Here is a 144,179-nt window from a genome sequence, read left to right on the forward strand (position 1 = left end):
GGCTTTTTTTCCATTTAACTGCTTGTTGCCTATTTGAGAGGTAACTGGAGAACCAGTTGAGAGAGAAAAGGGATAGGTTTAGATTAGAGAGTTTAGTTAAAAGAAGCTTGTGTGAGATGGTATCAAAGGCTTTAGAGAGGTCCAGTAGGAGGGTAGATACAGTACAGCCAGAGTCACGGCCTTTGTTAACAGTTTCTAGGAAGGAAAGAAGAGCAGTGGTCGTGCTGTGGCCTGGTCTGAAACCATGCTGTGTGGGAGTTAGTAAGTGGTTGTCTATAAGATAGGGTAGGAGTTGCAGATGTATGCATTTTTCAAGTACTTTGGAGATGGGGGATAAGAGGGCGATTGGACAGAAATTTGTGATATTGTTGTTGTTGCCCCCTTTGTGAAGGGATAAGACGAAGGCCAATTTCCAAAGTTGGGGTACATAGCCTTCTTGGATAGAGCGATTGATTAAAATAGAGATGGGAAAGGCAATGGCTTCAGCAGCTATGCTGAGAAAGTAAGAGAGGATGTTGTCGGGGGCATTGGAGCAAGGTTTCAGTTTCTGGAGAAGTTTTTTATGGCAGATGTGGGAATGGGTTTTAGAGAAAAAGGAGAGTGCTGAGGGGTAGATGTATTTAAGAGTGAAGGGGAAGGGGAGTATAGGGGAGGAGGTGAAGTAGCAGGGGGACTAGTATTGTCAGTGAAGGATGAGGTAAGTTTGCTAACTGAGTTGATGAAGAAATAGTTGAATTGTGTGGCCAGATCTAGGTCTAGAGCATTAGGGTCAGGACAAGGGTTTTCTTTTTTTGCCAGGATTAAGGATGGTAGAGATTCCATTCCAGAACTTTTTAGGATTTGTTTTATGGGTACTTTGTAATATGGAGAAATAGGCTTTGCGGTCTACTGTGATAAGCTTTTTGACATTGTTGCGGAGTGCTTTGTATTCATTAAGGGTGGAGGGGGTCTTATTTTTCTGGTGGCATAGCCAAGCTTTGTCTCTAAGGTGCATGGCAGTTAGTGTGTCCTTGGTTAGCCATGGGGCAGTTTTGCTTTTTATTCTTTTAGTTTTTAAAGGGGCAAATGCATCTAGGAAGTTTACGAATATTGAGTTGAAGTAGGTTCTGGCATAATCTAGGGGGAGAGTTTTCAGAGGGCTCCAGTTTATTGATTTTAGTGAGTTAGAGAAGGTATTGGGATTAAAGTTTTTAAGGGAACGAATGGAAATATAGTTATGAGATATTTGTAAGGGGGAAGGAAGGCGGTGGGCAAATGTGGGGAGGTGGTCACTGAAGGAACTGGGAAGTATGCCACTATTGGAGAAATAGTGAGGGTGAGAAACTAAGACCCAGTCTAGGATACTGCCACTGGAGAGGTCTTTAGAGGGTCTAGTAGTAGAATTGATTAGCTGAGAGAAATTATAAAGGTTAATATTAAGGGAGTTTGTGGGGGACTGAATGGAGAAGCAATTTATATTAATGTCACCTAAGATTATTGTTTCATTACTAATGTTGGTGGAAAGCCAGGAGAGAATATCTTCAGGTACAGAGATATTGTCCCCAGGTGGAATGTATATTGAGGCTATGCATATGTATTTGTGTTTGTTTAGTTGAAATAGTGCCAAGATTATTTCCATGTTGTTGAATTGGGGAATTGGTTTAGTATAAGGAACAACAGATAGGGATGGTGAGTATAGGAGAGCTACTCCTCCACCTCTTTTGAGAGTTCTATCTTTTCTGATGATATAATAGTTGGAGGTATTATTTCTGAGTCATTTATATGAGATTTTAACCAGGTTTCAGAAATAGCTAGGATATCTGGTTGATTGTGGTGGAGCCAGGCATGGAGGTTGGGGATTTTGTTGGCTATGCTTTGGGCATTTAGAGAGGTGAATAGGATGGATTTGGATGTTGAGGTGGGGGTATGGGGGCCTGGGTTAGGGTGTATGTCTCCAGAGAGAAGGATGGTAGTTAGCTGGTGAATTAGATTGAGGAGGTGCTTGGATAGCTTATTATTGGAGTAGAGTGTCATGAGATTTGGAAAGGCATGGTAGGTTGCTGAGGGAGCTGAGTGCTTATGGATAAAAATGAGTTTGTAGGGAAACAGTAGGTGGTTGTTGATGGGATATAGGCAGGGTGATATAAGGATTGATGGGTGAGAGGGTGGTTTGGGAAGTGGATTGGTAATATGAAAATATGGTGAATGGTTGAAGGAAAGGGGCTGAGTGAGATAGTAAATATAGGATAAGGAGAGAAGGATGAGTGTTTGAGTTGAGAAGGAAGTAGGTTTAGGAAGCATGGTGAAATTTGAATTAATTGGAGGGTGGGTATGCTATAGACTAGATGGAGAAGTAAGTTAGGCAGAGTATAGTGGGAGAGGTGAGTAGTAATAGATAGGGGGCAGGTTGTCAGAGCATTTCATTGGTTGGTGATGGGTTGTGTGGATTGGATTGTAAGGGAGAGGGTGTGGCTATTTGGAGTATAAGTTTAGATGTACTGGGGTGGGTGGGATTTGGGGGTAGGGTAAGGGAGCTGAGTGAGCCTGTAGGGCGAACGGAGCGGGTAGATCAAGGAGAAGAGAAATTGTCTACCAGGAACAATCAGTGATATAGAGAACAGGCCTAGAGCATGTGTCTATTCAGGTAAGGGTGTACTGGGATGCAGCTATGGGCTTTATTTTATTAGTTTTGTTGTGAGTTACAACTATGAACCAAATATTGTGGTGAACCACTAAAAAAGTTTACTGTTTTAACACGGACTGCAGCTGTAAGGATATATGGCTAAATAACATGAAGGGTAACACTGCCACCTAGTGGCTAAAATAGCAATTGCAACCACGAAAGTAGCTGAGGAGAAAAGTGGCAGTTAGGGGGGAAAGGAGACCACTGCAGGCTGCTAGCGACGTGCGAAGGGGCACTACACATGGCAAAATTATTTCACAATACAGAAGAGGTAAAAAACAGTAGGTAATTCACATACACTTGGAGGTCTTTGGGTAGCAGCACGTTGTGTCTTTACTTGAGTAGAATTCCAGGTGGCTTGCTATCAGAGGTGGTAATTCTGGCAAATATTGTGCAGAAACACTTTGGGAGGTAGAAAACAAAAGACTGGACAAGCTGTAAGGGAGAAAAACATAGGTCTACTATTAGTATTCTTACTAGTGAAGGGGGAGGAAGGAGATGAACAGTACAGTAGCTAGGAATTGTAAGGGAGATAGAGGGAGAGGTCAGAGAAAAGGGTGAGCATAAGAGCGGAGGTGAGTGGAAAGAGAGAGTCCTGTAGGTAAGAATGAGGGAGCAGCAGGAGATGTTGAAGTAGGTGGGAAAAAGAGAAAGGAGAAAGAAGAGAAAGTGTTCGAGGTAGCTGGGTGCAACAGAGTGAAAGCAGTTAGGTATAGCTGAAAGCAACAGTAACAACTTAAGTAAAAAATATAGGCAGCAGCAGGGATAATACTGACAACAACACTGTAACAACTTAAGCATATAAGAAACACAGTGACAGGCAGGTAGCACAATTAAAGCAGGAGCACTTGCAGTACAGTGAATGCAGCAGTGAAAAAGCAACTTTACAAAAACAAAATTAAGCAAAAATGAGGTAGCCTACAGCACCAAACATATTGACAAGACACATCAGCAGTTACATGCAATTGCAGTCAGAAATAATGTAGCAATGAACCAATATAATATGCGGTTTAGCACAAAGTAATATGCAGCCTGAGCATTGTAACTAAATTATCTGGTAATTTCACGTGCTCATACTATAGAAACTGAGGCTAGACTTCATAAACTAGCGACTAGATACCGAGTCTTTACTTGCAAATACATATGCAGTTTGAAACATGTAATGCCCAGGGGAGTAGTTAACTTGAGTCTGAGCTCGAAAGTATCTTTAGCCTCATGTGAGTTTAGTTACAGAGGTGCACACACACACACTACATATAGTGACAGCGCGAGCCAAGAAGGTTCTATGAAATTATACAGCAGATATAATGAGTAGTAATTAATCAGTTTGTTGTAGCCCACGTTATCAACTCAAGGATAGCAATAAACTAGGAGCTCACATATTAGAAGCCTATGAGTTTTGTTTTAATCGGGCTAAGCTAGTTTGGGTAGCAGAACCCCAATTGCTCTAGCAGTAGCTCCTATACAGAGCCTGTTATTTATTGGAGAATACAAGCAGGTTAGCTCTAAGCACTTACCAACAGGTGACGCCAGCAGCCACTGGCAAGGCAGGACTGGAATGACAGAGAATACCTCTTAAAAATAGCGTCACAGGAAGTAGGATCACTAAATAGCTATAGGAAGGGGAAAGCCAGTATGGAGGCTAAAGGAGGAGTAGGGACAGGAAATCTAGTGCTGACAGTGACAGGGACTAGAAAGGGGAGGGACAAGGGGTACCAGCAGGGAAGGAGGGAAGGTTACAGAGAGAGGGGGAGGGGTGTGTGAGGAGAGACAGCAAGGAGAAGGGAAATCAATAACCTTCTCATCCTTTTCAGAAAGAGTATGAAATGAATTAAACAAATGTTTAGTTGCAGTAGGATTAACTAAAGTTATAACTGCAGGGTCAGGTTTGGAAGGAGTGTTTAAAAACTTAAAAGACTGAGAAACTTTATACATTCTATCTGCCTTTTTAGGGGTTGCAGGCTGACTATCAGGAAAATGGCAGGCAATGACACACACTTTTTCCAGTGCTGACAGAACTGGAGGAGTAGGTGAAAGTTCTGAAAATTCGTTCTGTAGCAGCTCATAGTATTTTCTGAGGGACTGAAAAAATAAAAGTTATGTACTCACCAATATTATAGATACGTGTTGTCTGTTTCCATCCTACAGCAACATATATGTCCTGGATCTGACCTCAACCACTTTTATGCTTTGGTTCCAGTGCTCAGACTCTGCACCCAATCTGTAATCTGTTGGGTAGGGTACAAGCTACCTCTGATCAAGTTTGCCCTCTAATAAAAGGGAATTTAAAATTATAAGGGTGTTAACAGATAAACAACCTAGCTTACCTAAACACTACCCAGCTGAGAAAAAAGAGTGAGAGAGAGAAAGGTAAAACCTTCAGGAGCCAAGGAGAGGTCAACAAGGACCATTCTGGAATGGAAGTATAATAAGAAACTGAGTATACAAGAAAAATAAGGAGGAGGATGGTGTAAGGGTAGTTGAGGAAGAACAGAAACAGACAATACAGATCTATTATTATGGTGAGTATATAACTTTCGTATCTGATGTCTTTTCTGGCTGTTTCTCAACGTATGGGACAGAGTCCTCAGCTGCTTTCTCACTTGGGAGGCCCTACAAAACAATATTCCAAAGAAAAGCTGAACCAAAGGAGGCTCTAGACCTGCTTTGTAAATCAAATTTATAGTGTGAGATGAAGGAATGTAACTTGGGCCAGGTAGATGCAACACATATTTCATCATTTGAAACAATAAAAAAGACTGTAGATGAAGCCACAAATCTGGTGAAATGAGCCTTTGGAGTTGATGGAAATGTCAGTTCTATTTTGTGATAAAAAAAGGAAATGTACTTTGACAACCAGAGGGAAAGGCTGACTTTGGACACTTATTTTCCCATTTTAGATGAGGAAAGAGGCACAAATAACTGATCAAATTTCCTGAATGGTTTCATCCAATGTAAATAAAAATGTAACTGATGATGTACATCTAGCAAATGCAAAGTATATTCACCATTGCTTGAAACATTTGGGAAGAACACTGGAAGATTTATTACTGATTAATGGATGATTCAGAAGCCATCTTAAGAAGAAAAGAGAAGGTGATTCAGTCTGTCCTTGTAAAAAATTAAGTAGAGGAGTTTGAAGATATGGCTTGTAGCAGAAACTCTCCTGGCAAATAGCCCCTAGAAATAAAGTCTTCAATGAAAAAAGTTTTAGATCAGCCCTAGCAGCAGGTTTAAATGGGGGCCCAGTCAGAATGGTAATATCCCATAGAGGGACTGGGTCTCTGCTCGGAGGACATAGTAAAAAGACACCACATGAAAAACCTTGGATAATCTGAAAGATGCAATGGGCATATGGTTTTCAACCATATTTAAGGATGACATGGTGGCTAACGTCCTTAATTGTGGGATAGCTGACTCCACATTGGAAGAGATGTGCAAGGAAGTCCAAAACTGCTTGAAGAGAGGCTGAGAGAGGATCAATATTTTTTTTCAATTGCCGAAACAGAAAATATTTTCTACTTGCTTTTATAAACTTTCCTAGTTGAGGATTTTTGAGAGGAAGACAAAATAAAGACAAATGAAAACCTGGACTGCTGAACTATCATTGGAATTGGAGAAACCATGTGGTTAGTTTCAGGGACTGAATTCTTGAGTGAGGCAACCCCAGTGGGTGAGACAGATCTGGGTTGCAGCCCAACACCTAGAGAGGGTGGGCTAGATGAGGCTGGGGGAAGGAAATCACACTTGTCAAGGTCAATAAGGGACAACAAGGATGACTGTGACATTTGTTGCAGATACTTTCTGTAGAAACCTTGGAATCAGGGGTGTCGGAGGAAAGGCATAAAGGAATTCCAGGGGCCAAGGGTGCATTAAAGCATTTCTGAGTAATTTATAACCTCAGGGAATTAAAGGGAAAAACTTGTTACATTTAGTGTTGTGGGAGAGGAGAAGAGGTTGCAACAAGATTGGCTGCTGCTGCTGAAAATCTGCCCTTACACTAATGGATTGAGGCACCACTCATGAGGGAGCAGGATAGATCTGCTCAGTACATCTGCAAGTGTACTTGATTTCCCTGGGATATGCATTGCTATTAGAAAGTACAAGAGGATATCACCCATTGCCACAAACTCATGGCCCCTCAACACAAAGGATAAGGTTTGGTTCTTCCCTGTTTGTTGATATACCAAACAACTGACATGTTTTCTATCTGAATAGATATCACACCAAAAGGGAGAAAGTCCTAAAAAAGGCTGCTCTCATTTCCAATATATTGATGTGAAGACTGGCTCCTGTAAGGGACCGAGTGCCTTAAACTATCTTTCACATAAAATGCCTCCCTCCATCCTAGCTGGGAAAAGTCCATCGTCAATGTGGCTTTAGGGGGAAGGAAGAATGAAATGACGTTCCTGTAGAACATGGTGAGATTCTAGCCACCACTGTATATGAGTTCTGCAGACATTTCTTAGAAGTACTATAAAATACATTGGTTGTTTTCTGACTGAGCATTGAACTGCAAGAGTCCAATAAAGACTCCGCGTGTAGGATCTGGCTAGTGGTACTAATGTGATGGAGGCTGCCATAGGACCTAGAAGGTCAAGTATTAGTCTCTCTGGTGACTTCTGGTCAGATAAGACTTCTTGGGCATGTTGGTGAAGGGATGCAATTCTTGTTTAAGCAAATTGTGCTATTTGAAGTCTTGTGTCAAAAAATACTCCAATGAATTCTAGAGGCAGGAATGGTTGTATCTTGGACTTTTCTAAATTCACTGTAATCCCCAAGTCTGTGCATATTTGCAGGAAAGAGTCCCTGGCTTAAATAAGTAGATTCCTGGAAGGGGTGGCAATGAGCTAGTTGTCCTAATACTGGAATATCTGGAAACTCTGAAGTCTTAGATGTGCTGCCACTACTGCCATATCCTTGGTAAGCATCTAGGGGAGGGGCTGTGGTGAGACTAAAGGGTAGAGCTCCTAATTAGTAACAACTGGCTCCCAGATGGAAACAGAAGTACTTCTTGGAACATTTGTCCATCTTTTTGTGGCAGTACACATTCTGATAATCTATCGAGCACATCCAGGCACCCTTCCTCAGTAATGGAAGAATGGACTGAACTGTCACCATCCAGAATTTTGTTAACTTTGTAAACTTATTCAAGCGACTCAGGTCCAAAATTGCTCATAGGTTTCAGTTGTATTTCTCTGGCAATAAAAATAATCTTGAGTAAATTCTGGATCCTCTCTGGTTTGGAAGGACCTCTTGGATGACTTGATTTTTCAGAAGCTTCTTTATTTTTAAAGCAGGTTCTTCCCTTTGCGAGAGTGGAACATTGGGAATTTTTTAGGGCTTGAAGGAAGGTGTAGAAGGAAATGAAACAGCTTCTGGTCATGATCCTCTGCACCCATTTGTCTTGAGTGATAGATGGTCAGGTTGCTGGGGGCAGGGATAAGCACCCCTGACTGCACCAGAGTGCAACAATTGGACCTTTCAGGAGTGCTAGAAAGGCTCCTCCATGAAAAGACCCCTGAAACCTTGTTTTTTTGGTCCACCTCTGCAGCATGGGTGACATCCATTATGAGTTTCCCCACGGCCTGGGAAAGTTCTTTCTCCAAAAGTGTTGAATGCAGAGCCCTAGGATTTACAAAACCACATTTCCTTTCATCACTTTTGGTTTCTGGAGAAGGTTCCTTGAGGGGTAGAGAATTTGGTCCTTAAGGTAGATAGGGATTGATGTAGCCTCTTTCACTTTTGGCCCAAAGCTGATCCATCATAAGGGGTGTTGATGAAGGATGCCTTGAAATGCTGCACAAAAATCACATTGCAACCAGGTGTGCCTTCTTATGAAAATGCCAATGCTAGCTGCTCTAGACTCACCCTCAGTGTCATTAGAGATAAGCCACATAAAAGCACTAGATAAAACTGTAGGGTAGCAAACTGTGAATCAATGGGTTTTCTTTGATTTACAGTCAAGGTCCCTGGGACAGAACTGGTGATTTCCTTTGTCAAATCTCTCTGGAAATGAGTAGTGTGTGCCAAGTAATTAAGCTGTCTCACCAAAAAAAGTAGATGAGGTGAAAACATGCTTCTGAAATCTGTTCAATGCATGCAACTCTATCTGGTGGATATAAAGACCATCTTTCATCTGCAAGCTCTTTCTTAGTGGCTACCATCAATACCTTAGACTCTACTGCAGGACTTTGGTCCAATGGGGACTGTCTTTGAGGGCAACCAAAAATGTGTTGGGCTTTTGGGGGATAGGTTTAGCTGTGTCCAGTTCCTGCCATGCCCAGGAAGAGATTAGGTCTATCATCTCAGCAGCTGTGTGTGGGGGGGGTGTTACTCAAGAAGTAAATAGGCCAGAACCAAAAACCTCAAGAAAAAATATATTTTTTCCAGAGAAGGTGCTTAGGAGGACTAACTCCCTTTCTGTATAAGAAGTTGGAGACTCTCTCTTAATGAGACATCCTTGGGGGGAGGGGGTTATTTGGGAGAACCTTCTCCCTTATCAAAATCACTGTCAGTGGTTGATGATTTCTTGGGAGAATCCAAGCGTATCCTCTTACACTTATATTTCCTGAGAATCTCTTCAGTAGTTTGTTCAGGGGAGGACTCAGAAACAGAGATCTCTCTTGGGATGAAAGACTTGATCACGCAGGGACTGGCTATCCCAATGGGGCCAGGAGAGCAGGCTGTGGACCCTGTGAAATCTTATTTGGAAGGGTTGGATCTCGTTCTGAAAAGGTAGACCGCTCTCTTCACTGAGAGAGTATTCTCCCAAAAGCATCAAACACTAAACCTGACACGGATCTGGGGAGCATTGCTGTCAGAGCTGAAACTCTCAAGGGTGGTTCAGTCTAAAAAACTGTTTAGCTGGGATCTGGGGCTGTTGCTGGAGCAGAACTATCAAGCGCCAATGCCCCTAGAGGAAGGAAAGGATCTGAAGACCTTGGATCAGATCACACCACATCAGAGTCAGCACTGATGGTCTGGCTGCAAGACTCTAACAATGTTAGAGTCAATTTCATCAGATAACTCATCAGAGTAGAGAAGAATGAAGCCTCAGCTCCGATTTAGAGATGCCCTGTTCAAGGAGTTATTAATGAGAGTGGGGAAGAAATTGCTCTTCCACATTTAACAGTAGTTGGAACTGGGAGTATCCCCAACTGGATTTAGATTCAAAGGAAACATCTTATCATCCTGTCCACATCTGCTTCAGACAGGTTCCGGGAGGGCCTAGCTAACCTTAGAGAGGAAGTAGAAGAAGGAGGTCTAGAAGGATAACATGGTCTATCTTGAATGATTGGAGATCATAGCCTAGGGGAGAAAGGATCTGGGGAAAATCTAGGTAGAGTTATTGTAGTTACGGCTCTAATAAAGTACAGTTATGTAAAATCTTACCATAACAGTAGATGTCCTTCTCTTCACTACTGTGTTATTCTTCACTGTACGGTCTCCTGCCAAGAATAGCCCAATATCTGGCCAGTATACCAAAGCCTTTAGATCTTTTATATGCTGTACATCACATGTGTACTTCCCACTCAGGACGTAGTGCATAAAGGTGATGTAGAAAAGTATTTACCCTGAACTGAATTCCCCAGTAGAGAACCATCTCCATAGGACAAAAGAGGCTATGCACATCTGGAAGGAAAAAATGCAGTTGGAAAAGGAAGACCCTCAGCCAGGTGGGAAACCAAAACAAAGCCCAAAAGAAAAAAGGGGGATGGGGAGAGGGGTGCATACTGCAACACTGAAGAGAACATCTACTGATATGGTAAGATTTTACACAACTGTGCTATGTCCTTCTATATCACTGTTGCAGTATTCTTCACCATAGGGAGAGTACAAAAGCTAAAGAAAAGGACTGAGAGGTGGAAGGCTGTGAAGAGCCCTCAACAAACCCATGCAGAATGGCTCTAGTAAAACTTGTTCTGGCCCTAGAAGCCATATTCAATTTATAATGCTTAGTAGAGGTATGCAGTGAAGACCCAGCTTAAAGTTGGAACTGATATCCAACCCCTTCAAAAAAGCACCAGTGGACTCCTGGTGGAGTGAGCCTTAATGGAAACAGACAGAAATGTGCCATTAAAAGAACAGCAAAAGGAAATGGCCTTAGATATCCAGGAGGAGATGGTTTACTTAGAAAGAGCCAAACCCAATGTCCTGGGATGAAATGAAAAGCAAGTCAGACTTACAAATGGCCTTAGTTTTATCCAAATAATACCTGAGCTGCTTGTGCAAATCCAAGGTATGTACAACTCTCTCTCTCTCTCTATAGCAGATTGAGGAGAGGGGACAAGAGGACTGGAGTTGTATTGTCTGATTCAAAGACAATTCATTAACTGCCTTGGGCTTGAAAGAAGGATTAGTATGAAGGGACATCTGCTGCTGTGAAAAAAACAAATAAAAAAGAAGAGATGGCCATAAGGGCCTGAAGCTCAGAAACCATCTGAGCAGAAGTAAGAGGAAGCAATAAGACAGTCTTCCAGGTACAATGTTGCAGAGAAGCTGAGCCTGCTGGCTCAAAAGGAGCCTGGGTCAATTTTTCTAAAACAAAATTAAGGTCCCAAGGAGGAGGAATGGGTTTCCTTGGGGGCCTAAGATGCAGGATGCCTTTAAGAAACTGTTTGAACTCAAAACAAGATAATAAAGGAGGATTCAAAGGCAGACAGAAATAGCTGACAATGGGCCTTTACAGAAATATTGGCCAAGCCAAACTGGAGCAACTTACACAAATAGGAGAGAACCAAAGGGACACCCACTGAAAAAGGGTCCTGGTTATGAGCATGGCATCATACTGAAAAATCTTTTCCACTTGGACATATAAGACTTTCTGGTTGCTGGTTTTCTTGCCTCCTGTAAAACCCTGAGCACATCCTCCGAAAAAAAGGTGCTTTAAAGGGAACAAAACCCTATCAAACACAGTGTCAGCTGAAGAGTGGACAAGTGAGGCTGGATGAATGACCTCTTGTCCTGTGTGAGGAGGTCCAAGTGGTGAGGTAACTTGTGTTGACTGCCCCTGACAGATGCATTAAGAGGAATGAACTAGTGCTGTCTTGGTCAAAAGGGAATCACTGTCAAGATTTTGGAGGAGTCCAGTCAAATCTTCTGCAGGACCTTTAGAAGTGGGGCAAGGGGAGGAAAGGCATAGAGAACATCCCCTCCAAGGAAAACAAAGGCCATCTGTCTTCCATGCCAGAATGCATGGCACCCTGGAACACAAACGAGGGAACTGCCTTTTCAGAGGGAAAGCAAAAGGCTTGACCTGAGGAATATCCCATCAATGGACTATGTCCAGAAACACATCTTTTTGAGGCATCCATTTGCGAGCATTTATGGAGGAAGACTTGAAGAGTTCCACAAAATCACACAGGTGCCTCCAGGAATGTCTCCTAATGGAAATGTCTGAACCCACCACCCTTCAGCTGAATGTGAAATGAGCCTCATGGCCTCATTTGCAATGGGCAATAGGATAGCCAACTGTGATGCAAATGAAGTCTGTGCATCAATAGTTATAACTCCTGAGAAGGATTTGGAGAGTCCTTTAATGAAATCCGTCTGAAGTCTGGTGAAGTGGACCAAATAATTCAGTGATCTAATTGCAAAAGTCACTGAAGTGTAAACACACCTCCCAAATCTGTCCAATGCCCTAGACTCCCTGTTAGGCGGGTGAACAGATGATTGCCGCTATGACTATGGCATCTACCAGTACTCCTTTACTCTAGAACTCTTTTCCCTTTGGTGGTGCCAGGAGTCTATCTGGTCTCTTACAGATCAGCTTAACAGAATTGGGTTCCTTCCATGCCCACTGAGAGATCAAATCAATGAGCTCATCTGTGGATGAAATCACCCATGAAATAGATGGGCCAGACCCAAATACCTCCAGGAATACAGACTCCTCTTGGGAAGAGATATTGGTAGACCAACAACCTTTTTGCTTAAGGAATTCCAAAATGTCTTCAAAGGAGATATCATTAGGTGGTGATCTTGGGGATCCTTCCCCTTCATCGAAATCGGTATCTTCTGTGATTGACTCCTGAGGGGAGTCTTAACTCATTACAGCCGAGTGACACCTCGAGGTGCTTGTGCAGTTACATCCTACTGATGCCTTTAGGAATCAAAAATTGCTTGTTCAAACTTACATTAATAATTTCAAACTCATGCTACATACAAAGCATTAAAATGTTTCATTTTAAAACTTACACAATGGCAAATACAACCATACTAACATTTGCCCTCTGTCTAGTGCAGATATATAATATTTATTTATATTGTCATAAATGTCATGTTTTCCTAAATATCTCACCAACTAAGTATCACAGAAAGAACTGATTCCTCTTATATGAAAGCACTATGCTGGATAAACAAAGTTCTGATGACAGTATGTGTATAACTTGAGTGTTTGTTGAGATATTGTAAGTTGTTTGCAAAATATTACAAACTTAATATTTACTGTGTTTACTGTAACTTATAAAATTCTGTTTAAGACCTAGAACCTAAAGAATATTACCACTATAAAAGCAGATTGTGCTGAAGAGTTTGAAATTTACATGATTTTAGTATCATCTGTGGATCAAGAGGTATGATCATTTGTTTGAAATATGAGGACATAAATTTAGTTATTTAAAACGTAGGCTCCAACCATTGGCAGTTACAGTGCCAATTTCAAAAGCTCCATTGAAGGGAATGAGTTAACTGCCTCCTCCTGCACTTCCTCTTCCTAGGGACTTCTTTGGTGGGATGATCTGGAGAAGTATTGGAAGATATAAGGATAATCTGCTGGGTAGCCTAGAGACTTTAGTCTGGCTGTCCCTCTGCAGTAAAAATGAGGCTCAAGGCATAAAGATATATGGGAGCCAGATGGCAGATCTGAGGGCAGTGGAAATGTCTGTACTCTAGACGAGAATGCTCTCTCTACCACCTCAAAGGCAGAATGCTACAGGAAGAAGGAAGCTGACAGAGGTGAGAAGACATGCTTCTGGACCATCAGCTCCCTCTGACCTGAAGGCAACTCATCAGAGACGAGCTGTCCAATGCATTAGCTCTGAGGGGCAGAGACAGCTCCAACAGCTTCAGACTCAACTCTAGCACCTTGGAACCCATAAAAGAGCTTTGGCTCAGAGTCATCCAGCTCCAACACATTCAGAGAAGGTACCAGAGATGAAGATACACCAGTCTTTGGATCTGATATAGACTGTCCCAGAAGGCTCAGATCCAAGTCCTCCAAAGCCGAAGGACGGATCGGAAAATGAGCCAAGATGGGTGGAGTAATACTAATGACAGTGTGCTTACCCCAAGAGGTAGGAGAAGGGAGAACTCCCATCTGTACTGAGAGAAACCTCCTCATCATTCTATCCACATCTGCCTCTGTAAGACTTCTGGAAGAATAGGAAGAAGAGGCCAGTGAATGGGGACCTAAAGTAATGGCGCCTCTCTAAAAAAAGGTGATGTAGCCAAGATGGGACAGGGTCCAGAGAGGATGCATATTGGATCAGGAGAAGCTCTTTTGGCTCTGACAGAACCAGATCTGATGAGGCAGACCTTGTATCTGAAACAGTCAGGTCCGAGGATTTGGCCTTTGGTTCCGACCATTTCAAGATCTTCTGGGCTGGTTCCTTGGTCAGATCAGAGGAAGGAGTGTAATTTCCAGAAGGTTCTGGAAGTTGTTTTCTAGACTCTTAGAGGGATGAGCTCCAGCCAGTGACTCTGGAAAAAGTTATAGGAAGTCGTCCCTTCAAAATCAGTTTATTTTTTATTTCTGTTAAAGCCCCAAGAGTTAACAGCTTTGCATATTTCACAAGGGTCTTTCAAATGGGCAGGGCCTAAATAATAGACACAAAAATCTTGGTCATCAGACAAAGGGATCTTGGGCCCATGCTCATTTTTTGAAACTCAAAGGTTTTTCAGCCATTGTACCTATAAACTAATAAAGGACAATAAGACAGAAAGTTTTTTTTTAAACAGAAAAGAAATTACCAACAATGGTAGAAAGAATGACTGTAACAGTAGAATAAAAAATTGGGAAATAAAACTACCAACAATGGTATTAAGATATGCAGAAATGTGTAGGGATAAGGGAGATTAACTTAGAATAAATTTAAAAGAAGTATATAGAAAAAGATAATATATAAGAAAGAGAAAGTCATGACACTAAACGTCTATCACATACTAAACACTTGAGAGCTGACAGTAAACAAAATCTGAGGTCTGGAGGGGGGCTAGAGCATTGAGTAAGGGAGGAGTTTGAAAGTTTGTAGTATCCAAGTGCTGTAAAAAGAGGCAGAGTCAAATCAGAATCCACATGTTGAGGAACAGATGAAAATTGACATCAGTTGCTAAGTCAGTGCAGTAAACACATCAAGGCTTAAGCACTATTTTTCCAAGCTTTGATCCAATAAGTGGCTTGAGGACCCATCAGTCAGATTGGACAGATGGAATGAATAAGAATCAGTGATTAAGCATCAATATTGGTCCACATCATTCCAAAATGGTGGACAGCCTGTAAGCACACTGACAGTGCAGCTCCTGCATTCCTATACTATAATCTGACTTCAAACCAGCACATCGCTTGGGAAAAGTATACCAAACATCAATGGATTAAAGCAGAAATACGAGTACTTACTTGTTTCATCTTTATTTTTCAAAAATTCTCTCATTCAGAAGGAAAAATAATTACTTGTTGGAAACAGAGCCCTGAACCGCATGATGTGGATTCTTCAAGACCAACAGGCCTAATAAGAGGAAAGTAAGAAGAAAAACAACTTTCATAACAAGACTTATCATTTAAAATTCTGCACTACTACTAGGCATCTAACTATACAAGATTAATGGAGAATCAGCCAGATCAGATGGAAACTGTAATCACAAAAAATAAACTGTCTGCATTTAGTACTCCTGAGAAAGAAACCATTTCTAAAAGGCAAAAAATTAACAAGCGATAACAAGAAGCTGGTAAAATGTGTCAAAGATTAAAACAGGAACAACCTTTAACACTGGAGGATCTGAAAATTGCTTTACTACCTTTACAAACAGAAGTGCAGGGTTTCTCTCATAAGCTAACTACATTTGGCTCTACTCTGGACCAAATTGTGCTTAGGCTTGAACAAAATGAAGCTAAAATTATGGACAATGAACTAAAAATAAATGAACTGCAACAAAAAACACAAACCAATGACACCATAATTAAATAATTACAGCAAAAAATGCTAGACTTGGAAGCTAGAAGCTGTAGAAATAATTTTATCATAAGAGGTATTCCAGAGAGCTTTGATAATCCACAACTTATTCCAATAATAAAAGAAATACCAAGCTGTCTTCTGACTAATAAAGATCTCCTGGATGAGATAGGGCCAGATTCAGGAAGCCTCCGTGTAAGAGTTATAACTCTTACACGGAGGCTGCAGTTAAACGGTGTGATGTCAGCATGTCATGCATATGCATGAGGTGCATGAGGCATGCTGAATCACACTGTAACTCTTACATGGTCCATGTAAGACAGTAGGGGGCGTGTCCATTGGCTAAGCCCTGCAAGCGGACACGCCCCCGGAAGTCTATAATGGCTGAAAGTAAACAGCCACGAGAAAGGCCATGTAAATGTGAATAAACACACTACACAACACATGCCCCCACAGACCAGCAATGTAAAGAGTGAACAGATGTTATAAAATGAAAATGATAACTGTTTTATTTTTTTAAACCCCGTAAATGTTTGCTACTGTGTGCGCTCGTGTGCGCGGGTGTGCTACTAGCGCAACTGCAGTTAGCAATCAGTGGAAAAGGATATAAGAACTACATATGCAAAGTAAGCCAAGAAGTAATAGCATAGCGGTAGAGTTGTCGGCTTAAGAGCAGGCAGGCAAGGTTCGAGCCCACACAACAACCTTTTTTTTTTTGTAAATAAGCACTAAAAAGGCCCCTGACAGTATTGTACAAATGTAAAAGTATCTCCTTTTGTAAAATGGAATGAAATGGAGCATATATTTCCAAGTAATACAATAATAAAATTATTTAGAAATGTACTGATAGCTAAACTGCAGTGAGACAGAGTGCCCGTAGCTGAGTAGTGTTTCACAAACTGCAAATTGCTTGCCCGTAGCTAAGCACTGGTTTAACAGGCTCAAACTGTGTGCAACTAGCTGTGCTTAGCTTAACATGCGTGTTACTAGCCAATTAAGGTGTAACCCAGCGCACACCGTTTGCGCGGAGGTGCGTTCCGCGCCCACAAGCTAACCGGCGGTGCGCATGCATGAGCTCCGCGCAAACGAGCGCAGACTTGGTTTTAAGTGCTTAAAAGTGCTTTTAGCATGTTTGATTGACAGGTCCTGAAGTCATTTCTAGACAGTCATAAAAATTGAAATCCAGTGGTCAGATTTGAACCCAGGATACCATGCACTAGAGTCAAGCTACTAAACCACTAAGCCATGACAGCAGTACTCAGAAATGCAGAAATAGCATATATATAGGATGTAATCCAAAATGGAGCATGATAAAGCAGTTTCTGTGAAGTAGATACAATTCCAAAACGGCCAATCATAGAAATGTGCGGGAAAATCAGCATATATAAGGCCCATAGGCGGGAATACACAGCATAAACGATTGTAGAATAGACCTGCAGGCAGAATGAGTGGAGTAGGGGAGGGACGTTGCTTTCGAGCACAGCGGTGGGGCGTTGAGGAGTCCAGATACATGGTCTGGCTCCTAGTTCACCATCATGAGGCCCAACTCATGCAGGGTCAGGTCTCATGGGGAGCATACAGGGCGGAGGCATGGGACCAGTTGGCTCATGATCTCACTAGTGTACTGGGATTCCACGCATTGGTGAACAGGTCCGTCACCACCATGCGGACCTGAAGCGATGTAAGCAAGACCAGTTGACCCAATGGATCCAGGAGGCCCGGGATATGCCCAACGCCCCACTACTGAGTAAGTTACATTTTACTTATGTATGTAAGGAATTCAACTAGCTGATACCATGGAGATGTGTATTCCAATATTACTTGTTCTGTATTACAGCTGCAGGTGTCCGCTCTATGAATCGACAGGCACATGACCGCAGGCTGGCGCGGCTGCCCCACCATGCAGGTTAGTAACCCCACCTAGTACTTGTAAATAAATATTATAGTGTAGCATGTAGCAGAACACTGCAGTGTATTGATTAAAAGTAATAGAATGTGCAAGCAACAAGTGAAAGTCTGCAGGTATGGCTGCAACAAGTTCATCAGTATGCAAGTGAAACTGGAAATATAAGTGATAGAAATAAATAGTGCTGTAATACAGATGTCCCACCATTAATTAAATGTAGTATAACCTGCAGTAGTCTCAAGAGTACAGCTTCAGAATCTGAGGTAATCACATGTGAGATATATCCCCTGTTGAAATGCTGAATCATGACAGAAGTGAGGCTGCTGAAAAGTGTTTGAATCACCACAGGTCTAATATGTGAACAAAGCTTAGAAGTACCAACCTGAACTGTGAAATTGCAGGATGTGTGAGAGTGACAGAAAGGGTCATGTATCAATGAATAAAGTAGTAATAACTCCTGAATATATAAGCTTCAGTGTGGTTCTACAGAACTAAATGCATGTGGGAATTAAAACTTAACATCCCAAACTGATTTCAGTGTGTCTGACTCTGGAATGTTCAGGCCAAAATCTGTATATGGTGATCACAGTCAGCAATTTGCAGATAGAATGAATGATTGTCTGACATACTAAACATCCATAGTTGTCCCCTGCCCTGTCATCAAAGTGTAGCAGGATGATGTATCTGATCAAATTCAAAATAACTAGGATAGTGATGTATCTGTAACAGGTCTAGCATGACAGTCAATTAAAAATCATTTGGAAACTATCACCCACAAGTTAATTGTGTTTCTATTACAAATGTATATCAATGTATAATTTATGAATGTGTCATCATTTTCTTTCTCCACCCCACCCTATAATTGCAAATTAAAACACCCACTAACTATTGGTATGTGAACATTTCATTAACCATGGACATTTGTCCTTTTTCAAAAATATATGCATGTCTGTTGTTGCATGTGCCCTGTTCATACCTGCAAACCTGCAAACCTGATGGCCTGTTGCCATTAATCAACCCTGCATGTTGTTTGATTGTGTATTTCCGTTCAAATAATGTATGTGATATTGATATGCCCGTTGTTCAATGGTGTTAATATCTGGGTGTTTGTTTAATGGAAATACCAATGCATGCTGTTACAACTAATTTGAATGGAATAATATGCCACTAACCCAAACTAACATAACATACTCACAAACCTAGAACGCTTGGGAAGGCAGGTCCCAGCGGACCCACCTCTCCCACCTCAGCTGGCGACTGCACCTGGCACTAGTGCCCAGGCTGGACCCTCCTCCGGTGGCCCTGTGCCACCTTCGGGTGGAAGCACTGCAGGGGATTAGGCCCAACCCCCTCTGCAAGCGTGGCCGGAGGAGCTCGTCCACTCACCCTCCAAGGTGTCCAGTCTGTGGTGCGAAGGGAGATCCAAGACTATGTTCTTGGGCCCCTACGCCAGCTTGAGGCCCGGGTGGCACAACTTACGGGCATGCCCGTTGTCCCGCCTGCACAGCCCCCAGAACAGCCCCGTCCTGGGCTGTGAAGGAACAGTGGGAACAGTGGCAACTGCCTATGGGTGGGGATATCAGTTCCACTGTTGCCATCTGTGGGCTCATGTGCCCTGGATATCCCAACCTCCATCCCCGTCAATTGTGTAACCCCCACACGTGTCATACACTGCCCCTGTATGCGTCTTGTCTGTCTTGTCTGTTAACCTACCCAACCTACCTCCCCAGCTATACCGACTACCTCACCTAACATACCACTCTCACCTGATAAAAAAACAAAAAAGGGCACTCTGTACCCACAAAAAAATTACGCCCCATACATAGCTGTCCATGTTGCACACATGTCCGCTGGACATTGAAACTGTTAATTACAGTTGGCTGTACAACAGGTATTAATGTTGTCCTGACACCTCTCTCAGGGGTGGAAGGTTCCAAATGTCACACCAAATTGCATACAAATGCACAGCTGTTGCTGAGAAAGACATGGGCAGCTATGGGCCTCACCTACATCCTTCCTGCAAATTCCAAGCTTGTTTACCTACTGTTTTGCCCTCTTTGTGACCCCTTTTTCACCACTTTCCTGTCACCCCTTTTTCTTTTCTTTCAAAGAAAATAGCGCGGGTGTGCGCGGAGCTAAACGCCAGTGCGCATGCGTGAGCTCCGCGCAAACGAGCGCAGACCTTTTTTAAGTGCTTAAAAGTGCCTTTGGCACTTTTGATTGACAGGTCCTATACTCAGTTTGAAAGAAAAATAAATTCCTACTGTCAGTCTCGAACCCAGGACCTTGGTAACACTAGTCTGTATGACCTACCACTAAGCCATGACTCTCATACAAGAACATAGTGCTAAAATAAATATAACATGTAATAGTAGGAATCAATATAAAGGCAATATAGGATGTGTACTACCCAAAGCATGTCAGGTAGATTTTTAATGCCTGAATTACTGGATTCCCATACTAGTTTAGTGTTCACGGAAACAGCCCTGCTAATTGTCAGCTTGTACATAATAATGTAAGGTAATGTACATATATGAAAGTATTATATGTACATATATATATATATATATATATATATATATATATGTATATATTAATACATATGAAATATAGTGGTAGGTGTCAGTATTCACACAGACTCACTACAGGAAACAGTGAAAATAAATGCAGCAACCAGAATCTACAACAAAGCCTGAGTCCTGTGAGACTTAATAACCCTTTTAACTGCGTAAAGATGCCTTCAGCACTTTGATTGACAGGTACTATACTCAGTTTGAAAGAAAAATAAATTCCTACTGTCAGTCCCAAACCCAGGACCTTGGTAACACTAGTCTGTATGAGCTACCACTAAGCCATGACTCTCATACAAGAACATAGTGCTAAAATAAATATAACATGTAATAGTAGGAATAAATATAAAGGCAATATAGGATGTGTACTACCCAAAGCATGTCAGGTAGAATTTTAATGTCCGAATCACTGGATTCCCATACTAGTTTAGTGTTCACAGAAACAGCCCTGCTAATTGTTAGCTTGTACATAATAATGTAAGGTAATGTACATATATGAAGGTATACACATACATATATATATATATATATATATATATATATATATATTAATACATATGAAATATAGTGGTAGGTGTCAGTATTCATACACACTCACTACAGGAAACAGTGAAGATAAATGCAGCAACCAGAATCTGCAACACAGCCTGACCCCTGTGAGACCTACTAACCCCTTTAACTGCTTAAAGGTGCCTCCAGCACTTTGATTGGCAGGCCCTGTACTCAATTTGAAAGCAAAATAAAAGCATACTAGTAGGCCTTACCGCAAGACCACTGTAACAGTAGTCTGTATGACCTACCAGTAAGCCATGACTCTCATACAGGAATATAGTGCTAAAATAAGTAGAACATGTAATAGTAGGAATGAAGATAAAGGCAATATAGGATGTGTACTACCCAAAGCATGTCAGGTAGACTTTTACTGTCCCAATTACTGGATTCCCATACTAGTTTAGTGTTAACAGAAACAGCCCTGCTAATTGTTAGCTTGTACCCAATAATGTCAGCTAATGTACATATATGAAAGTATGTATATGTACACACATATATATATATATATATATATATATATATATATATATATATATATATATATATATATATCAATACATATGAAATATAGTTGTAGGTGTTAGTATGCATACACACTCACTACAGGGAACAGGTGAGAGAAATGCAGCAAGCTGAATTTACAACACAGCATGAAGCATGAGAGACGTACTAACCTTCACACTCACAGAACACTGTCGACAGCATACCAGCATGGTCCACGCCCTTACAATCTGAAAGGGCAACGCCTATCTCACATACCCTTTTATAGCACTGTCCTGAAATCACAGTGAGACATGCAATCAGTATACAACTGGCTGCATGCAATTAGCAAATGCTGCCTTACAATTGGTGCAGAGGCCATCACATGGACCTATGCAGATACCTACAAAAGCATCCAGTACTCACACTCCACACATGCAATACATTCATTGCACAAAACCGACAGAAAGAGAGAGAGACAGAGAGAGAGAAAAAAATAAAGACAGCCAGCAACAAAACCAGCAGCAGCAGCAGCAAACAGCAAGTATCACCACTGGCAAAGCAACAGCTGACACAAACACAGGTAATGCAAAGTAGCAGGTTAATACTGTGTTTACTGTGAAACCTCCAAATGTATCATAGTTCACTATCTATAGGTATGTCCATGAGATAGGTTGTGTGTACATAGTCCTGATATATATACATATGTAATATTGCTGTACATGTCCATACTTAAAACTTCCATAGCTTAGAACACAAGGCCAGTTATGCATATGATGCAGTAGTTCCCAGGGTCAGTAGAGGTTCTTCCTCATTGTTGTGGGACCACTGTGTATGTATGGCACTGTTCAGGTACATATCCTGTAGTATGGCCAGGGTTTAATATCAGTCTGTAATGTGGTGCTATGTCCTCTAGGGGTGAACGTATCACACATCCAGGGATATCATTTGGTAACAGTGATGCTGTGTGTTCTGCAATGTTGAGGGTGGCCCTCACCTGGACATGTGAAATGATAGGGAGGTTACAGTCATCTGTGATAACTAATTCCACTTGTGTAGGAGAATGGGGGGGGGATACCTGCACCTAAACTGTCTGCAACAATGTTGCCAATATCTGTGCATTTGGTGAATGTGAAGCATCTTACCACTGCTGACCACAGATGCCTTGCCTTCATGTGAATCTGCCCTGTGCTGCAGTAGCCTCCTGCTATTGTTATAGAATGTGCCTGTATCTGTAGTCCACTGGACAGGATAAATAAGTGGTGTGCATACGGTCTGGGTTAGATATGTGTGTGCACATTACATGCACTATGTGGGATGTCTGTGTTAAGCTTTTGCAAAGGGGCCAGCAGTGTGTGTTGTGGCTTCCACTGGCCCAGTGGGCTGCATGGATAGCATCACAGTCCTAACTAGTGAATAACTGTAATTACATACATACATAGCAAGATAGTGTACTGTGCTTGTGGTGTGGTTGGGATATGTATATCCAGGCTGAGTAATGTGTGTCCACATCACAGGGTTGGATGGCAACACACATACAGTATGTAGGGATGAACACCCAGAGTGTTTCAGACGTGTTGCCTGTGCAGACATATCTGGCCATTACCTGCGCATCACCCACAACACACACACATGCAACATATGGCAGAAGTACTATAGCAGTACACATAGGTTCATAGGTTCATACTAAGCTATTTGCCCTAGGGCATTGAAAAGCCTAGTAGAATGTGTTTGTCTTTTGCCACCCAATCAAAGGTTATGTTGCTATGCCCTTTTCTGAGGTTAGTATACTGTGCCTCTGTCTAACAGTGACATAGACGTGATACCCGGGGTACAACTATGATCTCCATCCACTCATCCAGATTCCTATGGAAGAGAGTCAATGAGGGACTCTGCCTAACCTGTACTGTGAGTTCATTACAGAGTGAAGGGAGCCTCTGGGTTAGGAATATGTCCCTCCAGCATGTCCTATTTATATCAGTGCTAAGGTTCAGGTCTCCTGAGTGTGTGGCTGTATGGGAGTTTGATTTCCTGAGGTGCAGCATGTCCATTACGTCTGGGTTGGACATGGCTGTATATGGCAGGCACAGATTGCCTCTGAACAGGCAGTATGCCACTGAGTCCAGCTGAATTTTCTTTAACTGGGCAGCATATGGCATCTGTTTGAGCCCTTTGATCCTCTTGATGAGGTACTGTTGGGGTTTCTCCAGTTGCTGTAGGTGTCTGGTTAGGTACATCCCATAAGGGGCATTGTACTCAATTATAGGCCTGATGATGGATGAGTAAAGAGGCACGATGACCTCCCCTGCTGTACATGTGAATCCCTTCATGATTAGCTGGGCTATATAACATGTCTTTCAATCCACTTTGGCCACATGGTTGACAAATGACAAATTGCTATCAAGTTTGTGCCCCAGGTCCACAATTACCTCTTCTGTACTTAATGGCTTAACACCTATGTGGTACTTTGCCACCAATGTGGAGGTGTGGGAATCTTTGATGAATATTGATACTCCCCCTCCTTTTGTTGTTTGGTCCAAGTGTCGGGGCCGACAAGAATGGTAACAGGTATAACTTGGTAGTGCAGGTGTGCTCCTGGGAAACCTGAAACAGGTTTCTGTTACTGCACAGATATCGATGCTAAGTAGAGTTTTGAGTGCGTGTATCTTGAGGTCTAGACTTCTGGTGTTGAGTAGCATTACTCTTAGTTCCTCATCTTTTGTGATACGTATGGATGTGGGTTTGCCTTATGATCCTTGCCTAATAAAGGCACTATGGGTGTAGCAAGAGCCTTTGCCAAAATCCAAAAGCCCAGGGGTGACAGGTGCAAGCTGTCCCTAGCAAAGCACCGTGGCTTGTACAGCATATCATCCCAAGCTGACAGGCATTGGCTCACCTGTGAATGACACCAGTACTTCAGTCAATTGTTGAAAGTGATCATCTTGCCTTGATATTGTGGCATCATTCTTGGTGAGGGTAAGATGCTACTCAAGGTCAGGGTCATACTGTCTTGGGCTACATGCTCAGAGAGCTCCTTCCTGTCTCATGTCATGTAGTCCAGGGAGGTATGTGTCAGGTCATTCACACCAGCATGGACAATGAGTGAGTCATACTTGTACTTAACTTGTAGTTACTTGAGTGTTTGTGTCATGTGGCAGGTCATAGTGCCTGACAGGCTGCACACTGTGACCCTCTCCTCGTTAAGCCTGGTGAAAGTGACGTCAGTGTGCCTGATGATAGGGGCACCTATTACAAGTGCATGAGGTGTGTTGTTTACTGTTAAGGGCTGTGAGTGTTCAGCACATTGCCTTTGTGAGATATGTGTTGCACGTGTTTGTTATTGTGGTAGTGGTTGCTTGGGTGTCTGCTTTGGAGGTCTCTGCTGCTTAGGCAGATCTTTATTCTGAGCCTCGAGTATGATTTTGTGTGATTATGTGTTTGTTTTGTTGTCGTGGTAGGTCTATGTGAGACTGGAATTGTAGTGAGTGTGGTTTCCTTCTCCACCTGACTGGTTATTGCAGTATTGAGTAGAGAGAGCCTAGCCTCCAGTTTGGTATATGGTTGCATCACTCACATGTGTTTGAATTTGTTGTTAGGAGGAGGGGGTTGTCTGTGTACATGCGGCTGTTATAACATTGCCTCTGGATTACCACACTCACCAGCTGGACTGGAGAGGAGATTGACAACTGACCCTTGGACATGCTAGAATACTATTGTGAATTCCGTAATAATTGAAAACAAGGTCCAGTGGGGAGTGAGGGTGTACTGATATTACTTACTACTGCTGACTGATATAATAGCTTCAGTGAGCAAGTGCCAGGTAACTTAAGTGCAATGTGTTACAATTAAGTAAATGCAAAAATGACAAGCAGTCACTTGCTGTCAAGTGTAACAAGGAAATACGTACAGTAAGCAATGCAGATATCAGTAGTGATTCACAGAAGTGCTGAGAAGCTGTGTATTATGTGGAAGTAGCGTACCAGTGAAATAACAAGCTAACAAATAACAAGCATATAAACAAAGCTAGATTCAGGAGGCTTGGATGTAGTGTATGCTACAGCAAACAAGGTGTACCAATGTCCATAAGATACAGTTCAAATATGCAGGCACTATAAACCTGAAACCAGAAGTTCCCAGCTATGAATGGCAGAGTACAGCCTATTCTCACACAAGAGTGTAGACCACAAACCTTGTTAATGTTAAATAACTGGCCTGAAGGCCAACTGCTTATACCAGAACTAATACACTTGGACACTGGGCTCTCAATCAGCAGTTCCCAACTTAGAAGGATGAAAGCTATGTGTCCTGCCACCACAGTGCTTGCCACAAACCTCCCTAATGTAAAACAACTGGTCTGAAGGCCAAGTGCTTAATCCAAAAGACTTAGAATGATAGCTACACTTTAATTAAGTTACAACCAAGCAGTAATAAGTACAATTTAATACTCCCTGTATAGAATGTGTACCATATATTGCTGACATACTCTGCTGATAACCTGTTTGTGTACTTTTCCAGGGAGATATGGCTCCGAAAAGGAACCCTGCTTACTCTGCTGCAGAGGACGAAGTGATCCACCAGAGCCTGGTGCGTGACTATGACATCCTGTTTTCACGCACCACCCAGAATCAGCAGGAGAGGTCTGCACTTTAGCAAAACCTTGTCAGCAGGATAAATGATGTTGGCATGCATGATAGGACATATGAGCAGGTGAGACATCACTGCAGTGATTTGATTAGAAATGTCCGCAGGCAACAGGTTGCCACAGGTGGGGGGGTGGCCACACATCCCCCCTCACCAGACAGGAGGGGCTACTGCTAAGTGTTGTGGATCCAGCCCCAGAACAACAACAGCATCAGACGTGCATCATGATGGAGGTTGGATCCACACAGCAGCAAGATACCGAGCGTGCAGTTAAGATGCCATATGTATTTATTATTTGTTATTTATTTTACATTTGTTGACCGGGCTAGCCTAGCTGGATATATGTCCATTTTCAGTAGAAGCCCGGGGAGAAAAGCTCCACACATAACATAATAAAGGCAGACAGACAAGTTGTTAATAAAGACATGCAAAATAATAGACATATAAATCAACTTTTAATAAAATCAACATACATTTAAGGAACTCAAACAGTTTAAACTCATACACAATGTTCTGTCGGTTTCAAAGCAATTTTACCTAAAGCATAAAGGTTATGCAATAAGGCAAAAGCCATATAGATAACAGTTAAAGCTCAGAAGGGTAGAGAAGTAGAAGGAGTATGAAAGATAAAATAATAGGGAAGAGGCAGGAGTCAAGAAGAGAAGAGAGGAAAAGAAGGAAGACAGTCAAGAGGAGGTGGGAGAGATGGGAGAAGTAGGTCAGAGCATAGAAGGACAGCAAGGGAAAAGAAACAGGGTAGAAGCTAGTTTTTACGCACAATGAGGGGTTAAAGGTAAAGAGAGGGTGGGGAGAGGGAAGTTAGTCTGGAGTACTACAAGAACAAAGCCAGTGGTTTTGGAAGTACAGTTTGATTTGTTGTTTGAAGAGAGGTAAGGGTGAGATTAGAGTTAACTCCTTGTATGTACATATGACTGTTCTGTACACTGTTACTTCATGCATGCATAAGGTGTGCACATGGTATGTATCTGTCATCATGATATGTAATTGTGCATGTGTGATACTGACATTATGAGTCGCTGATGTGTATAAGGGAACTGGTGTACTACTGTACTGTATCATATGCAAAACAAATGGCACACTTGTGCCCACTGACATGACTTTCTTCATATTTCCAGGTCCCTCCCATCTAGCAACGAGGCAGGCCATACATGCTGGTGAGTGTGTTTAACATTACCTGAAAAACAATTTATAATACTAGTAAGAATAGTGTAACTCTGTAGTATACATGCTGGTGAGTCTGTTTAATAATACCTGCAATACCCAGGTTAACACTAGTAAGAGTAGTGTAACTCAGTACTGATGTGTGTGTGTACTGTGGGGTGTGCATGTGTGCAAGTGTGCCTGTGCCCATGTGTGCATGTGTGTGTGTGTCCATGAGTGCATGTGTCCATTTCTGAATGTGTGCATTAGTATTGAAGTGCATCACTGTAAAATATGTGTTGATACTGTAATCTGTGTTCCCTGTTTTCCTCCCGTGGGTTCTGGTGCTGCTCTGGTGACCTGCAGCAGGGAACCTGAATCTTATGCCCCAGGTACTGATGATGATGAAATGTCTATAATGGTGCAGGAAGGTGTGTCTGGGTCCGCCATTGGTCAGCCAATTGACAGTACACAGCTGTCAACCCCTTCAATGCGCACAGTCATCCTGCCGTTACATCCTTTGTCACCATTGTCCCTAGGTGATGGACAGTATGCATTGGGCATAGATCAGGGTAATGTGGTACCTGTGGTACATGCATCCCCACAAAGCAGCAATGAGCAGGGTCCTCCAATGGTACCACGCAGACAGTCACCCATGGGTTCCCGTGGGGGCATCCGTGGCCGCACTGCCTCTGGCCGGCGTGCCCAAGGAGGTATGTCAACCTCCACTATGTTTCGGACTGTTATGCAGGCACAGGCGCGTATGGAAAGGTACACCAGACAGGGTCTGAGGGAGCTGAGAGCATGTCGCACAGCCATGACAGACGGCATGCGTGACATTGCGAATGCTATTCATAACTTCACAGATGTCGTTGACAGACATTGTGGGGACATACAACAGCTGCTCCACAACCAGATGTCCATGGGCCAGGGTGATGGCGTGCATTTGCGATGTCGACGTGGCTGTATGCCGGCAACAGCACCAGCTGGCAGTTGCCGCGGACGACAACAGGCCCACTCACACACCTCAAGTGCCAGCACCAGCCCCAGCAATGCTGGGTCAGTGCTGTCATCAGGATGCCCCAGGAGACCACGTGCATGTGGCTCTGGACAGTCCCAACAGGGAACTGTGTCCAGTCAACACCCCCCCGCTTCCGATGACAGTACCCAGTCTGGGTTAGTACCGGATACGGTCCGTAGAACCCCTGCCAGGCACAGGTACTGTATCCGTGCCCACAGACACTGATCTGGATGACCTGACAGGTGCAGTCTGTGGCTGTCCACAAAACCCTGTACATGGCAGCCATTATGTGGGACTGTGTGCGTGCTTACACACATGCAGAAATTTGACACCTAGGGCAAACACATACACACACACACTGCACCAACACTGGTCCACCCTGTACTGCTGCCCCTCACAAACACACATACACACACATGTCAATTGGTGGTACCAGTGGCTGGCTTGGGCATACCTAACCCACACCCTGTGCATATGATGACACTGTGCCACCTCCTGCATACTACAACATCAGTGCAGGAAAAGGTAAACACGTTGCCTGAAAATGGTGAACAAGGTCCGTCACCACTGTCACCCGGACCACAAAGCAGTGTAAACAAGACCAGTTATTGTCGTCCGGGAGGCCGGGGTTAATGCCCCAGCGCCCACCCTTAGTAAGTTACATTTACCTTGTATGGGAATTCAACTGGCTGATACCATGGAGATTAGCATTTTACGTATTACTTGTTCTGTTACAGCTGCGGGTGTAGCTCTAGCAGATAGAGCAGGCACTGAGAAGCCACTTGAGCTAAACGCTAGCTACCCTACATACAGGTTAATAACCCCACCTAATTACTTGTAGAAGTAAATGTATAGTGTGGGCAGGATATGTTGGGGCCAAAAGCAGTAAAGGAATGCTTGCAGCAACGGTAGAGAATGGAACGACAGAAGTTCTTAATGCGATGGCGGTGGAATATAGAGGTGATGAAATAGTAGTGCTGTAATACAGATGTCCCGCATTGGTGGTATGGTATAACCTGGTAGATCTCAAAAGTGCAGCTTAGAATCTGAGGTAATCACATAGCAGAATGTAATATCCCCTCTGTTAGGAAATGCTAAGATCAGCCAGAAGTAGAGGCTGCTGAAAAAAGATGTTTGAATCACCACAGGTCTAATAACTAGACAAAGCCGCGAAATACCAACCTGAACTATTGAAATTACAGGATGTGTAAGAGTGACAGAAAGAGGTCATCGTATCCAATAAGATAAAGTAATAATAACTCCTGGTACCAGAAACTTCCGGTGTGTGGTTCACGCCGGGCCGTGCATGTGGAATTAAACTTAACATCCCAAACTGAGTTTCAGGTGTGTCTGACTCTGGAATGTTCGGGCCGGAAATCTGTATATGGTGATCACAGTCAACAATTTGCGCGGATGGGAATGAATGATTGTCCTGACATACTAAACATCCATATTGTCCCCTGCCCTGTCATCAAAGGGTGTAGCGGGATGATGTATCTGATCGGAATTCAAAGATATGTACTGGAAGGATAGTGAAGTGGCGTTATCTGTGTAACTGGAGTCTAGCACTGACAGTCAATTAAAATCATTTGGGAAACTATCACCCACAAGTTAATTGTGTTTCTATTACAAATGTATATCAATGTATAATTTATAGATATGTCAAATCATTTTCTTTCTCCACCCCCTATAATTGCAGGAATCTAAACTACCCTTTAACTATTGGTATGAACATTTCATTAACCATGGACATTTGTCCTTTTTTAGTACTAACATGTCTGTTGTTTGCATGTGCACTATTCATACCTGCAAACCACAGAGCCTGATGGCCTGTTTGCCATTAATCAACCCTGCATGTTTGTTTGATTGTGTATTTCCGTTCCGGAAATGACTGCATGTACGATATTGTGGTGCCGTTGTTCAATGGGTATTTAATATCTGGGTGTTTTGTTTAATGGGAATACCAATTGCATCACTATTACAATAAAATTTGAATGGAATGTGTACTGCCACTAGCCCAAACTAACCAACACACATATACTCACAGAGCCAAAGCGGCTTGGGAGGCTGGAGTCCCGGCGGGACCCACCTCCTCCACTGGCTCGAGCATTTTGGCACTAGTGCCCAGGACTGGACCCTCCTCCGGTGGCCCATGCCTGCCTGCCTTAGGGTGGGCACTGCAGGGGATTAGGCCCAACCCCTCTGCCAGCGTGGCCAGAGGAGCTCGATCCACTCACGCACCTCCAAAGGTGTGAGTCTGTGTGTAGTGCGAAGGAGATCCAAGACTATGTTCTCTTGGGCCCTCTCTTCAGCTTGAAACCGAGTGGCTTACAAACTTACAGTGAGCATGCCCGTTGTATTCCGCCTAGCCCCCAGAACAGCCAGCCCGTCCTGGGCATGGCGGAGAAGAGACAGTGGGAACAGTGGCAGCTTTGCCTATGGGTGGGGATCGAGTTCCACTGTTGCCATCTGTGGGCTGTACATGTGCCCTGGATATCCCAACCTCGTCCATCCGTCCAATTGTGTAACCCCCACGCGTGTCATACACACTGCCCTCTTCTCGTCTTGTCAATTGTCTTGATCTGTTAACCACCCAGCACACTACCTCTTTCTGAGCTACTCACTGTATGCCACTCTCACCTGATAAAAAAGAAGCAAAAGGGCACTCTGTACCTACACAAATTACCCATGCTTTGTAGCTGTCCATGTTTTTGCAATCATGGACGGTGAGAGCACTATTAATTACAGTGTGGCTGTGGCAACAGGTATTAATGTTGTCCTGACACCTCTCTCTCAGGGGTGGAAGGTTCCATCACGCAAATTGCATACCGTGCAGCTGTTACTTCCGAAACCATGCAGGCAGCCTTAGGCCTCACCTGCATCCTTCCTGCAAATTCCAAGCTGCTTTCCCCTACTGGCTGCCCTCTTTTGGCCTTACACACTTCCCATATCACCTTTTTCTTTTCTTTCAAATGGAGTCACGAGGTGTCACGCTGACGTGCGTGGAGCTCACGCCAGTGTGCATGCGTGAGCTCCACGAGCTTGGCGCTTGAACCCTGGTTTTGAGTGCTTAAAAAGTGCCTTTGGCACTTTTGATTGACAAGTCCTATACTCGGTTTGGAAGAAAATAAATTCCTGCTGTCAGTCCTGGAACCCACAGGACGGTAGCTTGCTAGTCTGGCATGACCTGCACCACTGGCCAAAGCTCTCATGCAAGAACATAGATTGCTAGGAAAATATAACATCGTAATGAAGTAGGAATCAATATAAAGGCAATGGGATGTGTGTGCCAAAGCATGTCAGGTAGATTTTTGTGCCTGAATTACTGGATTCCATACTAGTTTAGTCATTCCACGGGAAACAACCCTGTAATTATCCAGCTTAATGCATAATAGTAATGAGTAATGTACATATAGAGAGTATTAATATATGTACATATATATATATATATATATATACACTATATGTATATATGATAATACATATGAAATATGATGGTAGGTGTCGGTATTCACACAGACTCACTACAGGAAACAGTGAAAATAAATCATGTTGGAATCTACAGCAAGGCTGGGAGATCCTGTGAGACTTAATAACCTTTAACTAAATAAAGATGCAACTAGCACTTTGATTAACAGGTACTATGTAGTTTGAAGAAAAATAGATTCTACTGTCAGTCCCAAACTGGGACCTTAGTAGGCACTAGATCTGTATGAGCTACCACTAAGCCATGACTCTCATACAAGAACATAGTGCTTCAAGGCCAGTACGCGTGTAATGAGTAGGAATCATCTAAAACAATAGGATGTAGTACTACTGAAGCATATCAAGATGAGAATTTTATTATCGAATCACTGGTTTCATACTAGTTTAGTGTTCACAGAAACAGCCCTATAATTGTTAAGCTTATGCATGTAATGTAAGGTGGTAGCATATATGAAGTATACACATACATATATATATATATATATATATATATATATATATATATATTAATACATATGGAAATATAGTGGTGGAGTGTCAGTATTCATACACACTCACTGCAAGAGCAGTGAGATAAAATGCAGCGACAGTCTGCAGCACAGCCTGACCCCTGAGGACCTGCCGCTAACTGCTTAAAGGTGCACCTCCAACACTTGCAGAGTTAGACCCTAGCTCAATTGAAAGCAAAAATAAAAACATATTCGTGGAATACCTTAAGACCATTAACAATGTGACCTGCCAGTGGCCATGATCATGCAGAATATGGTGCTAAAATAAATTAGAACATGTAATGAGCAGGGATAAGAGATAAAGGCAATGGGATGTGTGTACTGCCAAAGCATGTCAGGTGGGCTTTACTTTGTCAGTGCTAGTTCCCATGCACTAGTTTAGTGTTAACCAAACAGCCCTGCCTAATTATTGGTACTTGTAATGTCGGCTAATGTGCATATATGAAGAGTATGTATATGTACACACATGTATATATATATAGTATATATATATATATATATGCTCTCTCTTATGTATATATATCAATGCATATGAAATATGGTTGTAGGTGTTGGTAATGGCTACACACTCACTACAGGGAACAAATTTGAGAGAAATGCAGCAAGCTGGTTACAACCTGGCATGAAGCTTGTAAAGAGAGCGTGCCTTCACACTCACAGAACACTGTGGGCAGCATACCAGCATGGTCCAGCCCATACAATCTGAAGGGGCAGCCCTATCTCACTGCCCCTATAACACTGTCACAAATCCACAGAAGGTAGGACCCAATACAAATCAATGCTCCTAACTAGCTGCATCTGAGTGCTCATCTGCCACAATTCTAGTTGCAGAGGCCATCCACATGGACCTATACAGTCTACACAAGAAAGCATCCAGTACTCACACTCACGCATGCAATGCATTCATTTGCGAGCTAACAGAAAGAGACAGAGAAAAAAATAAAGGGCAGCCAGCAACAAAATAGCAGCGGCAGACAGAGCAGCAAGTATCACCATGGCAAAGCAACGGCTGACACAAGCACAGGTAATGCAAGTAGCAGGTTAATGCTGTGTTTACTGTTTCCTCAAATGTATCATAGTTCACTATCTATAGGTATGTCCATGAGATGGGTTGTGTGTACATAGTCTGATATATATGCATATGTAATATTTGTACATGTCGTCCATGCTTGCAAAACTTCACATGAGCAGAACACAAGGCCAGTTATGCATGTGATGCAGTAGTTTCCCCTAGGAGTCAGTAGAGGTTCTTCCCTCATTATTTATGGGACCACTGTAATATGTCGGCACTGTTCAGGTACATATCCTGTAGTATGGCCAGGGTTTAATATCAGTCTCTGTAATGTGGTGCACATGTCCTCTTAGGGGTGAGCATCCCACACATCCAGGGATTACCATTTTGGTAACAGTGATGCTGTGGCGTTCTGCAATGATGTTGAGGTGGCCCCTCACCTGGACATCGCTGAAAAATCGATAGGAGGAGTTACAGTCATCTGTGATAACTAATTCCACTTGTGTAGGAGAATGGGGGGATACCTGCACCTAAACTGTGTACAAACAATGTTGCCAATATCTGTGCGATTTGGTGCAATGTGAAGCATCTTCACCACTGCTGACCACAGATGCCTTGCCTTCATGTGGAATCTGCCCTGTGCTGCAGTAGCCTCCTGCTATTGTTATAGAATATTGCCTGTATCTGTAGTCCACTGGACAGTGATAATCGATAATTAGTGCATACTGTCTGGTCTACAGGTTAGATATGTGTTGTGCATTAGCCGCATTACACTATGTGGGATGTCTTGTGTTAAGCTTTTTGCAAAGGACCAGCAGTGTGTGTTGTGGCTTCCACTGGCCTGGCCTGCATGGATAGCATCACAGTCCTAACTAGTGAATAACTGTAATTACATACATACATAGCAAGATAGTGTACTGTAGCTTGTGGTGTGGTTGGGATATGTATATCCAGAAGAGCTGGAGTAATGTGGCTGTCCAACATCACAGGGTTGGATGGCATAACCACACATACAGTATATGTAGGGATAACTTACCCAAGAGTGTTTCAAGGCGTGTTGCCGCCTGTTGCAGTATTATGTGGCCATTACCTGGGCGCGATCAAATTCACAACACACACACATGCAACATATGGCAGAAGTGCTATATGGCAGTACACATATAGAGTTCATAGGTTCATACTAAGCTATTTCCGCCCTAGGGCATTGAAAAAACCTAGTAGAAGATATGTGTTTGTCTTTTTGCCACCCAATCAAAGGTTGCTGCGTTGCTTTATGCCCTTTTTCCTCGAAAGGTTGGTATACTGTGCCTCTGTCTAACAAGTGACATAGAGCGTGATACCAGGTACAACTTCTGACATCTCCATCCACTCATCCAGATTCCTAAGTGGAAGAGAGTCAATAGGGACTCTACCTAACCTGTAGCTCGTCATGAGTTCATTACTACAGAGTGAAGCGTAGCCTCTGGGTTAGAATATGTCCCTCCAGCACGTCCTATTTATATCCTTCCAGTGCTAAGGTTCTAGGTCTCCTGGGTGTGTGGCTTGTATGGGAGTTTGATTTCTGAGGTGCAGCATGTCCATTACGTCTGGGTTGGACATGGCTGTGGCATATGGCGAGCAACAGATTGCCTTCTGAACAGGGCAGTATGCCACTGGAGTCCAGCTGAATTTTTCTTTAACTGGGCAGCATATGGCATCTGTTTGAGCCCTTTGATCCTCTTTGATGAGGTACTGCTGGGGTTTCTCCAGTTGCTGTAAGGTGTCTGGTTAGAATTACATCCCATAAGGAGCGCATTACCGGTTACTCAATTATAGAGCCTGATGATGGATGAGTAAAGAGGCACGCATGACCTCCCCTGCTGTACGTGGATCCCTTCCATGATTAAAGCGCCGCGCTGGAGGCTTCTCTATACTTATGTCTTTCAATCCACTTTGGCCACGTGGTTGACCAAATGACAAATTGCTTTATCAAGTTTGTTCCCCAGGTCCACGAATTACCTCTTCTGTACTTAATGGCTTAACACCTATGTGGTACTTCCTGCCACCAATGTGGAGCAGTGTGTGGGAATCTTTGGATGAATATTAGTACTACCCCTCCTTTTGTTGTTTGGTCCAGAGTAATCGGGGCCGACAAGAAAGGTAACAGGTATAACTTGGTAGTGCAGGTGTGCTCTGGGAAACCTGAAACAGGTTTCTGTTACCTGCACAGATATCTGATCACTAAGTAGAGTTTTGAGTCGTGTATCTTCAGGGAGTCTAGGACTTCTGAGTGTTGAGTAAAGCATTACTCTGGATTCCTCATCTTTTGTGATAATGTATTAGGATGTGGGTTTGCCTTTTATGATCCTTGCCTTAATAAAGGCACTATATAGCGGTTAATAGCAAGAGCCTTTGCTAAAATCCAAAAGCCCAGGGAGTGACAAAGTGCAAGCTGTCCCCTAGCAAAAAGCACCGGCTTGTAAGCATGCAATATCATCCCAAGCTGACAGGCAATTTGGCTCCACTACCTATGAATGACACCAGTTACTTCAGTCAATTGTTAGAAAGTGATCATCTTGCCTTGATATTGTGGCATCATTCAGCAGTGAGGGTAGATGCCTTCCTCCAAGGTCAGGGTCATACTGTCTTGCTGGGCTACATGCTCGAAAGAGCTCCTTCCTGTCTCATGTCATGTAGTCCAGGGAGGTATGTGTCAGGTCATTCACAAATCCAGCATGGACAATGAGCAGAGTCAATACTTGTACTTGCTCTTGTAGCTACTTGCCAGTGTTTGTGTTGTGGCGGGTCGTGGTGCCCGACCAGGCTGCACACTGTGTTTACCCTCTCCTCGCGCTTCCTGGTGAAAGTATGACGATCAGTGTGCCTGATGATAGGGGCACCTATTACAAGTGCATGAGGGTGTGTTGTTTACTGTTAAGAGACTTGAGTGTTCAGCACATTGCCTTTGTGAGATATGTATTTGCAGTGTGTTTGTTAATGTGGTAGTGGGTTCTTGGGTGTCTGCTTTGGAGGTCTCTGCTGCTTAGGCAGTATCTTTATTCTGAGCCTCCGGTAGCAGTTTTTGTGTGATTATGTATTTGTTTTGTTAGTCATTAGTAGGTCTATATGAGACTGGGTTAGTAGTGAGTGTGGTTTCCTTCTCCACCTGACTGGTTATTGCAGTGGTAATTGAGTAGAGAGAGCCTAGCCTCCAGTTTGGTATACTTGGTTGCATCACTCCAAGCATACGTGTCGAGAATTGTTGTTGTTAGGAGGAGGGGTTGTCTGTGTACATGCGGTGTTATAACATTGCCTCTGGATTACTGACTCACCAGCTGGACTGGAGAGGGAGATTGACAACTGACCCTTGGACATGCTAGTGAATACTATTGTGAATTCCGTGTCAATTAGAAACAAAAGGTCCAGTGGGGTGAGGGTGTACTGATATTACTTACTACTGCTTGACTGATATAATAGCTTCCAGTGAGCGGCAAGTGCTGCGGTAACTTAAGTGCAGTATTATGTTATGAATTAAGTAATCATGCAAAAATGATAAAGCAGTCACTTGCATATTGTCAAATGTAACAAGGAAATACGTGCCAGTAAGCCAATGCAGAATATCAGCTAGTGATTCACAGAAGTGCTGAGAAGCTGTGTATTATGTGGAAGTAGCGTGCCAGTGAAATAACAAGCTAACAAATAACAAAGTATTATAAACAAAAGCTAGATTCAGGAGGCTTGGATGTAGTGTATGCTAAGCAGCAAAACAAGCGTGCTACCAATGTCCATAAGATACAGTCTCAAATATGCAGGCACTATAAACCTGAAACCAGAAGTTCCAACTATGAATGGCAGAAGTACAGCCTATTCTCACACAAGAGTGTAGACCACAAACCATTGTTAATGTTGAAATAACTGGCCTGAAGGCCTGCAACTGCTTTTATACCCAGAACTAAATACACTTGGACACTGGGCTCTCAATCAGCAGTTCCCCAACTTTAGGAAGGATGAAAGCTATGTGTGTCCTGCCACCACAGCAAGCTGCTTGCCACAAACCTCCCTAATGTAAAAACAACCCTGAAGCGCCAAGTGCTTAATCCAAAGACTTAGAATGAGTAAGGGCTACACTTTTGAATTTAAGTTACAAACCCGAAGCAGTAATAAAGTACAATTTAATGCTCACATAGAGATGTGGAACAAACATATATTTCGCTTGACATACTCACGCTGATAACCTGTCACACATTGTGTACTTTTCCAGGGAGATATAGGCCTCCGAAAAGAGAACCCTACTTCTCTGCTTTGGCAGAGGACTGGCGATCCACTGAGGAAAGCTGGTGTGACTATGACATCCTGTTTCCACGCACCACCCAGAACTTCCAGCGCGAGGAGGTCTGCACTTTAACAAAACCTTGTCAGCCCAGGATAAAATGATGTTGGCATGCATGATAGGACATATATGAGCAAAATTGAGACATCACTGCAATCAGTTTGATTAAGAAATGTCCGCTTAGGCAACAGGTTACTACCAGGTGGGGAGTGGCCACACACATCCCCTCTCAGACAGGAGGAGCTACTGCTGCCCCAAGTGTTGTGGATCCAGCCCCAGAACAACAACAAGCATCAGACGATGCATCATGATGGAGTTGGATCCATTAAAGCAGCAAGATACAGAAAGATGCAGATAAGATGCTATATGTATTTGTTATTTGCTATTTATTTTACATTGCGGTTGACCCGACTGGCTAGCTGGATATATGTCCATTTTCAGTAGAAAGCCCAGTGGAGAAAGCAGCTCCACACATAACATAATAAAAGGCAGACAGACAAAGTTGTTAATAGGGCATTTTCAAAATACATAGACATATCAAATCAGCACATCAATAAAATCAACATACATTTAAGGGAACCGTCGACAGTTTAAACCTGGCACAACACAATGTTCTGTCCACGATGGGTTTCAAAGCAATTTTACCTAAAGCATAAAAGAGTTATGCAATGAAGGGCAAAAGTATAGTGAATAACAGTTCAAAAGCTCAGAAGGGTAGAGAAGAGTAGAAGGAGTATGAAAGCAGATAAAATAATAGGGAAGGAAGGCAGGAGTCAAGAAGAGAAGAGAGGAAAAGAAAGGAAGACAGTCAGAGAGGAGGAGGTGGGGAGAGATGGGAGAAGTAGGTCAGAGCATAGTGAAGGACCTTAGCAAAAGGAAAAAGCGAAAACAGGGTTAGAAGCTGGATTTTACCTAGACAATGAGGGGTAAAAATTAAAAAGAGAGAGGGTGTATAGAGGAGAGGAAGTTGGTCTGGAGTACTACAATGACAAAGCCAGTGGTTTTGGACAGTACAGTTTGATTTGTTGTTTGAAGGAAGAGGTAAGGGTGAGATTAGAGTTAACTCCTTGTATGTACATATGACTGTTCGTACACGGTTACTTCATTGCATGCGCTAAGGTGTGCACATGGTATGTATCTGTCATCATGATATGTAATTGGTGCATGTGTGATAATTTTGCGACATTATTGCGAGTCTGGTCATGTGTATAAGGGAACACAGTGTGTAAAATACTGTACTGTATCATGCTCTGGCTCAACAAACGCACAACCTTATGCTTACACAACTATGACATGACTTCTTCATATTTCCAGGTCCCTCCCATCTATACATAGCAACGTGAGGCAGGCCATACATGCTGGTGAGTGTGTTTAACATTACCTGAAAAACAATTTATAATGCTAGTAAGAATAGTGTAACTCTGCTTAGTATACGCTGGTGAGTCTGTTTAATAATACCTGCAATACCCAGGTTAACACTAGTAAGAGTAGTGTAACTCAGTACTGATGTGTGTGTGTACTGTAGGGGTGTGCATGTGTGCAAGTGTGCGCTGTGCCTATGTGTGCATGTGTGTTATTGTGTCCATGAGTGCATGTGTCCATTTCTGAATGTGTGCATTAGTATTGAAGTGCATCACTGTAAAATATGTTGATACTGTAATCTGTGTTCCCTGTTTTCTCCCATTAGGTTCTGGTGCTGCTCTGGTGACCTGCAGCAGGGAACCTGAATCTTATGCCCCAGGTACTGATGATGATGAAATGTCTATAGCGATGGTGCAGGAAGGTGTGTCTGGGTCCGCCATTGGTCAGCCAATTGACAGTACACAGCTGTCAACTTCAATGCGCACAGTCATCCTGCCGTTACATCCTTTGTCACCATTGTCCCTAGGTGATGGACAGTATGCATTGGGCATAGATCAGGGTAATGTGGTACCTGTGGTACATGCATCCCCACAAAGCAGCAATGAGCAGGGTCCTCAATGGTACCACGCAGACAGTCACCCATGGGTTCCATGGGGAATCCGTATCGCGACTGCCTCTGGCGGCGTGCCCAGGAGGTATGTCAACCTCCACTATGTTTGGACTGTTATGCAGGCACAGGCGTATGGAAAGGTACACCAGACAGGGTCTGAGGGAGCTGAGCATGTCGCACAGCCATGACAGACGGCATGCGTGACATTGCGAATGCTATTCATAACTTCACAGATGTCGTTGACAGACATTGTGGGGACATACAACAGCTGCTCCACAACCAGATGTCCATGGGCCAGGGTGATGGCGCATTTGCGATCGGCGTGGCTGTATGCGGCAACAGCACCAGCTGGCAGTTGCAGCGGACGACAACAGGCCCACTCACGCCTCAAGTGCCAGCACCAGCCCCAGCAATGCTGGGTCGGTGCTGTCATCAGGATGCCCCAGGAGACCCGCGTGCATGGCTCTGGACAGTCCCAACAGGGAACTGTGTCCAGTCAACACCCCCCCGCTTCCGATGACAGTACCCAGTCTGGGTTAGTACCGGATACGGTCCGTAGAACCCCTGCCAGGCACAGGTACCGTATCCGTGCCCACAGACACTGATCTGGATGACCTGACAGGTGCAGTCTGTGGCTGTCCACAAAACCCTGTACATGGCAGCCATTATGTGGGACTGTGTGCGTGCTTACACACATGCAGAAATTTGACACCTAGGGAAACCACATATACACACATGCACCAACACTGGTCCACCCTGTACTGCTGCCCCTCACAAACACACATACACACACATGTCAATTGGTGGTACCAGTGGCTGGCTTGGGCATACCTAACCCACACCCTGTGCATATGATGACACTGCCACCTCCTGCATGCTACAACATCAGTGCAGGAAAAGGTAAACACGTTGCTGATGCACAGGGTGACCATAGATATTATAAGTAGTAACATGTTGGTAACTGTTCACTGTTCCGCTATGATTGTGTGTATATCCAGCATTGCTGCTGCAGTAACTGTATGAATGTTCTGAATTGTTATCTGCACCCATACTACTTACCAAAGTGTACCAGCTGCACACCATCACATGCTACCATTGACTATGGGAATGTGCATCATGTGCTGAATTGTATATTCAGCTATATGTATCTGTTCTGTCACATGCATTGACACACACCTGCTACCCCCACATGCACACGCTCACCTGCCATTTCCATTATTTATTACCCTACATGGTAGCTGTCGATACATGACAGGTACATTTGAAAAGTACTATGTGGATTACTACCGATTTCCTCCTCTCTGCCTGTACTCACAGGGTGCAGGCAACCTCATTAGTTTAAAGTGTAATGTGCATCAGGTACTGTGGTACCCTGATTGCCACATCAAACATGTTTTCCATATGGAGAATGCACACACAGAAACATCCCACATCCACATGCCACATTCAGGTTTCAAAAACACTATCTAGGTATGTTCTAGTGCGTGTGCGTGTTACAGTAGCATGTAGCACTATACTGAGTACTGGCGGTTGTCTGTTGTCATATTGTTTGTATATAGGGTGCTATCAACATCACTGTTTGTTAAAGGGAATGTGCCCTGCGGTGCATGGCCCCATATGGCAAAAGCCACATCCCACCCCAGCATTGTGCACACACACTAACCCCACTCACTAAAACACATACTTTCCATTTGCAAGATTCAAACCCTACTAACTGTGTTATGACACTAGAGACAGACACAGTAGCAGAGTGTGCTATTTGCATTAGTGGGAGAAATCCTTTCTAATGCTGTACTTAGAGATTGCTGACATCATCTGTGTTTAGGAAGAGGATGTGCACCCTGTAGTGTGTTCTCCCAGTTGGCAAAGGCACTTTACCCTCACAGCATTATGCACACACACAAGCCTCATACTAACACACATACATTCCCTTTGCAGGATTCAAGCCCCTACCTAACTATGTTATGACATTGGAGAAAGATGCATTAGCAGAGCGCTATCAATTACTAGAGAACTTTAATTCAGGTAATATAGTTATAGAGTGCTCACATCATCATGTTTCAAAGGGAATCTGCATCCTGTAGTGTACTGTCACAGTTGTGGTAATACTCATTTCCCACACACACATCGATGTGTTTGAGGTTTGCATATGTGGGGGATCCAGTACTCCAGTGTGATTAGTATATGGTTCGATTGCAACAATGAGGGATATACTTCAAGTGGCGAGCATTTTGTACTTATGTTTGTGATGATCAGGTCTAGTATATTTACCCCTCTTGTGGGAATGTTGACGACCTGTGCCACAGCTAAAGAGTTTCTGAACTATGGGAACCCTAGAGCTTGGGTATTGTGGCTTGAGTAATGTTCACAGTCTATGTTTGGGTAGTTGACGTCACCCAGTATGATGGTGTTTGCAGAGAAATCTATACTCTCCTGTGTCGTCATGAAGGCTGTGTGGGATTTCTGAGTTTGAGAGGGTGATGTAAGAGCTCCTCTGTGTCTCTTTCCATGTGGTCCAGGGAGGTACATCTCAGGTTGTTCACACCAGCATGGACAATGACTGCCTCATACTTGTACTTGCTGTGGAGTGACCTGAGTGATTGTGTTATGTGGCACATTCTATCACCCAACAGGTTGCTAAATGTGACCCTCACCTTGCTCAGTCTGGAGTGCGGGACGTCAGTGTGTCTGACTATGGCATCACCTATTATAAGTGTGTCACACATTGTGTTTGGCCTTATGGGCTGTGCCTGTTATGAACACTGACATTGTGAGGTCTGTGTTGCTTGAGATATGTGTTCATGTGGGATGCAGCGTGTCTGGCCATGTCATTTGTGTCCGTGGTCTGGTAAGTATCACCTTTGGTGACATAGGTATTCATATGTCAGCTGGTGAGCATTTGCAGTGTTACCTACTGATAGTGGTACAGCTTGTTTGTTGTACAATGGACTACATGCAGCCCTGCTTACAGTAGCTATGTTTGCATGCATGTTTCCTTGCAGTTACCCTGGTATACTGATCCGACCTGCCATGCAGAGTTGCACAGCCTCTGTGAAGTCCTAGTGACATCTGCATAGCTTACTATATGTATGTTCATGTCTCACTTGACAGAATGTCACTGTTTCTCCTGTGCACATGTACGTTGCCTGGGACACTTTGCATATGACTTACCTGGCATTTGTCCATGCGAGCAGTCATATATGCCACTGCAGGACTCTAAACCTGATGATGCACACACTCAAAACAGTCCTCAGCATGGAGAACATCACTATCTGAGCAGTAACAGATACCGGATTCAGGGCTACCAACAGCACTCCAGCACTACCAAGTTACACCTCATACCATGCTTTTCAGGCCCAAAACTTGCACAAAACCACAAAAGGAGGGGGTGTATTCATATTCATCCAAGATACCCACACCTCCAGGTTGGTGGCAAAGCACCAAACATCAGAGACTATCCATATGCAGGTAACAATGGGTAAAACTGCCTTCCAGGTTATAGCCTGCTACAGACCACCCTCACAAACACAAGAACTGCACTTGGCCTTCCTGAAAACAGTTGGAAATATGTAGGTCTGTCCATACACCATTATATTGGGTGGGTTAAACTACCCAAACATGGACTGGGAGCGTGACTGTAGCTCCAACACCCTAGCCCACAGATTACTGGAATTTATATACCAATATGCTATGGAACAACCTGTTACCACTCACACAAGAGGGGAAAAGATACTGAACCTGATCATCACCAACATGGGGACTCTATGCTCCAGACCAGAAGTGTATCCCTCACTGGAAAGATCAGACCATAAACTAATCTCACTGGATATTCACATCCCAAGGCCACCCCCACCACAGATGAATACAGTCAACAACTCATGACAAGCATGTTCACACTCCTCATAAATGATGTGGAAACCTGTGAAGCCCCCAGGCCTGTTGAAAATATGGACCAGACTGCAGATACCTGTATAAAGGCATTCTATGGACACATTCAGGAATGCATGGATCATGCAATAATGCATTCCCTAACAAAAGGAAGACCCAATCCTCCAAAGGCAGACGTCCTGTGTGCTGGACACCAGCCATAAACAAACTATACAATAGAAGGATAAAGCTACTACATGATACAACAAACACCCAAAATGTGAAGGCATCACTGATGAGTATTAGAAGAAGACTACAGCCACTCATAAGATTGTCTAAGGCCATCTTTGAGAGAAGATTCCACAAGACACTGCAGATAATCACAAGGCTTTCTGTAGTTATGTTAGGAACCTGGGTGGTAATTACCAGATATGCTCAGAGGTAGTCCATGATGTCACAAGAAATACCAAACACACAGACATTGCCAACATCCTAGTGGACAGGTTCACTGCTACCTTCTCCCCCCCCCCCCCCCCACCCCAAAAGGGCAAATATTTCTCCCACCAAGGTGCTGCCCCCTGACATCTCAGATGCTCAGGTAAGAGCTGCCCTCTCAAAGCAATAGACACTGCATCAATGGGACCAGACAGTGTCCCAGGCTGTGTCCATGAACCCAAGAAGAGCTACACCCAGACATAACACTACTGTTCAATCCCAGCCTTACTACACGATATGTGACCAAAGAGTAGCATACAGCAACAGTGGTCCCTCTACATTTAGGTGGTGCCTTCACGGATCCTGGACACTATCGCCCCATACGTCTGAATAGCTTGGTCTGCAAGGCTATGGCAAGGATCATCATAAACCTCATAAATATAGATATTGGGGACCTACAGACACTTCATCATACACAGTTTGGCTTTGTTAATGGCAGATCCTGCCTCTCAGACCTGTTATATTTCTTTGAAACAGTCACCAAGGCCACTGTCAAGGGGAAGGTGGTCTACATAGCCTACCTGGACCTTGCATAAGCCTTTGATACAATACCCCACTTGTGCATTCTAGGGAAGCTCACCGGTGTACATATTAACCCCTATGTCACTACAGATATTGAACAGTGGCTCAAGGGCAGAACACACATGGTTAGAATTGCTGGAGCCATGTCAACCTCAAAACCAGTTACAAGTGGTGTCCCACAAGGCTCAGCCATGGGATCTGTCTTGTTCAGTATATATTTATCAGAGGTACAGGCCAACATGGAAGTACTGTGGCTGAGCAAGTCACAGATGACTGCAAACCGGACGCCATAATCAACTCTCCAGCCAACACACGCATCCTCCAAAAGGGCCTCTTGGAAACACATGACTTGTGCCACAGCCATGGCCTCAGGCTGAATGCCAAATAGTGTATGGTCATCCCCTTTGTCAAAAACAAAGTGACCACAAAGTACCACATATGTGTCAATCCACTAAGTGCAGACGAAGGAATTATGGACCTTGGGGTACACAAGTTGATAGCATTCTCTCATTTGACAACCACATGGCCAAAGTGGTTAGGAAAACATGTAATATGGGCCACATCATCGTGAAGGGATTCACATGTAGATCAGGGGAGGACATTGTGCCTCTTTACTCATCCCTCATCATGCCCATAATTGACTACAATGCCCCTGTCGGCATGCACCTTACCAGACACCTGCAGCAACTGGAAAGACCACAAAAGTACCTCAACAAGAGGATCAAAGGGCTCAAACAGATGCCACATACTGACTGGTTAAAGAATCAGCAGCTCTACTCAGTGGCATACTGCCTCTTCATAGGCAATCTGTGCCTGACATATAAAGCCATGTGAAACCCTGACTTAATGGTCATGCTGCACCTCAGAATATCCAGATCCCATCAGGCTACACGCTGGAAAGACTTGCACCTCAGGAGTGATATACATAGGACATGCTGGAGGGACACATTCATAACTCAGAGGCTCCCTTCACTGTGGAATATTATCCCAATAGAGGTTAGGCAGAGTCACTCAGTGACTGTCTTCAAGAGGGATATTAATGACTGGATGGGACATTGTAGGTTTACCCTGGGTATCAGTTATGTGTCACTGTTAGACAGAGGCACAGTATACTAACCTTGGAAAAGGGCATAGCAAGATAGATTTACAATGCATGGTGAAAGCCACACACATTCTGGCTAGGTTTATAAATGCCCTAGGGCAGATAGGTTCATAGGTTCATACTAGGCTATGTATCTTGTTCACCATTGGCCCTATGTGCTGTTAATCACCAATGAAATCTCAATACTATGGTAGCATGTGCAAAGGTCAGTTGTCAGTCACCTCTATGGTACAGTTGTGGAATATGCGAGTCATGTAGTAATGTCACAGCTGCCACATGTACACAGTCAACCCTATCCCCTACCCATGGATGTACAACACATGTATGTGATGGAAACACATGGCCAAACTGTGGACTAAGCACTCTGAACCCAGTACTGGCATAACCTGTCAGGTGGCATGAAATACTACAGTGACTGCAATACCAGTCTGATGTGGACCTACACTGACAGCAATACAAGCACAGAAACACACCGAGCCATTCATGGAGCCTAAGGATAGCATCCTGCCTGAGTGGCGGAACACCTCTGCAGCTGGCACACAGGCATCGTTAGGCCTGAACACAGCACTCATAACATAGCACACAAATCCTGTGTGCCAAACAAGCACAGTCTGTACAGCTACAACACTACTGCTGCAGTTGTGTTAGGTACTTTATTGTCCAGTACAGTGAGTCATGCTCACCAGGCTGGACAAGGTGAAGGTCACAGTGATATGCTCATGGGGCACTATGGTCCACCACATAACAGAAGCATACAGGTCAGTCAGATGCATGCACACATATGACTCGGTCATTGTCCATGCCACTACAGCTGATGCGTGATGTCCCTCACTGGGATACATGATAGGGAACATGGAAGGGCTCACTGAGCATGTGGAACAGGCTGGTAGAACCCTGACCTTGGTTGGCATCATACCCTCACCAGGAATGCTGACATATTACTGAATGCTAATGAATTACTGTAGCTACAACACCTAGCTGACAGGTTCGTAGCATCGCGGTCACTGCATTGCTATGGAACAACTTCTACCACTCCACAACAGGTGAAAACATGCAGCACCTGTTCATCAACAACATGTAGACTATATGCCCCAGACCAGGTGTGTATCCCTCACTACTAGGTTGATAGCATCTACATCTCACATAATATACACATCCCACATGCAGCACCTGCACAGAAGACCACAGTCATAATGTTACCCAGTGCAAATACCATGTATTAACATGTGGCAGGCATCACACATGGTAACTATTGAAGGTCACAGGTACATATGTGTATTTGTCACACACATACATCATGTGTGCAGTGCCATAACTGGTTTAATTGATGTCATGCATTAGTGTGAGAAACAACCCGCACACATGGGCATTCTGTGTGAGCAGAACACAAGTGATATGTCTGGAATCAAAAGCCATAAATAATTGTGATATCGTTTAGAAAGGGGTATGTGCATCCTGTAGTGTGTTTTCCCAGTTGCCAAAAGGGATGTTCCTTTCATACACACTTACACCCCTTCACACACACTTGCTGGATTCAAACCACTACCTAACTATGTTATGACACTAGAGACGGACGCATTAGCAGAGCATGCTATTCGCATTACTGGGAGATTTATTTTCTCCTGATATACTTATAGGGTGCTGACATCATCGGTGTTTAGACAGGGGAATGGGCATCCTGTGGTGTGTTTCCACAGTTGGCAAAAGGGATGTTCCTTTCACACACACTTACCCCCCTTCACACACACTTGCCACTTGCTGGATTCAAACCCCTACCTAACTATGTTATGACACTAGAGGCGGACGCATTAGCAGAAGCGCTATCCGGATTACTGGGAGATTTCTTTTCTCCTGATTTACTTATAGGGTGCTGACATCGTCGGTGTTTAGAAAGGGGAATGAGCATCCTGTGGTGTGTTTTACAGGTGCCAAAGGGATGTTCTTTTCATACACCACACACACACTTACCCCTTTACACACACTTGCTGGATTCAAACCCTACCTAACTATGTTATGACACTAGAGACGGACGTAGCGAGCGCTAGCCGGATTACTGGGAGATTTCTTTACTCCTGATTTAATAGGGTGCTGACATCATCGGTGTTTAGAAAGGGAATGGGCATCCTGTGGTGTGTTTCCACAGTTGCCAAAAGGGATGTTCCTTTCATACACACTTACACACTTACCCCCTTCACACTTGCCATTTGCTGGTTTCAAACCCCTACCTAACTATGTTATGACACTAGAGCGGACGCATTAGCGGAGCGCGCTATTCGGATTACTGGGAGATTTCTTTTCTCCTGATTTACTTATAGGGTGCTGACATCATTGGTGTTTAGAAAGGGGAATGGGCATCCTGTGGTGTGTTTCCACAGTTGCCAAAAGGGATGTTCCTTTCACACACACTTATCCACCTTCACACACACTTGCTGGATTCAAACCCCTACCTAACTATGTTATGACACTAGAGACGGACGCATTAGCAGAGCGCGCTATTCGGATTACTGGGAGATTCCTTTTCTCCTGATTTACTTATAGGGTGCTGACATCATCGCTGTTTAGAAAGGGGAATGAGCATCCTGTGGTGTGTTTTCACAGTTGCTAAGAGGAACATTTCCCTCACACTAACTTGCACACAGACCAACCACAATCACCCACACACACACACTCTGGATAAGCTGTCATTCCCTAGGGCAAACGGCCTAGTGTTGACCTCTACACCCATGTTTACCTGTCAGATGCACATTATTTGGTGCTGATGGCAGTGTTTGCAGGTCTTTATTGCCATAACAGTTCCTGTTTGTATGAACAACTTGTGTATCTGTGGACGAGTGTTTGCATAGAATGAGGTAAATCCACTATCATGTATGTCTCTGTAGTCATTTAAGTGTGAGCACAGGTCAGATTGCTATAATGTTGTTGGTTACTGGAATAACATGTACATATACCAGATATATGCGAAGTGGCAGCAAACTGATATTTGCACTAATACTGGATAACACATATACATATACCAGATATATGTGGCAAAATGCTAAACTGATATTTGCACTAAGTGTGTGAGCATGCCCAGTTCAGCCTTCCCATGGCATGTTGTGTGAAAGATGCCCCATTTATCAAAGTGTGTGAGCATGCCCAGTGTGAGATTTCCATATGTTGAACTCTGCAGCCCATCACATTTGTGGCTGAGTGCGAACTTCAAATATCTCCAGTTTATGGTTGTGTGTTCTGTGCCATGTTGTGTATTACTGTCCAAATGCTTTTTGTGTGAACACAACAGGGATTATACTGTGCCTGCAGGTTTTGCATGGGATACTTTGCATACACTTGTCAACTTCCATTCATACTGACCTAACACTGTAGTACTGTATAGTGTAGTGGTTCAGTACTTTCACTGTGGTGGACGGTATCCTGGTCTTTAGTCCTATCACTGCTTTACATTTCCATAGTGAGCACAACAGCCTGATTAGGGTCCAGTTGTGCACATCTGCACAAAGGCGGTGCCTCTACGGTCCCTGGTAATTACCGCCCCATAAGCTGAACAAGTCTAGTCTGCAAAGCTATGGAGAGGATCATAATGGAGCTCATAAACAAAGATATAGGGGACATGCAGACATTGGACCCGTGCCAGTTTGGCTTTGTCAAGGGCAGATCATGCCTTCTGGACTTGGTCGACTTCTTCAAAACAGTCACTAAGGCCATTGATGAGGGGAAGGCAGTCAATACAGCCTACCTTGACCTTGCAAAGGCTTTCAACACAATACCCCACTCGGGTATTGTAGAAAAACCTACCAACCTAAATGTAAACCCATATGTCACAAGATGGGTTGCAAACTGACTTAAAGACAGGACCCACAGGGTTAGAGTTGCTGGCACTATGTCAGTCTCCAAGCCGGTCACAAGTGGTGTCCCACAGGGCTCGGTCCTTGGCCCCCTATTGTTCGGCATCTACTTCTCAGAAGTGCAGGCCAACATGGGAGGACTTTGGCTGAACTGGGCACCATAGTGGACAGTGCATCAGACACGGATTTCCTTCCGAAGGGACTCACGGAAACTGATAGCTGGTGCCAGAGCCATGGCCTGAAGTTAAATGCCAAAACATGTATAGTCATACCCTTCGGGAAAAGCAAGGTAACCCCAAGCTACCATATAGGTGGCAATCCTCTAAGCACAGAGGAGGTTATCATGGACCTGGGGACCCAGGTTGACAGTGGCCTTTCTTCTGACACTCATGTTGCTAAAGTGTTTAGAAAGACCTTCTACATTGCCCACCTGATCATGAAGGGATTCACATCCAGATCTAGTGAGGTCATTGTTCCCCTGTACTCTTCACTTATCAGACCAATGATCGAGTACAATGCCCCATTCAAGTTGTATCTCACCCAACATCTGCAGCAATTGGAGAGACCCCAGATGTCCCCCACCAAAAGGATAAAGGGACTCCAACATCTGTCATATGCTGCCAGATTGAAGACACTCCAGCTCTATTCAGTCGCATACCATCTGCTCAGAGGTGACATGTGCCTGACATGCAAGGCCATGTCCAACCAGGGATTAATTGACATGCTCTATCTCAAAATCCACCAGAACCACTGGGGCAAGTGACTTAAACCTTAGCAGGGATATACGTAGGACATGCTGAAGGGATATATTTATCACTCATACTCCCTATGCTGTGGAATACAATCCTGGTCCATGTGAGGCAGAGCACCTTGCTAGCTCTGTTCAAGAGGAATCTTGACCTGTGGATGTGAGATCATAGGTTTACCCCAGGAATCGTCTCTGTGTCACTGCTGGACAGAGGCACAACAAACTAATGGGCACAGTATTGTTTCCATGTAAGGGGTGGCATAAGCCACAAAACACTGGGCTAGGCTTATAACTGCCTTAGGGCAGATAGCCTAGTATAAACCTATGCACCTATCTGACTATGTTGCATTATGTTCAGATATGAACTACTTACAACAGCCTCATCCAACATCAGTAGTGTATTCCACAACATAGGTGTACATTGGCAGACACTGCTGATGTGCTCTAGGCCATTTCTAATGCTAGTCAGAGTGTGTGTTTGCCCTTCAACACATTGTAAGTGTGGTTTGCCATGACATATGTCTTGTTTAGTATACTGTACCTCTGTCTACCCATGACATAACAGTGATACCCAGGGTAAACCTAACATCTCCCATCCACTCTTTAGCATTCCTGTTGAGGAGAATCTACGAGTGACTCTATGGATAACCTGTACTGGTAGTTTACTCATGTGTGGGGGTGGCTTCTGTGTTATGGATGATGCAGTACAGCTTGTCCTATGTATGTCAGTGCTGGGGTTCAGGTCCATCATGTGCATAGTTCACTGCCATTCAGATTGTACAAGGTGCAGCATGTTCATTGATTCCAGCTTGGACATGGCTTTCTACATCAGGCACAGCTTGCGTCTGGGTGGCCAGCATGGCGGTGTGTGCAGTTGCACTCTGTTTAATCAGGCAACACATTACGTCTGTTCAAGCTCTTTGATACTCCTGGTGAGGTACTGTTGTGGACTTTACAGTTGATGGAGGTGTCTGCTGAGGTACACCCCACAGAGGCTGTTGTGGTCAATTGTAACGCTGATGAAGGATAACAGCAGAACCACAACGACCTCCCCTTATCTAGATGTCATAACCTTCATGATTAGGTTGGTATATGGATTGTTTCTGTTAACACTACAGCCACATGTTTGTCCAATGCAGGATATCTATCACCTTGTGTAACCAGGTCTGTCATTACATGTTAAGTATGTAATGGGTTAACACCTATGTGGTAATTGGTGGTCACTTACTGTATATCCATGGAGGTTGACTATACAGTTTTCTCCATTTAGCATGCTGACATGGCTATTGCACCGGTTGTCTGTTTCTATGTGGCCCTTTTGTGGGATGCTTGTGTCAGCTGGAGTGTCAGATATGTTAGGCGGTTTGTAGCCCTCTGCAAACATGTTCAGGCACAGTCCTTACATGTTGGCCTCTACCTATGGGGCATATATACCAGACGGGGAAGGTCCCAGGACCAAGCTTTGTGGGATACCTGTTATATGTGGTTTGTAGTCTGACATGGCTGCAGCATGTCTGACCATGTCAGTTCTGTTGTTGGCCTGGTTTGCAACCCCTCTAGTGACATTGGGGTGTATATATCAGCTGGTGAGCATATCTATATTGAAAACGTAGGGTATTGTATGGAAGGCTTTGCAGGGTCCAGCTACACTGTGTGGACCACATTGCCCTCATCAGTGACCTCAATTACTGTTTCAACTGAGTCACACATGTTTAGGGGCGGGGTCTGCACTTAATAAACCCACACTGGGTAGGGCCGGGTGTCAATAGATCCCCAATATTGTTATGTCCGTGGTACATGTTGATCCTTGCCATAGCTGTGCAGACCAAGCTTCTCAGGAGTCTGGGGTGGTTGTTTTTAGTATCCATTCAGGCGACACCTTTCTTGAGAACGACCATTGTTGTTGTACACTGCTCTTTGGGTACATATCCTGTGTTAAGGCTGACAATGTCAGGGAGGCAGCAGTCTGCTGGGAAAGATATTTTGCATTATGAGGGGGGGGGGTTTGCACTGCACCTGTTAGGATGTATGTTGGCAATACGTGTGTGTGTTTGGTATGTTGTTTGTAATATTTGTGTGATCCGGAGCATATCTGGGAATTCACAACACGCTTACTACCATCAGTTGCAGCAGCCTTGGGATTATCCTTAGTGTCCTGTACAATTTGTATCATAATAGGTTCATACTAGGCTATACACCCTAGGGCATTTGTAAGCCTAGCCACAGTGTGTGTGGCTTTGCCACCTGCTATCTGAATATTATGGCCATTTATGATTTACTTAGCTGTGCCTCTGTCTGGACATGACACAGTAAAGACCCCCAGTGTACATCTACAATTATTTATCCATTTTGCTAACTTCCTGTTGAAGAGTGTCAGTGAGGGGCTCTGCCTAACATGTAGTGGTATTCTGTTCCAGGGTGTGGAGAGACTCAAGGTTAGGTATCTGTCCCTCCAGCACATCCTATTTGATTATGTGTTGAGGCTGACATCTCTGACTCACACAGCTCCAATGGCTTTGAGGTGTCTGGGGTGGAGCATGTCCATTACTTCTGTGTTGGACATGGACTTGTACAACAGACATACAATGCCTCTGTGTAGGCAGTATGTGACTGCATTCAGCTGTGGTGTCTACAGCCAGGCAGCATATGAGATATATTTGAGACCCTTTCTGACTCTTGCTGAGGTACCTTTGAGGTCTTTCTAACTGCTGCAGGTGCCAGGTAATGTACATCCCAAATGAGGCATTGTACTACAATATGGTCTGATGGGGGCACAATGACCTTTGTTGACATAGATGTGAATCCTTTCATGATACAGTGTGCAATATAGACAGTCTTCCTAGACAGATTGGCGGTGACTGTCACATAACAGGTGACTGTCCACTTGTGTCACTAGGTCCCTGATTACTCCTTGTCTTGTATTTGGTGGTACATTCATACTGTCCACTGTCTTCAGGACAGTGGGGTGGGGTTCCTGTGTGTGAGGGTGTGGTCTGTAGCATGCTACAGACTGTACAGCAGTCTTGCCTATGGTTAGTTGCACATGGGTGGACTGCAATGACATAAGCATTGTCAGTTGACTGGACGTATGGGTGTCTGTGCTGAATATGGATACTCACCCTCCTTTTATGTTTTGTTACAGGTTTTGTGGCCATAACACATGATATGTGGTATTACCTGGTAGTGCTGGTGTGCTGTCACGAGGCTTGCAGCAGGTTTGTATCACTGGACAGACATCAATGTTCTCCATACTGGGGAGGGCCTCAGGAGCATGCATATTGAGGTTTACACATCTGGCATTGATCAGCATTACCCTTCTGTTTCTTTCCAGTTTTGTTTTCTATGGTGGTGGGTTGTTCTTTTCAGCCTTGCCTACGGAAGGATCTCTGTAGGTTGCAAAAGCCTTAGGCAATATCCAGATGCTCATGGGTGACAGGTGCAAGACATCCCTGGAACAGCAGCATGTCTCACTGTGGAGTCACCTATTACAACTGTATCAGGTATGTTGTTTCTCCTTCTGTCCTGTGACTGTTTGGCACACCAGCTTTGTGTACTATGTGTTACATGTGCTATGTCTGGAGGTTGTTTTATTGGGTGTCTACTTTGGAGGCTTGTGTTGGTGTTGTGTGTTTGTAATTAGGGCCTCTGGGAATGTTTTTGTGTTTACGTGTTTGGTTTACAGTCGTTGTAGGTCTATGTGGGACTGGGTTTGTGGTGTATGTGGTTACCTTGTCCTCCTGACTAGTTTTGACAGTACTGATTTGGGGGTGCTCAAGCTCCGGTTTGGCTACCTGGTTGCATCGGTCACATACATTTGTATTTATTGGGGTGAGTTGTTGTTGTGTGTGTACTTGGGACAGGTGTCACATTGCCACTGGATTCACAGATTCTACTTGTTTTGCCTGGCCTTAGTGGATTGTATGTGTGGACACATTTTATTGCCATACTAGTGATCACTGATTACTTCACTTTTTATGTTTGATCTATCATGTGGTAGCTTCCTCATTCTCTTCAATGGTTTAGTAATTGCTTGAGTCCAGCATGCCAGATGCCTGGGTGTATGGCATTGTGTCTTGTTGTTTGTGATTGCAGACTCCAAGCACTCTTGGCTGTGTTCATGGTATGCCTGTATAACATGTTCTGCAGTGTGTCCCATATTCTGGACCTGCACAGGGCTTTTCATGGATTCCACATTGGTTTGTAGGGGTGCAAGCTATGCTTTATACATGTGTTTCACTGTGGTGATCTAGCCAGGGGCTGGGGTCGGGGTGTGTAACTACAGTGTGATTACTCTATGGTCTGGTCTTACCAGTGAGGGATACACGTCTCATCTTGACATCCAGTACACATATTTCTGATTATCACATCCAGTATGCTTACCCCTCTTGTGGAAGTGTTACATTTTGCATGTCCAGTTTGTTTGATGGATTCTGGGAAATTGTCTACACTTGTGTCAGTGCTAGTATAATACAAAGAATATAGCGACAAACATCTCAGAAGCTGACTTCACACGTCTTCAGACTGAGATGGTATCCTTTAAGCCCACTGGGCCAGTGGAAACCACAACACACAATGGTGACTCCTTCACAGATGCTTTCTACAGACATCTCCGAGAAAGCATGGACCATGCAATCACAAATAAAACCAAGACCCTCTCCACCAAGGGAAAGTGGCCTGTCTGGTGGACCCCAGCCATAAACAAACTGTATAACAGATGACGGATACTAATGCAAGACAGAGCTACATCTCCTACAGGGAAGGCAGCTGTGATCAGCACTAGTAAAAAGCTACATTCTCTCATACAGACATCCAAGGTCAACTTGGAGACATAAATCACCAAAGACGATGGAGATAACCATACTGCCTTCTTCAGCTATGTCAGAAACCTGGGTGGGAACCCTCAGATATGCTCAGCGTTGGTACACAACAACATATATTTCAGTGACCTGACAGATATTGGCAACATTCTGGCAGACAGGTTCAGTGCAACTTTCCCCCTCCCTCACCCCCAAAGGAAGATAGTTATCACAGCTGAATGTAACCTCACTGTCATCTCAGATGTCCATGTGAGAGCCACACTCAGCAAAGAGAAGAACACAGCATCAATGAGACCTGATGGTATCCCCAGTTGCGTGCTATGTGAATTCCAGAAGGAGCTAAACCCGTATATACAAATGCTATTTAACCTTAGCCTTGCTATAGGATATGTACCTGAACACTGGTGTACAGCAACAGTGGTTCCACTCCACAAAGAAGATGCCTCCACAGACCCTGGCAACTACCACCACACAAGCTTAACCAGCCTTGTCTGCAAAGCTATGGAAATAGTCATTATGGAGCTCTTAAACAGAGACATTGGTGACCTACAGACCCTTGATCCCACCCAGTTCAGCTTTGTACTGGGCAGATCCTGCCTTTTGAACCTAGTTGACTATTTTGAAACTGTCAGTAGGGCCATTGATGAGGGCTATGCGGTCCACACAGCCTACTTGCACTTGGCCAAGGCCTTTGAAACAATACCCCACTCAGGCATCATAGACAAGCTCAACAGCTGAAATATAAAACCATATGTCACAGGATAGGTTGCAAAATGGCTAGGAAACAGAACCCATAAAGTGGACATTGCAGGTGCCTTGTCAGATTCAAAGCCAGTCACAAGTGGTGTCCCACAAGGATCTATCCTGGGACCCCTCTTATTTGGCATTTACTTTTCAGATGTGAAAGCAAACATGGGAGGGTTGTGGCTGACAAAGTTTGCAGATGACTGCAACCTAGGCACCATAGTGAATACATCAGCCGGCACACACATCCTAAAGGCTGCCGTCACAAAGACAGATAGCTGGTGCCGGAATCATGGCCTGAAACTGAATGCAACTGATGTGTAGTCATCCCCTTTGGGAGGAACACAGTACCCACAAATCAATACATAGACAGCAACCCACTGAGCACAGAAAACAAATCAGACACCTGGGGACACATGTAGATAGTGACGTCTCATTTGACACCCATGTTGCCAAGGTGGTTAGACAGACTTTCTATCTTGCCCACCTTATCATGACGGGTTTTACATCCAGATCAAAGGAGGTCATTGTACCACTATACTTCTCCCTTATCAGGCCCATGATTGAATACAAAGCCCCATTTGGTATGGACCTCACCCAGCACTTGCAGCAGCTGGAGAGACCCCAAATGTACCTTACCAAGAGGATCATGGGTCTACAACACATGTCATATGCTTCCGGACTAAAGGAAATCCAGCTTTATTCAGTAGCATACCGCCTACTCACAGGTGACCTATGCCTGACATACAAGACCATGTCCAATCAGGATTTGGTGGACATGCTCCACTGCAAGCAATCCAAATCCACCAGAGCCATGAGAGCTACAAATTTGAACCTCAGCACATACATGTATAGGACATGCTGGAGGGACAGAGTCATAACTCAGAGGCTTCTCACACTCTAGCAAAGAATCCCAGTTCATGTTAGACAGAGTCCCTCACTGACTCTCTTCAAGAGAAATCTGGACAACTGGATATGAGATTGTAGGTTTACCCCAGGGGTCCTCCCTGTGTCACTACTAGACAGAGGCACAGTCATGTTATTCAATTACATAAGGGGGTCATAATGTGTCACTACTATGTCAGAGGCACAATATTCGGAATCTATTCTGTACACTTATTACCACTATAAGGGGTGGCAATAACCACATCACTATGGCTAGGCTTATGAATGCAGTAGGGCAGATAGCCTAGTAGTTAACTATGAAGCTATGGTGTATGTGTAGGTATTTTCAGTCAAGCAATATACTGTGGTTTGGGGGGCTTAATATCTTCCTGTATTCCAACATAGGCCTGGTGCAGTTCCTGCTATTAGGACAGTGGTCTGCAGCAAGCTATATAGTAGTAGGCAGTTTTAGCCATTGGTATTTGACCATGGCTAATCCGTGCTGCTTCTTGTTGTGTTACCAACATGGGAGTGTGGTTATCCATGAGATTTATTGCTAGTCACCCTCATTTTGTAGCTTGTTACATGTTTTTGCAGCTGTACATCACTGTATGGGATGTGACCTGGTAGTGTTAGGGTGCTGATGTGGGCTTTGACCCTTTTTTTCTATTGCAGCACTGATATCTACATTCTCTATACTGTGTGCGTTTACACTGCACACATCTTGATGTTTATACTTCTGGCATTGTGTAGCATTACATCTAGGTTCCTATCCCTTGTGGTACCTATGCAGGTGGGTTTGTGTTTTGTGTTTTATGATTGGTGAGGGTGGCTGTTAGTCAGGGTCCTCAGGTGTGCATATGGTACATGGTGTTACATTACTTAACACATGGCATTCATGCCTCAGGTGGTGCTGCAGGGCTGCCTCTGTCGGATGCACATACTACACTCCCTGTACATGTTTGGAAGCAGGTTGTGTCATGTTAGGCATCCCTGTTACTATGTGAGTGTGTTGGAGGGGGTATCAGTCCCAGTGTTCCTACTGAGCCAGTGTATGTGCTATGCGTTGCCTCTTTGCCAAGGCCAGAGCATACTGGGCACGCCTCCTTCTGCCTACTGGGGCAAGGTCAGGTTGTTTATTCACCGACTAAGCGCTTTCACCAATTCAATGGCTTCATCAGAGTCAGTGTTAAAAACAAACAGCACACATTTTATACTTTCAGTCCAAATGACCTCACCCAATCTTTCAATTGATTGATTGATTAAATACAATTAAACTAAATACCATATTCACAATACCCATAAAATCCAACTCTTTTACACATCTCATTTTGTACAAACCATAAAATTAAACTTAACTAAAGTACATACATAAATACAATATATTTGATTTAGAACTATTGAACTAACAACTAAAAAACTAAAAAATATATACATATATAAATATAAATGTAACAAATTGATGAATAAAAAATTTTTTCACTTCTGTGTATATCCAACAGCTTACTATATGATACTGGCCTTAAATTTCAAAACTGGTTTCAAAGAAATATAATCATTAATACCAGGGTACCTAGTGGCATTAAGTCTCAACTGCCACTTAGTTTCTAATAGGGCAACCCTGTTGCTGATGTCCCCTCCTTGTTCCAACAATACCCTATCTATAATGAAAAATAAAAATTTCTTAAAATCCTTGCAATTCATACTGTGAGTGTAAAGTGCATTGTGTGAGTCCTTGTTCTTAATTGCTCTCACGTGTTCGACAATTCTTTCACGTAGTCTACGAGTGGTCATACCTATATAGAAAGCTTCGCAGGTTGAGCATAAGGCCACATAGACTAAGTTCTTGGTATTACAATTGCATTTCCCCGGACATGGTAAAGTGTGCCCCCACCCCTTCACACACACATATGATCCTTCCGCTATGTACCTGCAGTATCTACAATAACCACATTTAGACATCCTAGATACCCTGTTCCTAACCTCACACTCCATAATATTTTTGAGGTTATCACCTTTGCTGTAAACAATCCTAGGGTAAGTTCCCAGTGTCCCCTTAGTGGTATCACTTAAACAGTATTCCCACATCCTACGTAACACTTTCACAATGTCTTCACTCATTGAATTTCAAAACAAAGCATGCTCCGAATGTGTTTGTTCCTTTGGGCACCTCATGGTTCTTTTCCAATTCATTCAACCCAAGCAAAATTGGTGAATACAGTGAACCTCTTTGTTTGAATACATCTCTTTTTAACTTTAGTAGCAATCTGAGTGGGTACCCCCTGTCCATCAACATCCCAATCAACTTGAACATTTCTTGTTTAAATAAATGTTCATCACTCACCAATCTAGATAAACGCACCATCTGCCCTTTAGCTACCCCCTTCCTCTGGTGGTACGGATGGCAACTTTTGAAGTGCAATAGTGAGTTGGAGTAACTTTCCTTTCTGTATATAGAACTGGACAGACCTACCCCCTTCTTGGCAATAGCTATATCCAAAAAATTGATACTATCTTTTTCCCAATGGAAGGTAAATTTGAAAAAACTAGTAGTATTGTTCAAATACTCAATGAACTCCATTGCTTGAAGCTCATCACCATTCCATATAATTAGTAGGTCGTCCAAGAATCTATTATACAAAATGATATTCCTCATAAACCTAGTTGGAAAAACATAAGTTCTTTCCCATGTTAAAAGAACCATGTTCGCAAAGATGGGGGCACATCTAGCACCCATAGCTACGCCTGCACATTGTTGAAAAGTTTCACCTTCAAACCTAATGAAATTGTTCAAAAGGACCAACTCCATTAAGTCACAAATTAAGTTGATCCTATCTTTGTCCACTTTACTACTCTTCACCAATCCCTCACGGAACATGCCCAAACCTTCCTTGTGTGGGATGGAAGAGAATAAGTTTACCACATCAATAGACAAAAAACTATATGTACTACTGTCTTCTTTGTAAAGTGGACAAAGATAGGATCAACTTAATTTGTGACTTAATGGAGTTGGTCCTTTTGAACAATTTCATTAGGTTTGAAGGTGAAACTTTTCAACAACGCAACTATGGGTGCTAGGTGTGCCCCCATCTTTGCGAACATGGTTCTTTTAACATGGGAAAGAACTTATGTTTTTCCAACTAGGTTTATGAGGAATATCATTTTGTATAATAGATTCTTGGACGACCTACTAATTATATGGAATGGTGATGAGCTTCACATGGAGTTCATTGAGTATTTGAACAATACTACTAGTTTTTCAAATTTACCTTCCATTGGGAAAAGATAGTATCAATTTTTGGATATAGCTATTGCCAAGAAGGGGGTAGGTCTGTCCAGTTCTATATACAGAAAGGAAAGTTACTCCAACTCACTATTGCACTTCAAAAGTTGCCATCCGTACCACCAGAGGAAGGGGGTAGCTAAAGGGCAGATGGTGCGTTTATCTAGATTGGTGAGTGATGAACATTTATTTAAACAAGAAATGTTCAAGTTGATTGGGATGTTGATGGACAGGGGGTACCCACTCAGATTGCTACTAAAGTTAAAAAGAGATGTATTTAAACAAAGAGGTTCACTGTATTCACCAATTTTGCTTGGGTTGAATGAATTGGAAAAGAACCATGAGGTGCCCAAAGGAACAAACACATTCGGAGCATGCTTTGTTTTGAAATTCAATGAGAGAAGTGAAGACATTGTGAAAGTGTTACATAGGATGTGGGAATACTGTTTAAGTGATACCACTAAGGGGACACTGGGAACTTACCCTAGGATTGTTTACAGCAAAGGTGATAACCTCAAAAATATTATGGAGTGTGAGGTTAGGAACAGGGTATCTAGGATGTCTAAATGTGGTTATTGTAGATACTGCAGGTACATAGCGGAAGGATCATATGTGTGTGTGAAGGGGTGGGGGCACACTTTACCATGTCCGGGGAAATGCAATTGTAATACCAAGAACTTAGTCTATGTGGCCTTATGCTCAACCCAAGGCTTTATATAGGTATGACCACTGTAGACTAATGAAAGAATTGTCGAACACGTGGCTGCAATTAAGAACAAGGACTCACACAATGCACTTTTACACAGTATGAAATGCAAGGATTTTAAGAAATTTTTATTTTTCATTATAGATAGGGTATTGTTGGAACAAGGAGGGGACATCAGCAACAGGGTTGCCCTATTAGAAACTAAGTGGCAGTTGAGACTTAATGCCACTGGGTACCCTGGTATTAATGATTATATTTCTTTGAAACCAGTTTTGAAATTTAAGGCCAGTATCATATAGTAAGCTGTTGGATATACACAGAAGTGAAAAATTTTTTTATTCATCAATTTGTTACATTTATATTTATATATGTATATATTTTTTAGTTTTTTAGTTTTTAGTTCAATAGTTCTAAATCAAATATATTGTATTTATGTATGTACTTTAGTTAAGTTTAATTTTATGGTTTGTACAAATGAGATGTAAAGAGTTGGATTTTATGGGTATTGTGAATATGGTATTTAGTTTAATTGTATTTAATCAATCAATCAATTGAAAGATTGGGTGAGGTCATTTGGACTGAAAGTATAAAATGTGTGCTGTTTGTTTTTAACACTGACTCTGATGAAGCCATTGAATTGGTGAAAGCTTTACGGGTGAATAAACGGATTTCTTCCAAGGCTTGGTGTGGTTGCTGGTGTTTTGAGGCTGTGATCGTTTTATTTTTAGTTTTATTCAACTATCCTACCTTTTCGGGAGTTCATTTGAAGGTCAGGTTGTTCCTCCTCCAAGTCACCCTCTGCCTGTGGTGGCCTTGGCAATGGTGGGGATATGTCTGGCCCAGCCCTATGCTGGTCTTGCTGCAGCTGTTTCCGCAGGATCATATTATGTAGCATAGCACATATCATGATCATTTGGGTACATGTAGTTGGTGTGTACTGCAAGGCTCCACCAGATGTGTCCAGACACCAGAACCGTGACTTGAGCAGCCCAAACACACGCTCTATGACATTACGTGTTTGTGCGTGTGCCTCATTATGGCATTCCTGTTCAGGTGTGTGTGCATTTCTGATGGGTGTCATCAGCCACGGCTCCAGTGCATAACCTGCATCCCCCACTAGGTGTCCGTGTGGGAAGTCCCCACTGGCAAATGATTGGTACAGCTGCGTCAAATGCCAGAGGTGGGAATCGTGGTAGCTCCCAGGGCAGCCAGCACACACATTCATTATTATGCCTTGGGCATCACACATGACCTGGCAGTTGATGGAGGGGAATCCCTTGCGTTTAATATAGGCTCTACCCCGCTCACCGGCTGGTGCTTTGATGCATATGTGCGTGCAGTCTATTGCACCCAGTACCTCAGGGTATCCCGCTATTTGCTGGAAGAGACGCATATTGCTGGCCATTACCTCACGGTCATTGGGGAAATATACATGATCACTGACATGTGCTGACATGGCATCCAGGAACTGGTGCAGTACCCTGGAGGCTGATGCCTGTGATATCCCCATCATATCACCAGTTGGTCTCTGAAAGGTACCTGTTGCTAGTATTCTTAGGCCAACACATACCTTGGTTTCCACTGGGATGGGTTCCCCTCTGTTGGTTCTGTGTGTGAGACGTGGCCTGCACAGCTCAACAATTTGCTGCAGAAGATCTCTGTCCACTCTGTAGTGCTCTACTATCTCCAGCTCATGTAACCCATGGTAGGTGACCCTGGGCCTGTATACTCTTCTCCTTCTCCTCACTCTGGGTTGTCTGTCAGCATCTGCATTGTCACCACCCTCAGCAATCCGCCTATGCCTGATTATAACAGCTATGGCAGCCCCTAGCATTTCTGCTCTGAGTTCAGCTTTTGTCAGTTTTCATTTCTGATAGCTTACTCCTTTCTTGCAGTATCTCTTGTGAGAAACACCCTGCACTGCTGTTTGCAGTGTTTTAAGTGCTGGGTTGGCCTTCTGGTCTGCCTGTGTAATTGCCTGCTTCCAATTGTTCGCACCAATTAACTTCAGCAGTCTCCTCTAGCAGCTTCCTTGTATTCTGGTTGTTTCCTTTTTCCTCTGTTTCCTGAGGGGGAGCAATGTGCACACCAGCTTTAGTACGCTCACAGATATTTAAACGTGCGCACACATCCTTCCACGGTGTTACACGCATGGACTCATCCTTACACGGTGTGGACTTAGCTGATTCATGTTAAAACGTGCGCACATTGCCTTATACACGTGCACGCCCGCGCAAACCATTGTAAACTGTTTGCAACACGCTCCCACATGTTGAACCTGCCTTACATGTGTGCATGCACGTATATCAAGAAAGTTTGAGTGTAGGGATAGTGTGCACCCTCTATTTCTTGACTTTCCTAGTGTTCTGTTGGGACACACCCCTCTCCCTGATGTCTGTCTGTCATCTCTCACGTTACACTACCCTCCAATGTGATACACTTATTTCTATCATTCCCCCCGTGATGTCACCTACCTCTTACTCTATTCCTCCCCCTTCTATAACTCTTACACTACTCAGAAAGTGCTCATTACCTATGTGGCAGTGTGATTCAGTATTGTAACCCTCATTTACATAGGATTGCCTAGTAATGCTTAGTTACATGTCTTACACGGAGCTTCCCCCCCTTGACAACCACTACACGGAGGCCATATTGTTTTTGGTCTGCTAGTCCCTGCATTGTCATTCCATGTATTACATTAAACCCACAATTGTGGGCTTAAAAGCTTCGGTTTTCAGTTTTAAGCAGCGCACCCCATTTGCGCGGGTGTGCGCTGCAGTTACACATGAAAATCCCACGAAAAAAAAAAAGTTATTTTTAATTGTTTTGCAACACTTTTTAATGCCAATGGCCACATATTTGGCCATTGGCATGCTAAATGAAACATATGCACCCTTTATTTGGAGCTGACATAGCTCCGTTGTCAATTTTGCAGAAATGTACTCAGTTGTCAGCTGAGTACATTTCTGCAGCTAACACGTCCATTACACAGACTGGTTTAGGCTTCTTGGATCGCTCAAATACCTTATTTGCATATCTTTCAGCTGCAAATGAGGTACTGAGCATTTCCACGCCCAGTCCGTGTAAGAGACGTGTTAGCTGTCTCTTACACGGAGGTTTGGGCTGTTCCTGGATCGGGAGGCTTACACGGAGGTTTACACTACTCTTGAACTCCGTGTAAGCCTTCCTGAATCCTGCCCATAGTGATTGAAAGAGCCCACAGAGCTATTAAGCATACACAAACAAGTGATCTTCGAAGACAAATCTACATCAGACTGCTTAATTCAGCACATGTTCAACAGATACTGTCAACTTATAAAGTTAAAAAGAATGTTACATGGAGAGCACATAAAATTATGATTACTCAAGATCTTCCTTTAGAAATTAAACAAAATCGACAGAAACTCAGTAAATACTGCACTTACCTCATTGAAAATAAGATTAGTTTCCAAATGAAATATCCTGCAACTTTAACATTTTATTACAAAGAAAAAAATATATCCCTGGAAACACCTGACCAGGCAAAATCCACCTTTCTGCGTCTCTTCAAAGTAAATCCTGCCTGAGACAACTCTTTTCATATCTTTTGATCCAAAAACAACATTTGGAAGGCTAAACAAGTGCTACAGTTCCAAAGAACTACAGGACAGAAAAAATATACCACTCTTATGGGAAACTTCAAGCAAAAGGATGAGGAATGTGTTCTAAATAACTCTGCCTACCTGCCTGTACAGAAAACATTTTGCTACACTGTAATACTTAAGGTACTGCCTTTTAATAACTGCCTTCAACATTTAAAAGCTGGAAAGCTATCTAACACTGACTGCATAGAGAAATAACTTTAAAATGCATTTACAGCTTACAAAACAGGAGTGTTAAACTACATTTAAAATAATGGGATATAACATTTGATATAATAGTTTAAGTAGTGTGAATACTAGACAGTAGTTTCAGTTAAAATGTATAATCATTATTCTACTGACATAATCATTGAATTGCTTTTAAGTGCGTCTATGAGCAAGGTACAAAAACATTTCTCTTTTTTTTTTTCTCCTTGTTTGTCCAGTAGATGGCACTGCATAATTAATAATATATGAGTTCACAATGATGTGCTTGTATGGCTTTTGCCAGTGCAGTGTTAAATGAAGTTTCCAATACATTTTAAAGAAGCACAGTTAGTTGTTGTTAGCAAACATAATGCAAATGTTGTTGAATTGTAAAGTGCTGCCTTCCTTAAATGTTTAAAATGTATAATCATTATTCTACTGCCATAACCATTGAGTTACCTTTAAATGTGTCTATGAGCAAGGTACAAAAACATTGTTCTCCTTTTTTCCCTGTTTGTCCAGTAGATGGCACTGGTCAATTAATAATATATGAGTTCACAATGATGTGCTTGTATGGCCTTTGCCAGTGCATTGTTAAATGAAGTTTCCAATACATTTTAAAGAACCACAGTTAGTTGCTGTTAGCAAAAATAATGGAAATGTTAAATTTTTAAGTGCTGCCTTCTTTAAATGTTTAAAATGTATAATTATTATTCTACTGGCATAACCATTGAGTTACTTTTAAATGTGTCTATGAGCAAGATACAAAAACATTTCTTTTTTTCTCTCTGTTTGTCCAATAGATGGCACTGGTTAATTATTAATATAGGAGTTCACAATGATGTGCTTATTGGCTTTTGTCAGTGCAGTGTTAAATGAAGTTTCCAATACATTTTAAAGAACCACAGTTAGTTGCTGTTAGCAAGATTAAGGCAAATGTTGTTGAATTTTAAAGTGCTACCTTCTTTAAATGTTTAAAATGTATAATCATTATTCTACTGGTATAACCATTGAGCTACTTTTAAATGTGTCTATGAGCAAGGTACAAAATCATTTTTCTCTTTTTTTCCCTGTTTGTCCAGTAGATGGCACCGGTTAATTAATAATATACAAGTTCACAATGATGTGCTTGTATGGCTTTTGCCAGTGCAGTGTTAAACGAAGTTTCCAATACATTATAAAGAACCACAGTTAGTTGCTGTTAGCAAGAATAATGCAAATGTTGTTGAATTTTAAAGTGATACCTTCTTTAAATGTTCATATATTGTACTTGTTTTTGAAAATATTGTTTTGTAAACTAATAACTCTTGAAATGTTAAGAATTATAATATGTTGCTGTTACTACAAAACTTTTTATAAACGCTACTTTTCTCTTTCTCTCTATATAATATCTAAGGGTACAATTAACATACTACTTTAAGAAGTTTGAAAATGAATATGCAGTACATAAATAAAAAAAGGAGCGGGATGGGCACAGTCTGTTAGCTGGTGACTGTTCGCATTTGGAACATTATGGATATTATTGACATCCCTCTGATATATATTTACTCATTGTTGCTAAAAATAATAGTCTCTTTTAGTTTCTTAACTCATGCATATTTCTAATACAGAGGGATGGGTGGTTAGGCAGCTATTTAGAGTTTAGGAGTATAGAAGTCACAACATTTATTCTTAAGATAAATACACTAACAGACAAAATTTTTAACTGTATTTTTGAGTAACAACTAATGAGAAACTTCAACAATATTAATAAAAAATGATAACCATAGACTCTTGGAAATTTAAAGGGATGGTAGATAAAAAGAAAAGAAATGTAATAATGCACCTCACATACCAAACTAAGGCTGATATAACTTTCTTGCAAGAAACTCACTTAGATTACCAACTTTGGGTTAGGGAAAGGAAAAAAAATGGGTTAAAGCAATAGTTGCTGCAAATTATAGTTCTTTGTCCAGGGGAGTGGCCATTATAGCAAATAAATCCTTCCAAGGAGAGATTACTTTCTATGAAGCTGACTCAAATGGGAGATGGGTATTATTTACTACTGAATATCATACTTTGAACAAACCATTACTATTTCTTAATATATATAGCCCTTGCTCAAATCAATGGCTCTTCATTTATGAAATCTTCAATATATTAGCTAAATACCCAAATCATCTGTTTATTGTAGGTGGGGACTGGAATGCTTTACTAAATCTGGATAAGGATAGATCGCATAATAAAAACAGACAGTCACAATCTACCACTACAGCACTTGAAGAATTACAAAGTACATTTGAACTAGTTGACCCTTATGTTAAATTTCAATATGATAAAACAATATCAAGATTCACTTTCTTTTCAGCCACTCATAAAACTTGGCCCAGGATGGATGCTTTTCTAATTTCCCTTGCTTTCCTTTCTAACAAATTATGCTGTATTACCTAGAACTCTTTCAGATCATTCCAAAATTAGACTTTTAATAAACTTTCAAGCCCATAAACAAAATATTTCCTATCTCAATACCTGGACGTTAAATCCTAAAATTATACAAAAACAAGAAATTCAGAATGTCCTAGCCCAACTCCAAAATGATTTTATATCCACACAAATTCCATATGACATACAATGGGTGGCTACCAAGGTGGTCATCAGGGATATTATTATTCAAAAATCTGCATGGCTCAAAAAAAAATATAACAATCTTAAGAATGAACTAGAGTATCAAATAAACACTGCTGAACTAGAACTTCAGGAACAATATTCTAAATAACTTGAGGAAAAAATAACTGATTGGCAAAAACAATTACACAAACACTATTTAGAAAATATCTCCTTCTTAGAATTAAGGTCAATATATCAATACTTAGAATGGGCTCAAACACAATCAAAATTCCTAGCTAGACTAATTAACGTAAAAAGTGGATCTCCTAGGATCAAAGAAATAAAATACGAAGGACAGGTGAAATATAAAGACCAAGATATAGTGGACACTTTTGAAGATATTTATAAGAAATTATACAATATACCCTTATCACCATCTACAGACAGATTTGAGGATTTTATACATAATATACACTTTCCACAAATTACAGAAGATCAAAGGAAACTGTTAAAATCACTGTTGCAATTAAAAGAGATAAAAGCTGCAATAAACAAACTAAAACTAGGTAAATCCCCTGGGCCTAATGGATACACATCTGATTTTTATAAGTTATTCATGGAACCTATCTGGGCGGCCACAGTGGTGCAGTGGTTAGCATTGCCGCCTCACAGCAAGAGGTTCTCCGGTTCGATCCTCGGCTGGGGTGCCTTCTGTGCGGAGTCTGCATGTCCTCCCTGTGGTTGCGTGGGTTTCCTCCGGGTGCTCCGGTTTCCTCCCACATCCCAAAGACATGCTGCAGGTGGATTGGACACTCTAAATTGGCCCTAGGTGTGCATGTGAGTGTGCCTTCTGTGGAAGGTTGGGCGCCGGGCTGGCAACTCGACACCGTAAAACTCCACTGCCATTCAATGTGCGGACAAGGTGATCCGCTGTGGCGACCCCTAACCGGGAAAAGCCGAAAGAAGAAGAAGATTCATGGAACCTATCTCCAAAGTTTTATTAAAAGTTTTCAACTATATAATACAATATGGTATAACAGACAAATACTTAAATAACTCCAAGACAGTGTTGATTCCTAAACCACATTCTGATCCAACAAATTATAGACCAATAGCCCTCATAAACGCTGATCTTAAGATATTAGCCCATGTTATAGCAAATAGACTTAAGAATATACTCCCCTCTATTATTTCCCAACAACAAATGGGCTTTATGACAGACAAACAAGTGACAACACCCTCCTCTTAGATACCATTGTAAGACTACTTAATAGTGATAAATGCCCCAGATATGACCTTACAGTAGATGCGACCAAAGCTTTTGATAGAGTAAACTTAAACTTTCTCTTTAATATACTGCCTTTATATGGTTTTCCTCAAGAATTCATTAAACTGATCCAGGTTCTGTATCAGAAAGCTTCTACCACTATACAGGTAAACAAACTTATAACTAACCCTATACTCTTATCCAATGGTACAAGACAAGGCTGTCCTTTTTTGACATACCTATTTAATCTTTATCTAGAACCCCTCCTTCTGTTTATTTCACAAAAAAACTTTCATCATATTCCCAGAATCCACAATACAAATCTTATATACTCGGCCTTTGCCGATGACTTAAATATATACTTCCAACTCCCCACTACTGACCTCCCAAAAATACTTAAAGCTATTGATGAGTTCTCGGTAATTTCAAACTATAACTTAAATGTAAACAAGTCACACATATTTCCCCTCAGTCCTATAGGTCATAAAGAATTGTACTTTCCCATGAGTGAGATCAAAATAAACTATCAGATAAAATATCTAGGAATACTATTTACTTCGGACTTCAAAAATATTATAAACAATAACCTACTAAGTACATGGACTAGTATTCAAAACAATATTGATAGATGGAAGAACATCAATATGTCTTTACTGTCAAAAGCTAGTGTTGTCAAGATGAATTTTCTACCAAGAATACTCTTTCAATTAAATACTACTTTTTCAAATATTCCCCAAAACTTCTTCCTTGCCATGGAAAAAGCTATATCAAGATTCTTATGGTATCCCAAATCTACCAGAATTCAATATGGAAAATTTGTACTCGCCAAAGATAAGGGGGGATTGGGGTTGCCTGATTTTAAGCTTTACTATAGTATAATTACTGTCTACAGACTAATACAAATAATAAACTATGACTCATATATAAATACTTGGACACCCCAGTGGACCAATATCTGGTATGAACAGTTGAAATCCCTTGGCTATAATATAAAATCCCTACCATTCTTGAATTTAAACCAGACTAGCATATACATGAAGAATCTACACCCAATAATTAAAAACATGATTCTTACAACACAGAAACTATTTAAATCATTGCAATTAGCTGACGCTTTTGCCCTTATACAACCGTTACACCTAAATCCTAATCTACTAATAAATGATAAACCCGTAAATCTAACAAACTACCCCCTGATAAAAGACTACACAATATGGGATATATACCAATGGAAAGACTCTAGCAAATGAGACTTGAACTCAAACTTCCTAAGAAATATAGTATTATCTTTAACCAACTTCACCATCTTATAAATGCTAAATTCTCACAAATACACACTTACAGAACATAAATTTAGTTAAATTAATACTTGAAAATATTGTGATTAAAGGGAAAACAATTTCTAGGACTTATAAAATTGTAATGAGCACAAAACATCAGAATTCTTTATTATTTTCAAACTACTGGCAAACGAAAAATCAATCACTGACTGAAAAAAATAAGAAACTAGCCATTGAAAATACAATCAAATTCATTTCTTTCAAGAAGCTGTTATATACACAAATTATGGTAAATAACAATTTGTATTATACCTTATCTAAATTAAATAAATTCAATCCTTTTTGCCTATATGTCCCCATTGTCCGGATCAAACAGCTGATATTTTGCATGTCATGTGGAACTGTACTAAGATACACAACTTATTGTGTTCCTTGAGAGTAAGATTAGAGAAGATGGGATATGAAAAATCAACCCTTACATGGGAGAGACAGCTATATTGCACATTAACATCAATGTTGTTGTTTGTCTTTTGGCTTTTCCCGGTTAGGGGTCGCCACAGCGGAACTCCGGTCCGCTAATGGTTGGCAGTAGATTTTTACGTGCTGGCTTGCCGGGCCTAACGCACAACCTTCACCGAAGGAACGCCCATTCACGCATGTTGCCACACAGAAGACACTCTAACTGAGAATCGAACGGGCAACGTCTAACCGTGAGGTGACAACGCTACCACAGCACCACCACCGCAGTACATCAATCAACTTCCAAAAATATTAAAACATGTCTTTATTACGATGTGCACCCTCCTTATTAAATTCTTTCTTACAAAGAATTGGAATGTCATGTCACCAATTACATGGGAAAATTTTAGCAATCTTGCTATCAAATATATCTCATCTCTCAAAATAGTTTATTCAAAAACAAAAAACAAACGTTATTACCAAAAATATTGGGGTTACTTACTAGATATAATTCTTGACAAATAAAATGTGCCCACAAATTGACATGAAAAGCTAACCTTTTAATAAGAAATGAATGTAGTATAACCAGTTTTCTTGCATCTTCCCCCTTCTCTTAGTATATGTGTATCTAGATATTTTCCCTAACCATACAATAAATGGTTGAATTTCTATCTTTACTTTCTGTATAGACTATCCCCATTCCACTATCCCTTATGAGACCAAATGAACATAAGAATTCTCATACTCTATTTGATGATGTAGTGACTTCTAGTATATATTGTGTATATATATATATATATATATATATATATATATATATATGTATAATGTTCTCGAAACAAGATTGTTGTCTGTTTTCTTTAAATATGTATTTCTATTGTTTATTTGTGTTTTTGAGTTACTATATTGTTATTATTTGGAAAAAAAGAAAATTGAAATAAAGAGATTTTGGGAAAAAAAAATATTGGTCCACATGACAAAATTTGTCAAGTATGCATGCTTGTTTGCTGAGTTTGCCAATTACCATTATGATATATATATATATATTTTATATATATTTTTTTTTTTGATGTAACAACAATCAGTAAAGTAGTTTTGTAGACAATTATAGAACTAAGCATACAAGGCCACCACAGCACCCCATATGAAAACATAATGCAGAAAAGCTCTAGGAGAATGACTTGGTCTTCCTTTAGTAATACACAATAGTTTGCAAGCAGCTTTGCCAGGGCTTGCTCAGAAATTTGATCAACTTCCTTTCCATTGTCAAAAGAAACAAAAAACTGTGGCATTCATGGAGAAATGGTACTTTTAGAGTTATAGATCAAATGTCTATAAGCATTTACGGAATATAACATGGCTTCTCCAGTGGTGAAACACTTGGTTAACTGAGTGGTTTGAAACCCATGACATTTCAGGCACAAAAGTGAAGATTTTCATGAAAACAATCTTGTCTTTGTGAAGGAAAAGAAATATTTTGTTAGGTGGTATGGCATCCACAGTTACTTATGATTTAATCAAAAGAGCAGAGGCCAGGAAGCCTTCTCTCCATAGCAGTTCCCAAAGATCTTGCAATTAAACCTGTGGACAAAGCACTGAAATAGCATGTCACAGAGGTTGTACTGGGTCCAAAGATTTAGAAAAGACAGACCTCAGGGTCATAGATGTCTAATCATTTATTTTGTAGTGCTAGATGTTTTTGAAAGAATGACTACTGTTGCTTTGAGCAATGTTTTCTTCTGTACCTTTGCTAGAGTCAATTCTGCTGCATACTAAATGCCCATTAAGGCTTCACTATCTGTGTTTGTAAATGGTGTTACTGAATCACTGGTGGTTAGGAATAGTATGTGAAGTCCAAGATAAAAAGACAAAAGCAAAAATGCCCTACTTAAGAATGCTGTGAACAAGCCAGTGCGTGTTCCTCTGTTTTCTCTCATTAATAATACAGACACAGAACTTTCCCCACTTTAACTTAACTCTATATGCTGATGATATATTACTGTAAGGATTTTGCACGAGCTCCCTGCAACAAAAACTTCAAACAAGTTTTCCACAGTTATTTCACTAGAAAAATTCAAATAAGTTATTAATCAACACTAACAAAAGCTCCCAAAGACCCCACAATTCAAAATCATAGATACAGAAGGACCAACCTCTCAAGTTACAGAGCCAAGATATCTAGGAATAACCTTAGACCCAACCCTAACTACGCATACAAATAATATTAAAAACAAATCACTACACCATCTAAAATTGTGTTACAGATATCAATCATCGACTTTCCCACAAAGCACGCATGGTCATTGCCAAAAAAACAAAGAAGTTATATATTCACCATGACTTTCCATCTGTATTGTTCATTTTAATTTTTCCTTAATGAATGGGCTTAGATACGACTCAGCCACTTTCTGAAGATTCCAGGATCCAAACCTTGAGCTCTTCCTCCCTTACCCATAAAGTCCCTGACCACTGCAATACCTCAGATCGAGTTTGTTCCTATTATATACATTATATTCATATAATACAATAACAATGTCATGACAGGAAAGTGATAGTTGAAGGATCAGGATCTCAAGCAGAAATTATCCTAACAACACTTCCATTAGGTCTCTCCCAAGGACAAGGACAGGAGGAAGTTGAGGAAGAATGAAAATGGACAACGCAGATGGAAAGTTATGGTGAGTATGTAACTTCTTTATCTGATGTTGTCATTTTCATTTGTCCTCAAGGAATGGGACAGAGTCCCCAGTTACAGTAACCTTAGGTGGCCCTCATGGAAGGATGCTCCTGAGCACCGCGGAACCAAAGGCAGTTCCATTTCTGGAAATAATGTCCAATTTGTAATGCGCAATAAATGTATGAGTATTATACTAAGTGGCAGCTGCACAAATATTGTCAACAGATGCTCTTGCCTAAAATGCTGCTAAAGTAGACGATGACCTGGTTCAATGTGCCTTCAGTTGTTTAGGTAAGATGATACCTTTCAAGGAATAAATATAGGAAATACAATCTGTTATCCATTTAGCCAAGGTAGTTTTAGAAATTTGTCTTCCCAATCTTATTTTAGAAAAGGAAACAAATAGTTGTTCAGATTTTCTGAATGCCTTGGCTCTGTCCCAGGCAAGAAGATGCATGGTGTATTTTCCTTTATTTTCAAATTTAGGGAAGAAAACTGGCAAATTGATGACCTGATTGATACTGGCTTCAGAGTCAACTTTTGGTAAGAAAGAAGGATGTGCGTGTAAAACTATCTTTATGAAAAATTTGACATAGTGGTTTGGAAGACAGTGCTTGGAGCTCTGATACCTGTCTTGCAGAAGTTATAGACCAAAAACACAGTTTTCCAAGAAAGAACCTTAAGATCCACCTTAGCTAATAGTTCAAAAGGGGAGTGTACTAAGGCTTGTAAAACCATAGTGAGGTCATTTATTGGAGGTCTAAGTAAGAAAGTAACCCTAAGAAATGCTTTACACAATTTAGATGATTTATTTACTTATTTATTTTACATTTGTTTACTGGGATAGTCCGACTGGGTGGAAGCCCATTTTCAGTGGAGGCCTGGGGAGAAAGGCTCCACAAAAAGTTACAGTGTACATTTTTAAAGCATTTACAAAAGCATTTAAGACAAGTAAAAGAATTTTACGTCAGTGTGTGTGATAAGCCACAAAAAGTTACAGTGTACATTTTATAAGGTATTTAGAAAAGCATTTAGACAAGTATAAGAAATGCATATCAGAGTATGTGATAAGCAGTTTACAGAGGTAAAGACTGAATTACAGTTTTATTATATATATATATATATATATATATATACACACATATGGGTCTACCTGATAACACAGACATGCCAAAACACCAACGAAATAACCGACACGACAAAACTGAAAGAAACCGAAAGTTCAAAAACACGAAACTTCACATGCCTGACAAACCACAATCCTGACAATCAACAAAACAAATACCTATCCCGAAAAACACACACACAACACAAGCACACCAAAAACCAACACTTAACCTTACATACACAACTATCAATGCACTAACCTTAACCCAAACCCTAACCCTAAGGTCCGTCACTATCGCACACTTACCTTACCCGCACCCTAACCCTAACTCACTTAATCTTCCCCTAACCCTTAAGTCTGTCACTATCGCACACTTACCTTACCTGCACCCTAACCCTAACTCACTTAAACTGCCCCTAAACCTACAGTCTGTCACTATCACACACTTACCTGACCTGCACCCTACCCTAACGTCCATCACTATCACACACTTACCTTACCCACACCCTGACCCTAATGTCCATCCCTATCGCACACTTACCTTAACATGTCGGTGGTCTCAGCATCGGGATTCTGAACTGTCAGTCTTCTCCGTTGTCGATCTTCCAGTGTCCTCGTCTTCGACCTTTAGAACTTTCGGCGTTTTCAGGTAGACCCATATATCTATATATATATATATATATATATATATATATATATGTGTGTGTGTATGGATTTTTTTTTTAGCAAGACTAGACCTTAATGTTGGCATAGGCATGGCCAGAATATATAACTATGGTTAATGATCATATTGATTGATGTTTCATTAGTCTAAATAGCTAGTAGGTGCTGTTAGCTCTGTTGTCCTAGGTTAATAAGAAGGTGGGGGATTTGTGGGAGATAAAAAGACTGGGATAGGAGTCTGTGTGGTGCCTATTATCTCAGGGGGGAAGGATATAGAGGGAATTATGTGCTATTAGCCTGGGCTGCTACAGGAGCAGAGCCATTTGCTGGTGAGGTGGTCCTTGAGCAATTTTTTGAATTGGTGCAGGTTGGTGGTATTATTGATGTGCTGGGGAAGTGAGTTCCAAAGTCTGGAAATCTGGTGAGAGTAAAGTGCGTCACCAGCTTTGTTGTTGCTTTTGGATACATGGAGGAGTGTTTTGTCTGAGGATCGGAGTTGGCGTGGGTTGGTATATGGTTGGAGTATTTGTTGTAGAGCTGGGGTTCCATTTGGTTGGTATACTAGCTGGTGGGAGAAAATGAGTTGGGTATAGGTTATTTGTTGAGGAAGTTCTAGCCAGTTTATTTGATGTAGGGCAGAGCAGTGGTGTGATCTATGAAGGGAGTTTGTAGCAAACTTGGCTATTTTGTTGTAGCATGACTCAAGTTTAGCAAGGTCACTTTTGTTAAGGTTGGTAAAGATTGGAGTAGCTCACTCGTTGAGACCCAAATAAGGGTATGAGTGCAGCAAAACAGAGTTCCAAATAAAGTAGTTCCAATAGGGAATAGTAAATGCAACAAAGCAGAATAACTGTATGAAAAACCAGAATCAATGATGTAGAACCACAATTGTTTAATAACGCTTCACAAAGGACATACGTTTTCGAATTTCTTCCTCAGAGATACACACTAGTGCTTGGATAACACTTTTATACATCACCATATAATTGGATAATTGATAAAATTGAGAGTTTAATTCAATTAAGTAATCTGTTGTCCTTTTTATAAAATGAACTTTAAAAACTTCTGTAATATTTATTGAATGCTTAAAATAGTTGATAAAACATTGAAAACTTTAAAATAGTATAAAATAGAATTTATCATAATATATATTAATACTTGATAAAAACTGTTGAATTCATCAGAAAAATGAATGAATAAATAAATAATTAATCTCTATCACCACCCAGTGGACAAATATACACATTACAATTTAGCAGCTCTCAGTTTTAGTACTGGAGCTAAAGACAACATATCATTCAGACCTGGTTCCCTAGTAACATCCAGAACAATTTGCCAGTACAGTTCTCTGTATTCAAGTTTGGTTTCCCACATGCCACCCCTGATTTCTTTAGGCACTGTTTCGAGTACAAAAAAATAAAAAATGGAATCTACACATTTTTGGGAATGTCTAAATAGAGCGTTGTTAATATTTCCCTTTCTCATTTCGTAGTAATGTTCATAGATTCTAGATTTCAATTTCCTTTCAGTTTTCCCCACATAAAAGGAGGAACAGGAGTGGCATGTGGCAATATATATAACCCCTTGTGTATTGCAATTTGCAAAGGTTGTACTGTTAATAGTTTTGTTTCGATCTGAAATGAAAAGATGGGAACCTGTTTGAATGTGTTGGCACTGGGAACATGATCCACATTTAAAAGTTCCCTTTTTGTGGCTAATACTGTTGTCCGTGCCCTGTCCTCCGTATTCAAAAATATTTTTTAAATTTGAATCTCTCCTATATACAAATTTAATAGGTTTGTTCTTCAGATGTTCTAGGTCGGTAATTTGCTGAAACCTATCCCATTCTCTATTTAAGACTTTTTTAAGTGGAAATGCATCTCCTGTATAATCCATAATGTAGGTGGTAGAGAAATTATCAGTAGTCGTAGATGGACCGTGATCAATAAGGGTACCTGTTGAAACTGATTGGGTAGTATCAGTGAATTGGGGAAAATCTATCGTTCCTACCTTCTAAAACTATTTCATATATTTCATCACACAAAAAAGAAGGATATCCTCTTTCTTTGAACATGTCTAAAATGAATTTACTATCTGACAAAAAATCATCATCATGTGAGGTCATCCTGCTGGATCTAATAAGTTGTCCTTTTAAGATATTTTTCTTTTGTCCAAATGGATGACCGCTGGAGAAATGAAGGTAAGCGTTGGAGAAGGTGGGTTTCCTATAAACCTTGGAAATGAAGTGGTCATCACCCTTCCTTAGCAGGACATCCAAATAGCTACATTCGTCATAATTAATACTATATGTGAAATCAAGGAAACTAGTACTGGATTTAATGTATTCTAAAAATTCATAAAACCTCTCTAAGGTGTCCGTCCAAAAAATAATAATATCGTCCAGGAAACGTTTATAAAATGTCCAAGATTTATTGTATTCACTATGAATAATATATTGAGTCTCCCACCATGTTAGGACAATATTGGCATAAGTGGGTGAGCATTTGGCCCCCATGGCCACCCCCCTCTCCTGTTTATAAAATTCCCCCTGAAAAAACATGAAATTGTGTTTGAGAACAGTTTCCATTAAAACCATAACAGTCCTGAAGGTATTATCAGACAGGTCACCATAGTGCAAAATACATTCCTCAAGCCAAGCCAAACCTATATCGTGAGGTATACTACCAAAAAGATCCACTACATCCAAAGTAATAAATATAATATCTTTAGAAAAAAGGTTGGCCCTCACCTGTTTTAAAAAATCCCAAGAATCTTTAATTACAGTTGAACCACGATTGGACAAGCTTTTTAATTTCACATCAACATACTTCGCTAAAGGGGTTGTAATGGAACCCTCAGAAGAAACAATAAGCCGTAATGGCGGGTCATGTGGGTCCTTATGGACCTTGGGAATGCCAAAGACTGAGGGAACCCTAGGATGTTGATTGTGAAGATAATTGTAAGTTTCCAAATCAATGGTACCTTCCAGTAATAAATCATTCAAAATTATGTTAATTTTGCTTTTAGAAATGTTGATTTCATTTAAGGAAGCTTTTGAATAGTTGGAAATATTGTATAGGCACTGTTTCATCTTAGATTCGTAAAGAATAAGGTCCATCACTACAGCCCCACCTCCTTTGTCGGGTTGCATAATTCTGATGTTTCTGTTACCCTTCAAATTAGATAAAAGTTCCTGCTCATTTTTAGATAGATTTGAAACAACATGATGTGAACTGATAGTGTTTCTGATTTCTCTCTCCATAACACGCTCCAAATTCTTCAATTGGGGATGTAGGGGGGGATTAAATACACTCTTTTTCTTTAGGGGAACCTCAGTATTGTTAATGGGTGGGTTCAATGGATAGGAAGATTTATTACTAAACATGATGTCAAAAAATGTGAAACAAAACTATTAACAGTACAACCTTTGCAAATTGCAATACACAAGGGGTTATATATATTGCCACATGCCACTCCTGTTCCTCCTTTTATGTGGGGAAAACTGAAAGGAAATTGAAATCTAGAATCTATGAACATTACTACGAAATGAGAAAGGGAAATATTAACAACGCTCTATTTAGACATTCCCAAAAATGTGTAGATTCCATTTTTTATTTTTTTGTACTCGAAACAGTGCCTAAAGAAATCAGGGGTGGCATGTGGGAAACCAAACTTGAATACAGAGAACTGTACTGGCAAATTGTTCTGGATGTTACTAGGGAACCAGGTCTGAATGATATGTTGTCTTTAGCTCCAGTACTAAAACTGAGAGCTGCTAAATTGTAATATTTATATTTGTCCACTGGGTGGTGATAGAGATCAATTATTTATTTATTCATTTTTCTGATGAATTCAACATTTTTTATCAAGCATTAATATATATTATGATAAATTCTATTTTATACTATTTTAAAGTTTTCAATGTTTTATCAACTATTTTAAGCATTCAATAAATATTACAGAAGTTTTTAAAGTTCATTTTATAAAAAGGACAACAGATTACTTAATTGAATTAAACTCTCAATTTTATCAATTATCCAATTATATGGTGATGTATAAAAGTGTTATCCAAGCACTACTGTGTATCTCTGAGGAAGAAATTCGAAAACGTATGTCCTTTGTGAAGCGTTATTAAACAACTGTGGTTCTACATCATTGATTCTGGTTTTTCATACAGTTATTCTGCTTTGTTGCATTTACTATTCCCTATTGGAACTACTTTATTTGGAACTCTGTTTTGCTGCATTCATACCCTTATTTGGGTCTCAACGAGTGAGTTGTTGTGGTTGTTGTACTGAATTTGTCACTCGTACCATCCTCAATCAGTTTAAAGATTGGAGTAGCATAAAAAAGAGTGGATTGCAGGCGAGTTCTAGAAATGCTTAGTCTAGATTGGTTTGTTAGGAAAGGTTTGATTCTGTAGAGAGAGCCTACTTTGATATATTTTTTTATAGTTTGAGCTAGATGCAGGTCAAATGTTAACTTGCTGTCAATTAGAACACCTAGCAGTTTGGTTTGTGAGGTGGAGGTTATGGTAGTGTTGTTAGAGGAGTGAATTTGAAAAGTGGGTGGGGGACTGGGTGTCTTGTTGGGGAGAAAAAGCATAAACCTGGTCTTATTTAGGTTCCATATAAGGTTAGCATTAGTTAGCCAAGCTTCTGTTTCTAGGAAACTTTGCTGTGTTGCGGCCTATAGTTGTATTAGAGAGGGTGCAGAGCAAATGAGGGTCAAGTCATCTGCATATTGGATGACTGAGGCGAGAGAGGTGGCTTTATGGAGTTGGTTTGTAAAAGTGGTGAAGAGCAAGGGGCCTAGTATGCAGCCTTGTAGAACTCATGTTGATAGGAAGCAGAGATGATAGCTCCTGTTGCCATCTAACTGCTTGTTGACATTTGGTTAGATATCTATGGAACCTGGCTAAGAAAGAATGACTGAGATTTAGTGTGGCCAGATCTGACAGTAGTTTCTGGTGTGAAACTGTGTTGAAGGCCTTAAGAGTGCTCTAGAATGATGGATTATATAAATTTGTTAGGATTTTGGTGTTGATTTATTGTATTTGTAAAGCTCAGGAGGGCAGTTGTGGTGCTATGGTGAGGGCAGAACCCATGTTGTGTGTTGGATAGGAGGTTGTTAGTGAGAAGGTAGTTTACGAGCTGGGAGTGGATACATTTTTCAAGTATTTTTGATAAGGGTGATAGAATTTTGATGTGCTCGTAGTGTGTAAGTTCGGTAGAATTGCCACCTTTGTGCAAGGGAGTGATGTAGGAGAATTTCCAGAGCAGTGGGAAGTAGTTTTCAGTGATAGACTGGTTGACAAGCATGGAGATGGGGTAGATTATGGCTTCGGAAGCTGATTTAAGGAATTCTCATCAGAGGTTGTCTGCAGCTAGGCTAGTGAGCTTTAGCTTACCGAGTAGTTTTTTGATGCTGTGAGTTGGGATGGAGTTAAAGGAGAAGTGTTAGCACCCTCACAGTCGGTTATTGGGATTGTAATAGTAGTGTTTTGGTCATGGCTAATGAGTGAGTGAATTGTATTTATGAAAAAGGAGTTGAATTGTGTTGCGATGCTGTCATTTGAGGGAGGTATAGTGGGATTAGGGATAGAGGTTTTTACAGGTTGTACGAGTTTGTTCATGGTGGCCCAGAACATTTTGAGGTTATTTATGTTTTTTGCTGAATGGAGTTGTAGTAGGTTTTTTTTTGTCGGCTTTTATTTGGGATTTGGCGTTATTCCTAAGTTGCTTAAATAGTAAGTTGTCACTGTTTTTGTTTTCCAATGTTCCCATACTCTGTTTTTTTTTAGTAGGTCTTTGGTGTTTTTTTGTTAGCCAGGGGGTGTGATGATTTTTTATTCTAGCTGTTCTGCAGAGGGCTAGACTGTTTAGTACATTGAGGAAGGTGGTGTTGAAGTATTGCACGGCATCATATAGTGGTAGTGTTGTGAGGGGGGGATCAGTTAATTTGTTGGAGGAGGGAGTTAAAGATTTGGGTGTTAAATTTATTTTTGTGGATTAGTCTAAACACTACTTGTTTGGGCAGAGGGAGATTATTTCTGATTAGGTATGTCGGTAGGTGGTCACTCATGTCATTAGGGAGGGAACATTTTAGTAGGGATGTGTTGTGTGTGTTTGAGGGTCCAATCTAGGATGGACTGTTTGTCAGAGCTTTTATCTAGTCTTGTGGGGTTTTGTACGAGCTGGGAGAAGCCATGTAGGTTTATAAAACTGGATGGATTGCTAGAATTATAGATGGAGCAGTCAGTGTTGACATCGCCAATGATGATGGTCTCTTGGTGGAAGGTTGTCAATAACCAGTGATGTATTTCTTCAACAATGTTAGTGCTATCACCTGGAGGTATATAAATAGTTACGATGAGCAGAGTTTTGTTTGTATTGCTATTTATTTGGAGAGGAGCAATTCGGCATTATTAAGTTTTGGTCTTGATGTTGATGAGTTGTAGTTCTAGATTTTGTTTGAACATTATGGCTACATGGTCTCCGTGTTTATTTTGATGATCGAGCCTGTATAGGTTATGGTCTGGGGGAGGAGTTCATTGTTTTGGCATGTGGCTTTAACCACGTTTCCGTCATAATGGTGATGTCAGGGGAATACAAATCTATTAGTACGTGGAGGTCATGGACTTTATTTAGAATACTCCTTAGATTTATATTTAGGAGCAGAAGGGAGTTCCCTTTGGGTTAGGGTGGTATGATTGAGGTTTGTGAATGGCTTGTGCTGGTTGGTTTATCATTAAGTTGGGGGCCTGGGTTGGGGGTGGATGTCAGCTCTTAGTTTCAGTTTTGATAGTATGTTAAATAAGGTTTTTCTAAGTTTTGTAGCTAGTATGTGCTGTCTAAGAAGAAATTTATTTTTGGAGCTGGTTTGGTGGTATTTGAGTGGGAGGTAGTCTATTTTTGTGCTGTTATAGAGGCTGGGGGCAGTCAGTGGGTTGTAATGGTAGGTTTTGGGGAGTGAGTTGGAGGTAATGGATTTTGTGTGGTATTTGATGGGGATGTGGAAGTTTGTTAATTGGCAGAGAATTGCAAGTGTGAAGAGGTTAGTTATGTGGAAACATAAGATTGTCAGTGAGTAGTATTTGGGAGAATGTGACATTGTGTTATTTGATAGTATGCAGGGATTGTCTAGGGTGAGTTAGTTGGGAGTGAGACTGAGTGTGTGTAGTTAGAGTGAGTTCCTGGGTGTGGTAGGGGGTGGGATTTGCTGTGTAGGTGTGAATGTGTAGCAAAGTGCGGGCTGAGGTGGGGGTTGTGTTAATTTGCTGACTGGTTGGTGAAGACTGTAGGGTTTGGTTTAGTGTAGATAAATGCAGGGATAGTGGGGTAAATGTAAGGATGATGCTAAAGGAAAAACATTATTCCTTATATGATAACTTGAGATGGCTGCCAACTGAACTTTAATAGCGGAAAAACTTGCTCTGCCCTGGAAAATTGAAGCAAGGAAATCTAGAACTGCTGGAATTGGAGCACTTGAAGGGATGTAATTGTTTCGGATGAGCCCAAGTAGCGAATCTTCTCCATTTACTCTTGTATACCTTTCTAGTAGAATCTTTATGGGAAGAGACTACGATTTCTTTTTACCAGGGAAGAAAGCCTGGAATGTCTAGCCATCTTCATAATTGCAGAAACCATGTGGTCAACTTGAGGCCTGCATAATCTGGGTGAACTTGTCCTGATGGGTGCAATAGGAGGGCTGGACTGGGATCCAGCATCCAAGGGGGGCGTAGTAAGCGAGACCAATGGAAGGGAAACCATACCTGTCAAGGCCAGAAGGGAGAAATGAGGATCACTCTACTCTTCAACCGAAGTGCTTTCTGAAGAAACTTGGGGAGGAGGAGCAGGGAAGGGTTAGCCTAAAAGAGACTGAAGGGCCAAACATGGACTAGAGCATCTCTTGGGGATTGTCCCCGAGGAGGAATATGGGCAAAGAACCTGCTGCATTTGTTGTTGAAGGGGGATGCAAATAGATTGCAGCAAGTTTGACCCCAATTGTGGAAGATCGGGTTTGCCACTGACTGAGAGACCACTCGTGAGGCATGATGATGGTCCAGCTAAGTCTGTTTGCTAGAATGTTGGACTTCCCCGGTATGTGTGTTGCTACTAGAAAGTGGTTGGAAGAGATCACCTTTTGCCACACCCTTACTGCTTCTTGACAAAGGGGGTAGGATCTGGCTCCCCTTGTTTATGTACCAGACTACTGACATGTTGTCCGCTTGCATTATAATAGTCCCTACAGGGAGAAAGCTCTGAAAGGTCTGCAATGTTAGAAGTACCGCTCTCATCTCTAGGACACTGATATGCAAATTGGTCTCTTGTATTGACCATGTGCCTTGAACAGTCTGTCCTGAGTAATACCCCCCCTCCCCCAACTGAGAGGCATCAGTGGTCAGCATGGTGCTGGGAGAAAGGACCCACCAAAGAAGAGAACGTCTGCACACTCGGGACAATTTTATGGGATGATTCAAGGGATAGTGATGAAAGGACCACTGCATCACTAGAGTCCATTGGAGAATTCTCATGTATAGGCAGGTAGGAACCAAACTTATACTAGCAGACATCAACCCTAATACTTTGAGGAACAATCTTGCCAGGGAGGTGGAATGGAAAGAAGCTGCTTGACATGTGACCTCAATATTGATATAAGTATTTCTTCTCTGCATTTTTTTCTCCTGTGACTGCTAGTTCACCAAAAAAAGATCGCTAGCATTTCTAAGCTTTAAAAAACCTTCCTTGCTGCATACTTAACTGTTTAATTGTTAGCACTTTTTTAAAGTAATCTAAGTTAGTTTTTGTGCTGTTTAACTGTTTTTTGTGCTGTTTAACTGTTGTAGGCTGCACACTAAAGTGCGCTAGCATGTTATAAGCATTTAAAGTGTTTTTTTTGAAAGTTTAGTGTATTCTCTGCCAAAAAAAGAAAAAAACAAAAAAAAAATTCTTGTTTCCTGCCTTTTCTAAGCTAGTCTAGTCCAGTTTTCGGGTTCTGCTGAATTCAGGACTGTGTTATAAGTTCCTGTGTTGCCCATATCCTTACTTGGATAGGAGGAAGTTTCTCTGTTCACCAATGAGAGTGGGGAGCTTTGAGCGGCCTATCTGTCCCTGGAGGAGTGGTCTCAGCCCAGCAACTAGTAGTTTATTGGCCATTTTGGACTAATTCCTATCTCTTTCATCTCCCTGCCTTAAAACCCGCATTTGCACGGTTTTGCGCAGTGCCAGTTAGCTAGGGTTAAACTATTCCAGGCTCCATGAAGCCTGCTCTTCAATTATTTCCCTTAGAACTAGTCAAATTCTCAAATAAAGCACTCTAACTATCCATTTACAGCCCAGCACTTGCTCCAAGCTCTCAGTAAGTATTAATAAACGCTAACACTTCACCCCAGTAAAACAGCTCATTTACACATACAGGCATGTCCAAAGGGCAGTTTCAGGTATACTCTCCAGTCCAGCTGGTGAATGTGGGAATCTTGAGGCAATGTTACAATTGCCTTATGTAGACAGACAACCCTCTCCTCCTTACAACAAACACGAATGTATGTGAGAGATGCAACTGTACAGCCAAACTGGAGGCCAAGCTCTCTCAACCCAAGGCTGGAACAGCCAGTCAGAAGGAGAAGGGAAACATTTGCACCACACTTCCAGTCTCACATACACCAGTCATACATGCACCAGCAAACAATACACATAAATACACGAAAACATACTCTGAGGCTCTAAATAAAAATCTGCCTAAGCAGCAGAGACCTCCAAAGCAGGCATCCAGGCAACCTCACCCACAGACAACAACCATGTATCACATACTTCACAGAGTCAGTGTGCCATGAAATCACAGCCCTTAAGGCTCAACAACACACCCAATACACTAGTAATGGGTGACTCTACTGTCAGGCACACTGATGTTCCACTCACTAGACTGAACAAGGAGAAGATTGCTGTAAGCTGCCTGCCGGGTGCCAGGATCCGCCACATAACACAAGCACTCAGGTCACTCCAAAACAAGTACAAATATGACTCTGTCATTGTACATGTTGGTGTAAATGACCTGAGATGTACCTCCCTGGACTACATGAAAAGAGACAGAGGAGCTTTCTGATCATGCAGCCCAGGCCGGTATGACCCTGACCCTGAGTAGCATCTTGCCATCACCAAGAATGATGCCACAATACAAAGATAAAATGATCAGTTTTAACAATTGGCTAAGCTATTGGTGTCATTCAAAAGGGATTCAGTGTCAGTCAGCCTGGGACGACATGCTCGACAAGCCACGCTGCTTCACCAGAGATGGCTTGCACCTGTCGCCCTTAGGCTTTCGAATACTGGCCAAGGTTTTTGCCACCCCCATAGTGCCTTTTTTAACAACACAAGTAACCAAAAACTGAGGGTAATGCTACTCAATGCCAGAAGTCTAAACCTCAAAATGCATGCGCTCAAGGTACTCCTTAGCATGGAGAAAATCGATATCTGTGCAGTAACAGAAACCTGGTTCAAGACTCCTGAGAGCACCCCAGCACTACTAGGATACAACTCATACCATACCTTTCAGCCTTCGAACCCGGACCGAAATACAAAAGGAGGGGGTGTATCCATTTTCATAAAGGATACCCACACCTCCAGGTTAGTAGCACAGCACATGGACTCGGAGACCATCCATGTGCAACTAACAGTGGGCAAAGTTGCTTTTCAGATCATAGCTTGCTATAGATCACCTCAGGACCCCCACTCAGCATTCCTGAGAACACTGAAAAATATAAAGGTCCTACCAAACACCATGATATTGGGAGATTTCAACTACTCAAACATTGACTGGGATAACTACTCAAGTACAAACTCCTTTGCCCAACACTTCCTAGAGTTTATAAATTCAAATGCCCTGGAACAGCTGGTCATCACACCCACAAGAGGTGATAACATATTGGACCTGATCACCACCAACATGGGGGATCAGTGCTCCACACCAGAGGTAAACCCCTCGCTGCTAAGATCAGATCATAAACTAATCACACTGGACATCCACATCCCGACCCCACCCCCAGTCAAGGAAACCACTGTGAAAAACTTTTCAAAAGCCAACTTCTCACTTCTCAAGACCGAGGTGGAAAGTTTCCAAGCCCCCTTGCTAAAGGATAATGCTGCCCAAACAGCAGAATCCTTTACAAATGCATTCTATGAGCACCTACAGGAATGCATGGATCGAGCCATCCCAAGTAAAACCAAGACTCACTCCTCCAAAAAGAGGAAAACAGTCTGGTGGTCCCCAGCCATAAATAAACTATACAACAGAAGGAGGAAACTATTACATGGTAGAGCAAAATCCCAAAAAGGAAAAGCATCACTGATCAATATCAGCAAGAAACTATGATTCCTCATAAAATCATCCAAGGCCAGTTTCGAAAGAAAAATTGCCACAGACTCTAAAGATAATCACAAAGCCTTATTTAGCTATGTCAAGAATCTAGGTGGAAACTCTCAGATATGCTCTGAGCTAGTGCAAAATGGCAAAATATACACTGAACCAACTGACATTGCCAACATTCTGGCTGACAGGTTCAGTGCAAACTTTACCCCCCCTCAGCCCCAACAGGGCCTGTGTCCATCCCAGAAGAATGCAGAGCCCCAGACATCACAGACAAGCAGGTAAAAACAGCCCTCTTCAAAGCTAAAAACACAGCATCAATGGGACCAGATGGTATCCCAGGAGGCTGCGTCTTACACGAGCTCCAAAATGAATTAAACCCTCACCTAAATTCACTGTTCAAACTCAGCCTTACCACAGGCTATGTACCCAAAGAATGGTGTACAGCTACAGTCATCCCGCTCCACAAAGGTGGTGCCACAACAGAACCTGGGAACTATCACCCTATAAGCCTAACTAGCCTGGCCTGCAAGGCTATGGAGCGAATCATCATGGATCTCATAAACAGACACATTGGGAACCTCCAGACACTGGACCCCACCCAATTTGGCTTTGTTAAAGGCAGATCATGCCTCCTAAACCTAGTTGACTCCTTTGAAACAGTTACCAAGGCCATAGATGAAGGAAAGGTAGTCCACACAGCCTACCTGGACCTCGCAAAGGCCTTCGACACCATTACCCACTCTTGCATCATAGACAAACTCACCAGCTTGAACATTAACCCCTATGTCACGAGATGAGTTGCCAACTGGCTCACGGATAGAACACACATGGTCAGAGTTGCAGGTGCTATGTCTGACTCTAAACCAGTCACAAGTGGCGTCCCACAGGGCTCGGTCCTGGGACCCCTCCTGTTCGGCATATACTTCTCCGAGGTACAGGCAAGCACGGGAGGACTATGGCTAACCATGTTCACAGATGACTGCAAACTGGGGGCCATAATAGACTCTATGGCTGACACAGACATCCTCCAGAAGGGTCTCTCAGAGACAGATACCTGGTGTCAGAACCATGGCCTCAAGCTAAATGCTAAAAAATGCAGTCTCATCCCCTTTGGGAAAAACAAAGTGCCCACGAATTATCACATTGGTGGTAATCCACTAAGTACGGAAGATGTAATTAGGGACCTGGAGACCCAGGGTAGATAGCAACCTCTCCTTTAATAACCACATTGCCAAAGTGATTAGAAATTCCTTCTATGTAGCCCACCTTATCAAGAAAGGGTTCACATCTAGATCAAGAGAGGTCATTGTGCCCCTCTACTCATCACTCATTAGGCCCACAATAGAGTACAATGCCCCATTTGGAATGTACCTTACTCGACATCTGCAACAGCTGGAAAGGCCACAGAAGTACCTCACCAAGAGGATCATGGGCCTCAAACAGATGCCCTATGCAGCTTGAGTAAAGAAACTCCAGCTCTACTCAGTTGCTTACCACCTGCTTAGAGGTGATCTCTGCCTGACGTATAAGGCCATGTCCAACCCGGAATTAATGGACATGCTCCACCTCAAGAAAACCAAATCTCTGAGAGCCACATGCTCCAGTGAATTAAACCTCAACACAGCAATAAACAGGACATGCTAGAGGGATAGATTCCTGTCCCAGAGACTTCCCTCACTCTGGAATAGAATCCCAGTTTATGTTAGGCAGAGCACCTCACTAACACTCTTCAAGAGAAATCTTGACGAGTGGATGGGAAATCGTAAATTCACCCCAGGGATCACCTCAATGGCCCTGCTAGGCAGAGGCCAAGGAAACTAATTTAAAAGGGAGGCGAAAGCAAACACATTCTGGCTAGGCTTATAAATGCCCTTGGACAGATAGATTAGTACCTACCTATGAACCTATATAAGAATTCTGTTTTGAGGCATAAATACTAGACAATTTACTGTGTTTAGGTGAGCCCCTATGAAGTCTATTACTTGAACTGGTTGTGAGATTTGCACATGTTGATGGTAATTCCCAGAGAGAGTGCCAGGTGGAGGAAATAATCTCTGGCTTTTATTAGCAGATGTCTAGTTGGTGAGGTTAGAAGCCAGTCTTCTAAATAGGAAACATTCTAAATCCAAGCAGTCTCAAGTGAGCTGCTACCACTGCCATGCATTTGGTAAACTCCCTGAGGGCTGTGGTGAGACCAAAGGGCAGGGCTCTGAACTGGTAATGACTGGCCACCATCCAGAAGCACAGATACCCTCGAGATCGCCTGTTCATTTTGATGTGATGGTACATATCTTGAAGACTGATTGAGCCCATCCATTTATCCTTCTGAAGGGACAGAATGGACTGAACTGTGATCATCCAGAATTTGGAGTTCTTTATAAACTGGTTAAGACAATTTAGATCCAAAACTGGTTTCCCCTGTCTTTTTGGCACTAAAAAAAAACCTTGAGTAAATTCCGGATCCTGTCTGGTCTGGACGGACCTCCTGGATGACTCTTGTCTAGCAACTTTGTAATTTCTTGAGCTGACTGGGTGGAGCACTGGGGAGAATTTTCTTTGGTTTTACTGGAATTTGAAAAAAGGAAATGAAGTATCCTCCGGATATGATCCTTTGCACCCAAAGGTCATTTGTGATGGCTAGCCAGGTGTCTTGGTGCAAGGGTTAGTGCCCCCCAACTGCCTCAACAGAGGGACAGTCAGGCGCCTTTTCAGGAAGAATCTCAAGATCGTCCTTCATTCTGTGGTCCCCCTCTGCCATGCAGGCAATGTCTACCATTATAACTATTTCCCCCTCTGCCTCTGAGGGAAAAACTGGTTCTTAGAAAAGGGTCTCTCTGTAGGGTAGAAAAGCAAATGTCAACAGTAGACAATGTCTTTCTATCCTGTTCAATATGGAAGAGAGTCTCTTTCACTGTTGGCCCAAACAAGGAAGATCCATTAAAGGGAGTATTGATGAATGACGCCTAGAAGGGTTCCGCAAAATTGCATAACTGCATCCAGGAATGTACCCTTATGGCTATACCTGAACTGGCTACCCTTGAGGTACCTTCTGTGGCATGTAAGAATGCAAGATCAACTTCATGGATGTGTTTGAAATGGGCTGTAGGGTGGCCACTCAGGAGGAAAAAGATTTCTGTTCCTCTGTAGACACGGACCCTGGGGCAGAATTAGAGTTCCTTTATTAAGTCCCTCTGTAATCAGTGAAATATGCCGTGTAGTTCAGTGATTGCAATGCAAGAAATTCCTGACGCATAAATCCACTTCTCAAACCTGTCCAAAGCCCTAGACTCACTGTTGGTGGGATGAACAGTGAAGCTCTGTTCCACAAGCTCCTTTTTGGTGGCTGCTGCAACAACCACGGCATCTAGTGGAATCCCTTTCATCCAGTGTTATTTATCAGCTGGGGCACTTAATATTTTTTCCGGGCATTTTGGGATAGGTTCTACCAAGTCCAGTTCCTTCCAAGCCCTGCAGGAGACCAGATCTATAAGCTCATCTTCAGGGGATAACCCAAGATGTAGATGGGCCAGATCCGAAGGCTTCCAAAAACACAAATTCCTACTCAGAAGGGGTTTGAGAAGACCAACCACCTTTCTGACAAAGAATCTCCAAGATGTCTCCAAATGAGAGAACGTCTGGTGGAGATCTAGGGGACTCTTCTCTCTCATTAAAGTTGGTGTCTTCTGTGACGGATTGTTGTGGGGAATCTAGGTGTCTCCTCTTGCCCATTCTTTTATGAGGGACCTCCTCAGTGGGATGTTTGGGGAGGTATTGGAAGAGATGGGGAGCTCCCTCGATGGAGCGGTTTGGAAGCTCTTTTGGGCTGTCTGTCCCTGAGGTGTAGGATGTGAAGGCTCAGATGCAAGATCCAGAGAAGGAATGGTGTATGGATCTGAAGAAGGGAGAGCTGACACTACTCTCAGCTGACCCTTTCCATCACCTCGAAAGCAGGGGGACACAGAGAAACCAAAGACACCCCCCAAGCCAAGACTGCTGGAACAGACAATTCCAGAGTCTCCCTGATCCCCGCTCTGAGGGAGGAGTTGGTGGTGAGCTATCAAGTGCCAAGAGGAATCAACGGCTCTGAAAATTTCAGAGTGGAAGTCAACCCTCTCAGATCAGACACCGAAATTTTGACTCGCAGAACTGTTGTGCCTCAGCACAGTCAGAGCCGATTGGGTAAGGGAAGTAGTTGGAGTTAAAGTTGGAAGAATTTCTGAATCTGGCATAGAGACTCCCGGGGCCTTTGGATCCACAGGCTCTGAAATGGATGGTCGGATTGGAGGAGGAGTAATGATGGGTAGAAATGCAGGCTTATGGCTCATGGATCCAGTGGGGGACAGAGCTGCCAAAACCTCCATCTGGATCTGTATTCGGAGGAATTTCCTCATCATCCTATCCACCTCCACTTCGGAAAGACTATGGGAGGACCTAATGGAAGAGGATGTGGAGGGTGGCCTGGAGAACTTTTTAGGAGTTTCTTGTAAGAAAGAGGACCTAAGCCTAGGAGACGCCGGTTCTGGGGAGAACCTGGGAACATGGAGCCAAGGGGATGGACCCATAGACTGCTTCAGACTCAAAGGCTTTGGATCCAAAATTTTCTGAACCTATTTAGAAGGTTCTGAGAAAGATGACAGTGGAGGAGTCCCGACATGAGAGTGCTTACAGTGCTCCCTAGGCTCTTTGGATTTCTGAGAGGGGTTTGAGTTCCTGATGAAGTACCTGAGGAGGAAGCTGAAGCAGGGAGGGGAACTTTTAAAATAAGTTTGTTCCTCCAATCACTGACAGCCCTCGCATGCAAAGCCACACAAACAGCATAAGGAGTATCTTAATGTGCTGGGCCTAAACAGTAAACACACTCCCTGTGGGCATCAGAATTGGGGTTCTTATGCCCATAGGAAGTGCATCTCTTAATCCAGTAGGTTTGTCAGCCATACCGGGGAAAAAAAAAAGGGTCTGTGCAAAAGACGAGAAAGATTTTTAGAAAAAGACTACCAACAATGGTATTTTAGTCATAGAGAGAGAAAAAGACTACTAGCAAGGGTAGTTAAGAAAATATACCTGCAGGTATAAAAAAAACAAGGGGGGGGAGAACAGACTACCAATGATGGTATAACTAAAAAATTACTAAAAACGTTTGGTAACGATAAAGAGGTTAAGGAAGGAATATATATATACATACACACACACACACATATATATATATATATATATATATATATATATATATGTATGTATGGGTCACTGTTGTATTATCGAAAACACAATTCATCGAATTGTGTTTCCGATAATACACTTTGGCAAAAGTGCATATTGTCGACTATGCACTTTAGCTAAAGAAATCAACATAAAAAAAACATAAAAAAAAATAACAACATTAAACTGTGCTATGCAGGGGGGTAAGCCCCCCGGCACCCCCTATTTTATTATTCTCACTCCGAGATCACACTACAGTGGGGAAAACTGCACCACGATATCAGCGATAGCTTCGTTAGTTGTAAATCAACACTATACATTGATTTACAACTAACGGTGCATGCAAACTGCATGCTTTCTTTAATTTCCCAATCCCCATTTAGCAAAAGTGCATTTTTGATAAAATGCACTTTCGCTAAATTGTGTCAGCCGAAACACAGTTTCGATAAACCGTGTTTCAATATTGTGACAATGACCTATATATATATATATATATATATATATATATATATATATATATATATATATATATAGGTAGATAGATATATAGATATAGATACATAGAAACAGAAATATATATAAATATTTGTGATAAAAGTATCAAAAAATTACACTCACACCCCAAAGGAGCTCGAGGAGTCATAATTCCAACAGTCTTGAATAAAAATGACAACATCAGATCTAAAGTTATATACTTACCATAATAATAGATCTGTGTTGTCTTCTTCCGTCCTTCTCAACCTGATCTGGTCCGACTCAGATCAGATGCTGGCGCACTCTGAATCTGAAACCTCAGCCCTGAACTCCATCTTTTCTACCCAAAATTCCCTGCTTAAGTGCCTCTCCTCAGATTGAGTTTACCTTATTGTTGCTCCTAGAACAATTTACCAAGGGAAAAGGAAAACATAAGTTACATACTTACCAGAACAGTCCATCTGAGTTGTTGCTTTTCATTTATCTTCAATCTGAGGGACTCGGAGGTGGCACTGATCTGACTCAGCTGCATACTCCAGCATCAGATCAAAAGTCCAAACTCCTCTCCTACCCACAATTCCCCTCTCTCCCTCCTCATCTCAGATCGAGTTTGTTGCAGAAACAGCACCAACCTATAAAACCTGGTATAAACGTATGAAGGCCCACATACTGAAAGCTGGCTAGGAAAATAGGGTCCATGTTTCTTCAGTCCAGTCCACTACTCAGCCCAAAAAAGGCAGGGGGATGGAGGGAGGGATGGTTGAAGACAAATGAAAAGCAACAACTCAGATGGAGCATTATGGTAAATACATAACATTTACCTGAAGTTGTTTTCATTTGGTCTTCAGCCTGAGGGACAGAGCCCCTAGCTACCAACAAAAACCTGGGAGGTCCTCATGGAAGGATATTCTGGAGCATGGCTGAGCCAAAAGATGCCATGCTCCTGGAAAGGCGATCCAATTTATAATTAGAAATGAAAGTATGTGATGAGACCTGACTCACAGTAGAACAGATATCATCAAGAGAAACTCTAGACCAAAAGGATGCAGAAGTGGAGTCTGATCTGGTAGAATGCAACCGGACATGTCCTGGTGGAGACAAACCTTTGGCCTGATAGTCCAAAGAAATGCACTCTGAAATCCAAAGAGCAATGGTAACCTTACAGACAGGCTTTCCCAAAAAAGGTTTAGAAAAAGACAAAAAGTTGTTCCGATTTATGCAAGCTCTTGGTTCTATGCAAGTAGAAATGCAGCTGTCAGTGCACATCTAGTAGGTGAATTTTGTACTCTCCTTTATTTTGGAAATTTAGAAAGAAAACGGCAAATTAATGACCTGGTTAATGGATTCTGAAACCACCTTCAGCAAGAAAGATGGAGTGGTCTGCAAGGACACACTGTCTTTATGGAAAACTAGATAAGGAGGCTTAATAGATAGTGCTTGAAGGTCGGAAACCCTTTTGGCCGAGGTAATTGCCACCAAAATTGCAGTCTTCCACGGTAAAAAGTGCATATCTACCAAGGCAGCTGGCTCGAATGGGGGGCAACCAAAGCCTGCTGAGCAAAGGTAAGATCCCAAGGGGGTGTGGGGTCCTTAACTGGTGGCCTAAGGAGAAAGGTACCTTTCAGATAGGCCTTACAAAGTTTAGCTGAAGTTAAGGAGGCTGAATTTTCGCCCACATGGAAATTGGAAATCACTGCCAATTGGACCTTAACAGTAGAGAAACTAGCTCCATGATTAAAAATATCTGACAAAAAATTAAAAATGGCAGATACTGGAGCTGTAAAGGGATTCAGATCATACTGAGAAGCCCAGATTGAAAAACACTTCCATTTGCTAGAGTACATCTTCCTTGTAGTTTTGTGAGCTGCAATCAGGATCTTCTTAATGGGAGAAGAAAGGCTGGGAGTCCTGGCTATCATGGAAATTGGAGCAGTCAAGCCGTGAGCTTTAGGCTGATTAGATCTGGGTGAGAAGCCCCTGACAGATGCAAAATCAGATCCAGGACCGGATCCAGAGTCCAGGGAGGACACATTATATGAGACCACAGAGAGGGGGACCAAACTTGAGGCCAGAAAGGGGCAATGAGGATAACTGAACTCCCCAGCCACTGAGCTTTCTGAATGAACTTGGGAATAAGAGGAAGTGGACGATATGCATAAAGTAGACTGGAGGGCAAAGCATGGACTAGAGTGCCTCTGAGGAACTCCCCTGGAGGGAGGATCAGAACAAAATACTCGCTGCACTTCACGTTGGTAGGAGAGGTGAAGAAATCGCAGCAAGGCCAACCCCACTTTAGAAAGATCTTGACCGTTACTGATGGATTCAGAGGCCACTCGTAAAGCATCAGAATAGATCATCTGACCCTGTCCGTCAGGATGTTGGACTTTCCCGTAATGTGCATTGCCACCAGAAAATGACCGATGGAGATCGCCCACTCCTGCAATCTCATGGCCTCTCAGCAAAGGGGATAGGACCTGGTTACCCCCTGTTTGTTGATGTACCAGACCACTGACATATTGTCTCTGTCTGTATGGCAACAGTCCCAGAAGGGAGAGGCATGGAGAGCTTGCAATGCCAAAAGCACTGCCCTCCTCTCCAGGACACTGATATGCAGATTGGTCTCCAGAGCAGACCATGTGCCTTGTACTGTCCTTCCCACGCAATGCCCCTCTCACCCAAGCAGGGAAGCATCTGTGGTCACCGTGGTTGTGGGACAGGGAAGAATAAATGGCAGACCCAGAAGAAAGTCCTGGGATTGGAGCCACCAAAGAAGGAAGTTCCTGTAAACACAAGACAGTTGAATAGGTTGGGACAGAGGAAGGTCTAGCAGGGACCATTGAACCACTAAGGTCTACTGCAGGACCCTCATATGAAGGCGTGCAGTCGGGACAAGGGTGATTGTAGCCACCATGGACCCAACTCCCAAAGAACTAAGCCCACTGGTGGTAATTGGGCTAGAAGAATGTCCTGTACATGATGGCGGAGTGAAGACAGTCTGTCTGGAGGCAGAAAAACTTTGCCTTGTATAGTGTTTAGTCGGGCCCCTATGAAATCCAACTCCTGAACTGGTGTCAGTTGGGACTTGGTGAGATTCATGCTACTACCCAGGGATGGGGGTATATGAAGAAGGTAATCCCTGGTCTGCGTTAGCCGATCCCTGGAGGGACTGGAGAGGAGCCAATTGTCTAGGTAGAGGAAGGCCTGAAATCCCTCCAGCCGCAGGTGTGCTGCCACTACCACCATTACTTTGGTAAACACCCGGGGGGCAGTGGCGAGTCCAAAAGGGAGTACTCTGAACTGAAAATGATTGGCTCCCTGACTGAAGTGGAGAAACCTCCAGGAGCGCCTGTCTATCCTGATGTGGTAGTATGAATCCTGGAGGTCCACCAAGCACATCCAGCCATTCATCTGCAGGAAAGGCAGAATGGACTAAAGGGTGGCCATCCGAAACTTTGTCTTGGCAACTGACAGGTTCAGGGTTGACAGATCCAGAATGGGTCTTAAGTCCCCTGTTTTCTTTGGCACCAAAAAGAACCTGGAATAAATGCCTGTTCGAGACTGGTCTAGGGGATGGGCTGGATGACTTGTTTTGCAAGCAGCCTAACAATTTCTATGGCTGCCTCCCCCTACTGACTTGTGTGGAACATCTGGGAGGTGTCTGTGTGTAACGGGTATGAAGAAAGGGGATAGAGTTACCTCTGGATATGATATGTAGAATCCAACAATCATTTGTAATGGACTCCCAGGCTGTTGGGTGCAGAGATAGGCATCCCTCAACTGTCTCCAGAGTGAAGCATTCAGGCAGTCCCTTAGGATTGCTGATAGTGTCCGTTCCGGGAAGGCATCCCGAGATCCTTGATTCTTCAGACCTCCTCTGCCATGAGGGTAGCACCTGTCATATCCCCCAAAGTTGTGGTTTTGGAAGTCTCAGGGTTCTTCCCAAGATGCTCTCTGCCCCAGAACACCTTGGGAAGAACCCCGATACCTCCAAAACCACAACTTCTTGACCCCATGCTGATTCCTTGAAAAGGACTTTTGTGGAGAGGAGAAGTGGATCCCGATGGCAGACAAGGTCTTCCCATCCTTCTCACTCTGGGTTAACGTGTCATGAACTGTTTTTCCAAACAAGGTGGAACCGTCATAGGAAGTGTTTGTGAAAGAGGCATTGAAGAGTTCTGAAAAAGCACAAATGCAGAGCCAGGCGTGTCGCCTGATGGCCATGCCAGTCCCTGCAGCCCTTGAGGCACCCTCGGTAGCATGTGGCACCCTCGGTAGCATGTGAGAGAAGTGTCATAGACGTATTCGAAATAGAAGTGGAGGGTGGCCATACGGGAGAAGACTTTCTTCTCCTCTGCTGACATGGACCCTGGGCCAGACTCAGCAACCTCTTTGACCAGGTCCCTCTGCAGTCTGATGACATGTGCCAGGTAATTCAGCACATGTAAGGCAAAAGTGGCTGAAGAGTAGGCCCGCTTCCCAAAACAATCCATCGCCCGAGACTCCCGGTCTGGAGGGTGGACCAAGGAGCTCTCCTGAGCTAGCTCCTTCTTAGTAAATACTGCAACCACCATGGCTTTAACTGGGGACCCCTTGGACCAATGGGGCTTGCCAGATGGGATGCTTAGAACCTTATCTGGGCACTTGGGGATGGGCTCAACCATGTCCGGTTCCTTCTATGACCTAGTGGAAATAAGATCCATTAAAGGATCCACAGGAGAGGACACCTAGGAGGTAGAAGGTACTGTGCCAAACTTCTCCAAGAATATCGACTTGTCAGGATTGGCCTTGAGGGTAGACCACCCACTGTGTTGGTGAAGGATCTCCATGATGTCCACAAAGGAGGGGTGATCGGGGGGAGCTCTCCCCTTCTTCAAAATCAGTATCATTGGTGAATGACTCCAGCGAGGAGTCTAAGTGCCACCTCTTGCACATATGCTTCCGAGGGGGCTCGTGGGGGGAGGCTCCAGGGAGGATTCAGAAGTTTCGGGAAGTTTCAGGATTGGAACCTCTTGGGGCAACCTAGCAGCAGGCTGTCCCTGAGGAGGCAGGACAGAAGACTCTGGCCTGGAAAAAGAGAGAGTCAGGGAAGAATTCAAGGACAAGAATGTCAAGGGTCTCGACAGAGCTGAGAGGACCCTCTCCACCACCTGTAATGCCAAAGGTGAGTGGACCCCCGAAGGCTGAACAGCCAGTGCTGAGACCAGATCCACCACCATCAGTGCTGAGGGGAGATCCAGAGCCAAGCCTCCTGGTGCTGATGCCCTGAGGGGAAGGGATGACCCCGAAAACTTTAAAGTCGACTCCATCTCCTCAGACCTGACACTGAGGCTGTGGCTCCAAGAGTCAGTCTGCTCCAAAACCATTGGAGCGGAAGTGCTCAAGGCAATGGTTAGCATCAACGTACCAGGGACCATCGACACCGACCTGACCCTTCAACACCCGGGAACCTCAGTCCCAAGGACTCAAACCAAAAGCCAGATCGGAGAAGGAAAGATAAGGTGAAAGGCAGATTGTGTGCTCCCGGCCATGGTGGGGGATGGAGCAGGCAAGACTCCCAGATGAATCTGGGCCTTAAGGAATTTCATCATCAACCTGTCCACATCAGCTTAGGACAGACTACGAGTGGACTGGACTTGAGGCCATCGACCCCAGCCTAGAATGGTGCCGAGGAGAGGTGGCGGCTGGGACTGAGCCCAAGATGTCTCTGGCTCTAAACAGAAGGACGGAGGCTGGATGGCTCAAATCTGGGAAAGACTTGGATGGGGGCTCAGCCAAGTAAGAGTGCTCTGGAGACCTTCTACTAGTCCAAGCCTGCTCTTCAGAACAGACCTTTTCTCCATCCCCAGGCTTCTCGGAGGGAGGTTGAGTCTCAGAAGCCAGGATGGAAGAAGAAGCAGCAGAAGTAGCCAAAGCAGGAGGTGGGAGAAGGCCCTTGAAAATAAGCTTGTTCCTCCTGTTACTCAAAGTACAGGGGTTGAAGCCTGTACAGATCAAGCAGGAGGAATCTAAATGGGAGACTCCCAAACATGCAACGCACAGAGTGTGGGCATCGGAGGGAGGTAGCTTATGCCCACACTCTGCACATTTCTGAAAGCCTGGCTTAGGTTAGATGCATCAGCCACGACAAAGGAAAGCCAAGCACACACACATGCTAGATAGAAAAGGAAGAATTTTTTTTCTTTTTTTTTGGGGGGGGGGGGGATAAAGACTGACACTAAGACATGCAAAGAGAAGGTAGGGGATAGAAGATAGAAAACTAGAGAAAAGAGAGGAATAAACAACCCAAAAGACAAAACATACCAACTCTGGAGCTTGGAGCAGTGGAAACCCATGCTGTTTAAATTGAGCAGCAAACTAGATCTGAGGGGAGGAGGGAGAGAGGGGTATTATGGGTAGGGAAGGAGCTTGGACTTTGGATCTGATGCTAGAGCATGTGGCCAAGTCAAATCCATGCTGGATCTGAGTCCTTAAGGTTGAAGACCAAATGAAGAGAGATTGAGAGTTATGTACTCACCATAACAATAGATTAATGTTGCCTCTTTCCATCTGGCTCAACCTGTGGGTTATCGGATTTGACTAGGATCCCAGAATGACAATATCCCAAAGACTTCAGCCTCCTGAGGTCTGCTTCATCTACTCATTGCTCTACTAGGATTACCTCAGATTGATTTTGCCCCTCTCTGCAAAAGATTCCACCATTTAATCAGAAAAGAAAACACAAAGAACTCCAAAAAAGGAGAAATGTGATCCTTCCTGACTCGATTGTCCCCATAATCAAAATACACAATTGGTGGGGGTATGTGGAAGGGAAGGTTGAACCAGACAACACGCATCTATTGTTATGGCTCATAAGTAGGTACTAGGCTATTGGCCCTAGAGCCTATATAAGCCTAGCCAAAAGGTACGCTGGCATTCGCCACCCAAGAAAATTATTTTCCTGTGCCACTGTCGAGCAGAGCCACAGAAGTGATGCCTGGGGTGAATTTCCTATCTCCCATCCAATCATCAAGATTTTTCTTGAAGAGTGCTAATGAGGAGCTTTATTTGATACAGATAGGTAGTTTGTTCCAGAGTATGGGAAGTCTCTGTGACAAGAATCTATCCCTCCAGCATGTTCTGTTTATTGTGATGACAAGGTTTAAGCCCCTAGAGCATGTAGCTCGTAGGGATTGGGATTTTTTTTAAGTGGAGCATGTCTAAAAGCTCTGGGTTTGACATAGCTTTGTGTGTTAGGCAGAGATCGCCTCTGAGTAGGCAATATGTGACAGAGTAAAGCTGCAGTTTTTTGAGACAGTCTGCGTAGGGTATCTGTTTGAGGCTGGTAATCCTCTTTATGAGGTATTTCTGTGGCCTTTCCAGTTGTTGTAGATGTCTTGTGAGGTACATACCAAAAGGGGCATTGTACTCTATAATGGGTCTAATGAGTGATGAGTAGAGGGGAACAATGAACTCTTTTTTTCGTGGATGAGAAACCTTTTGTGATGAGGTGTGCCACGTAGAAGGATTTCCTGACTACTGTGGCGATGTGATTATCAAAGGAGAGACTACGGTCCACCTGTGTCCCAAGGTCTCTATCACACTTTCGGTGTTAGACTACCGCCTATGTTGTAGTTCATGGGTACAGAGTTTTCACCAAAGGGGATGACAATGCACTTTTAGGCATTGAGCTTGAGGCCATGGCTTTGACACCAGGCATCTGTCTCAGTGAGGCCCTTTTGTAGGATGTCCACATCTTTTGGAGTTTTGATTATGGCTCCTAGTTTGCAGTCATCTGCGAACTTTATTAGCCAAAGACCTTCTGTGTTAGCCTGTACTTCAGAGAAGTAGATACCAAACAGGGGAGGACCCAGGACTGAACCCTGTGGTACTCCACTTGTCACTGGTCTGAAGTTGGATTTGGAGTCTGCTACCTTCACAGTGTGGATTATGTCAGCGAGCCAGTTGGCAACCCATCTTGTGACATAGGGATTTCTACCTAGTTTAGTGAATTTATCAATAATTCCAGAGTGGGGGATGGTAACAAAAGCCTTGGCAAGATCTAGATAGGCTGTGTGAACCACCTTATCCTCATCTACGGCTTTGGTGACTGCTTCAAAGAAGTCTATCAGGTTTAGAAGACATGCTCTGCCTTTTACAAACCCAAACTGGGTGGGGTCCTGAGTTTGGAGATTACCAATGTCATTGTTTATAAGTTCCATGATGATACAAGACTCCCTACACTATGGAACAGAATCCCAGTCCATGTGAGGCAGAGCCCCTCACTGACTCTGTTCAAGAGAAATCTTGACGAGTGGATGGGAGATCGTAGGTTTACCCCAGGAATCATCTCTGTATCACTGCTGGACAGAGGCACAGCAAACTAATGGGTATAGTATTCTCATCCTAAGGGGTGGTGAAAGCCACACACACACTCTGGCTAGGCTTATAAATGCCCTAGGGCAGATAGCCTAGTATGAACCTATGAACCTATACGTTCCATAGCCTTGCAGACCAGGCTCATTAGGCTAACGGGGCAGTAGTTTCCGGGGTCCGTGGTGGCTCCCCTTTTGTGGAGTGGGATAACTGTCGCTGTGCGCCATTCAGTGGGCACATAACCTGAGGTGAGGCTATGATTGAACATGGTACTTAGGTGGGGTGCCAGTTTGTTCTGTAGTTCATGTAGAACACAGCCTGGGATGTTGTCAGGTCCCATGGATGCTGTGTTCTTGGCTTTGGATAGTGTGTTTTGTACCTGTGCAGCCGTGATTACAGGAACTTTGCTTTCTTCTGGTATAGAGATGGGCCCTTTAGGGGATGACAGGGGGGTAAAGTTAGCACTCAACCTATCTGCCAGGATGTTGGCAATATCAGTTGGTTCTGTATATTTAGTGCCATTGTGCTGTAACTCGGAGCAGATCTGAGTGTTGCCATTGAGATTCTTGACATAGCTATAGAATGCTTTGTGGTTGTCTTTAGAGTCAGTGGCGATTTTGTTTTCGTAACTAGCTTTGGAGGATTTTATGAGGGATCTCAGCTTCTTACTGAGGTTGACCAGGGAGTTTCTCCACTCATGGGATTTTACTCTTTTTGCAACAGTTTCTTCTGTTGGAGAGTTTGTTTATGGCAGGAGACCACCAGATTGGCTTCCTTTTTTAGGAGGATAGCATCTTGTTTCTGTTTGGGATTGCACGATCCATGCACTCGTGTAAGTGCTTATAAAGTGCATTTGTGTAGGATTCAGCAGTCATACCTCTATTGTCCGTCAGCATGGGTGTCGAGAAGTTTGCCACTTTTGTCTTAAGAAGCGTGAAGTTGGCTTTGGAGAAATATTTTACTATCGTTTCCCTAATGGGGGGTGGGGAAGGGATGTGGATGCCTAGGGTGATTAGCTTTTGGTTGGATCTGACCAGTGAGGAGTTGACCTCTGGTGTGGAGCACCGGTTGCCCATGTTGGTAATAACCAGGTCTAGGATATTGCTGCCCCTGGTGGAGGTGTGGATAAGCTGATCCAAGGCATTGGAATTTATAAATTCCAGAAAACGTTGAGCACAAGAGTTGGTACATGAGTAGTTTTCCCAGTTAATGGTGGGGTAGTTGAAATCACCCATTATTAGGGTGTTAGGTTGTACCCTAATATTTTCCAGTGTATCAAGAAATGAGGAATGGGAATCCTGGGGCATGGTAGGGGATCTCTAGCAAGCTACAATTTGGATTGCGTTCTTGCCCAGAGTTAGTTGCACTTGGATAATCTCAGATGCATTATGCTGAGCAACTAGCCTGGAGGTGTGGATATCCTTAATGAACATGGACACGCCTCCGCCTTTAGTGTTTCGGTCCAGGTTAGGTGGCCGAAAGGTGCGTTATGAATTATAGCCTGGTAATGCAGGGGTACTCTCTGGAGCCTTGAACCAGGTCTCTGTCACTGCACAGATGTCGATGTTCTCCATTTTAAGGAGTGCCTCGAGTGAGTGCATTTTGAGGTTTAGACTTCTAGCATTGAGTAGCAATACCCTCAGATTCTTCTTGCTTGTACCTGTTACGGTGGTGAATTTGTCATTTGAACTTTGCCTAAAAAAGGCACTATAGGGGTGGCTGGAGCCTTAGCCACTATCAGGAATCCCAGGGGAGACAGGTGCAGGCCATCTCTGGCAAAACATCGTGGTTTGTCGATCATGTCATCCCAGGCAGACAGATACTGTAACCCCTTAGAATGACACCAGAAGCTTAGCCAATTGTTGAAGTCAATCCTTTTGTCCTTGTACATAACTTTCATATCTGATGTTGTCTTTACCATTTGGCTTCAACCTGTGAGACAGTCGTCAGCCATGTAAAACCCATGGAGGCCCTATGAAAGCACATTCTGCAAAACTGTGTAACCAAAGGAGGCCCCAGACTTCGAATGAATATCCAGTTTGTAGTGGGACACAAACATATGAGGACCAGTCCAAGTGACAGCAGCATAAACATCATCCAAAGCAGCTATGGACAAAAAAAGCTGAAGAGGTAGCCATAGCTCTAGTAGAAAAAGCAGTTATGTACTTACCATAATGTTCTATCTGTGCTGTCGATCTTCATTCTTTCCTCACAAATAGGTCCAGATCCAACTTGGCTGATGCTACTGATCATAGCCACCAGATCTCCTGAACTTCTCCCTTAACCACAATGCACTTTGCCAAATACCTCCAATATTGTTTGCTGCTATAAGGGGTAAACGGACATAAGAGAAATATGGGAAGCCATATCCAAAGTCATGTAAACATATACATGTATCCATTTAGAGACCATGTAACTGCTCATTCTTCTAGAAGTCATGGATGGGGGGGTAGGTGAGACGGGATGTGAGGAAAAAAATGAAAATCAACAACACAGATGGAACGTTTTAGTAAGTATAGAACTTCTTTATCTGATGTTGTCAATCTTCATTCTATCCTCACAAATGGGACAGCATCTCTAGCTACCTGAATCCAGGGTGGACTCAAGGAAGGATATTTCTGAGCACCAGAGAACCAAATGATGCCCTACCTCTGGAGACCAGAACCAATTTATAAAGAGTAATAAAGGTATGATGAGTAGCCCAAGTTGCTGCTGCACAAATATCACCCATAGACATCTTAGATTGGAAAACTGTGGAAAGAGCCACAGATCTAGTGGAATTTGATTTCAAAGGAGAGAGGAATGCCCAATTTATTACAGATGAAGGAGATGCAATTTGTTAACCACTTTGATAGAGAAATTTTAGAAACCAATTTTGATAGAGAAATTTTAGAAACCAATTTTCCCAATTTTGGTCCAGAAAAGGAAACAAACAGTTGGTCTGCTTTACTGTTTTTTTTTTTTCTATGCAAACAGAAACACAACTGTCTATGAGTATCCAGTAAATGCAAAATGTACTCTCCTTTGTTGGTATATTTATGAGAAAATACTGGTAAATTGATAGAAACTATTTATGTTGGATTCTGACACCAAGGTCACTCTGTCCTTATGGAAAACCAAGTGTGGAAATTTGGAAGATAACACTTGGATCTCAGATATTCTTCTTGCAGAAGTGCTGGCAACCAAGAAGATAGTTTTCCATGAAAGATATGCAAGGTCACATGCAGCTGTTGGTTCAAAGGAGATTGTGTTACAGACTGCAGCTTCAAATTCAGGTCCCATGGAGGAGTAGGGTCTTTAAAAGGAGGCTTTAGAAGGAGTGTCCTTTCAAGAAGGCCTTGCTCAATTTGTGAGGAGTAATGGGTGCCTCTTTCAACCCTGTATGGTAATTTGAAATTGCTGCTAACTGTACCCTAATGGTTGAAGTACTAGCACCATTCTAAAACAGGCTGACAAGAAAATTAACATGTGATGAATAGAAACTGAAAAGGGATCAAGATTATGCTGCTGAGCCCAGAGAGCAAACCTTTTCCATTTACTTGAATATGTTCTCCTTATCAATGGTTTATAGAAAGACAAAAGTATACATTGTACAGTAACTGAGGGCATAGACTGGCTACTAAGTGAAGTGGAAAAGGCAAGTGGTCAGCCTGAGGTTTGGAATATCTAGGTGTGACATGCCCATCGGGTGAGACAGAAGGTCCGGAGATGGATCTATGTCCCATGGTGGTTGAACCAGGTGAGGCCATAGATTTGTCAAGGCCAGTAGAGTGCAATGAGGATCACTGTGCTGTTTGACCTGGCAGCTTCCAGTAGAAATTTTGGAATCAATGGGGTTGATGGGAATGGATAAAGGAGACTGGGGAGGCCAATCATGAAGTAGAGCATCCCTCGGTGACCGTCACTGTGGGGGGAATTAGGGCAAAAATAGTTGCTGCACTTGATTAGGGAGAGGCAAAAAGATCACAGCAAGGCTAGCCACTTTGATGGAAAATCTCATGAGCCTCCTTCTCATTGAGGGAACACTTGTGTGGAAGTAGGATGCACCTGCGCAGCTTTTCTGCAATCACGCTGGATCTTCCCAGAATGTGCATGGCTAAAAGAAAGCGGCCTCAAGAGATTGCCCACTGCCAGATCTGGTTCCCCCTCATTTGTTTGTTGAGGTACCAGACTACTGACATATTGTCCATCTGAAATGCAATCATTACAGAGGGAAGAACATCTTGAAATGCTCACAACAACAGCACAGCTCTCATCTCTAGGACATTTATATGCAAATTGGCCTCTTTGGGGGACCAAGTACCCTGGACTGTCTTCCCCAGATAATGCACCCCCCCCCCCAATCTGGGAAGCATCTGTGGTTACTATGGCCTTGGGCTGATGGAGAATGAATGGAAAGCCATGGAGCAATTGATTGAACTAGATCCATCAATAGAGATCTTTTTTGCATATGTTGGTAATCTTTATTTGGTAAGACATTAACTGATGGAAGATTGACCATTGAGTAGCTAGCATCCACTGCTGTAGGATCCATGTGTAAAACCTGTTCAATCGATTAAGGTTATCGCTGCAGTCATGACACCCAGAATTCATAGGACTGTGCGGGCTAAGATAGATGTATTGTCTACAACCTTCTTGACCTGTGACTTTATAGTTATAATTCGATGTAGGGGGAAGGAAAGCAATGGCTGTCTTTGGAATTTATTGGAGTATTGCTCAACACAAAGTCTGAGTTGGTAGAAGTTGTGATTTGTTGTAGTTTATGGTTATTCTGAGGACAGCAAAAGTGTGGGGAGCCTAATCTCTTGACTGTATGAGTTGCCTGGTCAGAGTGGTGATGAACCAGTGATCCAGGTAGGGAAACACCCAGAATTCCTCAGCCTGGGATGTGCTGCTATTCCTGCCATGCATTGGGTGAACACCCTGGGGGCTTTAGTGAGTCCAAAGGGAGTTGGTAATGACTGGCTCCCAGCCGGAAGCATATGTAATTACTGGTGCTACTGTTCATCTTTATATGACAGTAGGCATCCTGGAGATCTAGCGAGCACATCCCCAGAAAAGGGGAGAATGGACTGAACCTTGACCATCTGGAACTTGGTTCATTGAGCAGATTTTTGAGATCCAAAATTGGTCTCCAGTCCCCTGTCTTTTTTTGGCACTAAAAAGAACCTTGAGTAAATTTCGTATTCCATCTGGTTTGGTGGATCCTTTTGGATGACTCTCTTCTAGTAGCTTTAAAATCTGAATTGATGCTGGATCCCTCTGACTGGGTGGAACATCTGAGATTTTCCTGGGAATTGGGGATGGAAGTGAAAATGGTATTATATAACCTCTAGATATAATCTTCTGCATATAAGTATCTTTTGATAATTCTAGTCAGGATTTCTAGTGCAGGGACAATCTTCCCCAGACTGTCTCCAGAGGTGGACTGTTGGGCCTCCATTCAGAAGCACTGGTAGGGTTTACTGAAAAAAGATTTTTATGAACCCTGGTGTTATAGGCCACATCTGCCACGAGGGCAATTAAGTCCATTTGAGTTGCCCCTTCTGCCTCGGGGAGCACTTTCTCCATGTGTGACATGGAATGGACCTTGGAATTTTTTTTAACTACATTCTTCAACCACTCCGTTGATTCCCAGAGAAGGATCTCTGGGGGACAAAAAAAAATGTATGCCAATGGCAGACAAGGTCTTACCATATTTCTCAGACCTGGAGAACATTTCTTTCACTTTAGGGCCAAAAAGGGTAGCTCCATCAAATTACACATTGATGAAATTGGACTTAACTGGCTCCAAAAAGTTGCATAAGTGAATCCAGGCATGCTTCCTCATGGAAATGGTTGAGCTAGTCGCTCTAGTGGTCCTTTCTCCAATGTTGGAAATTCACCTCATGGAACTATTGAAAATAGCCTGTAGGGTTGCCAACTAAGTTATGGAATCCTTAACTTCTGCAGATACGGTTCATGAGAGAGTATTTGATAACTCTTTGGACAAATCTCTCTGAAGTCTCACAAAAAGTGCCAGATTGTTGGGGGGATGGACAGTGGAACTCTCTTTGGCTAGTTCCTTCTTTGTGGCTGCTGCCACAATGATGGTGTCAATGGGAACCCCTTTTCCCCAAAACTGTATGCCCATAGGTGGCGCCATTATCCTGTCTGGTGTCCGAGGTATTAGCTCTATGGAGTCAGGCTCCTTTCATGCCACTTAGAGATCATGTCTTTGAGGTTGTAAGTGGGTGGAGTCAACCAGGACGTAGAGGGTCCTGTACTGAAAGCATCTAGGAGAATGGTGTCATCCAGCATAGGGTTGGAGGACATCCAGCCACTCCTGTTTCAGAATCTCTAGTATGTCCCCAAAAGGGACATCCTAAGGAGGTGACTGTGGTGACCATTCACATTCATTGAAATCCGTGTGTTTGGTGACAGACTCCTACGGGGAGTCTAGGTGCTTCCTCTTGCACGTCCTTTTCCTGGGAACTTCTTCAGTGGGATGATCTGGAGACATCTCGGAAGAGGAAATTAAAATTCGCTGAGAGGAAACCTGAGGTTATGGTACAGGATGTTCCCATGGAGAGAGTAGTTGAGGCTCCAGACACTGTTGTTCATGGAATGGGTAGTATCTGAGTGGGAAGGCTCCATCCGTGCTGTTGAGACAGAGACCACTCACTTCCAGATTCCAAGGCAGAGAGAAAGGGTCTGATCTGAGAAACTGGGTTTCTGAATAGTCACCTCTCTCCGAGCCATTGGCACAGTTCCAGAGGAGGAAGCCAGAGCCAAACTGTCCAGTGCTGAGGCACCAAGGAATAGAGATTGCTATCCAGACCCATCAGGCAGACTTTGGCTCGGAGAGCTCTCTTGATCTGAAAAGATAGGTCTTAAAGACAATGGATTCGATGATACAGAGATCCTTGGGTCTGAGACTGACGGATCCGGATGACCAGGTTCCTGTAACTAAGACAGCAGATGGAGTTAGTGGAGGAACTTGCAAGGGTGTGGTGTGGTGGAAGGTCTGACTACCTGACTCAAAGGGGTAGGGCACGGAGGAAAGACCAATCTGCCCCTGAGCCAAGAGAATCTTCCTCACCACTCTCTCCACATCTTCTGTCAGGCTTCCAGAAGAAAAAGTAGAATAAATGGAAGGGTATGCTGGTCTCTGCAGAAAGGGAGATAGAAGCCTGTCTGCTGGTCTCTGCAGAAAGGGAGATAGAAGCCTGTCTGGTACTGGATCAACTGAAGGAGAGTATCTAGTGCGAGGGCAATAGAGAATCTCTAAAGGCTGCATCTCATCCAGTGGTTTTGTCTGATCGACTTTGAGAGAGCCGGAGACATGGAAAAGTACAGTTTTGTACCTACCATAAATGTAGATGTTCGAAGATCCACATTGCTGCAGTCCTTACACTTGGGTAGTCCGCTGTCCTCGGTCGGCCCGAATATCAAAGTATAAGGCTGACGTCGGTCAGGGCGCATTTGACTGACATCATAACGTCAGGGTACAAATGCGCATGACCGACGTCATATCCTCAGTCTTTTCTTGCCCCAGATGTCAGAAGACCCTAAGAATAAAGGTCAAAACCAAAAGACAGCAAACAACCAACCAACCACCCTTGCACTAACAATATGTACAATATATACAATATACACAATATGTACAACCCAACCCACACAACCACCTCAAACTACAGAGGGGAAGGAGGGAATTGGACTGCAGCAATGTGGATCTTGAACATCTACATTTATGGTAGGTACAAAACTGTACTATGTTCTTCATCTCACATTGCTGCAGTCCTTACACTTGGGTAGAATCCCAAAGCAGAGGTAAGGGAGGATGGCTAACTACAAGGAAGCAGGAGCTGCCAAAATGCCCTGCAAAACAGCAGTGGCAAAACCAGCCCTGGACTTAGAGTAAAGTGGCAGGTGATAATGCCTAGAGAAAATATGCACAGAACTCCAAGTAGCTGCCTCCAAAATATCCTTGGTTGCCACTCCCCTCAAAAAAGCTGTTGAAGTGGCAGTAGCCCTAGTGGAATGAGGCCTAATCCCAGCTGGAACCTCCTTGCCATGATGGGAATAACAGAAAGCAATGCAAAACCCAATCCACTTAGCAATAGTTTGTTTTGACACAGGCTTGCCCTGAGAACTCAAAGCAAAAGAAACAAACAACTGCTGAGACTGCCTGAACCCTTTAGTTCTGTCCAAATAATAACGCAACTGCCTGTGAACATCTAAAGTGTGCAAAATCTTTTCCCCTTTATTTTGGGGATTTGCATAAAAAGTAGGCAAATGAAGAGTTTGGTTTAAAGCCACACCAGAAACCACCTTAGGCATAAAGGAAGGATTAGTACGTAATGATACCCTATCCTTATGGAAAATCAAGAAAGGCTCAACCGCCATAAGGGCCTGTAATTCAGAAACCCTTCTTGCAGAGGTAATGGCCAACAAAAAAGCAGTCTTCCATGATAAATATTTCAACTCAGCAGTAGCTGCAGGCTCAAAAGGTTGTAGAGTGAGTTTCTCCAACACAAAATTGAGATCCCAAGCAGGAGTAGGAGCTCTTCGTGGGGTCTTATATTCTTTGCCCTCTAAGAAATTGCTTGAACAAAGGATGAGAAAACAATGGTGGGTTGCAATCATAGTGAGCTGAAATTGCTGCAGCATGAACTTTAATAGAAGAGAAAGACAAACCTTTGTCTAGTAATTCAGTAAGATATTGAAGAGCCACACACAAATTAGGCTCAGAAACATCAAAATCTTTGCTGCACTCCAAAATAAAAATCTCTTCCATTTGTCATGCGTACACTTTCCTTGTACTAGGCCTTCTAGCTTCCAAAATAACATTCAAAACTTGCTGAGGAAGTGGAGGCCCACTATGGTTCAAAACAGAATATGCCAGGCTGTTAGGTGCAGAGAGTGAAGCTTGACATTTAGCAAATGGCTGTCCTCCTGCGACAACAGGTGTGGAATCGAAGGCAAAGGCCATGGAGGCTTCCGTACCAGACTTCTCAGTAATGGGTACCAGTGCTGTCGAGGCCAATCCGGAGCTATTAAAATCATCCTTGGCTTGTCCTGTCTGACCTTTAGAAGTACCTTTGGGAGGAGAGGCAGTGGTGGAAAGGCATATACATGGAGATTGCTCCAATTGAAAGAAAGAGCATCCACTCTCCAAGCTGTGGGATGAAACCTTTTTGTGCAAAACCTTGGCAGCTGATGGTTTAGTGGAGAAGCGAACAGATCTATGTCTGGAGTTCCCCATGACACTGTCAATTTCTGAAATACATGAGGATCCAATTTCCACTCGTGGGGATCCATAATTCGTCCGCTCAACACATCTGCTAAGGAGTTCTGTGCTCCTGGCAGAAACCTTGCCTGAAGATTGAGCTGTAAACTGAGAGCAGTCTCCCACAAAATCATTGCTTGATGATGTACCACATGACAGTTGTGTTGTCTGTTAGAATCAACACCTGTCCTGGAAGAAGTAATTCCTTGAAAGCTACTAATGCAAACCGGACTGCCAACATCTCCTTCATGTTGATATGTAGATGTTGTAGTCTGACAGGCCACTTGTTTTGTATCCACTTTCCATGTAGAGGAGCTCCCCAAGCTTTGTCTGAGGCATCTGTCGTTAAAATCTGACTCGCCTCTGGCCGGGTCACAGAGAGTCCCTTGTTTAGGTGACATTCCTGAGCCCACCACAAAAATTCCTTTTGAATGCAAGGTATTATTTGAATGACAGTGTCCAGATCCTGGCAGTGCTGTGTCCATACATTTGAGATACCATTGTAGCTTCCTCATATGCAGTTTGGCATTGGGAAGCACCAGAATACAAGATGCCATGAACCCTAAGGCTTGAAGGACTGTCCCTGCAGTCAGCCCGGACTGATGAGATAGTTGATGGAAGTAAAGGGATAGACTCTTGTTTGTCCGGGGTTAAAAAGGCCATCTGGGATGCTGTATTCAGTCTCACACCCAGAAAGCACATGTCTTGAGAGGGTACTAGACTGGACTTTATTTCGTTCACAGAATACCCTAGGCATCTTAGCACTGCTATCACATATTCCAAATGATGAAGAAGCTCTTCCCTTCCTTGAGCCAGAATTAGGCAGTCTTCCAAATAAGGATAGATCTGTATTCCTTTTAGTCTGAAGAAAGCTATCACTGGAGCCAGAACTTTCGTGAACACTCTGGGCGCAGTAGATAAGCCAAAGGGCAATGCAGAGAACTGATAGTGAGAAGTCCCAGCTCGAAAACGCAGATACTTTCTGCAATTTAGTCTGATAGGAACATGAAGGTAAGCCTCCTTGAGATCCAAAGTTACCAACCAATGATCTTTGCCCAGCAGAGGTAAAAGTTGCTGCAACGTCAACATTTTGAACTTGGGAATGTCCAGGTAAGTGTTGAGGATAGATAAATCCAAAATTGGTCTCCACGTGTTCCCTGTCTTTGGTACTAGGAACAGGTGAGAATAAAATCCTAGGCCCACTTCTGGCAGAGGGACCGGCTGTATGGCCCCTAGTTGGAGCAACAGAGAAACCTGTTTGTGAGCCACTATTCTTTGTTGAGGAGGAACGTCCGGCATGCCTTTGAAAGGAGGCAAGGTATGGAAATAAAACTTGTAGCCGTGGTGTATGATATCCAATACCCATCTGTCCTGGGTAATTAAACTCCAATATTCTTTGAAAAGTGCCAACCTTCCTCCCAAAGGTGCTGCCAGACGAGCAGGCTCTGGCAGCTGAAAAGGTAGGTCATTGGGTCTGCTTACGAAAGGACTGACCCCTGCCCTCACCCGAAGCCTGTGCAGGAGAACTCCTTGTTCTAGGCCTGAAAGAGCCCTGAGCTCTGCCCTTACCACGTCTAGATCTACCCCTAGACTGGGAATCATAAGAAGGATACGTCCACCCTTTAGTAGGCCAATTTCTACTAAACTTTGGAGGCTGGACCTGCAAAAAATCTTTAACAGTCTGCATAGACTTAGCCTTGTCTTCCATTTTCTTTAAAACTGTCTCAACAGGAGGACCAAACAACACGTCAGATTGTAAAGGAGCATCTAAAATCCTTGTTTTAACATGTTCAGACAAATTCTGATCCCTCAGCCAGGCGTGCCTGCGAAGAACTGACCCAGTGGCAGCCACCCTAGACGAGGCCTGTACAGCATCAAAACCACATTGCAAAGAATGCTTACCCACCTGTTCAGAAACATGCACTAAATCTTGCAACTCTTTACAATCAATACCTACTGCCAGAGCATCAACCTTAGACTTCAATTGTGAAAGGAGATAGTTTTGATATTTCAACATGTGAAACTGGCAATTCAGAGCCCTCATAGCAAGAGTGGAAGAAGTATAGACTTTCTTTCCCCATCTATCCAAGGCCCTAGCCTCCTTGTCTGCAGGAACCGGATTTTTAACAACAGAAGCCTTAACACCTTTAGGCCCCTGGCTAACAGTTTCTGGGTCTGCCCTAGGACTCTTAAAAAGATACTTATGAGCTTCAGGCACCCTGTAATACCTATCTGGCTTAACAGGAGCAGGAGGCAAAGAATCAGGATTAAGAGAAGCCTCTGTAAAAACATCTTCCACTACATCCAAAACAGGAGGTATAGCCAAAGGCCTATGCTGGGGTAAAAAAAAGAAGTTATGTCCTTACCATAACGTTCCATGTGGAGTGTTCATCTCGCCTTGGTTATTACACATGGGTTCGGAGCCGATCCTCGGCTCCGTGCCGGCCGACTGCAAGCTCTGCATCGAGAAGAAGCGCGAGGACATCTAATACCCACAATCCGCCTCTGCCTTTACCTCAGATCTAGTTTGCAAGCAAACCAGACATACAGCACGCACACATGCCAACTATGTACATAAAAAACATATATATACAAACATACCCAGTGTATGACAGTAACAGTAATACTGCAACAGCAGAAGGAGAATACTCCAGACCAGGCACCAAATGGAACGTTCTTCCTAAGGGTGGGAAGGGTGGGAGTGTAATAAGGAAGCCGAGTTGAACACTCCACATGGATCGTTATCGTAAGGACATATCTTCTTTGTGTGAGAGTGTTCAATCTCGCCTTTGTTCTTACATGGGTAGCGTCCCTAGCTCCATGATCCTGAGGAACTCAAGGGAGAACGTTCTTGAGCACAGTGGAACCAAAGGTTGCCCTATCCCTAGAAACCCTGTCCACTTTGTAATGAGATATAAATGTATGTGGTTTAGCCCAAGTAGCAGCCGCTGAAATAGTGTCTAAAGGTAAACGAGCTGCATGAGCCAAAGATGTAGAAATTGATCTGGTAGAATGTCCTCTGGGTTTTGCTGATCATGTTTGATCAGAATCTTCATAAACATAAATAATACAGTCAGTTAGCCATTTCGAAAGAGTTCGTTTGTAACTGCAAGACCCTTTCTGCTGTCAGCAAAAGCTACAAATAGCTGATCAGATTTCCTGTGATCTTTTGTTCTATCCAAATAAAATCTGAGTTGTCTATGGACGTCCAGTTTGTGCAACATATACTCTAATTTATTAGAGTGGGTTTTAAAGAAGGTGGGTAATTCAATGGACTGATTAATATTACTAGTAGAACAAACTTTGGGAAGAAAGGATGGATTAGTGCGTAGGGATACTCTGTCAGAATGAAAAATTAAATAAGGATGTTTGACCGAAAGGGCCTGCAGCTCAGACACCCGTCTAGCAGACGTAATGGCCACTAGAAATAATGTTTTCCATGACAAAAATTTCAAAGTGCAACTTGAAGCTGGTTCAAAGGGTGGTAACATCAATTTAGAGAGCAATAAGTTTAAATTCCACGGTGATGTGGGACTTCTGACTGGTGGTCTGATATGAAAGGAACCTTTTAAAAAGGCTTTACAAAGTCTGTGAGCCATAATAGGTGCACCACTTTCTTCTACATGATAGTTAGAAATGGCAGCTAACTGTACTCTTAAGGTAGCGGGAAGCTCCTTCCTGAAATAATTGAGTCAGAAATTCTAAAACCTTATTCAACGGAGCTGTAACAGGGTCCAACTGATGTGACTCCAGAAGACAAAACGTTTCCATTTACTGGTGTAAGTCTTTGTAGTGGAAACTTTATGAGAAGCTACCAAAATATCTTGAACCGCCGATGTAAGGGAATTGACCTGGCTAAAAGCGGAGCAGCCAAGCTGCTAGATGGAGAGATTCCAGGGATGGGTGAGGAACTCCTGACGAGTGAGTCAGTAGATCTGGCTCTGGGTCCAGCATCCAAGGTCCCCGAATGCGGTGATGCAATAGAAAGGGAACCAAATTTGACGAGGCCAGAACGGAGCAATGAGAATTATAGTCCTCTGAAGGTTGTTTGCTTTCTGTAGAAACTTTGCAATCAGGAAATGGAGGAAAAGCATATAGGAGACCGGGGCCAATCGTGCACCAGCGTCCCTGGGGACTTCCCTGGAGGGGTAATAGGGCAAAGTAGCTCCTGCATTTGGCGTTCATTGGAGGCATAAACAGATCGCAGGTAGGCTGGCCCCATTTGCGAAAAATCCTTCCCAACTGACTGTTTGAGGACCACTCGTGAGGCAATAGTATTGCCCTGCTCAGCCTGTCGGCTATGACGTTGGATGACCCGGGATGTGCGTTGCGATCAGAAAGCGACCGTGGACTCTGCCCATTGCCAAATTCTCATGGCCTCTCTGCATAGTTGGTAAGACCTGGTTCCCTTGCTAGTTTATGTACCAGACTACGGACATGTTGTCTGTCTGAACTGCAATGGTCCCTGGAGGAAGAAGGGGAGCAAAGTGTTGCAACGCCAAAAACACTGCCCTCAACTCCAGAACATTGATGTGCAGATTGTACTCCAGATTGGTCCATTCGCCTTGGACTGTCTGTCCCTGAAAGATGCCCCCACCCTATCAGGAAGCGTCCGTGGTTATCGCCGCTGACGTGGGTAACACAAATGGTCTTCCGCCGGATAGGTTTCAAGTCTGTAACCACCACATTAGGTGTGATTTGCATGTTTTCGTTATCAATATTTCGTGAGTCAGTGGAAGTTGTTGGAATGACCATTGTGCAAATAGAAGCCATTGTAGCGCTCTCATGTGCAGTCTTCCCAATGGTATTGCTATGAGAGAAGCTGCCATGAGACCCAAAACTTTCAGAACAAATTTTGCTGGGGACTTTCTGGACGACAACAGAACGGAAATGTTGAATTGAAGTGCTACTATTCTTTCTGTCGGAAGTTTTAGGACTAACTGTTACAGCATCTAATTCGCTCCTATGAATAAGATACGGTGTGCTGGCTGTAGCAAAGATTTTTGAAATTTACTGAAATGCCAAGGTGTGTCCAAAGTTGTAGGGAGTAATCCCTGGCTTGTATCAGTTGACGCCTGGTGGTGGCAGACAGGAGCCAGTCGTCCAGATACGGAAACACCTGGAATCCTAGGCGCCTCAGATGAGACGCTACCACTGCCATGCATTTGGTGAAGACCCTGGGGGCTGTGGTCAGACCAAAGGGCAGGGCTCGAAACTGATAGTGACTGGCTCCCAGCCGGAAGCGCAAATGATCCCTGGACGCCCTGGCCATTTTGATGTGGTAGTACGCGTCCTTCAGATCTATTGAGCACATCCAGTCGTCCTTCTGTAAGAATGGAAGGATCGATTGAAGCGTGACCATTCGAACTTTTCCTTCTTGACAAAGGTGTTGAGATGACTTAGGTCCAGAATTGGCCTCCAGTCCCGTTTTCTTTGGAACTAAAAAGAACCTTGAGTAAGTTCCGAATCCTATTTGGTCCGCTGGGACTGGTTGGATGACTCTTTTTCTAGCAGCTTTGAAATTTCTGTAGCTGCTGGGTCTCGCAGATGGGGTGGTACATCTGGGAGTTTTCTTTGGAATGGGGTGGATAGAAATGGGATTTTGTAACCTCTGGTAACAATGCTTTTACCCAATTGTCTGAAGAAAGGTTTTGCCAGGCCTGAGGGTATAAAGCTAGCGACCCGACTGCCTCCAGAGCAGGACAGTCGGGCCTCCTCTCAGGAGTGCTGAAAAGGTTTGCCAGGAGGTTATCCCTGTCACCTTGGTTTTGCGGACCCCTCTGCCGCCGCGTCTTCCACCTCTGCCCCCCCCTCGCATCACCCTGTGTGTTTGGAAAAGATCCTTGGGGTTTTTGAAACCACATTTTCCCCCCACCTTGCCCTTTGGGGTACGGTCTGGAAGGGGTGGAAAAACGGACTCCGACAGCAGAGTCTTTCCCTCCTGTTCACACCGGGTAAGGGTCTCCTTTACTTTAGGGCCAAAACGTGTGGCTCCATCAAATGGGGCGTTAGTAAAGGAAGACTTGAAGGCTTCGCAAGAACATAAGCGCATCCAGGATTGCCTACGAAGAGCAATCGCTGAAGCCGCTGCCCTACTCGATCCTTCGGCTGCATAGGATATCAGCCTCATGGACGAGTTCACAATGGACGTAAGGGTGTTGAGATGCGCTGTAACTTTCTCTGAGACAGCGGCATCTGTAGCACCCTGGAGGGTATCTCCCAACTCTTTGACTAGATCCTCTGTAAACGTGTAAAATGGGTCAAATAGTTCAGGGACGCATAGAGAAAGCCGCTGAACTGAAAATGCGCTTCCCGTATCTGTCCATGGTCCTAGAATCTTTGTTAGGCGGATGGACAGATGAGGAAGACTCCGACATCTCCTTTTTCGTGGCCGCTGCCACCACCATGGCGTCTACTGGAACTCCTTTGGTAAGGTAAGCTTTGTCCTGTGGTGCCGTGATGTACTTATTTGGCTTCCTAGGGACAGGTTCCACCGTGTCAGGAGTCTCCCACGCCCTTCAAGCAATTAATTCCATTAACTCATCAAAGGGCGGAGTGACCCAGGAGGAGGAAGGACGGGCACCAAATGCCTTCAGCAAAACTGACTCATCCTCAGAAGGGGGGGAGGGCTTGCCAGTCACCTCTCTGTTTAAGGATCTCCAAGATGTCAGCAAAAGAGACATCCTCTGAAGGTGACTTAGGGGACCCTTCTGACTCATCTAAGTCAGTATCAGATGTCAAGGATTCTTGTGGAGAATCCAAGTGTCTCCTCTTACACAGTCTTTTCCTAGGAACTTCTTCGTGGGGAGCATCCGAAGAAGCCTCCGAGGAAGAGGGGGCACCCTCCAGGGGTGGCTGAGACACTGGTGCCCGACGCTTCGACGTGGCCGTGGGTGGAGAGGAGGATAACGGTCCTTTGGGGAGGAGAAGCTGTACCTGCTGATGTGGTTGTCTGGGTAGACAACACCTTCCTCATGAGGTCGAAGGCCCCCGGGTCCCGAGTCGAGGTATCTCCGGTTCGAAGAAATGGGAAGAATCCCGAAACAGGAGCGAAGGCACCGACCCAGAGGACGGAACCGAATCGATCCGTGCGAGGCCCGAGAGGGAGAGTCGGAACGAAACATCGGTCCGACTCGGTCCCGGAACCAAGGACAGATCTTGGCCCGAGACTCGTACGGATCGGATGGAGTCGAGGTAAACGGTGCCGACCGAGAAAAGACGGTTCTGGCACCGAGGGCTCCACAATCATCAGGTCAGCTTCTTCCGGCTCGAAGACTGAACAGGTCTCGGAGGAGGAACAGATGGAGATAGTGGCAGGCCTTCAAGTCTCGACATCAACTGAGAGGAGACCGAAATAAGCTTGGACAGGGCCGTATGCTCCATAAGTTTCTGCACCACACGGTCCACGCCGGTGTCGGAAAGGGCTCTAGAAGAACGAGTCGAAGGGATCGAAGACGGAGCCGACCTCAACAGAGTCGGTGGAGGAGCTCCGTCACCGGTTCCAAGACTCGAGGCTCGAACTGCCAACAGTTGAACACTCGCCCAGTCTGTGGAACCGGTGACCTAACTAGACTCAAGAGCTCGGAGCCGATGACTTTGGCTCCGACGCCTCTTCGAAGACTTGGATGCCTGGTCTGAAGCATCCAGAGCCTCCTGGAAAGAGGGTTTCAGCAATCCTCTATACATCAGTTTCCTGCGCCTGTCATGACCCTCCCACTAAAAGAGTGACAAATAGAGCAGTCCTCTTGTAAGTGGAGAGGGCCAAGACAGTAGACACAGGAACTGTGGTTGTCTGTGACCGACATTTTTGGCCACACTGACGTTTAAAGCCAGATTTTAACTTTTCAGACATATTGACAAATGAAAAAGACAGTCCAGTCCAGTAAAAAGTCCAATCCAGTAATAGTGTCAAATCCGGGAATAAGAGTCCGTTTGATAATAGCTAAAAACAAGACTACCACAAGTTTTTAGTCAAAAATGTCAAATCCGTGATAACTGCCTAAAGGCAAGACTACAACAAGTTTCTAGTCACAAGTCCAAGAAGGGGTAGGCCCCGAAAAACTCTAACTCGAAAGTTAACTAAGTTAACTTATTCTAAGTATCGAGAATTCCTGATGCACTCACACACCTACTCTTATACTTAAGTAACTAGATTTAAAGAAAATTTCTGAAATTTAGACAGAATAGATAAAAAATCTTATCTGTACAGCCTCGAGCTAGTCTCCAGCGATGCGTATGCAGCAGCGGCAAACTAGATCTGAGGTAAAGGCAGAGGGGGATTGTGGGTATTAGATGTCCTCGAGCTTCTTCTCGATGCAGAGCTTGCAGTCGGCCGGCACGGAGCCGAGGATCGGCTCCGAACCCATGTGTAAGAACCAAGGCGAGATTGAACACTCTCACATCAGAAATTCCCTAAGCCTTTTCCTGGAATCAGAGAAGTCCTGACCTTCCCACTTAAAATGCTCCCTCATGGAACGAAGAGTTTCTGAAAAAGAAAAATCCTCAGGAGGAGTAGCAGAAGGAGTAGAATCATCCACATCAGAATCAGAATAAGGAGAGTACTCCTGTAAGTCTTCAGCCGAAGCCTCTGAAACATCTGAAGCCTGCTCAAAACCCCCCAGCTCAGGCTCCACCCTAGGACTCCTATCAGGAGGGGCATAGAACCCCTAATCAAAGTAAGCAAATAGTCTGCCATTTTAAGCATATGCTTCTAGGGCACAGTACCTGAAGAGCTAGGGGTAACACTAACTGAAGCTAAACCTGGCCTGCCCCTGGGAGAAGCCTTTGAAACAGAAGGAGAGGGCCTAGCCACCTTAGGAAGGGAGGGGAGTATAGTAACCTGAGAAGCCCCCTCAGCCTGACTTGTCTCCTGAGAGGCCACATCTTGCAATAATAAGGTCTCACCCTGGGAACAAAGAAACCTCCGGTGGAGCCACCGGCTCCACCAACACCTCCAAAGAACCGGCGTCCGGTACAGACGGTTCTTCTAGCCTAGGCTTAACTGCCTTGTCCTTGCGCTTCTTCGAAGAAGCAGGCGTCGGAGCATCCGACGGCATTTCATAGTTGCACCGCTTCCCAAAGACTAACCTTGCACAATCCAACCATCTCTTTATAGTGCGTTTATTAAATCTAGCACAAGAGCGACAGCCAACAACGTCGTGCTCAGGCCCTAAGCAAGGAATACACAAAGTATGATAATCTCTATGCGGTATGTTTCCCACAAGAAATGCAATTATTGACTTTTTCTGACATCCGGTAAATGACTGAGGCAAGAAAAAACAAAAATATTCCCCAACGGGGTACTTAGCCAACTTTGAACTCGGTCTGAAACTTCGAAATCGAAAAATCTCAGAACGCCAACCGGCACTTGCAATGCTGCTTCTGCATCGGACCATGCGGCAAAAAAGACTGAGGATATGACGTCGGTCATGCGCATTTGTACCCTGACGTTATGATGTCAGTCAAATGCGCCCTGACCGACGTCAGCCTTATACTTTGATATTCGGGCCGACCGAGGACAGCGGACTACCCAAGTGTAAGGACTGCAGCAATGTGAGATGAAGAACATCTGCTTTTGAGGTCATAGATATGAAGCCACAGTCGGATCAGAGTTTTGTATTTTTCTGTTCTGGGGTTGAGACTGGAGGTTTGGCAGTCCCTTTCCTTGAGAAGGATTTTGATGATGTGGAAGGTTTTAGCTTTGGAGACTGGGCTATGGCTTCACCAGAGGAAGGAAAGAGACCTGTTAATATTAGTTTGTTTTCATGTTCTGTTCATGCTTGGAGATTGAGTCCATGACAAATTGAGCAATCCTCCTGTAGGTATAATGGACCCAGGCAGTATACGCAAAGGGAATGCATATCTAAGGCAGGCAACTTATGGCCACATTTGGAACATTCTTTGAATCCTGTAGGTTTGTCACTCATTTCTGCAATACCTGATGCAAGAGAGTGTTCTGGTAAAAATATGAAGAAAAAGGTCAATAACTTTTTTTTTTTTTTTTTTTAGCAGACTAAAAAAGGAAGGGGAATGAATACCAACAACGGTAACAAGAACTATGACCAGGTCATAAAAGGAGGGAAAGAGAAGTAAAGTAAATGAAATTACAACTCCTAGGTTCCACAGAGAAGGAGAAGCAAGGGGATACCAACAATGGTATGTCGAAAATACAACAAAGTCATAAGGGAAAGGAAGAAAGACAGAAAATGTAAATTGACAGTACAATCAGTGAAAACAGTGTTTTTTTTTTTAAAAAAAAACTATGGAGAAAACTGTGAGAGTTTTAATAAAAAAATAAACTGTACTTATCGAAACACCCGAGAGACTGGTAGACCACGTCCATTAGCTAGAAGTGGCAAACAAGATCTGAGGTATTTGGCAATGTGTGTTGTGGGTAAGGGAGAAGCTCAAAAGACCTGATGGCTGCAAGTTCTAGCATCAGCCAAGTTAGATCCAAACTCAATTGTGAGGAAAGAATGAATACTGAGAACATCAGACTGATAAAGTAGTTCTGTACTCACCATAACGTTCCGTCTGAGTTGTTATGCTTCATTTGTAGTCAACCTGTGGGTTCCCAGATATGGCACAGATCCGATGGCAGCATATCCAGCAACTTGATCCAAGCTCCTCCCCTATCCATAATGCCCGTCTCCTTTCTCCCTTCAGATAGAGTTTGCTGCCCAATCTATCATCGCTCCCGACCCAACACCTTGACCCATGCCAACAACTATAACAAGAAGGAAAGAGCAACAGGCATCCTGAAGATGGCAGGGGATAATGGCTAGGCTTATAATGGCTTGAACCTATGAACCTATATCCTCTACTCGTGAGACCACCACACAGTTTATGCAAGGCAGGGGGAAGGAGGGATGGATGGTTAATGACAAACGGAGCATAAAACCTCAGATGGAACATTATGGTGGATACATAACTTCTTTATCTAAAGTTATCTTCATTTGGACGTCAACCTTTGGGACAGAGTCCCCAGCTCTTAAACACCTGGGAGGCCCTCATGGAAGGATATTCCAGAGCACAGTGGAGCCAAAGGACGCCCTGTTCCTGGATATGATGTCCAATTTGTAGTGTGAGATAAAGGTATGCGATGAAGCCCAAGTGGCCACAGAACAAATATCATCTAAAAAAAACTCTAGACCACAAGGCAGCCGAAGTAGCCATAAACCTGGTAAAGTGTGCTGGCGGAGGCAACCCTCTAGTAGAATATGCCAGCAAAATACACTGGGAAATCCACCAGGCGATGGTGACCTTAGATACAGATTTCCTTAAAAAGGGTTTAGAGTAGGATACAAAGACATGGTCAGACTTATGAAATGCTTTAGTCCTGTGCAAGTAAAAATGTAACTGCACATCCAACAACTGCAATTTGTATTCTCCCTTGTTTTGGAAACTCAGGAAAAAAACGGGAGATAAATTACCTGATTAATACTGGATCCTGAATCCACCTTGGGGAGAAAGGTGGGATTAATATGCAAGGATACCCTAAATCCTTATGAAAAATTGTATAACGCAGTTTCACTGACGCTTGAAGTTCTAAAATCCTTCTGGCAGAAGTAACAACGACCAAAAATGCTGTCTTCCAAGACAAAAATTGCAGATCCACAGTAGTTGTGGGTTCAAAGGGAGGCAAAACCAATGCTTGTAAAACCAGCGTAAGATCATGTCTGCATACGGTCCTTGATCGCTGGCTAGAGAAAAGTGCCTTTTAAGAAGGCCTTGCATAGCTTAGAAGATGCTAAGGAAGCCATATTATGCCCTACATGAAAATTAGAAATCGCTGCCAGTTGAACTTTGACTGTGGAAAAATAACACCTTGGTGGAAGATCCCTGCTAAAATTCCAAAACCAAGGAGATTGGAGCAGTGAAAGGATCTATGGCATGCCGTGAGGCACAGATCAAAAAAGTTTCCATTTACTGGAGTATAACTTTACAGTGGAAGATTTATGAGCAGCCACCAGGATCTTTTTGACGGGTGAGGATAAATCAGGAGTTCTGGCAATCAGGAGAACTGCAGTAGCTAGGCGGTGAGCTTCAGCCTGCCTAGGTCTGGATGGGGAATCCCTGAGGGATGAGAAATGAGATCCAAAAGTGGATGTCCATGGTGGAGCCACCAGATGAGACCATAGAGAGGGAAACCAGACTTGGCGAGGCCAGAATGGGGTAATGAGGATTACAAGGCTCTACAGCCTGTGTGCTTTCTGAAGGAATTTCAGAATTAAGGGAAGAGGAGGATAGGCATACAGAAGACTGGGGGGGGGGGGCAAGCATGAAACAGAGCATCTCTGGAGGCTTCCCCCAGAGTGGGGTTCAGAGCGAAAAACTCACTGTACTTTGCATTAGGAGTGGAGAAGAGATCGCAGCAAGGCTGACCTCACTTGAGAAAAATCTGTCTTGCCACTGAAGGATTCAGAGACCACTCGTAAGGCATCAGAATAGACCTAATGAGCCTGTACGCTATAATGTTGGACCTCCACGGAATGTGCCAGAAAATGACCGGTGGAGATCGTCCACTCCCACACACTCATGGCCTCACGACACAGGGGGCAAGACCTGGTTACCCCTTGTTTGTTGATGTACCAGACCACCGACATGTCTGTCTGGATAGCAACCGTCCCTAGAGGAAGATGGGCATGGAGAGCCTGCAGTGTTAGAAGCCCTCTCATCTCCAGGATGTTGATATGCAATTTGGTCTCATAAGGGGATTATGTGCCCAGACTATCCTTCCTGAGCAGTGCCCCCCCACCCTAGCAGGGAGGCGTCCATAGTCACTGTGGCCAGAGGAAACAATGGGAGAAAAGGACAACCCTGAAGAAGATCCAGAGTGCAATCACCACAGAAGATAGCCTCTGCACACCCAAGAGACTCAGACAGGGTGAGACAAAGGAAGGTCTAACATTGATCATTGGACTACGAGAGTCCACTGAAGAATCAGTATGTGAAAACGTGCCAGAGGCAGGAGATTGATCATGGTGGCCATGGACCCCAATGCCCTTAATACTATTTCTGCCATCAGTGAATGGGCTAGAAGGATGCCCAGGATGTGGAGTTTCAGTGACTGTATCCTCTCATAGGTAAGAAAAAACATGGTTTGAATTGTGTCCAACCGGGCCCCTATGAACTCTAAGATCTGGACCAGTGAAGACTTGCTGAGATTGATGGTGATGCCCAACCGGTGAGCTAGTACAAGAAAGTAATCCCTTGCTAGACAGAGCTGATGCCTGGAAGGGGCAGCGAGGAGCCAATCGACCAGGTAGACAAAAACCTGTATGCCCTGGAGTTTCAGGTGAACTGCTACCACTGCCATGACTTTAGTCACCCTGGGGGCTGTGGTGAGACCAAAGAGGAGCGCATGGAACTGGTAATGATTGGCTCCCATCCGGAAGTGGAGGAACCTCAGAGTGCCTGTCCATTTTGATGAGGTAGTACGCATCCTGGAGGTTGATCGAACGCATCCACTCGTTCTCCTGCAGAAAGGGCATGATAGACTGAAGGGTGACCATCCGGAATTTCGTCTTGGCCACTGACAGGTTCAAGGTGGATAGATCTAGAATTAGTCTTGGGTCCCCATCTTCTTTGGCACTAAAAAAAACCTGGAATAAATGCTTGATCTGGACTGGTCTTGGGGGACATGTTGGATGACCCGTTTTTCTGGCAGCTTTGTAATCTCCAGTGATGCATCCTCCCCATACATGGGTGGAATGTCTGGGTGGTAGAGGTGACTGAAGAAAGGGGATTGAATAACCTCTGGATATAATCTGCAACACCCAAAGATCTTCAATGATGGACTCCCAAGCCGGTAGGTGAAGTGAAATATGACCCCCAACTGCCTCCAGAGATAAGCAGTTGGGCAACCCTTCAGGGCTACTGCACAGGTCTGTCTGAGAAAGGTTCTTGAGACCCTTAATTCCTCTGACCCCCTCTGCCTCTAAGGCAGTGTCTGTCAAATCCCCCTCTGTCCCTAGGGGAAGGCAAGTTCTGCATGTCCCAGGAGAATCTCTGAGATTTCCGGAACCACATCATTTTGGTCCCTCGCTAATTCCTGGAGAAGGATCATTGAGGGGCTGAAAAGTGGATCCTGACAGCAGACAAAGTCTTCCCGTCCTTCTCACTCTGGACTAGTGTGTTACGTACCGTCTTCCCAAAAAGGGAGGAACTGTCATACAGGGCATTCATAAAGGATGCCTTAAAGGGTTCTGAAAAAGCACACAACCAGAGCCAGTACCGGCAGCTCTAGCGGCACCTTCCGTTGTATGGGAGAGGAGATGTATAGAGGTGTTATCCACAGATGCCACAGTGGCCATTCGGGAGAACACTTTCATGTTCTCCACCGACATGGACCCTGGGGTAGACTCAGCAATCTCCTTGACCAAGTCTCTCTGCAGTCTAATCACATGTGCCAGGTAGTTCAACGTCCGGACAGAAAAGGTCGCTGAAGCATACACCCACTTCCCAAAATGATCCATCATCCTGGACTCTTGGTCTGGAGAGTGGACCGTAGAGCTCTCCTGATCGAGCTCCTTCTTAGTGGCAGCTGCACCACCATGGCATCAATGGGGGATCCTTTATGCCAGTGGGTCCTGTCCAAAGTGGGGCTCAAAACTTTGTTCAGGGCACTTGGGATTGGGCTCCACCATGCCTGGTTTCTTCTATGCCCGGGATGTAATCAGATCCACCAAGGAATCTGAGGGAGGGGACACCCAAGATGTAGAGGGTCCTGCACCAAAAGCCTCCAGGAAACTGATTTGTCTGAGTTAGACTTATGCACAGACAACCCCCCCCCCCCACTGGCATGGTATTTCCATAATGTCTCCGAAGGAGACATCCTTGGGGGGTGATCGGGGCGAACCTTCCACTTCCTCCAAATCAGTGTCTTCAGTGAGCGACTCCATGGGGAGTCCAAGTGTCTCCTTTTACACATGCATTTGCAAGGTGCCCCCTCAGTGGGGGATTCTGGGGAGGACTTGCCAATGGCTTGCTGCTCCCGAGGGGGCACCCTGGGGCATATAGGTGGCAGGCTGCACCTGAGATGGCAGAGTGGTTGGACCTGTACCAGAAACAGAGGGAACCAGGAAGGACTCCTAAGATGAGATAGTCAAGGGTCTCAATGGAATCAAGAGGACCCTCCCACTACATCGAAAACCGAAGGGGAACAGATCTCGTGAGAAAGGGTGATGGCTGGAGCCATATCCCTCTGACCCGACAGGGAAGTCGGAGCTGAGCCCATAGGGGCCAAGATACCTAGGGGAGGCTCTGCTCTGAAAGGCTCAGAGCTGACACCAACCCCTCGGATCCAGCTCCAAGAGCCAAATGGATCCAAGCAAGTAGGATCCGATCTGGTCAAGGCCATAGCTGTTGTTGAGGTACAAGTTACCATCAGAGCTGACCCCTTGATGCAGTGCGTCTTTGGATCCAAGGGCTCCGAAACAGGGGGCTGGATTGGAGAAGGAGAAATAGGAATGAACACAGATTGCATGCCCCCAGCTCTGGAGGGAGAGGGGGCAGGCAAGACTCCCAACTGAATCTGGGTGCAGATAAACTTCTGCATCATCCTGTTCATCTCCGCTTCAGAAAGGCTGCGGGTGGAACGTGAACAGGAGGCCACCGACACCAGCATGGAATGGGGTGTGAAGGGGAGCCTGCATCAGCGAATGGGTCCAAAGCTACTCTGGCAAAATCTGAGGGGAATGAAGCCAGGGGGACCTGGAGTAGGTTGAGGGGAAGCCTGCATCAGTAATCGGGTCCAAAGCTCCTCTGGCAAAAACTGAGGGGAATGAAGCCAGGGGGACTCCAACCTCCGGGCTGATCTAACTTTGGGAGGTGGGCCCGTCAGACCTGAGCAATCCGGGGATTGCTTCTTGGGCCTATCCCTATGTTTAGCTTGTTTCTCTCTGTTCCCAGGCCTCTTGGTGGGAGGTTGATGAGACTGCTGAAGATACCAAGGCAGAAGAGGTCGGTGCCTCAGGGGAAGGAGGGGGAAGAAGCCCTTTTAAAATTAACTTGTTTCTCCTGTCCATCAGTGCCCTGGGATTAAACCCAGCACAAATGCAACAGGTGGTCTCAAGATGGGCGTCCCCCAAGCACACCATGCACAGTATGTGGCCATCAGCTGGGGAGAGCTTATGGCCAAACTCTGTGCACTTCTGAAAACTGGGTTTTGAACTCAACAAAGAAAGTACAGCTGTGTACACTTACCATAAATCTAGATGTTTGAGTGTATTCACTGTTGCAGTCATCATCAGTGGGTTATCCCTGCTGTAGTAGCCCTCAGCTGACCTGAATACCAGAGTCAAAGTTTTTCTGCATCAGCTGCTGTAGTTTGCTGACTGACGTCAGTTCATCAGTGGTATAAAGCAGGGCAGCCGACGCCATTACATCAGTTTTTCTTGCCCTAACCAGTCAGAAGCCCAAGGAAGTATGGTAAAGTGGTCCTGGTGGCTAAAAGCCACCATAAGAAGCTTATGTCTCCCTATGGATAGAAGGGGGAAGGAGGAAGGGAAACCAGGACTGCAACAGTGAATACACTCGAACATTTACATTTATGGTAAGTATACACAACTGTACTATGTTCTTCATGTTTCACTGTTGCAGTCATCACCGGTGGGAGGATTCCCAAAACTCAGGACAGGGGTGGTAGAATAAAGTAAGAGACCTAGGCATGGGTTAGCATGCCCTGCAGAACTGCAGAGGCAAACCCTGCCCTAGCCTTAGAAAATATAGGTAGGTGGTAATGCTTGGTAAAGGTATGGACAGATGTCCAGGTGGCAGCTTCCAAGATGTCTTTGGTGGGAACTCCTCTGAGGAATGCTGTGGAAGTGGAGGCTGCCCTAGTGGAATGGGTACGAATAGACTTAGGGGGTAGTTTCCCATGTAATCTGTAGCAGAAATGGATACAGTGTGATATCCATTTGGAAATGGTTTGCTTGGAAATGGGCTTCCCTTCTGCCCCTGGGGCAAAGCTGACAAGTAGTTGGTCTGTTTACCTGAAGGACTTAGTGTGGTACAGATAGTGTCTGTGCATGTCTAGTGAGTGAAGAATTCTTTCCCCTTGTTTTGAGGGTTAGGAAAGAAGGTGGGTAGATGTATGGCCTGGTTGAGAGTCATATTAGATACCACCTCGGGCATAAAGGAAGCATTAGTCCTCAGGGAGACTCTGTCTGCATGGAAAATGATAAAGGGCTCAATGGCCATCAGTGCCTGAAGTTCTGAAAGCCTTCTGGCTGAGGTGATAGCTAGTAGAAAAGCAGTCTTTCAGGAGAGGTATCTTAGTTCTGCTGAAGCAGCAAGTTCGAAGGTTGGTAAGGTTAGTTTTTCCAAAACATAATTCAGGTCCCAGGCTGGCATGGGCAGCCTTCTGAGAGGTCTGATATTGGAAGCCCCTCTGAGGAATTGTTTAATAAATGGATGGGAGAACAGGGGCTGACCTGTATCAAAATGAGCTGAAATGGCTGAGGCATGGAGTTTAATAGAAGAGAAGGAGAGGCCACTATTGAGTAGCTCCGCTAAGTAGTCCAGGATAACAAGGATGAAAGGTTGTGAGGTATTGCCCCCTCTGGAATGGCTCCGGGAGCAGAACCTTTTCCATTTTCCTGTGTAAGATTTTCTGGTGCTGGGCCTTCTGGCCTCTGTAATAATGTCTAGGAACTGTTTGCTTAACAGGGGCCCCTTGTTTCCCTTTAGAGTATTAGCCATGCTGAAAGTCTGAGTCTGAAAGTCTGGGTGCAGCATTCCTCCACTCCCACGAGTCAAGAGGTCTTAGGATCAGGGGAGACTGTAATGTTAGGCTGCGCAATAAGGGGTACCAATGTTATCGGGGCCAATCTGGAGCAATGAGGATGGCTTTTGGGCTCTCCTCCCTTATCTTGATCAGTACCTTGGGAATAAGATGGAGAGGAGGGAATGCGTACACAAAGAGGGAGTTCCAGGGGAAGGTCAAGGCATCCACTTTCCACGCTAAATAGTGATACTCCCTGGTACAAATTTTTTTCAGTTTATGGTCAAGGTGCGAAGCAGAGATCTACCTCTGGAGTCCCCTACTCCTGAGTGATTTGTAAAAAAATTTTTCTTTGGAGCTGCCATTCGTGGGGGTCCAGTAAGTTTCTGCTTAAGTGGTCTGCCAGGGTGCTGTTGATCCCTGGTAGGTAATGGGCTATTAGGTGTAATCCCATGGAAGAGGCCGTCAGCCAGAGGTTCATGGCTAGCCTGCACAGAGGGTAAGACTGGGTCCCTCCCTGTTTGTTGATGTACTACATTACTGTGGTGGTGTCTGTTTTGATAAGAACCTCTAGCATGAGATGGGGTTTGAAGGATGTTAGAGCCTTTTGTACTGCCATCATTTCCTTCTGGTTGATGTGTAAGGGAAGGTGCTGGGCATCCCACAGACCTTGGGTGCACCTGCCTTCTAGGTGAGCACCCCAAGCAATGTCTGAGACGTCAGTGGTAATGAACTATCTGGTTGGGCAGAGGGTGAAGGAAAGATCCTTGTTCTTGGCACAAGCCCCTGCCCACCAGAGAAGCTTGGCCCTTATAAGGGGATCATAGGGGGAGAGGTCTCTAGAGGTTGAGAGTGCTGACACCAAAGGTTCTTTAAATACCACTGAAGTTTTCTCATGTGAAGCCTGGCCAGAGGAATTAGAAGGATGCAAAATGCCATTCACCCCAAGGCTTGCAGGAACTTCCTCACAGTGAGGTGATTTCTGGAAGCTAGCTTGGTAAAGTAGAGGCAGGAAGCTCTGCTTTTCTGGGGATAAAAAGGCCATTTGGGATCCTGTGATCAGCAGTGCTCCCAAGAAAATGATCTTCCTGGAGGGTGTTTGCTTTGATTTCTTCTCATTGATGGTGTACCCTAAGGATGTTAGGAGGGTTTTGACAAAGGAGGTCCTTGAGCAGCTTTTCTTTGCACTCTGAATGAGGCAGTCATCCAGATAAGGGTAAATCTGTATATTGTTGTCGACAAAAGGCTATGGCCGGGGCTAAGCATTTGGCGAATACCCTGGGAGCAGTAGACAAGCCAAAGGGAAGCACAGAGAACTGAAAGTGTTGTGAGCCTGCTCTGAAGCAAAGGAATTTCCTGCAGGATTCCCTTATGAGGATGTGGAGGCAGGCATCTATAAGGTCTAGGGTAACTAACCAGGCATTTGTGGTCAGCATAGGCAGCAGAAGCTGCTGCAAGGTTAGCATTTTGAATTTGGGGACCACCAGGGAGGTGTTCAGAATGGATAGATCCAGGATGGGGCGCCAAGTGCCCTCTTTTCTGGGAACAAGGAATAATCTGGAATAAAAGGCTTTGCCTGTTTTCTCTGAGGGGACAGGCTCTACTGCCCCTTGGGATATGAGAGTTTGGACTTGTTTCAATGCCTCTGTCCACTGATTGGGAGGCAAATCTGAGTAACCTCTTGGAATTGGGAGTTCATTGAAAGATAATTTGCATCCCTGAAAAATTATCCTCAAGACCCATTGGTCCTTTGTTACAGAAAGACAATTTTCCTTGCAGAGGGAGAGCCTTCCTCCTAGCTTTTGGCAAGTGAAAAGAGGGCAGAGGGAGTCATTGAGAGGTTTTTCCATAGAGGGATGGCTTAGAACTCCCTGCCTTTGGAGCGGAAGTGGTGCACTGCTGTTCGGTTCTCTGCTCTCACTGGGAAAGGAGTCTGGGTGGTCTGTCACTGTAGGGTTTACCTTGCCACTGTCTGCTAGGGGCAAGGAAAGACCAGTGCTTTGAGGTAAAATTCCTGCTGAACCTAGGAGGTTGTACCTGAAAGAAATATTTTACTGTTTACATAAATTTTTTTGTCTTCCATGTTTTTACGCATCTCTTCTGCTTTTACTCCAAACAATTGGTCCTTATCCAAGGGTGCATCCATTAATTTAAACTTGACATGATCAGGGAAAGGTTGTTCCTTCAACCATGCAAGTCTCCTAATGACAGATCCTGACACTGCTGCCGTGCTTGAGGCTTCCAGGGTGTCATATCCACAGTAGAATGAGTGCTTAGCCACTTGACAAGTAGAGTGCAGTAAATCTGCTTACTCTTCTGAATTGGCACAGTCAGGAAAGGTTGAAATATTTTGCTTTAATAGTTCCAAAGTGTGCTATTGATATTTTAACATGTAGAACTGACAGTTGAGTGCTGTGATAGCTAAGGCTGCAGAGGTGTATACTTTTTTTACCCCATCTGTCCAGAGCTCTAGAATTCTTGTCAGAAGGAATAGGATTCTTTGCAGGACTAGTCTTAGCTCCTTTTGGCCCCTGTGTAATGACCTCTGGGTCGGCATCAGGATTTCTGTACAGGTATTTGTGAGAATCTGGTGCTCTGTAATACCGGTCAGGTTTACTGGGTGCAGGTGGGAGGGTGTCAGGAGCTAAACTGGATTCATGGAAAAAATCATCCACCACCTCTAAGACAGGGGAGATGGCCAAGGGTCTGTACTGGGGCAGGTCTAGAAACGCTGTCTTCTTTCACTGAGGGAAGTCCTGGGATTCCCAGTGGAAATGTTCCCTGAGGGTGTGGAGGGTTTCCCCAAAGGAAAGATCTAGTGGGGAGGCAGAAGGAATGGATTCCTCTGCATCTGAATCCTCATAAGCAGTCAGAGATTGTTGTCCCTCTTCAACATCTGAATAATCAGATTCCTCAGAATCCTGTTGTTAGTATTTCAGAAGGGTCTATTTTCCTTTTAGAAGTTGTGGCCTGACTACCCCTGATAAGGGAGATGAGATCCTCTGCCTTTTTAAGCATTTGGTCTTGGGGTGGTGGAGCAAGTGTAAGATTGTGGCTAGAGGTAGATTTCCTAGGAGTGTCCTTGCTTCTAGGCCTGTGTATCCATCGGTCTGAGAGAAATGGTAGTCGGATGAGAAGCAGTCAGTTTTTGTCTAGATTCGGTAGTGCAAAAGGCCTCCTCAGAAGCCGGTGCCTGCGGCGTGGCTCCAGACCCAACCGAAGCAGAGACAACCAAAGGCTTGGAACACAAAGATGATTTCTGCAGCATACTGGACTCTGAAAGGGTCTTGGTAGAGGCCTGTGAAGGTATTGCATCGGGCATCAGGGGCTGCAAAGGCACCTCACTGAATTCTGGAGAACTGACTACCTGCTTAGGGGTAGAGTTGTCAAAAGGCTTAGCTTTGTGTGGTCTGTCTCTATCTTTACGTTTTTTCAGAATGTCCATGGATTGTTGGCTGACAGACACCATTTCTGAATGGGAAGGAGGAAGATGAAAGTACCTGACTGCAATAAGAGCTCTACGACAAATGGTTCTCACATTAAAGAGAGAACAGAATCGACAATGGGGGAAATTGTGGTCTGGGCCTAAGCAAGTGACGCAGTTTGAATGGAAGTCTCGGTGTGGGATCTGCTTTCCACAGGTGAGACAATTGTTAACTTTTTTGGACATCAATTAGTGCAAGAAAAAAGGATCCCTAACGGGGTACTTAGCTTTAGACATTTTCTGCTGTAATTCAAACTCCGGTAGCAACCGACCAGCACACTTGCTAACTGCTTCTGTTACAGGCTCCACAGCAAGAAAGACTGATGTAATGGCGTCAACTGCCCTTCTTTATACCACTGATGATCTGATGTCAGTCAGCAAGTGACAGCAGCCGACACAGAAAAGCATTGATTGTGTTATTTGGGCTGGCCGAGGGCTACCACAGCAGGGATAATCCACTGGTGATGACTGCAACAGGGAAACACGAAGAACAACCCCACACTCAAGAAAAGGAAAAAGAGGATTTTCTTTTTCTTACCAACAGAAATGCATGATGGGGACGGTAGGAAAAAAGGAAAGGTAAACACTAGTAGGGAAAAATCTATAAAAAGAATTGTAAATTTCTAATCCTACCTAAACAGCAGCTTGGAGCAACAGATCGCAATGCAAGCAAAAGCACAGCAAACGAGATCTGGAGGCATTATGGGTAGGGGAGGAACTTGGATCAGGATGCTGGATATGCGGCAGTCGGATCCATGTTGGATATGGGAACCCAAGGTTGACGACCAAATGAGGATAACTTCAGAACTTTTGGTTTAGAAGGCAAGGCCTTCCCTTTCAAGACAAAGGCAAATGAAATACAATAAGACAGCCACTTGGACAAGGTAACTTTAGACACTAGTGTACCCAACCAGGTCTTTGAAAGATAGACAAATAACTGATTAGACTTTCTGAAAGATTTTATTCTGTCCAAATAAAATCTCAATTGTCTTTGGATTTTTAGACAATGCAATAAATATTCTCCTTTATTGGAAAATTCAGGAAAAAACACTGGCAAGTGAATGGTCTTATTTAAATAGTTCTACATTGTCACCTTCAGCAGAAAGATAGGATCTGTTCAGTGCGACAACTTATCTTTATGAAAAGCCAAATACAGAGGTACTGAGGACAGGACAACTTCAAATCAACCGTAGCCGATTGCTCAAATGGAGGTTTGGGAAGCACTTGAAGCATAAAAGGTTAGCCCCATGGGCAGAAGAGGATCCCAGACCAAATAACACGACAAAAAGGTTCCCTTGAGAAAGGCCTTAAAGATTTTCAGAGCCACCAAGGGGATATTATCTCTGTCAATGTGAAAGCTGGAAATAGCTGCCAACTATACCTTAATAGCAGAATAACTGGATCCTGAGTGAAACAAGTCAGGAAGAAAGTCTAGAATCTAAAAAGGAAATGAGAAAGGGTCCAAACCTTTTGAATTTGCTAAGACAGTAAAACACTTCCTCTTACTAGCATATACTTAATTAGTAGACACCTTTCAAGATGCAGACAAAATATGCACCATTCTGTCTGAAAGCTTAGGATCTGTGGTCATCAGGGGGATCCGGATAAACCATACAGTTAAGCTGAACATATGAAGGTCAGGCAGATCCAAGTCTGCAGGGTGAGAAATGTGATCCAAAATGGGATCTAGGACTCATGGAGGGTACCTCAGAAGAGGCCAAAGAAAGGGAAACCACATCTGACAAGGCCAAAAAGAAGCTACGAGGATTACAGAATCTGGATGTACAACCTTCGGCAGAAAATTATCAATGGAGTCGAGGACACTCATACAAGACACGTCAGCCAAGCATACAGGAGAGCTGGATAACTATCACGGAGGAGGAAATAAAGCACAACAGCGGCTACACTTTGTGTTGGATGGTGAAGCAAACCGGTCACAATACAGAGTGCAGCAGTACTGAAAAATATGAACTGCAACCCTTGGATTACTCATGAGGATAAAGAATGTTTCTGCTCAGACTGTCTGCTAAAATGCTGAATTTCCCCAGGATATACACTGCAACCAGAAACTGCTGAGACAAAATCTGCCACTGCCAAACCATCATGATGGACAAAGTGGGTTAAGAACAGATTCCTCCCTATTTGTTCAGATAAATACCAGAATATTGTCCATCTAAACTGCGATCACCCCCCCGGAGAGACTGGCCTGAAAAGACTACAAAGCAAGAACTGCTCTCCAAAATGCAGATGTGAAGATTGACCTTGGTTATGGACCAGGCCCTTGAAAAGCGCTCTCTTCAAAATGCCACCACCCTAGAAAAGAGGTGTTGGCAGTGACTGTATTCAGTGGGGAGGGGGGACAGAGTCTCCCACTGGAGATGAGAAGACTTCAAACACCACCAGATTTGATCTTGACATGTTTGCCAACATGATGAGAAACTCCATCACGAGTCAAGTAGGGCAGGTGTCCACTGCAGAGCCCTCATGTAGTACCTAGTCAGGAGAACTTAACAGATGATGGCCGCCACGTGCCCCAAGAGCTTGAGAACAGGTGATGCCAGGGGCTTTCTGTAAGATAACAAAAAAATGGCTTGACAAAGAAGGATAGACACCCTGGAAGATGGGAGTCTTGCAATTTGAGAGACTGTGCCCAAGTGACAACCTATGAATTCTACTGTCTGAATGGGGTGAAGACTGGACTTTTGATAGTTAACCATGATCCTCAATGAATGGCACAGGTGCAGTAAGGTATCTCTGGCCTTGACTAGCAATGCTTTCAAAGAGCTGATTAGAAGCCAAGCATCCGGATAAGACCTGGGAGTCTCTGCAATCTGAGCCAGGCTGCAAAGACTGCCATGCATTTTAACACCCAAGGGGCGGTGGTGAGACTAAAGAGCAGGATTCTGAACTGATAATAGCTGGCTCCCAGCTAGAAGTGCAGAAACCTCCCAGAACACCTTGCTATCTTTATATGATGGTAGGTGTCCTTGAGGTCAATCAAGCACCTCCAGTTGTCCTTCTTAAAGAAAATCAAAATGGACAGCATTTTGATCATCTGAAACTTGGTTTTGTTTTACAATGCAATTCAACTTGCTGAAATTCAAAATTGTGCTAAGGTCCTTATTCTTCTTTTGATCCAAAATAAACCTTGAGTAGACACCCCAGATCTGCGTTGGTCTGGTGGGACCTCTCGGAAGACTATTAACAGCTTCTGAATTTTGATGGCTGCAGCCCTTTTCTGACAGGGTGGCACATCTGGAAGATGTTGGGATTTACCTTTGGTGCATTTAAAAATGGAATCATGTAATCTCTAGATACAACACAACATACAGACCACATGGCTTAGTGGTTAAGGTCTTTGTCTCTCATGCACAAGGTTTGATCCTGACCTCCGACCAATGCCTGCTTGGAGTTTGCATGTTCTGCCTTTGTCTCCATGGGTTTTCTCCCCTGTCCGAAAAACATGCTGAGTGTTTCCATCTCAAAAAGAAAAAAATGTTTCTAAGCTTATTTCCTGCCTTGCCTGTGGGTAGTCTAGTCTGGATACAGATTTGCTGTGTCGAGGACTGTTTTGGGGCTTGAGACCCCAAGCCTTTCTGTGTTGCAGAGAAGCCTTCTAGCTTAATTTTGTTTCTTAGAACATTTTTTCAGTTTCAGCACTCGTCTTTCTTTGAGCTCAGCACTTGTTCAGAACTCGTTGTAAGCACTAAATAAGCTACAAATTACAGCACTCAACTTTCCTCACGTGTGTACAGGAAAATAGTTTCTAGCACTTAAATAAGCACCTATCCAGGCATGTCTAAGGGTCAAGCTCCTGGTGTTTTCTCCTGTCTACCTATGAATCTGGGCATCTTGAGTCAATGCAGCAATTGCCTCATCTACACAGACAATCCTCTCCCTCCTACCACCGAACACTACAACCTGTGAGAGATGCACTTATATAGCCAAACTGGAAGCAAAGCTCTCTTCACCCAAGACTGGACTAGACAGTCAAGAGGAAAAGGTAAACACTTGCACCACACCACACTCATCACATAGTCCCTCAAATCCTACACCACCAAAACACACACACAGAAACACACACCTACATTCGCGGAAGCTCTCAGTAAAAACCTGACCAAGCAACAGGGACGTCCAAAGCAGAAACACAGGCAACCTCCACCCCAACACAACCACAGCCCATAAGGCACAACAACGTACCCAACACTCTAAGTCATAGGTGACTCTATAGTCTGGCACACTGATGTTCTACTCACCAGGCTAAACAAGGAGAAAGTTACTGTCAAGCTGCCTGTCTGGTGCCAGGATCCGCCACATAATGCATGCACTCAGGTCACTCCACAAGAAGCACAAATATGACTCTGTCATTGTCCATGTTGGTGTGAATGACCAGAGACGTGCCTCCCTGGACTACAGGAAAAGGGACATGGAGGAGCTGTCCGATCTTGGTAGCCAAGGCAGGTATGACCCTAGCCCTGTATCCTGCCATCACCCAGAACAATACCACAGAAGGACAAAATGATTGACCAACAATTGGCTAAGCTTCTGGTGTCATTCTACGGGGATCCAGAATCTGTCTGCCCGGGGTAACATGATCGACAAACCAAGATGCTTTGCCAGAGATGGCCTGCACCTGCCACCCCTGGGATTCCAGATACTGGCAAAGGCTCTAACCACCCCTATAGTGCCTTTTTTAGGCAAGGTTCAAATGACAAATTCACTACCATAACAGGTACAAGCAAGCAGAATCTGAGGGTATTGCTACTCAATGCTAGAAGTCTAAATCTCAAAATGCACTCACTCAAGGCACTCCTTAAAATGGAGAACATAGACATCTGTGTAGTGACAGAGACCTGGTTCAAGGCTCCAGAAAGTACCCATGCATTTCCAAGCTATAATTCATACCATACCTTTTGACCACCTACCCTGGACCGAAACACTAAAGGCAGAGGTGTGTCCATATTCATTAAGGATATCCACACCTCCAGGCTAGTTGCTCAGCATAATGCATCCAAGATTATCCAAGTGCAACTAACTTTGTGCTCATTTTCTGGAATTCATAAATTTCAATGCCTTAGATCAACTTATCCACACCTCCACCAAGGGCAGCAATATCCTAGACCTGGTTATTATCAACATGGACAACCAGTGTTCCACACCAGAGGTCAATTCCTCATTGGTCAGATCCGACCATAAGCTAATCACCCTAGACATCCACATCCCCCCCCCCCCATTAGGGAAACCACTGTAAAACATTTCTCCAAAGCCAACTTCACGCTTAAGACAGAAGTGGCAAACTTCGACACCCATGCTGACAGGCAATAGAGGTATGACTCATGGAACTTATGACATTGGTAATCGCCAAACTCAGGACCCCACCTAGTTCGGGTTTGTAAAAGGCAGATCATGTCTCCTAAACCTGATGGACTTCTTTGAAGTGGTCACCAAAGCCGTAGATGAGGATAAGGTGGTTCACACAGCCTATCTAGATCTCGCCAAGGCTTGACACCATCCCCCACTCTGGAATTATAGATAAACTCACTAAACTAGGTATAAATCCCTATGTCACAAGACGGGCTGACAACTGGCTCACTGACAAAACCACACTGTGAAAGCAGCAGACTCCAAATCCAACTTCAGACCAGTGAGAAGTGGAGTGCCACAGGGTTCAGTCCTGGGTCCTCTCCTATTTGGTATCTACTTCTCTGAAGTACAGGCTAACACAGAAGGTCTTTGGCTAACGAAGTTCGCAGATGACTGCAAACTAGGAGCCATAATCAAAACTCCAAAAGATGTGGACATCCTACAAAAGGGCCTCACTGAGACAGATGCCTGGTGTCAAAGCCATGGCCTCAAGCTCAATGCCAAAAAATGCATAGTCATCCCTTTTGGTAAAAACTCTGTACCCATGAACTACCACATAGGCGGTAGTCTACTTAACACAGAAAGTGAGATGAGAGCTTGGGACACAGGTGGACAGTAGTCTCTCCTTTGATAATCACATTGCCACAGTAGTCAGGAAATCCTTCTACGTGGCACACCTCATCACAAAAGGTTTGTCATCCAGGAAAAAGAGGCCATTGTTCCCCTTTACTCATCACTCATTAGACCCATTATAAAGTAGAACGCCCCTTTTGGAACGTACCTCACAAGACATCTACAACAATCGGAAAGGCTGCAGAAATACCTCACAAAGAGAATTAATGGCCTCAAACAGATGCCCTACGCAGACCGTCTCAAAAAACTGCAGCTTTATTCTGTCGCATATCACCTACTCAGAGGCAATCTCTGCCTAACATACAAAGCTATGTTAAACCCAGAGCTTCTGGACATGCTCCACTTAAAGAAATCCCAACCCCTCAGAGCTACACGCTTCTAGGGACCTAAACCTGGTCATCACAATAAACAGAACATGCTGGAGGGATAGATTCCTGTCCCAGAGACTTACCATAATCTGGAACAAACTACCTATCTATATCAAACAAAGCTCCTCATTAGCACTCAAGAAAAATCTTGATGATTGGATGGGAGATAGGAAATTCACCCTGGGGATCACTTCTGTGGCTCTGCTCAACAGTGGCACAGGAAAATAATTTTCTTGGGTAGCGAAAGCCAGGGTACCTTTTGGCTAGGCTTATATAGGCCCTAGGGCCAACAGCCTAGTACCTACCTATGACTGGAGCTGTGGGCAGCAGCACAGACTCTACATGGTGCCCTATAGGGGAAAGAGTTGTACAGACCAACCACTATGGGCATCTACTGTGGTGTGCAGCATCCTCAAGATAGGAGAGCACAGATCACAGACTGTGTGCCTTGGCAGGGCTAGCCACTCTGTGTAAAATATGGCCCTAGGTGATTCGGTCATGTTGACTGTCACCAAACATGGGCATGGATAGCTACTGGTGATAAGTGGGTTGAGGACCCGGCCTACTCTGACCAGACATCAGGGACCCTTGCTAAAGGTGGGAAGGGTATATGTGCCAGCCAGTGTGTGCCCGTCATAAAGCCCAGCAGCCCTGGGTCAATAACCTACTGGCTGACTGGTGTCTAGTTGCCCAGCCTGGGTTACCTGGGATAGCTCTGTTGAGTGAAAGCTGAACGTAAAACCAACCAATCTGCCAAACATGAACTGAGAACTGCAATGCTTAATGTAGGTTCACTGACAGGACTCCGCTTGGAAGTTGACATGATGATACAGAGAAGGCTGGACATCCTATCTATCTGAGATGGAAGGGCAGTGCAGCAAACCCACTTGGCTTGGGATCCAGAGTCTACTACTTAGGTGGAAGGCAGGCTAGAAATAGTCTAGGAATTGTGGTGAATGACAGGCTTCAGAAGGCAGTAAGGGATATCATTGGAATTAATGACAGACACATGACAGACTCCAGTATAATGATAGGGCAGTATTCATAATCTCAGCCTATGCCCCAGAGCAGGGCTGTGATGGTTAGAAAAAAAAAAAGTGCATTCGGACAGCAGTTGCAGGACCTACTAGATAAAGCAGGATAACATGAATTGGTGTTGATAATGGGCGACTTGAATGCACATAGGACAGCCAGAATAGGATACGAGGTCTGCGTTGGTCCACATGGGTGGGGCAACAGGAATAAAGAAGGAGAAGCCATTCTAGACTTCTGTCTGGCAAATGGCTTGACAGTAGACAACACATGGTTCAGAAAGAGACAGTCACAAGATCACATAAGAGTAGTCAACATGCAACTCAGGTAGACTTTCTCCTAGTAAGGAAAAGGCAGTAGGGTAGAATCCATGATTGCAAACTCATCCCCAGTGAAACAGTCAGCCCAAAGCATAAACCAGTAGTTGCCACAATCAGCTGCAAGCAGTGGTCAGAGAAGGTTCTAAGGTCAAGAGAGACCAGGCTGAAGACCTGGAAGTTGACCGGAGAGAAAGTACAACACTAAGGAATTTCTCAGGGCTCTAGCACCCCAAGAAGAGGAGAAAATAGGTGGAGTTGAAGAATGGCAGTGCCTAAAACAGCATGTGTTAAAACTACAGAAAAGATATGCAGCAGAGCCAGGTATGGAAATAAGGTACATAAGGAAAGCTGGTGGTGGAATACAGAAGTCCAGGAAGTCATCAAAAGAAAGGAGTGCAGGAAGAAGTGGGAGATGGACAAGACTGACCACGCTAGGAAGGACTACTGGTTGGCTAGAAAAGAAGCTAAGAAAGAAGTTACAATAAAAAAGAATAGGGCATCTGAGGCACTGTACCAACATCTGGAAAGTGACTCAGTAAGGGGTAAAAAGAAACTAGATCAGGTTGCAAGACAAAGAAAAATAAAGATAGACACCCTTCATAAGGGATGCCAGGAACAACTTGCTCACCAGCCCAGAGGACGTCAAAGGCAGATGGAATGAGTATTTCCAGCAGGCTCTGAATGAGGAAAACTCCACAGAAGCTGTACTGCCCCAGAAACAGCCTAAGATGAGAGAAGTGGAGAAGCCCACCCTAGAAGTAGTAAGAACAGCACTTAAGGAAGATGACGTCAGGGAAAGCAGCTGGCTCAAATGAGGTCACAGCAGATATGATAAAAATGCTGGGTGAGATAGAGGAGAAATGGCTCCTGAGGGTACTAATAGTGAGGAGAGAAAGGCGTATCCCAGATGACTGGAGAATAAGCATACTCGTGCCAGTGTACAAGAACAAAGGGGACATACACAAACTGAGGGCAGTTCAGAGGCATCAGACTCCTGTCACATTGCATGAAAGTTCTGGAGAAGGTTACTGATAAATGGATACACTGAGTATTAGAATGCAAGATGAGAGATGAGCAGTTTGGATTCAGATCAGGATGCAGCAGAATTGACCAGATGTTTGCATTGAGACAGATACTTGAGAAGAAGCTAGTGATGAGGAGAGAGTCCAACTGGGCATTCCTAGACTTGGAGAAAGCATATGACAAGGTCCCAAGAAAACTGATCTGGGCAGTACTGCGGTGGTTTGAAGTCCCAGAAACATTGGTAGAATTAGTGCAGGCTATGTACAAGGATCCAATGACTCAAGTATGAACAATGTTCAGCCTCACAGAGGGGTTCTCAGTGGGAGTGGGTGTACATCAGGGTTCAGCTCTGACCCCACTGCTGTTCATACTGGTGATGGACTACATTAGCAAACAGGTTGGAGGGGACGGATCAACAAAGCTGCTGTATGCAGACGATGTAGCTGTACAGGCAGACTCTGAGCTAGAACTTCAGCAAAGGATAGGAGAATGGAATGCAAATCTGAAGGCAAATGGGATGAATCTAAGCACAGATAAGATGGTGGTAATGGCAACAAATTGGGGAAATCAGAAGAAGCTGAGATAGAAGGGAAGATAGAACAGGTAAACAGCTTCAAGTATCTGGAAGGGGTAGTTGAGGAGAAGGGTAGTTTGAATGAAGAGGTCAAAGTTAGAATCAGAGGGGCTGCAGCTATCTGGCAGAGTATCAGGTGTAGTCTATGACAGAAGAATGCCAAAGAAGCTGAAAAGTAAGGGGTACAAGACAGTGGTGCGACCAGTACTACTGTATGGTACAGAAACCTGGGCAGTAAAGGCAGAACAGTTGAAGAAGCTAGAGGTGATGGAAAGGAAGTGCCTGTGAAAAGTGGTAGGATGCACATTGTGTGACAGACTAAGAAATAAGGACATACAAGCATAAGCCAAAGTAGCTCTAATTGCAGAAAAGATTAAAGAGAACAGATTACTGTGGCTTGGGCACATGTAGAAAAGCAGACGACAATCTGGTGAGGAAGATTTGGGACAGACAGGAAGAAGGTAAGAGTAAGCGAGGATGCCCAGCAAAGAGGTGGATGGATTGTGTGAAAGATGATCTGTGACAGTCAGGCATAAGTGTTGAAGAAGGCAGGAGTGTGGCATTGAATCGAGAGAGTTGGCAACAGTTAACACGATACCCCGACCCCATGTAGAAAAAGAAGAAAAGGGGAGCTGCTGCTGATGATGGCATGTATCGAACATGATGGCCTCCCAAGCTTCCAGGACCACAGCCAAACAACCTGTGACTGCCTCGAAAGCTGAACAGTCAAGCGACCTGTAAGGCTCTCTGAAAGTGTCTCCAAAAGAAAGCTCCATGGAAGCCCTGGTTCTCTGGACCACCCATGCTGTATGGGTGGCACCCATTATAGCAGCTCCCTCTTGCTGTGTGTGGGAAGCTTCTTGAAAATGGCTGCTGAGAGATGTTCCTCACACCTTCTGGTTCTGAAAGAAGGCCCAGTGAGGGGAAGCAAAACATACTCCAAATGGCAGCCAGTGTCTTTCCATCCTGCTACCTTCTTGTCAAAGTGTCCTTAACTTTAGGTCCAAAAATTGAAGAGCCTTCATAGGGAGCATTAATAAAGTACAACTTAAAAGTCTACAAAATTACACAATCTCATTCAAGCACGGTGATGCATTGGGAATTGCCATCAGCTGCATTAGAAAGCAGACGCATGGACATATTGGCAATAGACTGCAACGTGGACAACTGTGTTTTCAGTCTTTTTGAGACTCCAACATCTGTTGTGTTTTAACCATTCTTGACACTTCCAACACAATGTCCCATGAAGTCTTGTGAAGTGAATCAGGTAGTTCAATGCTCTCAGTGAGAATGCAATTGAGGCATAGGAGCACTTCCCTAACCAGTCCAACACCCGTGACTCCCTATTTTGGGGATGAACTTATGAACGCTCTTCCGAGATGTTCGACGGGCCCACCCTGAAGGCCTCTAAAATACATCTCCGCCGGAGATGGGGCTTCGGCAGTCCAACCCCTACACTGGTGTAGCAGCTCCAAAAGATAGTCATAAGCATCATTATCATGGGGAGATTTAAGGGACACCTCTCCTGCATAAAAGTCAGTATCCTCGGTGACCGATTCCTCTGGAGAAACCAGACGTCTCCTCTTCCACCACATCTTGCCAGAATCTTCTTGCCCTGGAGAATCCGGAATGCTTGGGGAGCAGAATAGGCAGGAGTAAATTGTAGACCACCAGCAGAGTGCTGTCCTTGAGCAGACTGATGTGTGTCCACAAGCACAGATGTTAAAGAGGGAGAAATACTGGTTGGCACAGACCACTCCACTCCCTAATGGGAGAACTTCCTCTCTATGACAAAGGCAGAGGCTGAACCTGGGGGGCCTGCACATCTAGGATCCAAAGATCATAAAGATATACCAGTTATCTGAGCTGTTCCCACCTACCTCGGCACCAAGGCTGGAACTATCAAGAGCAAAGGCACTAAGCGGGAGGGGCGACTTCAAAACCTGAAGCTTTGATCCCAACCTGAAAACAAGAAGTTATGTACTCACCATAACGTTCAATGTATGTAGTCCATCTCGTCTCACATTCTTACCCATGGGTTTGGAGCCGAATGTAGTCTCTGACTCGGCCAAAACATTTCTAGCTCGAAGTCTTTCTATTGGCTGGGCTAAGATGGTATCCCATGCTGCACTGCTCTGTATCTCCAGATCTAGTTTGCTGCAAACACCAGCACTCATTCTCCATGCATAACACCCAAGGAAAGGAAGAACAAACCAAGAATGAAGGGAGCTCTGAAACCAGACCTAACCTCCAGATCCTCCAGGAAGGGGGAAGGTGGGGGAAAGTAAGAATGTGAGGGGAGATGGACTACATACATCGAACGTTATGGTGAGTACATAACTTCTTGATGTTATGTAGTCCAATCTCGCCTACATTCTTACCCGTGGGACAGCATCCCTAGCACCTAAATCCTGGGAGGGTCAGTGGAAAATACTCCTGAGCACTGTGGAACCAAAGGAAGACCTGCCCCTAGATACCACATCCAACTTGTAATGAGTAACAAATATGTGAGGAGATGCCCAAGTAACCGCAGCACAGATATCATCCATAGACAATCTGGCCTGATAGGCTGTAGATGTAGATACAGACCGGGTAGAGTGAGCCTTCACCGGGAATGGTAAATCTTTACCCCCTGAGGAATAAATGAAAGAAATGCAACTGGAGATCCACCTGGGCAGCGTGACTTTGGAGACAGGAGACCCAATTCTGTTTCCCGAAAAGGAAACAGACAACTGATCAGATTTTCTGAGGTCTTTAGTTCTGTGCAGATAAAAACATAATTGTCTATGCATATCCAATTGATAAAATTTAAATTCTGCCTTGTTTGAGAACTGGGGAAAAAACACTGGCAACTCAAAAGACTGATTAAGGTTACTGACTGATGCCACTTTGGGAAGAAAGGAAGGGTTGGGACTGAGAGAAACCCTGTCCTTATGAAAAATCAAATAAAGGGGTTTGATTGATAAGGCTTGAAGCTCTGAAACACGTCTGGCTGACGTGATGGCTAATAAAAAGACAGTCTTCCAAGTTAAGAATTTTAAATCACAACTGGCTGCAGGCTCAAAGGGGGATGAAGTAAGAGACTGTAGAACAAAGTTTAAATCCCAAGGCATGACAGGTTCCGATACCAGAGGACGAAGTAACAGAGTGCCCTTCAGAAAAGTCTGACCGTGTCTATGAGCCATCAGACTAGGTTAGTTTGCGACATGAAAGGTAGAAATCGCCGCCAATTGGACTTTAATGGTTGCGGCCGCTGAACCCTGTTTAAAGAGCATAGACAAGAACTCCAATACAGACAAAATTGGAGCCGTGTAAGGGTCAATCTTTTGGGTATGAGCCCAGATTGAAAACCTCTTCCATTTAATGTAGTAAATCTTCCTGGTGGAGCGCTTATGAGAGGAAGATAAAATATGAACCACCTCCGGTGAGAAATGGTGAAGCCTAACTAATGACGGAAGTGGAGTAGCCAGGCTGATAAGCCGGAGGGTCCGAAGAGAGGGATGGAGCTGCCCTGACATGTGTCAGTAAGTCTGGTTGTGGGTCCAGAATCCAAGGAGCGTCCATGAGATAGGGATGGAGAAAGGGGAACCAAACTTGATGAGGCCAGTGTGGTGCAATCAGAATCATTCTGCTTCCCAAGGTTTGTGCTTTCTGAATAACCTTTGACAGCAAGGGAACTGGAGGGAAGGCGTATAGTAGACCGGAGGGCCAATCGTGGACTAGAGCATCCCTGGGTGACTCCCCTTGAGGGGGGGGGGATCAACGTGAAGTAGCTGCTGCATTTGGCATTGAGGAGGCTGGCAAAAAGGCTGCAGCAAGGCTGACCCCACCTGCGGAAGATCTGTTCCGCAACTTGACAGTTCGGGGACCACTCTTAAGACATCAGAATAGCACTGCTTAGCCTGTCTGCGATCACACATTGGACTGCCCCGGAATGTGCGTTGCCTCCAGAAAGCGTTGGGAAGATACTGTCCACTGCCACACTCGCATGGCCTCTCTGCAAAGGGGATAGGACTTGGTTCCTCCCTGCTTGTTCAGATACCACACTACTGACATATTGTCTGAGTGGATTGCAATAGTCCCGAGAGGAAGAAAGCTCTGAAGTGCTTGCAACGCTAGTAGCACAGCTCTCATCTCCAGGACATTGATATGCAGATGCATCTCATGCTCTTGCCACGTGCCTTGGACTGTCCTGCCTAGATAATGCCCCCCCACCCCATCTGGGAGGCATCCGTGGTCACCATGGCAATCGGGGGCGCAGGAACGAAGGGCTTTCCTGCATTCAGGTTGTCGGTGCGAAGCCACCAACTGAGATTCTGTTTGCACCTGTCCGTGAGTAGAATATGGTAAGAAAGTGGAAGATGTTGGAGAGACCACTGGGCAAAAAGTAGCCACTGAAGGAGTTTCATATGTAACCTTGCCAAATGAACTAACAATTGTCACAGCCATTGTCCCCAACAGTTGGAGGGCCCATCTTGCCTTTGCTCTTCTCAGGGGGAGCAAGGCATAAACTTGTTGTATGACCGATTCTTTCCTGTAGTAGAAACACCCACATGAGGATGGTATCTAGTTCTGTGCCTATAAAAGTGACACACTGTGAGGGCAACAAGGCAGATTTTTCCCAGTTCAATGTGATGTCCAGCTGTGACATAGGTTTACAGTAGCGTC

Source organism: Protopterus annectens, chromosome 15.part0 (genome assembly GCF_019279795.1).
Source record: "Protopterus annectens isolate FY-2018-M chromosome 15.part0, PAN1.0, whole genome shotgun sequence".
In the NCBI taxonomy this organism is placed as follows: domain Eukaryota; kingdom Metazoa; phylum Chordata; order Ceratodontiformes; family Protopteridae; genus Protopterus; species Protopterus annectens.